General features: G+C 42.0%; 3 protein-coding genes, 1 long non-coding RNA gene, 1 other non-coding gene and 1 pseudogene across 9 annotated transcripts; 2 read left to right on the top strand and 4 right to left on the bottom strand.

Annotated features, from left to right (window-relative positions):
• Positions 1 to 17,690: 17,690 nt before the first annotated feature.
• Positions 17,691 to 19,633, bottom strand: LOC131825412 (glutathione S-transferase kappa 1-like; annotated as a pseudogene).
• TRIM60 (tripartite motif containing 60) lies at positions 19,449 to 22,868 on the bottom strand. The gene has a single exon (XM_059155281.1). The coding sequence runs from the start codon at positions 22,781 to 22,783 to the stop codon at positions 21,371 to 21,373; it is 1,413 nt and encodes a 470-aa protein (XP_059011264.1). The 5' UTR covers positions 22,784 to 22,868; the 3' UTR covers positions 19,449 to 21,370.
• Positions 22,869 to 37,352: 14,484 nt separating this feature from the next.
• LOC131832062 (uncharacterized) lies at positions 37,353 to 53,543 on the bottom strand. Of its 3 annotated transcripts, XR_009353916.1 has the most exons (6): positions 53,079 to 53,543; positions 45,990 to 46,155; positions 41,618 to 41,867; positions 40,632 to 40,925; positions 38,971 to 39,278; positions 37,353 to 37,887 (listed from the first exon to the last, which is right to left on the bottom strand). It is a non-coding gene; the product is annotated as an uncharacterized LOC131832062 (long non-coding RNA). The 3 variants fall into 3 exon arrangements; XR_009353913.1 differs by lacking the exon at positions 37,353 to 37,887 and having other exon boundaries at positions 37,920 to 39,258; XR_009353912.1 differs by lacking the exon at positions 37,353 to 37,887 and having other exon boundaries at positions 37,920 to 39,278.
• Positions 53,544 to 62,524: 8,981 nt separating this feature from the next.
• Positions 62,525 to 62,631, top strand: LOC131822851 (U6 spliceosomal RNA). The gene has a single exon (XR_009350338.1). It is a non-coding gene; the product is annotated as a U6 spliceosomal RNA (small nuclear RNA).
• Positions 62,632 to 67,537: 4,906 nt separating this feature from the next.
• LOC131832069 (tripartite motif-containing protein 75-like) lies at positions 67,538 to 76,525 on the top strand. The gene is made up of 2 exons (XM_059174638.1): positions 67,538 to 67,671; positions 72,936 to 76,525. Exon 2 carries the CDS (start codon positions 73,166 to 73,168, stop codon positions 74,573 to 74,575), a length of 1,410 nt encoding a protein of 469 aa, XP_059030621.1. The 5' UTR covers positions 67,538 to 67,671; positions 72,936 to 73,165; the 3' UTR covers positions 74,576 to 76,525.
• Positions 76,526 to 92,690: 16,165 nt separating this feature from the next.
• On the bottom strand, positions 92,691 to 121,569 carry TMEM192 (transmembrane protein 192). 3 transcript variants are annotated; one of them, XM_059174649.1, is made up of 6 exons: positions 121,426 to 121,569; positions 113,997 to 114,143; positions 106,442 to 106,706; positions 102,111 to 102,245; positions 94,881 to 94,983; positions 92,691 to 94,567 (listed from the first exon to the last, which is right to left on the bottom strand). In XM_059174649.1, exons 1-6 carry the CDS (start codon positions 121,450 to 121,452, stop codon positions 94,429 to 94,431), a joined length of 816 nt encoding a protein of 271 aa, XP_059030632.1. In that variant the 5' UTR covers positions 121,453 to 121,569; the 3' UTR covers positions 92,691 to 94,428. The 3 variants fall into 3 exon arrangements, with proteins under 3 accessions (XP_059030632.1, XP_059030649.1, XP_059030642.1); XM_059174666.1 differs by lacking the exon at positions 113,997 to 114,143; XM_059174659.1 differs by lacking the exon at positions 102,111 to 102,245.
• Positions 121,570 to 144,179: the final 22,610 nt, after the last annotated feature.

A 144,179-nucleotide genomic window follows, 5' to 3' on the forward strand; every position in this document is an offset into this window, starting at 1 on the left:
CAGTCCAGCAACGAAGCCGTTCCCCATCTGAAGCTCTGCCACTCAGGAGGGAAGTTGCACTAATCTCAGAGACCTAGAGCTGAAGACTGTGGTATGATGGAGGTCACATGTGGCCGTTCCCTCATTGAAAAGGGTGGATCTGATAGCTAAGAGGGAGAGAACTGGACTGTAGGCAGAGGCTTGAAGGTTTAGATGTGGCTTAAAATATCATTTCCTGATCATCTCTGAAGACAAAGAAATCACAATGGGAAAGATCAAAAATCTTATCTCCAAACTTAAACCTCCTACAACAAGTTTACAAGACAGAGGAGGAATCCTATTTTCCACAAATACTATTTTCCAACTTTAAAGGGTGCATACAAAGGGAGCCTTTTCTCCAAAAAAAGGGGTAGGGTACCAACAACCGTGACTCAATAGCTCCCAAAAGAGAAATAAAGCTGAAAAATAGTTGCCAGCTCCTCCAGTAAAGAAGGAAATGCAAAATGAAGTGACATTTTGTTGATTTTGCTGAATTAAGTTAGCTAAGTTTTATTTCTGATGAACATTCTGAAGCTGGTGACGCCTTAGGGTGTAAGCTCTGATGAGGGGTGTAAGCATACCCTGCTGGGAATTATATGGCGTGAATGAAACTATTACATTTCTTCTTGTGTTTTAGAATTCTCTCCTAAAGACATAATCTTTTTTTTTTTTTTAAGATTTTATTTATGTGAGAGAGAGCAAGCCCTGGGGGAGAGGGGCAGAGGGAGAGGGAGAAGCAAACTCCCCACTGAGCAGAGAGCCCAACATGGGGCTCCATCCAAGGACCCTGGGATCGTGACCTGAGCCAAAGGCAGAGGCTTAACCGACTGAGCTACCCAGGTGCCCAAGACATAATCTTTTTTAAGTAAAAAGCTTTATCTGCCCTCTCGTTCACCATATCATTACATACAATAGCAAAAAAGTGTAAATATCTTACCAACTCAACATTTACTGTATGTCCACTCTTGGAATGTGATACAAACTTAAAATGATATATTAAAAGAGATTCTAATTACGTGTGTTAAAAAGAAAACCACAGACCTAAAATATCATCACTTAGGTTAAGGCCCCAAGTCAGTCAATCAGGACTTCTTTTTTTTTTTTAAGATTTTATTTATTTATTTGACACAGAGAGAGAGATTACAAGTAGGCAGAGAGGCCAGCAGGGAGGGAGAGAGAAGCAGGCTCTTTGCTGAGCAGAGAGCCCAATGCGGGACTCCATCCCAGGACTCTGAGATCATGACCTGAGCTGAAGGCAGCGCTCAAACTACTGAGCCACCCAGGTGCCCCAGAAAACTCTAGCTTTCTAATCACTCCTACAGGTTTAGGAAGTCCTTAAGATCACCCTTAGTTTTAGTCATTTGCTTAGTCAGATTCACAAAACCCACCATGAGTGTTATACTAACCAGTACATTTATTACAGCAAGAGGCCATGGATGAAAACCACGAACAGGAGGTCAGTGTGAGGAAGAACCAGGCAGGGAGAATTCAGTGAGCCTTTCCCAGTCGAATTGTGTAAACAGTGCTTATCTCTCCCTGCAATGACGTTTACCAACCAGGGAGGTTCCCCCGAGCCTCAGGGTTTGGAGTTTTTACTCGGGTTGTTCACAAGACACAGATAATCGCCCTCCGTGCTCACGCTTGGTCTCCAGCCCCTCCAGAGGTCAGGGTGATACTAGATGGCCCCAGACTCACATCATAAATGGCATTGTTATCCTGGGCTCTGTGGCTTGGCACAAGAGCTATGCAAAGATAGGACTTTCAGGCAGAATACTGGAAGGGTTTAAAGGTTGCCTCCCAGGAGCCAGAAGCAGAGGGCTTTCTTCAGGCAAGCTTAGTTCTTTACTGCACATACACCAGCCTAGAAACCCCTTTCTTTTATCAGATCTCACTGCAACCACAGATCTCCTATAAAAGTTGACCCAATCCTGATAATCTGTTCCCCACTCTCTAGCCAAAATATAAACCTGCCTGTATCACCACCCTGCCCTTGTCAGGTTACACTTCCCATGGGAAGTCTTCTTGCACATTCCTGGATATTCAATTCTCCATGCTTATACTTGGAGGTGGTGACACTTAACCCAGGTGGCATTTCCCATTTCTTTGTATATTGTCACAATGTACCTCATAGTAGGTCCACACTAAACAGGTATTGAATGTCTTTGTAGTTTAAACTGCTGCATTCCAGGGATGTGTTTTTAAGGCATTTAATGTTGGGTTAACTTAGTGTCTTTGACCTTCAGTCTGCTTATCAGAAAGTGGCAGGTTACGGTGAGGACTAACGTAGATGCTAGATAAGAAGGAGGCCCTTGCTAGCTCTAATCATCTCCCTATGGCCCCACCCCACACTACCTGTAAAGAACAGTGAGAGCCACATTTCTCACATTGGTCTTCAGAAAAGAATCTTCTGGGAAGCTTTGTCAAAAACAGAACCTTCCTTGCAGTTGGGAATAGATACTGATAACTACCTTGGAAACCTTTTTGGTGCAACCTGGTAAGTTGAATGTGGACATACCCTATGACTCAGAAAGTCTACTCCCAGGTGTTCAGCCAATGGAAACGGATACTCATGTCTACCAAAATACACATACAAGAATTGTTGCAGTAATATTATTAATTTTTTTTGGTAATAGTACTTTTTTAGATTTATTTATTTTATTTTTAGAGAGGGGCAGGGAGTGGCAGAGGGAGAGGGAGAAAAAATCCAAGCCGAGTATAGAGCCTAACATGGGACTCAATCCCAAGACCTTGAGATCATGACCTGAGCTGAAACCAAGAGTCAGGTGCTTCACCGATGGAGACACCAGGTGCCCCTGTAGTAATATTACTCTTAATTGACAAGCAGAGAAACAACCCAAATGTGTGTCCAGATAATGCACTACCGTTCAGCAAGAAAAGTGAACTGCTAAACACAAATTCTATAAGAATTTCCCACGCATAATGAACATAGAAGCAAGAACATAATGCGTAAATTTTCATTGAATAAAGGTCAAAATATGCTAAATTAATCTGTAGTGTGAGAAGTTAGAACAGTTGGGTTTCTTTGGGAAGGAGTGTAGGGGTAATGATTGAGAATCATGATTGAGAATAGCCATGAGGGGGCTTCTGGGGTCCAGAAATGGTAATTTTTAATAGGGGAATGGTTACAAGGAGAATGTTGTCTTTATGATACTTAATCAAATGGGTGACTGGGTGGTTCAGTTCATTGGCTGCCTTGCTGCCTTTGGCTCAGGTCATGATCCTGGTGCCCTGGGATTGAGCCCCACGTTGGGCTCCCTCATCAGTGGGCAGTCTGCCTCTCCTCTCCCTCTGCCTCTCCCCCACTCATGGGCACACACACTCTCTCTCTCTCTCAAATAAAATCTTTAAAAAGTTATGACTGCATTTTTTAAATACCTGTTTAATTTAGTAAAAAGGAAAAATAAACATCACCTTTAAAAGGAGAGAGTATCACTCATTTATTCCTTTTCTTGATGTAATACTGGAATATACTTTCAAATGTAGAGTCACAGGAAAAAATGTCATCAGTATCTAGATCCATAGGTGTTTTTGTTGTTGTTGTTGTTTGTTTCTTTAAGATTTATGTATTTATTTGGCAGAGAGAGACACACACAGAGAGAACACAAGCAGGGGGAGCGGGAGAGGGAGAAGCAGCCTTCCTGCTGAGCAAGGAGTCCATCCCAGGACCCTGGGATCATGGCCTGAGCCAAAGGCAGCAGTTTAACCGACTGAGTCACCCAAGTGCCCTCCATAGGTGTTTTGATACAGTTTAGAGAAAGGCAGTTTCTCTGAGAACAGGGAGAAGAGGCAATGTAACCAGATGAAGGGAGAGCAAATTGGTTCAACAACTTTGTAAGTTTTGTTTTAGGGGCCCTTAGGTGGCTCAGTCAGCAAACATCTGACTCTTGATTTCAGCTCAGGTCATGATCTCACCGTCATGAGACTGAGCCCAAAGTAAGGCTCCAGGCTCACCCCAGAGTCGGCTTGGGAGTTTCTCCCTCCTATTCCCTCTGCCCTTCCCTCCACATTCTCTCTTTCTCTAAAATAAATAAATAAATCTGGAAAAAGAACAGTTTTGTTTTAAAACTTGGCAATGCCAAGTAAAACTGAGCATTTGGGCACTTAGCAACCATCAGAGTTTGAAGCAGAAAAATGACATGATTTGATAAACTTTTTGCAAAAGATCATTCTTGTAGCGCGTAGGACAGATGGTAAGAATGCAGAAATGGAAGTGAGGAGACCAACGGGAAGGTCTTGCAGTATTTTAAGCAAGAAATTAGGTGGCTTGTACCGAAGATATAACAGTGGAAATGGTGTGTTTGTGTCCCGAATAATAATAGATGTGTTCTCTGAGCTTTAATTTGTTTCAATGGTGTATCTATTCTTAGGTCAATAATAAGACTTTATAAGTTGATATGAACTACAGGAAGTCTACCATCTGTCCCTGGTCTTTTTTGTTTAGAATTCTCTTGATGTTTCTTAGACAATTCCTCTCCCACAGAGACTGTAGTATCAGTTCATCGGAGTTCTTGGAAACTTTTGATTAGAAGCACATCAAATTTAAACAATCACTTGGGACTTCTGACCCTCTCGAGCGCAAGACTGCCATTTGTGGTGACCATGGCTAAGAGTGAACTCATTCTTTGTTTCTCCTTTAGGACAAGGACCTTTTGGCACTTCGGTGCAGCCACCATTCAACTCAAATTCCACCGCACAATTGTCTCAATGGCCACCGTGGCTTCTGAAGATTAGGCTGGCTTGGGGACACCTGGGTGGCTCAGTCCATGAAGTGTCTATCTTCAGCTCAGGTCATGATCTCAGGATCCTGGGATCGAGTCTTGCCTCGGGCTCCCTGCTCAGTGGGAAGCCTGCTTCTCCCTCTGCCTGCCACTCCCCACTGCTTGTGCTCTCTCTCTTTCTCTCTCTTTCCCTGACAAATAAACAAAATCTTCAAATTTAAAAAAAAAAAAAAAAGACTCTCTAGAAAAGAAAAAAAGATCAGGCTGACTTGAAACCTAAGCAGCTGTCTCATGGGCCTCCTCATCTGATCAATTCAAGCTCTTTCAACATACTCTTGGAGTTCCTTCAAGCACATGTACATCTATATCTCTACCTATACCTACATCTGTACCATTACCAACACCTGTACCTCATCAAACATGTATCTATATCCATCTCTCTTGGGATTTCTGGATGTAAAGGACAGTACACTTAAATGATACATAACACCCCAACAATATCCACAGGGCCCCTGGAGATGCCAAACAACCCACTGGGAAGTGTCAATACAGATATTCAGGGTCTTATCCTTGGGTAATAAAAATACTGTTGTGTATGTGCTCTCTTATTTAACGTAATCCTCATGTCAACTCCTGTGAGTTAAATGCTAGTTTGCCTCATACCTTAGAGCTTAGAAAACTGAAGTACAGAATGGGAAAGGTTCCAGAGTTATATTGCCAATAAGTGGTAGAGACAACCTGGTGCCAGAATCCAGATCCTGAACCTCTGAGCTGTATCACCTATTACAAAGTGCTTCCAAAATGGGCTTGATCTGTTTCATTTTACTCTCTTCAGGTAACCTTCTCCAGCACCTCTCAATCCCCAAAGTCGTGTTGGCTTTACTCAAATTTATCCTTGGAATTGTGCTTTTAGTCTACTCTCAGAATCACCTTAAAAATGAGTTTGTTGCAGCCATTATGGAAAACAGTACGGACATTCCTCAAAAACTAAAACCAAAACTATTGCATGGCCTGAAAACCCCACTTCTGGGTATTTATTTTTAAACATTTACATCAGGATCTCAAGGAGATAGTAGCATTCCTATGTTCATTACAGGATTGTTCATAGTAGTACCTAAGATGTGGAAATAACTATCAGTGGATGGGTGGGTACAGAAAACGTGTACACACAGTGGAATATTATTGGACCTTTAAAAAGGGGGGAGGATTCTGCCATATTTGACAACAGGATGAACCTTGAGGACATCAGACTAAGTGAAATAAGCCAGTCGCAAAAGGACAAGTCCTATGTGATTCCCTATATAAGAAGTATCTAAAATAGGCAAACTCATAAAGGCGGAGAGTAGAATGGTGGCTGCTGGGGCTGGGAGGCGGGAGAAATGTGCAGTTGCTCCTCAGTGAATGTAAAGCTTCAGCTATGCAAAATGAGTAAGTCCTAGAGATCTGCTGTACAATGTCATAGCTATCAAAACAGTATTGTGCACCCAACAATTGGTTAAGGAGATAGACCTTATATCCAGTGTTCTTAGTACATTAAAGTAAAACTGTCATTTGTTCTGATCTCAAATTTTAAGACTTCTGCCTTTTTACAAAATTAAACCTACTCTTAACATACAGTCCAGCAAGCATGCTCTTTGGTATTTTACCCAAAGGAGTTGAAACTGATGTCCACACAAAAACCTGTACACACATGTTTACAGCAGCTTTATTCACAGTTGCTAATACTTGGAAGTAACCAAGATATCCTTCAGTGGGTGCAGAGGTAAATAAACTGTGAAATATCTGGAAAATGGAATATTATTCAGTGCTGAGAAGAAGTGAGCTATCGAGCTATGAAAAGACAGAGGAGGGCTTCCTGGGTGTCTGTGGGTTAAGTCTCTGCCTTCGGCTCAGGTCATGATCTCAGGGTCCTAGGATCAAGCCCCACATCGGGCTCTCTACTGTGCTTCCTCCTCTCTCTCTCTCTGCCTGCCTCTCTGCCTACTTGTGATCTCTGTCTGTCAAATAAATAAATAAAGTCTTGGGGGAAAAAAAAGACAAGACAGGGAAGAAGCTTAAATGCATATTACTAAGTGAAGGCGGTCATTCTGAGAAGGCCACATACTGTATGATTCCAAGTATGGGACATTCTAGAAAATGCTGCATATATATATAACATATATATATTACATATAAATATATGCAGCATTTTCTAGAATGTCCATATTATATATATAATATATATAAAACCAATTGTATTATATATACTATATATAATACCAATTATATTATATATATTATATATAATACCAATTATATTATATATTATATATATATATATAATACCAATATTATATATATATATAAAATACCAATGCTGTATATAAGTAAGACCAGTGGGGCGCCCGGGTGGGTCAGTCAGTTGAGCATCTGACTTTTGATGTCGACTCAGGCTGTGATCTCAGGGTTGCGAGATCAAGCCCTGCATAGGGTTCCAAGCTCAGCGAGGCGTCTGCTCAAGATTCCTTCCCTTTCCCTCTCCCTATGCCCCTCCCTCTGCTCTCTCTTTCTGTCTCTGAATTGAATAAGTAAATCTTTTTAAAAATCTAAAATAAATAACTGAAGACCAGTAAGTAAAAATCAGGGGCCAATATAAAATAAATTTAAATAAATTTCTATGCAGTATACAGTTGACTCTTGAACAGCATGAATTTGAACTCATGCATCCATTTATACATGGATTTTGTTTCTTTTTTTGGATTTAAGTATAGTTGACACATTAATTTCAGGGGTACCGCACAGCGATTTGACAAGTCTATACATTGTGCTATACTCACATATGAATTTTTTTTCAATAAATACAGTAAGGTACTCTAAATGTATTTTCTCTTCCTTATGATTTTCTTAACATTTTCTCTAGTTTACTTTATTATAAGAATATGGTATATAATACATATAATTTACAAAATCTGCATTAATCTACTGTTTATGTTATCAGAAAGGCTTCTGGTCAACAGTAGTCTATTAGTAGTTAAGTTTTAGGGGAGGCAAAAGTTATACATGGATTTTCAACTGCTCGGGGGTCAGTGCCCCTATCCATATATTTTTCAAGGGTCAACTGTATGCAGATAAGATGTATGTATCAGTGAACACACACACAAAGCAGTACTTAATATTTTACAAGAATATATCCATACTTAAGGAAAAATGACACGCATCAAGTGGGTCCTCAGTGGGGGTGTGGAGAATAAGAGTGAGGATAGAGAAAGAGAAGAGAAATTTAAAAACAAACAAACAAAAAACTAAGAGGGGCACCTGGGTGGCTCAGTCAAACACCTGCCTTTGGCTCAGGTCATGATCCCCAAGTCTCAGGATCGAACCCCACATCTCATCGGACTCCCTGCTCACGGGGATTCTGCTTCTCCCTCTGCTCCTCACCCCTCTCTCTCTCAAATAAATAAATAAAATCTAAAATTTTTTAAAAGCCCAAAAAAAAACTAACAAGAGTGTGGCCTTGCATGAAATGATGATAATATAGTCTGAACTAAAGAGTAAGATTAAATTAGCTGCCTCCAGGTTTCCAATCAAGTTACCATTGTAAGTGCATTACGTGTAGCTCTTTCATTTTAAACACTCCTATAAGATGTCATGTGCCATAACTTAAACAGTCTGTTATTTTTTTAAAGACTTTATTTTTAAGTAATTTCTATACCCAACATGGGACTCAAACTCAACCCTGAGATCAAGAGTTCCATGCTCCACAGACAGAGCCAGCCAGGAGCCTCTAACTAGTCTGTTATTAATGGCAACTTCTGCAATCCTCTCTGTAGCATTTCTATAAATCTTAGAAATTGAATTACTGAGTCAAACGTCCTGAGAATTTCCCCTGAGGAATATTGACAATCTCTGTATATTAAGTCCGTCATGTTGCATGTAACCACAGTAAACCGTTAAGGGCAGGTACATTTTACCTCTGTTTTTAAAAAGCATAAAGAAGAAAGTCTGAACCCCTAGCATTTCTACTGACTGTATGATTTTTCTCACAGTTCTCGCCAATTGGATTTTTAGGTTCTGTTTAATTTTTGTTAATCTGATGGAAGAAATATGCATTTGAATTAGCTGTTTTCCATGTTTGCCACTAAGTGTCAGTATCTGTCCACGCATTACTTTGTACTACCTAGGGGATTGTGCAGAGTACTCTTTTTATATCTTGAACTTCTTTCCCTAGGTATCATCCCTTCTTAGTACTATTTAAGACATCTTTGTGCTGATGGCTCAAAATTTTTCTGTAGATTGTCCCGTTTCTGGACCATCGTTCTGTATGCAACATCTAATGGAACCATCCACCTGGATTTCAAATGAGTCTCCAGATGCACAGGTCCACAACAGAAATCCCAGCACATGCTACAGTATGGATGAATCTCAAGGATGTCGGGCCAAAACAAAGGAAGCCAGTTACAGACAACAAATATTTTATGGTTCCACTTAAATGGAATATAGAGTCAAAATCATAGAAACAGAAGGTAGAAAGGTGGTTACCAAGGGCTAAGGGAAGGAGGGTTGGGAATTAGTGTTTAACAGATGTAGAATTTCAATATTGAAAAGTGAAAAAAATTACTAGAGACCTGTTGCACAGCTATGTGAATATATTTAATACTACTGAACTGTACATTTTAAAATGTTTACAGTGATAAATTTAATGTTATGGTTTTTTACCATAATAAAAATAAATTTTAAAAATTAAAAAATGTAAATACAGCCTGAAGTCATTTCTTAAATACAAAAGTCATGTACTATTTGAAAAAATCTAACAGAATTACAATATTAATTTGGGGTATAATCTTAAATATAAAATTGCCAATTTAGTAGCCAATACAATAAAAAATTCCAAAATGAAAAATCCCAATCACTGTATGAACAATATAAAAGGTGCTGTGGGAATGCAAAGGAGGGATTCTGTGCCTTTGGATGAATTACTCATACTAGCGCTCATTTTCCCATTACACAGTGATGTGATCTTTAAATGGGAAGTAATCATCACGATCTCTCAGATGTGAAGAGGAAATTCAATTAGATGTTTAGATGAACTTCACACAGTGCATATCACGTGGTTAATAATTACACAAATGAAAGCTATTCTTTTTTTTTTTAAGATTTTATTTATTTATTTGACAGAGAGAGAGAAAGATCACAAGCAAGCAGGGAGATAGGCAGAGAGAGAGGGGGAAGCAGTCTCTCCACTGAGCAAAGAGCCCGATGCAGGGCTTGATCTCAGGACCCTGAGATAATGACCTGAGCTGAAGGCAGACTTTTAACAACTGAGCCACCCAGCCACTCCAAGAGCTATTCTTGAGGAACAAACCAGAGGACCGAATATACTGTGGGAAACACTATTCTTCAAGAATGGAGAGCTTACCGGCGCCTGGGTGGTTCAGTGGGTTAAGTCTCTGTCTTCGGCTAAGGTCATGATCTCAGGGTCCTGGGATTGAGGCGGGGAGCCTGCTTTCTCTCTCTCTCTCTCTCTCTGTCTCTCTGCCTACTTGTGATCTGTCAAATAAATGAATAAAAAAAAAAAAATCTTAAAAAAAAAAAAAAAAGGAATGGAGAGCTCACAGGTTCTTCAAAAAATACCCACCTTAGTTTTAGTATTTCCCATTCAGACTTCCTTAAATTTGAGAACATTTTTTTAAATTTTTTAAGATTTTTATAATTTATTCAACAGAGAGAAAGAGCACAAGAAGGGGAAGGGGGTAAGCGGGCTCCCCTCTGAGCAAGGAGCCCAATGCAGGGCTCGATCCCAGGACTCCGGGATAATGACCTGAACTGAAGGCAGACACTTAAACAACTGAGCCACCCAAGTGGCTCCCCTTGGCAACATGTTTTAAAGTAGCATCAGTATATATGGTGATATAGGACAAAAATAAATGACAAGTAGTCAATTGTAAACTAGAACACATAGGTTACTCTTGTTTGGAGGTAAACAAAGGGTGGAAAAATGTGGTGTGGATGAGATTACCAAGGATATTACAGAAATGCCAGAGTCACCGAGGAGACTTATTGAAACTCAATGCCCAAGCCTTTCAAAGCAAAATCCTGATACAGTCCACCCAGGGAAGCCTGCTCCTACAACTGCTTTGGCACCACCCGGGCATCAGCCCCTCCCCCACCTTCCCAACACCCCCTCCAAAGCCCCCAGCTCCAGAAGGAGCAGGGGAAGGAGAGATGCTGCTCCTGGAAGCTAATCTCCTAGGTGGGAGGATAGAATGAGCTTGTGAATCCAGAAGACAGGCAAGGACTCATTCTGGAACACCTTCTTTAAAGGGCAGAAGCAATTAAAAGCTACCTGAGAAAGAAATTAAAACTGCCTGAGAAAGAACAAGCTGAAGTTATTCACCCAGCCCGGCATCTGCGCGCTTGAGAAAGACAAGATGCATTCTCTTCAAAGTATTCCAGGGATCCAGCAATCAGACCTCTGATTAAATTAGAGGAGTTTCACTGGAGAAGTAGTAGGAAGTGGCAACAGGGGACAGTGAGTCAAATCTTCCCCACCCCTCATGCCCCGCCCCCACCCCAGTGCGGAAGATGCAGAGAGGAAGATGGGAAACATTATCAGGGGCCTGTCATTCCCTGATGCTGATTGCATCTGGAGTCTGTCCAATAGGACAAAGGAAAGGAAACTCCCTATAGGATTATGAGTATAAAGGGAGCCAGATTCAGAGCTCGTGGTAAACAGAGAGATTGTGCTGTGTGGCGCTCCAAGCATGGACAAGATGCGACTGATTGGCAGGAAGAGAAGGAGCTCTCAGGGCTGTGCTGTGAGCCTGATGTGAGGTTCATCCCCAGGACCCTAAGATCATGACCCGAGGGGAAGGCAGATGCTTAACTGACTAGATTTAACTGTCCTGTGTCAGATGTTTTCATAATTATTGGCATTTAGGGATAGAAGAAAAGGTTGAGCTCTTCTTTAATGTGGTTGTGGGTCATGTGTCTCAGTCTAGACCTAACTGCAGGTCTTAGAATGAGTTGTGTGTCTAGATTCTGGCATGAGCTGTGACCTGTGTAGTTTCAGGGGAAGTCTCTAACCCATGACTAATTGGTTGAATGTCTCACTAGACATTGGCTCCTGCTCTGTAGAACACTCAGGGTAAAGACTCTCTGTGAAATTCCTGGATGCTGAGTAGTCCCATGTGTGGGGCAAGGGCAGTCACTGTGTAAGTAACCATCATTATATGAAGATTTTAATTACTGAGCTCCATGCTCCTCAAGCAGATAGCTCACTAAGACTCTATAAAACATTTACACTGCTTCTGCTACTGCTGCCTATGTCTTTGTCAAAACAAAGATTCAAATCAAGGTTACAAGGCAAAACACCCAAGGCACTCCTATGGTACACTGGCAGCACACTAGACTTAGCACAAGCTGGGCTGGGGAGCAGAGGGAGAGGAAGCAGCAGACTTCCCTCTGAGAGAACCGAACTTGGGGCTCTATCCCATCCCAGGACCCTGAGATCAGGATGGGAGCTAAAGGCAAATGCTTAACCAACTGAGTCACCTAGGCACCTCAGTAAATAAAATGTCTTAAAAAAATAAACAAAAGATCCTTCATAATGCTTTCTTCCAAACTCAGGTGTAACTAATTCATGTAGAACACATATTAAAATAGTATTTGATTCAAGGGCACCTGAGTGGCTCCATTGTTAAGTGTCTGCCTTCGGCTCAGGTTATGATCTCAGGGTCCTGGGATCAAGCCCCGCTTGGGGCTTCCTGCTCAGCAGGAAGCCTGCTTCTCCCTCTGTGCCTCCCCCTGCTTGTGTTCCCTCTCTGTGCCTCACTCTGTCAAATAAAATCTTTAAAATATTTTTTAAAATTGTATTTGATTCAATATTTTAATATTTTAAAAATTAAATATTACAGATAATTTTAAACTACCCCCAAACCATTCATCTATCTCATTCCTTTATGCACTGGAATGTGGTACCTTTCAATCTACTATTAAAAATAATTACTATGGGGGCACCTGGGTGGCTCAGTGGTTAAGTGTCTGCCTTTGGCTCAGGTCATGATCCCACGGTTCTGGGATCGAGCCCCGCATCAGGCTCTCTGCTCCATGGGAAGCCTGCTTCTCCCTCACCCACTCCCCCTGCTGTGTTCCCTCTCTCACTGTGTCTCTCTCTGTCGAATAACTAAATAAAAATCTTTAAAAAAAAAAAATAATAATAATTACTATGAAGGCCCCCTGGTGGCTCAGTCATGAAGCGTCTGCCTTCAACTCAGGTCATGATCCTAGGATCCTGGGATGGAGCCCTGTCAGGAGGATCCTTGCTCAGTGGAAGCCTGCTTCTCCCTCTCTCACTCCCCCTGCTTGTATTCCCTCTCTGTCAAATAAATAAAAATCTTTTTTAAAAAATTAATATGAAACCGTTTAAAAGATATACAGAAGCAGGAAGAACAAAATTCTTAAAACAGCACGTTTCCATTAACCCTCATTCAACATTTACTGAGTTTGTTAATTTCTGTTCAATTTTCCCCTTTTGGTTGTGTTAGGTCTGTTATTAAACAAAACTAGACTGAGACAAAGTGAAAGTTATTTAAAGTTTTATTTTACGAAAAGTATTAAAAGTTAGACTGATCCGGTCAGGGGAACGAGACTGAAACGAAGTGAAAGTTATGCAAAGCTCTATTCTGTGCTAAATTTGAAGTCGGACTGATCGGCCAGGGCTGCCTCCAAAGAGGGACCACCCCCAGCTTACAGGCTCAAGAATTGACTGACTGACTGGTCAGGGGCACCTTTGAAGAGAGCGACCCCGCCCAGCCTCACAGACTAACTTTTATAGAGCAAAAGCCTGGTCACACATAGGTGGACAATGAGATTGTAACATACACAGAAAGTTGCATAGTCATGTTAGGCCACATGCAGGTGGCCAATTGAATTATAATTGGTCCTATAGTAGCTGTTTGAACTAGCCTATCACTGGTCAGAACTGGCGCCCAAAAGGCGGAGTTTACATTCGTTGGTGGTTAAGGAGACAGTATGTGTGTTTTACTGATTGGATGTCTCCACCTGGCCTGATTCATCCTTGTATTCTGCACTCTGTTATCACGGACTGGCCCACCTGGCCTTGTATTCTGGGCTCTGTTATTAGGAATTGGCTGAAACATTCTGCTGGTTTCCCAGACTTGCTTTTAAGTAAGTTTCTTGGCGGGGGGCGGGGAGAAGGGGGCAGGGTCAGTTTAAGTTTTACTGCACAAACAACAAAATGGCTTTTAACCAAGATGGAGTCGCTGTGGCTAAATAGGCCCTTACAGTTGCTGTCGTTTCATACACACACACATAAGCACCTACTACTAAAAGTATGGACACTGGGGTGCTTGGGTGGCTCAGTCAGGTAAGTGTCTAATTTCAGCTTGGACATGACCTCAGGGTACTGGGATTGAACCCTGTGACAGGATTCCCACTCATCGGGAAGTCTGCTTCACCCTCTCCCTCTCCATCTCCCCCCCCCCCCACATATGCTCTCAAATAAAATCTCTAAAATAAATAAATAAAAATATGGACATTAGCCTACCTTTATAATACCTAAGAAAATAACCAATGCTTTAAATATTTAATCCATATTCAAATTTCCCCTAGTGGTTCATAAATGCCTTCTTAAATTTGGTTTGTTCGAATCACGATCCGAAGTTCCAGGTTTCACATTTAAAATTTTTGGTTCCATTGCTTCTTGGCCTTTTGTAAGAACAAGTATAGAAATTTTCAGTTCCAACTGGCCTTTTATTGGGGGGGGGGGGGGGATTGGTTTCTGGATACTTTTTATTGAAGTGACTAGGTCATTCTCCTGGATAATTTCCACATAACTGTATTGTTTCCTCATAGTGTCATTTAGCTTATTCCCGTGTTTGCGATCAACTACAAGGTAGCTGCAAAGGTTTGCTGAATTCAGATCCAAATTTTTCAGCAACAACAATTTGTAAATGATGCAATGTTTTTCAAAAAACATCGAATAGGGGCCCTGGGTGGCTCAGTGGGTTTAGCCTCTGCATTCGGCTCAGGTCATGATCTCAGGGTCCCCGGATGGAGACCCGCATTGGGCTCTCTGCTCAGCAGGGAGCCTGCTTTCCCCCACCTCTCTGCCAAATAGATAAAATACATATATTTAAAAAAATCAAGTGTATACATAATGTGTAGCTGTCTGCTCTAGTGATGCCATGACTGGTCAGTGGGTTAGGGTGATGACAGTCCAGCAGCCTAATTATACAGGCTGGAACCAGCTCCATAAGGTGACCCTGAAAATGTCTTAAGCATGGAAAGGAAACAAAGGTATTACCTGCAAGAACGTAACTGTCTTTTAGAAGACTCACAAGAATCCAGATAAAATCTTGAGGGTTATTTTTTAATTTTTTAAAAGATTATGTAAATTAGGGAGATTGAGAACTAAGGTATTATCTGCAAAAACATACTATCTTGCGGCGCCTGGGTGCTTTAGTCAGTTAAGCATCTGCCTTGGCCTCAGGTCATGGTCCCAGTGTCCTGGGATCAAGTCCCTCATAGGTGGGGTGGGGCGGTCCCTGCAGAGCAGGGAGCCTGCTTCCCCCTCTCCTGCTTGTATTCCCTCTATCAAAAAAATTAAATCTTCAAAAAAAAAAACCCCAAAAGAACGTAATTGTTTTTTTAGAAAATTCACAGGTACCCAGGTAAAATATTGGTATTTTTGTTTTACAGATTATTTGAGAGCGATTAAGAGAGCTAGTGGGAGGTATTGTAAAGTGGGAGCAGGGAGCCTGATAAATCCCAGGACCCTGAGATCATGACCTGAGCCTAAGGCAGACACTTAACCTACTGGGCCACCCAGCCTTCTGAGGGTTATTTATAGCAGCATTATTATGAAATGTGTATGTAATGTGTATCAGTATGTGGGCAACAACAAAAAAATTAACAATGTTTATTAAATGAAAATTTTACCTACGTTTATTGCAGCATTATTTACAGTAGCCAAGATAGGGAAGCAACTTAGTTGTCCATCAATAAAGGTGGGGCATATATACTACGTAGACACAGTGGAATTATTCTATTAAAGAATATGAGATCTTGCCTATTTGCAACAACACAGATGGACCTAAAAAACATTATTCCACTTTTATGTGGAATCTAAAAAACACACACATGAATGGCAGCAGGGGAAAAAAGGGCAGAAATAGACTCAATGCAGAGAATTGAGCAGCAGGGGCAGGGAGATGGGCAAAATGGGTGAAGGGAGAGGGAGATACAGGTTTCCAGTTATGGAATAGTAAGTCACAGGAATAAAAGGTACAGCACAGAGAATTTGTCAATGATATTGGAATAGTGCTGTATGGTGACAGATGACAGCTACACCTGTGATAACACAGCGTAACAGAGACTTATTGAATCACTATGCTGTGTCCCTTAAACTAATGTTAACATTGTTCATCAACACTGTATATTCATCCATGTATATTCAATAGCAACACTGTTTATTTAGTAAAGTTTTATAACTGCATCAAATATTAGAAAAAAATTATTAAATAGCTAGAAATTAAAGTAAGTACATATTGTGAAGAAAATCAAATATTCAGGGGACGGTATTAAGGAATACCTTTATAAATGTAGGACACCATAGGTATGCATGACAACACACAATATAGCAAAAATGCCAATTAAAATTATGGCTTCAGGGTGATCCCAATAAAATCCTCAGATGTTATTTTAATGGGATTAAGATAAGCTGAAGAACAAAACACCAAGAAGAATCAGGACATTCCAGAGAGAAGGAACAAACAAACATTTTACCTGACATCAACATAGTAATTATTAAATAATGTCTTAGTAATTATGAAACTGTTGTACTGGTGCAGGGATAGGCTAACAGACTCACAAAACAGAAGAGAGAATCCAGACACAGAGTCAAACACATGGAAACTGGCTGTGGGATAAAGCTCCCATGCAGATCAGTGAGAATTTTTCAATAAATGGTTTGGGTACAACCGGTTATCCAGATGGACACTGGACTCCATTTAGTGCTATACATAAAATTCAGTTCATTTAAATATAGAAACCGAAACTATAAAAACATTTCAAAGCCAACACAGGAGAGACTCTAGTATCCACTTGTGAAAATGACTCAAAGGCTCCAAGTCTCATAAAACAAAGGAAAAGACAGAGATTTTAAAACTGCAATACTATACACACAATACACAAGTTTTTTTAAATAAATCATTTGTATTTAACATGAAAAAATTATTCACAAACTGTCAACCATGGCTCAACAAAAAAACAAAAGAGCGATGTTTTTGTTGTTAAATATACAATATTTTAGTAGAAAGGTTATTGAAATGTTAGACATCAGAGAAGTTTGATAAAATGTTGGGAATATTTTAAACAGACTGGAGATTAACGTTGATCAAAAGCAACTAAAAATGGTTGGCAAGTCAATATAAATGAGACTTCTTTATAGCAAAAACAAACCATTGGCAAAAGGTTAAAAGCAATTTCAACAATGGAAAATACTAGCAACAAAGTTCACTCCCATATATATGTATGATGTATACAAACATTATGGAAGTGCATTTGTGTTTATGTATTTATGTGTTGTGTGTGTACATACAGGTTATGTGAGCATACAGATTACATACGTATAATAGTAGATCAACAGATCTAACATAAATATGAAAGTTTCACTAAAGGGAGTAATTGAAACAAAAAACTTGAAGCTACTCGTATGTGTATTTACTTGATGGCATCAAGTTTATTCGGCTCCTGGAACACACTTTTGAGACATGGCAGTAGAAGTAGCCATTGAGACCAGAGATAGGTAACAAGTCACACACACCCTCCCCACCCCCCACCACCCCCCAAGGGCCAGAGAGGAACCTTTATCAGAGAATCCAGAGTCCTGGTGTGGCACAGAAGACGACAGTAATCCAATTAATGGTCTGAGTTTCACCTCCCCCCCGCCCCCAGCCATCCTTCAAGTCTGGCATTCACGGCTGGAGGCAGAGCCCATCCACTTCTCTCCCAGCCGGTACTGGCAACTGCACCTGGTCGGAGCCAAATAGCACATGGATCTGGCCACCCAGATGGGCACCCCCCACCACCAATCTGCAGGCTGCCTTGGAGGTCTCCTTTAACTCGTTCTTTCACCTTTGGTATTGAGGTCTTTTCAGGAAGTCCTTGGACTTGTTCCGCAACTAGGACGTTCTGGGGCTTAGAGATCTTTTCACCCTGAGCTCAGATGCTCATCCATAGTTCCCCAGACACCTTCTCCAGCATTTCTCCGTGCTCCAAAGTGACACTGGTGAGGAATCGCAGGGCCAATGAATGTTCCTCTCAAGGACCACAGAGAAGTCATCCTTGGGGAACCAGATGGGAACTTGGGATATGCTGTCTCCGGAGCCTAATGTCATTTCCCAGGTATTGGGTGTTGCAGGGAGGCAGAGTTGGCTGCCTGTATCTGTCTTTCATAACCGATGCAATGACACTTATGTTTCAGATGCTATCAGCTCTAGTATCAGGACCTCGAAGCCCAGGCAGGAGTACAGGGACCACACATCACAGAAAAGCTCCAGGGTGCCATTACATGTAACTTTTAAAAATGCAGTATACTACAATGAACTATACCATATAAAATGGGCAAAGATAACCCTCACATACCATTACTGGAATAACATTGTTAAATTTTTTTTAAAAGATTTTATCAATCAGAGAGAGAAGTCACATGCAGTGGGGAGAAGCAGACTCCCCATAGAGTAGGGAGCCAGATTCCTGGCTCAATCCCAAAACTCCGGGATCACAACCTGACCTAAGGGCAGAGTCTCAACCAAGTGAGCCACCCAGGTGCACCAGAGTACCATGGTAATTCTGCTGAGGGTCAGGGGTTGGCAACTAGAAATATGTTATCAGAAAGGTTCAATGTATACAGCAGTAAACCAATTCTTCTTTTAAGAAATGTATGCTATTCAAATTCATAAAAATGCAAGTAGGTGCAGTTTCCAGTAAGGTTTCTAGTTATTTCACCCATAGTTATGAAGAAACATTTATCAGTTTAACATGGAATGTCTGACATGAAGGACAGACTAAATAACCAGGAGGAATCTGGAGGAGTAAACATAGGAAGCAAAGAACATCAAAAATACTAGCTATAAAATTCTTTTTTTTTAAAAAGATTTTATTTATTTATTTGACAGAGATCACAAGTAGGCAGAGGGGCAGGCAGAGAGAGAGGGAGAAAGAGGGGGAGAGAGAGATAGAAAGAGAGGAGGAAGCAACATCCTGCTGAGCAGAGATCCCAATGCAGGGCTCGATCCCAGGACCCTGAGATCATGACCTGAGCCAAAGGCAGAGGTTTAACCCACTGAGCCACACAGGCGCCCCTAGCTATAAAATTCTTAAATAAGAATACTAAGAAAGGTTACTACACCGACTATGTTCCAATAAGGGCAAGTAGGCCAGTGTATATAGAAGGGAGAGATTCTCTAACAAGAAAATCTGATGAAGTTACTCTCTCCCTCAAAGTCTCTAAGGACCCATTTACTTCACAGACTAAAATCCTGACATGGCCTATTTGACCCTACAAAGGCTGGTGGTTCTCCCCCTCTCCATAACTCACCTTTCTGACCTCACAAAACTCCCCCTGCACTCACTCCACTCCCAGGCTTCTGTGCTGTCCCTGGTGTGCCAATCCCTTCCCTGTAACATTTGCTGAGCCCTTCTCCCTGCTACCACTGCTTTTCCCTCATCTGAAGTTCTGCTGTGTTCTCTAAAATGCCTACCCTGACCACCCAAGTTCAGGCAGCTAACCCCCACATGCACATGCCCGCACACGCACACACACACTCACAGTACTTTTATCCCCTGGTCACTGATTTACTCTTCCCTGGACCCATAGCGCTTTCTTAGCTTCTAAGTTGCTCAATCAATTTCTTATACTTATTATTTGATTGTTCCCGAGGGAGATTTTGGGAAAACACTGACACTTAAACTGGTGGACTTTAAGGAGATTGTCCTCTTATGTGGGAGAGCCTCATTCAATCTACTGAAAGCACGAACAAAACAGAAGTCTGAACTATCACAAGCCAAGAGGGAGTTCTACTGGGAGATGACCTTCACACTTGAACTGCAGCAGTCAGTCTTCCCTGGATCCCTAGGTTGCTGGTTTTAAAACCTGCCATGCCTGTCTTCACAGATTTCTTGGTCTCCACTACCATTTGAGCCAACCACTTAAGATAAACCCTTCTTTAAAAATGTACATCTTACTGGTTGTTTCTCTTAATAATCCTGACAGAGTATCTCACCACTCAGCAAAATAAATGGATAAAAACTCAGAACACTAAGAGTAAAAAAGGTCTTTAAAACATGCTAAGTGGGGTGCCTGGGTGGCTCAGTTAAGTGTCTGCCTTCCGCTTAGGTCATGATCCCAGGGTCCTGTGATTGAGCCCCACATCAGGGCTCCCTGCTCAGCAGGAAGTATGCTTCTCCCTCTCCCACTGCTTGTGCTCCCTGTTTCTGTCAAATAAAAAAGAAAATCTTAAAAATTAAAATTAAAAAATTAGTAAAACATCCTAAAAAATGGTACCCAAATATCAACAGTAGACTAGTATCAGACTTAGAAAGAATAGTATCTTTTGAAGATTAGGTAGTATGATTTCCAATGTAGCCATACGTATTTGGCTTAACTGTCACCTCAGTAGATGTCGAGTAAAATAATTTCGAAACATGCAAAATCCCCCCAATTTTAAAGTATCTGGGGTAGGATGACACTCCAAATGAAAAGATAAAACAAGCAGGAAGACGTGGGATTAAACCAATAAGGAATTTAAGAACAGAGGACAATTCCCAAGACAGTGGATAGTAAACAGACAGCTATATATATAGGTAGCTCATTCAGATTGGAATGTGAGACCCAGAACCACGTTCACCAGGAAAAAACCTGTTCAGATTATACACATACATTTGTATGTATAAATGTGTGTAGGGAGGGGCGTCTGGGTAGCTCAATTAATTAAGCCTCTGCTTTTCGGCTCAGGTCATTATCTCAGGGTCCCCACATTGGGCTCTCTGCTCAGCAGGCAGCCTGCTTCCCCCTCTCGCTGCCTGTCCCTCTGCCTATTTGTAATCTCTGTGAAATTTTTTTTTTTTTTAAAAGTGTGTAGAGAAAGGGCCTTTAAAAGGCCAAAATCATTAAGTACCTATTCAGCCAACTGTGTCAACTAATAGACATATACAGTGAAGAGGAAATATGGTGTCAAGAATTATGGAAAGAAACCAAAGAATCCACTGAAGGTAGGTATGTATTAAGGGTATCTGTTAAGACAACTTACTCAACTGTAAAGGAATGACTATCATTAAAAGGCAACCTACATACAATTTCAACAGAAAATATTTTCTTGGATTTGGTAAGTAATTTAATTCTCAAATACTCTAAGAACTTCAAAGCACTTGGCCATTGATACCAAAACATCTATAAAACTGGCATTACTACCATGTTTTTATAGTTGTTGAAAATGGGAGAAAAATCTATTCTGGTTTTCAGCAGTAAACCGTGAAGAGTCCAGAATTACTGAGACTAAATTTACTGGCTAAGTTACCCCGAGACATTGAAATGACACGGTTTCCCAGGTACTTCATCGTTCATCATCTGTTACTGAAGAGATTTTAAGAGGTTCAGAATCTACTCCAATATAGAAATAGGGACACACAGCTTCTATAAGAGAATCATTAAAATTATGGAGGAGAGATCTATCATTCATATTGTAAAAGGAAACTTCACCCAACTCGCAGTCCAGAAAAATGCCAATCTTACTGGGTCTTACTATAGGCAGAAGTTGGGTTCTCTTACCACCCAGTATAACATAAATGCTTTCAATGTATCGCCCAATTGCCCAGAATCCACCCTCAACTACAGGCCAAGTCCTCCAATTCCTGGGAAAACGGTCTCGACACACCCCCAAGGTCCATTTAGGTTTGTTTCCCACTTCTACCTCCCAGTAATGCCGGCCAGAATTAAAGCTCCTCGAACCCAGGACAGCAGGGCAGAGATAAAATCTCCTCGGGTTGTAACAAAGGTGTTTTTTTTGGTTTCCATATCGCACACTTTTTCTATCCTCAGACACAATAAGCTGAGGGTGTGCTGTTTCAAGATCAAGCATCACATCTGCTCTAAATGGCTTGATAATTCTGTCCAAGCCAGAATACTGTGGAGGAAGACTAAATCCGTATTTCTTTAACTGGAATACGAAGAGCTCAGGATATGTTAGATTTTGATACCTGTTGTAGATACCCTTAATATGGGTCAGTAATTCCAGTTCTGACTGCACACACCTGCACTCTACCTCCTTGAGCAGATGTTTTAATGTGGAAACGTGACCTGAAAATGTTCTCTGGTTCTCGTTTAGTTTTGTTAGAATGTCCCTCTCTTCATCGTCCATCTGCCTAAGAAGAGCCTCTTGCTGATTCTGTAGAAACTGTCTGATTTGCTCAAATTCGGAAATGATTTCTTCTCTCCTGTCCTCTACCTTCCTTTTCAGGTCCACTATTTTGCTGGTTTGAAGACTTAACACTTTTTCAACTCGTTCCACATTGTCCCTCAAGGGCTCAATGCTATATTCTAGAATTTTCCTGTGAAAGGTGGCAGCTTTCTTAATGGGGTAAATATAGTGTTTCTGGTGTTGAACAGAGAAACTGCACTGTGTACATAAAACCTCTAGGTCCTTCCCACAAAACAGGGTCAGAAACTGATTGTGCTTCTCACACATAGAATACTCCTGCCTTTTCCTCTTGCTCCTTCGGACCTGCAGTCTTTTAGCAATTTCAGTCAGATTACTGAGCTGGCGATTGCTCCTGAAGCTTTTGTTATGAAAGCAAAAACGACAGACAGGACAGGGGAAGGTATCATCTAGATCCTTCCACATCATGTTGATGCAGGAGCGACAGAAGTTGTGCCCGCAGTTTATAGTCACTGGGTCTTTCAAGTAATCCAAACAGATGGGGCAGCTAGACTCCTCTTGGAGGTGCACCAGGCCTGTCACAAATTCCATGGAGCCGACAACAAAAGTGGGGGATAAGAATGCTCCCCTTGGCAAGGCCTGCCTTAAGCTCAAGACCCAGTGAGCAGATAGCCTCCTCCAGGCCTCACAGACCTAGGTTTCACTGGTCCAGCACGCCCAGAGGGCAGCCAATGAAGTCTTGCCCCTTAGCTTGAGGGCAAAGGATTCCTGCCTGCAGCTCTCTCACAGAGGAAACCTCCTAAATTTAAGATTAATGACTTCCTTCTTCAGGCAAGTAGCAACAGGTCCAAGGAAGCAATCATCCCTGTGGATGAGAAAAGTTTTTAATTTTCAAAAATCTCCTAGACTTGTTAATCATAGTAATTAATTGAGGCAAGAATCATCAGTAACTGTAAAAACTGTTCAGTGAGGTTTCCTGCATAGTAGCATGTTCACAAAATCTCCAAGTATCAGTCTAACAATTGTATTTTATTTACAGAGAGGAAAAATATGTGCCTCTATAATGCAGAGATCTGAAGAATTCCTCATGACCAAGAAAGGACAAACTGATGGCCCGCAATGAGGAAACATCAGAGTATCCCCCCCACAAAAAAGAAAGAAATTTACCTGTATTTAATCACAAGGAAACAATCACTAAAATCTAAACCACGGGCAAATCGATGGTCTTTAACTCTATGCGATGGCACTGAAAAAAAAAAATGGGAGAATTTCTACATTAAGAGATTAAAGAAACTACTAAGAGAAATTTGTAATTTTAGGTATCTAGAGTATAGACAGCAAATAAATTGCTCTAAAGTGGACAGCATGGGAGTGCCTTGGCGGCTCAGTCATTAAAGCCTTTGCTCAGGTCATGATCTCAGTGTCCTGGGATCCAGTCCCACATGGGCTCCTTGCTCAGCAGGGAGTCTGCTTCTGCCTCTCGTTCTGCCCCTCCCCTGCATGTGAACTCACTCTGTCCAATGAAATAAATAACTTTTTTTTTAAATTAGAAAATAGATAGCATAGAATGGCAAAAATTTGAATATGCACTATTAAATAGTAACACCAAAATTACACTTCCCAGATTTGATAACTGCATCACAGCTACAGAAAATATCTTACATTTAGGAAATATGTGCTAAGTATTTACAGAGGAAGGGGTCATGATCTTTGAATATTACTCTGAAATATTAACTTTAAAAAAACAAACTGTAGGGGCACCTGGGTGGCTCAGCTGGTTAAGCGGCTGCCTTCGGCTCAGGTCATGATCCTGGAGTCCCGGGATTGAGTCCTGCATCGGGCTCCCTGCTTGGCAGGGAGTCAGCTTCTCCCTCTGACCCTCCCCCTTCTCATACTCTCTCTCTCTCAAATAAATAAAATCTTTAAAAAAAAAAAAAAAAAGTACATACTTGTCTGGTTTTGATGCAGTATCATTAACAAACATGGGAATCTGGGGCACCTGGGTGGTTCAGTGGGTTAAGCCTCTGCCTTCGGCTCAGGTCATGATCTCAGTGTCCTGGGATCGAGCCCCGCGTCGGGCTCTCTGCTCAGTGAGGAGCCTGCTTCCCCCTCTCTCTCTGCCTGCCTCTCTGCCTACCTGTGCTCTCTCTGTGTGTCAAATAAATTAAAAAATAAATAAAAAATAAAAGAAACATGGGAATCTGGATGACAAAAAGAATATGGAGGAGACCTCTCCGTAGTCTTTCTAAAGTCCTGTGAATCTATTATTCCAAAGTATTTAAGTTTTTAAAAAATCACCTTCAGGCTCATCTAAATGTTTACATCAAAGGGAGAGGTGTAGTTCATTTTGTAGAGCACTGGGACACACAATTTATTACTTATGTTCCCTGCTCTTTCTACTCATTGTCTTTATCATTTGGGCAGGCTGCCACCCTTTAAGACATACGGACCTAATATGGCAGCTTAACCTCGTCCAAGCTGCAATCAGGTCTCAAGAGAATCACGGTGCCACCCCTCTACCCAGTCAGCCTACTTCCGTCATTCTTCCCTTGCATCCATTTGCCATCCCAAGTTATAAAAACTTTCTTCAAATATACAACTCCTAACATCTCTTTCTAGAGCTTAAAATCCTGTAATTTCTTTCTTTTTTGAGATTTGAGAGAGCAAGGAAACCTGAGTGGGGGGAGCGGCAGAGGGACAGGGAGAGGCCAGCCCCCAGAGCAGGGAATCTAACCTAGGACTCAATCCCAGGACCCTGGGATCGTGACCTGAGCCAAAGGCAAATGCTTAACGGACTACGCCATCCAGGCACCCCAAAATGCTCCAGTTTCTAAAGGAACTTTAAATCCTCAACATCGTGTACAAAACCCTGTACCACTTCCATTTGAGTTAAACATTTGGATGAGCCTTAAGGTAATTTCTCTAAAACTTTTAATACTTTGAAATAACAGAATTCACAGGAATTTCGATAGTATAGAGGTGTCCCTTGTATGTTATCCAGATTCCCGTTTCCTAACACATTCAAAACTGACCGTACTTGTCACTCTGAGCTTGGCTTCTATCATTCTTCTTGATTCACTGCAGTAGACAACTGTTTTGGTTGAACATGCTGAGGTAACTGCGTAAGCATTCTACCCAGGTATCTTTGTGTACCTCTGCCTTTTTCCTTCTGATCTTCTCAAATGTTACCTCCTCAGGGAAATGGTTTCTACTCACCTCATCTAACACATACCTTAAATCCAAGTAAGTTGCCAGATCTTCGGGCCACTGTCATCCACACATGGGTGGGGACAGCAGGGTTCATGTCCTGTGAGTGTGGATGGCAGGAATGGGCTGGTAAAAGGTGGGTTTTCCAACACAGCCTGACCCACATAGCTCCTTTCTCCACTTCCTCTCATTTAGCACCGCTGTCTTTTTTAGACCCTTTTTGTCTCCCCATCTGTATAAATAGTATTCCCTCTGCCTAGTGACCCTTTCCTCACATCTTCACTAGGTTGAATTCTAAAGCTTTATGGAGAGAGCCCAGAAGTCTCTGGTGTGTCAAACACTGTGCTAAGTGCCTTCCACAGTCACTGACTCTCCTCAATTAAACCCTTCAAAGTTTGTCAATTAATGCTGGGAGAGGCGCTCTCACACAGGCCCTGAGTGTCACTGCATGGTCTCCTGGGTATGCCAAGAATGCAGGGCCCTCATGGCTCTTCACTGAGGCCACTTCTCTTTCCCTGAAAGAGGAGGTAAAGTCTTCTTGGTGGATCAGGAACAGGCTTGCTATAAAAGTGGGTCCGCCAATGGGGCGCCTGGGTGGCTCAGTTAGTTAAGCAGCTGTCTTTGGCTTGGGAGCCCTATATTGGGTTCCCGTGCTCAGTGAGGAGTCTGCTTCTCCCTCTCCCTGCCACTCTCCTTGCCTGTGTACTCTCAATCTGTTAAATAAATAAAATCTTTAAAAACTAACTCAAAAGAGTTCTTTGGTGTGACAAGTCCATGGTGTACACAGCATTCAGTATGAGAGACTTGGGAGATACGTGGAACTGATGCCAACCTGATGCTTATGTTATGGACGGTGCCAGTGAGTCACTGAGTCCTGTCTGAGCCAGGAGTTTGTGTCATCTGGCAGCAACCATGAAATATCAACAGGCTAAGCTTCAAGTAGGGTGAAATCTTTAGCCTTGACTGTGGGGGACTTAAAATTTTTAATTACAGCTGTGAAACGAACTTATTTATGAGAACTGAGAATATGCTTATCCAAAGTCATAAAACTGCCTGCTATTAACTACTAGCATACTAAACCATTAAGCACACTATGCTTTTCTTGGTACTCAGGAGACATTAAGAAATCCTATTTGGGGGGTGCCTGGGTGGCTCAGTGGGTTAAAGCCTGCCTTCAGCTCAGGTCATGATCCCAGGGTCCTAGAATCGAGCCCCACGGCGGGCTCTCTGCTCAGCAGGTAGCCTGCTTCCTCCTCTCTCTGACTGCCTGCCTACTTGTAATCTCTGTCAAATAAATAAATAAACTCTTCAAAAAGAAAAAGAAATCCTATTTGGTCTTTGGCCTAGGTTCCTGACTAGGGCTCTTAACACCGTTAAACTCACCCTCTAGTGGCAAGAGTGCATTTTACACGCTAATGAGGTTAAGTGCCGGCTGAGCACTCCTAGGATAGCTTTAGAATGGAGGTGGGTCACCAGAAGGACCCAGGCAAGATTGGAGGGTTGCAGACTATCAGCCCTACTCTGTATCCTCCTAGGGAGAGGCCCTGGAGATGGAGGCTATCACCAATGGCCAGTTGATTTAATCAACCCTGCAAATGCAGTGAGAGTTGGGTAAAAACCCCTAATGTTGAGGTTTAGAGAACTCGGCAAACATATCCAAGTGCACTGGGGATGGCATGCAGTACCTGCCCAGAACAGAAGCTCAGTAAGTGGTATTGTGCAGAGAAGAGGGACTGTAAGAGGCCTAAGACTGCCATCCTTAGAAAGCCGGGCTTGCAAAGTTGGCCCTTGACTCCAGTCTCAGAGCTTGGATTGTATGAGGGGTCCCACAATTCCCTGGTAACAATGGCTCACCAAGCCTAAAACACTGGTACAACTAATGTGGTTTATGCTACCTGCCAGCATTCTTTCTGATAATCTAGAAATTTGATATAGCCTAAGCAGAGAGTGACCTCATGATCTGTTCCCAAAGAAAAAGCACCTTGGGCGCCTGGGTGGATCAGTGGGTTAAAGCCTCTGCCTTGGGCTCAGGTCATGATCCCAGGGTCCTGGGAGTCTGAGCCCCACATTGCAGGTTTCCTGCTGAGCAGAGAGCCCTTCATCTCTCTCTGCCTTTCTGCCTACTTGTGATCTGTCAAATAAATGAATAAAAATCTTAAAAAAAAAAAAAAAAAAACCACCTTGGACAATAAAAGCTTCTAATAGAGCTACCCTGGTGGACATTTCACATGTATTATCATAATGTGTTGCTGAAAGTATTAAATGGGTCCTATGTGACTTAACTGGGAGAGAACTGTTGAATGTTGCCACTGTTTCCTCCAGACTTGAACCTCATGCACTTTTCCTTCTGATTTTGTTTTGAGTCCATTCACTATAATCAATCACAGCTGTGAGTACAATTTACGCTGAACTCCGAGTCCTTATAGCACTATCTGAATTTAAGGTAGCCTTGGGAACCCACAGACACAAGTATTATTAGAAAATCTTGTAAAGCTTCTGGAAATCCAGCCCAACTATCTCAATATTGTATCATGTAATATATTACATTATAGCACTATTTTAGTCTATAAGCCACTATCTATGTCTTACCCCTCTCATGAGTAAAAAAAAAATATTACTCATGGTAGTTTGGCAGAGAAAGTGCACAGATTCTAATTTTGTTTTTTAAGATTTTATTTATCGGAGAGACAGACAACGAAAGAGCATGAGAAGCGAGGTCAGAGGGAGAAGCAGACTCCCCATGGAGCTCGAAGCCCAATGTGGGGCCTGATCCCGGCACTCCAGGACTCTGACCCGAGCCACCCGAGCCAAAGACAGTTGCCCAACCAATTGAGCCACCCAGGCGCCCGCATAGATTCTAATTTTGAAGAAGGAATATGGTATTATTACATTAAACTTTTTTTTTTTTTTAAGGGACACCTGGGTGGCTCAATAGATTAAATGGTCTGCATTTGACTCAGGTCATGATCCCAGGGTCCTTTGATTGGATGGTCAGGCTCCCTGCTCAGTAGGAGGCTGCTTCTCTGCCCCTCCCCTGGTTAGTGTACAGTCTTTCAAAATAAATTTCTTAAAAGAATTTTGAAGTTTTTTTTTTAATTTATTTATTTGACAGAGAGAGAGAACACAAGTTAAAAGGATTGAGAGAGAGAAGCAGGCTTCCCGCTGAAGAGGGATCCCAATATGGGGCTCGATCCCATGACCCCATGATGATGACCTGAGCTGAAGGCAGACATAACCAAGCCACCCAGGCACCCCTACATTAAACATTTTTATTACACTGCAATTGGAGATTAGCATGATACACTATCCCAAAATATGTCTCTCTGGCATAAAGATGATTTTCAGCTTATTTATTTTGAGAAACAGCAAACACAGAAGCTCTGAAAACTGAATAGAAGCTATGCTTTTGTAAGTGCAATTTACAATGCAAGGGGCCCGTGCCTGGAAGAGAACTAGTATAGACAACTTTTTCATCTGGGAGACTAAATCCTTGTCAGGGCAAACTTTCTTCACCGTGTTTTCTCTTTTCACTGTCCTGTGAACTACCTTCCTCCCCTATTTCCGTATCTCTTTCCTTAGTTCAGGATGAACTACCTCACTGCCTTTTTGAGTTTCATCTTTGTGAGTCTCCCTTACATGCAGATTTGAGTACATAATTTTTTTTCTCCTGTTCCTCTTTTATTACAGATGAGGGTTTCAGCCAAGAACCTAGAGGGATAGAGGGGTAATTATTTTTCCTCTCCCACACAATAAAAAAGAAATACAAATAATGATAATGTGTCTTCTAATTCTTCTGATTTTCCAATCTAACTTTTTATGAGTAACACTGTCACAAGGGTCCCTAACCTTTGTTTCCAATTCCGTATTTTGGGGAACCTGGCTGGCTCAGTTTGAAGAGTGAGGGATGCCTGATATCTCAGGGTTGTCGAACTCAAGGTCCATGTTGGATATAAAGATTACATACATAAGCTTAAAATAAAATTGTATTCTGTATTTTATGGATACTTTTGGATTGGGTAAATATGAGAAGAAGTTTTAAGAGTATTGCCTAAGGTTTATAGCTAAACAAATAGGAATGGAATTTTTTGAAATCAGAAAAAAAAACAGCTATATGGCTTTAGAGTATTTCATTTATGTTTTAAAAGATTCATTCAGGGGCACCTGGGTGGCTCAGTGGGTTAAGCCTCTGCCTTAGCCTCAGGTCACGATCTCAGGGTCCTGGGATTGAGCCCTACATTGGGCTCTGTGCTTAGCAGGGAGCCTGCTTCCCTACCCCGCGTCTCTGTCTGCCTCTCTGCCTACTTGTGATCTGTCAAATAAATAAATAAAATCTTTTAAAAAAATAAATAAATAAAAGATTTATTCATTTGAGAGAGTGTGCATGAGAGGGGGCAGAGACAGACTCCTTAAGTAGATTTCCCCACTAAGCTCAGTGCCCAACTGGGGACTGAGTCCTAGGACCCCAGTATCACAACCTGAGCTGAAACCAAGAGTCTGCCACTCAACTGACTGAGCTACCCACATGCCCTTAAAGAGAGTATCTAATTTAAAATAAAAAGGAGGTGGGTAGTGTTCCTACCCATATCCAGGTTCCTAGTGGGTCCTTCGTTTCCCACATACTTAAGTCCTGTAACTCACTACCCAGACTCAAGCCATGAAATTAAATAAGCAACTTTTGGGGCCATTTTCCCAGTCCAATTTACAAACAGCCTACTATTTTGACTATCTCTTCTCTGTTCAATTAGTTTCACAACTCCAAAGCAAAACTTTTTCGTTACTGTAGATAAGACTTTGAGGCCACCAACATCTGGTCCCTACTCTTATTTCCTGACTCCACGTATTTTTCCATCGTAGCACAGATCATACTTGTGGTTTTACCTTTATTTTTTGTTAACTTTTGGTTAATAACATGGGAATGTATGACTCATGGTCTGAATTCTTTATTTTTCCTCAAAGTTGTTACCTATTTTATTCTTGTGGCTGCTGAAAAATATTGGCTAGTATGAACTCGTAAGTATCAGGCTAATAAACAAACTTGTAGATTTCCAGGTCTCAATACTGGACTCCAGGGACCTGACTTCATGGTATTAACATACTAAAGCCTCACCTCATCATGGGGGGGGGGGGGGTTAAGATAACTGCCTACCTACAAGGCCTACAAATCAGAAATACAGGATGACTGACTTCACCAGGCAGGTGCCAGTACTGGAAATTGGAAGATCCTACCTTAACACACCAACAATCCTTCTTTGGAGGTTACGTGGCCACTTTGCAATCTAGCATTCCAGTAAAAATCTCTCCACTTCAGGCAGTCACACCACCTTCATTATGACTACATCCATCAGTGCTCAGGCCAGGGACCCTATTCTTTAAAAAAAAAAAAAAGATTTATGAGTTTGCGAAAGGATACACAGGGAAGTACGCCCCCGAAACAGTGCGAGCAAACATAAGTAGGGGAGCAGGGAGCCTGGTGCGGCACTCGATCCCAAGACCCTGGGATCTTGACCTGAGCCAAAGGCAGACGCTTAACTGACTGAGCCACCCAGGCATCCCTTTACTTCTTTTTAAAAAAAAGTTTTTAGGGGCGCCTGGGTGGCTCAGTGGGTTGAGGCCTCTGCCTTCAGCTCAGGTCATGATCCCAGGGTCCAGGGATGGAGTCCAGCATCGGGCTCTCTGCTCAGCGCGGAGCCTGCTTCCCCCCCCCCACCACCACCACCCTTCTCTCTGCCTGCCTCTCTGCGTACTTGTGATCTCTGTCCAATAAATTATAAAGTATTTTAAAAATAAAAAATAAAAGAATTTTTAGCTGGACTCCTGCGTGACTCAGTCAGTTAAGCGTCTGCCTTTGGCTCAGGTCATGATCCCAGCGTCCTGGGGTCGAGTTCCACATGAGGTTCCCTGCTCAACTGGGAGCCTGATTCTGCCTCTGCCTGCCGGTCCCCTTCCTTGTGCTAGGAAATAAATAAACAAAATCTTTAAAGATAAATAAAAGGCTTTTTGGCGGAGGGCAGTCGGAGAGGGAATCTTGTGTTTCTCTCAAAGACAGAGTCTGAGGAGACCCAGTCGCACACAAACCTGGACCATGAAATCAGGAGGCCAGAAGATGCTCAAGAAACCTCTGCTCAGCTGCCTAGCCCTTTCTCGGGCCCTCCCAGCTTACCTGGAGTACGCTGCTCAGTTGCTCAAGCGTGCCCTGAGTTGACAGGCAGCAGCCTGCTACTGACCCTAACCCGCTACTGAGCGTGTGAGTTCCTCTGTCAGAGGTGCACATTTGTTCCGCGCGGCGATTGGCCGTGGCCCTCCCCCACAAGTGGGCCGGTGTGGGACCTGCGCCTGCTCAATGACCCCGTAGCGGGAGCGGGAGAAGAGATCCTGAGGCTAGCTGGGGGTTGTAAGGCTCAGTGATTAAGGTCATTGAGTCCCGATGTAATTTGGGTTATTAATATTTTTATTCCTATGAGAAACTGGAGAGCCAAAGTAAGGCCAAACCATACTGCAGGCTAGTTTTTTAAATCTTCAACACCCTGTCCCTCTTGTAGACAGCACCACTACCATTTCACCTTGTGTAGGATTACAGGTTGTTGAAGGTGAGGGGGAGGTTAGCCTTGAAAGAACAATCCTGTTTGGATCAATTTGCATCTCAGTGAATGTTTGGGTGGGTCTGTCCCACTCTATAGATTACGCCCCACCAACTGAGGCACACCCAGGTCTCTCCTTGAAGTGTCTTTTAAGGTGAGTCAGTTGGCCAACTTGAAGATAAAATCTTCAAGGGTGAAGAATCAGTAATTAAGATGCCTCTTAACTCTTATAACTAAGAGGCTAATATTTGCAGAAGAAATCATAAAATTAATATATCACTTTTTAATTGAAATCATAGGGCTGGATTCTCAGGAGAATAATCTACTGTTATGTGGTCATCATTCAGACAACCCAAATATATTTCTCATACATATTTGGTCTTTGCCCATGGTTTCCGGCTCACAGCCCCCCAAAACCTTTGTAATTTCATGGCTGCTAAGAGTAATGGGAGCATTTTTTTATAATAATTTCCCGTCCTCCGTTCCTTCACTGTATGAAGGTGAAATAGGTGTTTTGTTATTCATAACAAGCCCCTTTCAACCACCACAGCCCCTTTAGGGGATTTGGGGGACAAGGCTGCCAAGAGAAATAACCAAGAATGGGAAGGTTGGAACTTATGGTCCCACCCTGATTTCCAGAGAGGGGAGAGACTAGTAGAGGGTGAAATGAGTCTCCGATGACCAATGATTTAATCAGCCATGTTTAAGTAATGAAACCTCCATAAAAAAAAACAAAAAGGGGGCTCCTGGCTGGCTCAGTTAAGCATCTGCCTTTGTCTCAGGTCATGATCCCAGGGTCCTGGGATCAAGCCCTGTGTCAGGCTCCCTGCGCAGCAAGGAGCCTGCTTCTCTCTCTCTCTCCCCATTCCCTCATTTGTGCTTTCTTGTTTGCGTTGTCTCTCATGTGTGTGCTCGTCTTTCTCTTTCAAATAAATTAAAAAAAAAAAAAAAAAAACTTTTTAAAAAGAAGGAAGAGATGGGGGAGAGGGAGTAGGAGGAGCAAAAAAGGAGGGGGTTGGAGAGCTTCCAGATTGGTGAAGCAGAGTTCCTTTGTGCCACCATGCTGGGCCCCAGACTCCATAAGGACAGGAACTCGTTGAAGTCTTGTCCTGTGTTTTGCTTCATTTGGCTGTTGATTCATATCTTTCAGTATCCTTTAAATATAATCCATTGAGTAAATGGAAGGTATTTTTAGCCAACAAATTGAAGGAAACATAATGGGAAAATAATAATGGAGAGGAAAGGACAGCCTACAGGCTTTCCAAAATACATTCATTACATTTATATTTCCCATTTAGACATTTCCCCATGTTTGCAACACATTTTAAAATAGAATGAACTATATGTGAGGACATGGACAATCTCACAGATAAAATATTCAAAGAAAAATTTACAGAACATACGGAATACTCCCATTTCTTAAATACATACACACATTTGTTCAATACATACTCTCATATGCATAGGTTATTTGGAAGGTGTGCACAAGAAGCTGCTCCCAGTACTGTCCAGATTCTAGGGAAGTGATGAGTGCACACAAAGTCACTATGGAAAACTTTTCACTCATGAATTGTTTTCATGACATTCAGAAGACCTTTTTTTTAAATTTCAAGATTTAATTTATTTGACAGAGAGAGACACAGCAGGCAGGGGGAGTGGGAGAGAGAGAAGCAGGCTTCCTGCAGAGCAGGGAACCCGAGGCAGGGCTCAACCTGAACCCAAGGCAGACGCTTAATGACTGAGCCACCCAGGCACCCCTCAGATGACTATTTTAATTTTTTTTTTTTTAAGATGTATTTATAGGAGAGAAAGAGCAAGCATGAGAGGCTTTAGAGGGAGAGAAAGAATCTGAAGCAGATTCCCTGCTGAGCACAGAGCTGCCCTGGGGCTCAATGTCACAACCCTGAGATCCCAACATGAGCCAAAGCCAACAGTGGGATGATAAACCAACTGTACCCCCCAGGTGCCTCCACCCCGCCATTTTATTTTTATTTTTATTTTATTTATTTATTTTTTTTTTTAAGATTTTATTTATTTATTTGACAGAGAGATTACAAGTAGGCAGAGAGGCAGGCAGAGAGAGAGAGGAGGAAGCAGGCTCCCTGCTGAGCAGAGAGCCCGACGCGGGACTCGATCCCAGGACCCTGAGATCATGACCTGAGCCGAAGGCAGCGGCTTAACCCACTGAGCCACCCAGGCGCCCCCCCGCCATTTTATTTTTAAAGAAGTTTCAAAGTGGTATTTTGGGGTGCAGGCATTTTTGTTCCTAATTAAAGGAAAATCTTTCACTCTATTGCCTGCTCTCTTCAGGAGGTCTAATATGCTTGTTTGTTTTTTTCCCTCACTCTTTGTGATGCTAATAGTATGCTGGTCATTGCCCAGACCCACTAATAAATTTGGGGTTGCAAAACGGTAATCGTCTTCTACCTTTATTTTATTTGTATTTTAAGATGTATTTATTGGGGCGCCTGGGGTTTAGTCATTTAAGTGTCTGACTCTTGATTTTGGCTCAGGTCATGATCTCTGGGTCATGGGATGGAGTCCCACATTAAGATCTCTCCTCAGCAAGGGAGTCTCCTTCCCCCTCTTCCTCTCTCCCCCTGCTCATGCTCTCAGTCTCATGCTTTCTCTATCTCCTACAAATAAATAAAATATTTTTTAAAGATTTTATTTTATTTATTATTTATTTATTTAATTTTATTTATTTATTTGATGGAGAGAGAGATCACAAGTAGGCAGAGAGTCAGGCAGAGAGAGAGAGAGAAGCAGGCTCCCCGCTGAGCAAAGAGCCTGATGCAAGGCTGGATACAAGGACACTGAGATCATGACCTGAGCCGAAGGCAGCAGCTTAATCCACTGAGCCACTCAGGCGCCCCTAAATAAAATATTTTTAAAATATGTATTTATTTTAGAGAGAGCACGGGCAGGGGAGGGGCAAAGCAGGAGAGGGAGAAAGAGAATCTTAAGCAGACTCTGCACTGAGTTGAACCCGACTCGGGGTTGGATGACCCCGAGATCATACAACCCAAGCCAAAACCAAGAGTCGGATGCTCAACCATCTGGGCAACCCGGGTGTCCTCCTTCTATCTTAATTTAAATATTAGTGGAATATATCTTTGGTAGCAACTTGTCTTATTATTTGACCAACATGAAGTGCTGTTCATGTCAAAAAGGAAGAATAAATTCTTCACTGGGCATCTTTTTATTTTATTTTTAAGATTTTATGTATTTATTTGATAGAGAGATGGAGAACACAAGTAGGCAGAACAGCAGGCAGAGGGAGAGGGAGAAGCAGACTCCCCACCAAGCAGGGAGCCCAATGTGGGTCTCGATCCCAGACCCCGAGATCATGACCTGAGCTGAAGGCAGAGGCTTAACCCACTGAGCCACCCAGGTGCCCCACTGGGCATCTTTTTAAAAGGGGAATATTGGGGCACTTGGGTGGCTCAGTCGGTTAAGCCTCTGCCTTCGGCTTGGGTCATGATCCCTGGGTCCTGGGATCGAACCCTGCATGGGGTTCCCTGCTCAGCAGGGAACCTGCTTCTCCCTCTCCCTCTGCCACTCCTCCTGCCTGTGCTTTTGCTCTCTCTCCCTCTCCCTCTCTGTGTGTCAATTAAATAAATAAAATCTTTAAAAAATAAAATTAAAATAAAAGGAGAATATCTTGGGCTGGCACACTTGGGTGGCACAGTCAGCTAAGTGATTGACTCTTCGTTTCAGCACAGGTCTCCGTCTCAGGGTTGTAAGATCAAGCCCTGAGTAGGGCTCTGCACTCAACCCAGAGTCTGTTGAAATTTCTCTCTTCCTCGTCTCTGACCCAACCCCCCCAACCTCATCGTTCTCTTTCTCTCTCTCTCTTTCAAATAAGTAAATCTTTTTACTTATTTGGGGGGGGCGCCTGGGTGGCTCAGCGGGTTAAAGCCTCTGCCTTCGTCCCGGGTCATGATCCCGGGGTCCCGGGATCGAGCCCCGCGTGGGGCTCTCTGCTCAGTGCAGAGCCTGCTTCTCTCTCTCTCTCTCTCTCTCTGCCTACTTGTGTTCTCTGTCAAATAAATAAAATCTTTAAAAAATAAATAAATTAAATAAATAAATAAAAGTGGGAGGGAGATATCTTGTCCCTAGGAACAACATAGTGCTGGTAATTTGGGTTCTTTTCTGACTGAGAAGACTCTATAGTGACCTTCAATTCATCTGGGCCAGTGAATATAGGAAGTTCAGTAATTATGTGGAGATCTGTGGCTCTTCTTGGAAGATTCCTCTGGAAATAAAGGAAAAGAGACTGAGCCAAACTTCAGGGACTGTAGCCTCCGATGTACTGATTTCTAAAAGGAGAAAACTGAGGATTCACCAGCTTCTCATTTTTCCTTAGCCCCTAGAGAATCAGCACTCCCTCCCCCCACCTTTTGGAAAGGTTTTCCAGTGTTATTGAGAAATAATTGACACACATCACTGTGTACGTTTAAGGCATACAGCATGATGGATGCTTTGATTCATATAGATTGTGAAATCAGTCCCTTCTTAATACAGAAACCTCAGAAAGAAATCCTTCCTGGATAATGGCTCCAAGCTGAGGCCAGCTGCCCCATCTGCCTGAATTACCAGAGAGACCCAGTGACCCTCCACTGCAGGTACAATTTCTGTGGCTCCTGCTTTCTCCAGTGCTGGGAAAATCTAGATGACATTTTCCCCTGTTCCAGCTGCCTCCACCAACTGCCCTGACAGGGACTTAAAGAAGAACACCAGTTTTGTCTCCTGAATGGTACTGTAAGCCTCTTCCCACCATGAGGAACAGAAGGAAGACAGGAAGAGAAACTTGTAAGCAGAAAGTTAGGGGTCCCTGGACAAAGAAATAAAGAGGAGACATAGTTCTCCTGACTTAAGAAGACATTTTAGGCCTCCAGCCATTTTATGATCTAGGCCACCCTTTTTGTAGAACTTCTTAGGAGGCACTGGGATTACAAAAAAATGCAAAAACCTCAGTAGTTAAGGATTTGAAGGGAACAGAGAAAATGCAAAAACGACCAGTCTCTACCAGGTCAGGAAATAGCCTAACCATTATCAGACACAATAAAGCTATGATAAAATTTCCAGTGCAGTTTCAAAAGCAAAGATTTACCTAATACACTTCCGTGAGTAATTTCTGCAGGATTTAAACCCCTTTGAACACTCAAATTCCAGACTAAGTGGAGTGGAGAATTGATGACGATGACCCTTGCTGGCCCTTGTGTACAAGGACCTGGCCTCTGTCAGTTTAGGATGACTTTTGCCCCAATTTTACACTGAACTCTCCTTTGCCGACCCTTTTCATGAATAGCATACACCCTGTAAAGTTTTTTCTGGGGAGATAAACACAACACCAGGCAAAGTGGGTGCAAGGCAAGATTTATTAAAAGCGCTCTCCAGCAAAGTTTCAGGGCTCAGGAGAAGGGGAGTCAGGAAAGTTGCACCGGGAGGAGGTGGGCACCCTCGGGTGAGGTTCCGCCACTCTGGAAAGCAGAGTGGCGGAAGTCGCGCCCAAGGCAGGGAGGAGGGGGCTTTTAAGGGGTCTTGGGGAAAGCTCAGGGGTCTTCTGGCAAGTTTCCCTTATTTGGATATCCTGCCTGCTCGTCGGGATCCCATTGGTCTACAGGAGCCCGGGGCGGGGGTCTCAGATTCCTGCTTGGGCCTTTGTTCTCCCGTCCGAGCTCAGGTCTTGTGGCGGGAACTTTCGCCATCTTTAGTAGCCCTTCCTGCCAGCCCAACATTCCGATCTTTTGCTTAATATAATGGTGTCAGGGGCGTCGACTCGGTTCTGGCTACTTCCTGCTGACAGTGGGTGTCGTCATAGGGGTAGTCGGAAGTGGGCAGGCGAGAGTAGGGCTGGAGGAGGAGTTGATTGACAGATACTCAGGCAAGTTCTTGTAGGCTACCCTGCAAATACCGGAAAAGACAGGGAGTAACTGAGATTAGAAGGAGGATTATGCATACAGGTCCCGCCAGAGGGAGCAGCCAGGTTACCCAGTTGTAGGGGTCCAGGTCCCAGGAGGACATGTCTCGCCACCGTGCTTGGATCCGATCCCTGAGTTCTTTGATCCTGGAGGTAACTATATGATTGGTTAACAAAGTAACAACATTCTTCATTTAATAATAGGCAGGTCCCCCCTTTTTCGGCGGTCAGAAGGTCTAAGGCCCATCGGTTCTGTAGAGCTAAGGCTGCTAGGCTGGTGACTTGCGTCTGTAGGGCTGTGAGGGAGTCAGCAACCCGTTCCGTGTCATCATTCAGGGCTTGGGAGAGTTTGTAAGAAAAAAGTCTATGGAGGTTCCTATCCCCGCTGTTCCAGTTGCCACCCCTGTGGCTATTCCTGCCCCTGTTATGAATGGGAGGAAGGCAGCCCTCCCTCCATGGTGTTGGGGAAATAGGATGGACAGCAGCTGGGATTCAGAGTAGATGGTGGTAGAAGGAGATAGTAGGATGAATATACAGCCCAGGGAGTCGTTAGTGGTCAGGCAACAATAGATTCCCTGAGGGCACAAGAGAAATATTCCCGAGGGAGTACAGTACAGGAGGGAGGAGTTAGTGATATGGCCGCTGCGGTGGTAAGGGAGGACACATTAATAATAGGTATGTTTCCCCCAATGGGGCCCATATGGACCGTATTATTTGTGGCCCTGAAGTTGGGGAGTGGCCAGTCAATAGGGAGGGGTATCCCTACGACTGTAGAGTGAGGTAAGGTAGATAGGATAAAAGAGGCGGGGAAATAGCTGGAGGGCTATGATTTCTAAGAAAGGGCCGGCCATATAGTAAGTCAAATGGGCTTAAGCCTGAAGACCCACGGGGCGTAGCCAGGAGTCTGGTGAGAGCTATAGGCAGAAGTGTAGGCTAGGAAAGATGGGTTTCTAGGGTAGGTTTGGTGAGTTGGGCTTTGAGCAGCCCGTTGGCCTTTTCTACCTTACCGATGACTGTGGGTGGTATGGGATGTGAAGTTTCCAGGTTATGTTGAGGCTCTCAGCTACCTGTTGGGTTACACTGGGGATGAAGGCAGGTCCGTTGTCCGACTGGATGGTCCGGGGCAATCCGAACCTCGGGATGATACGCTCGATAAGTATTGTAGCCACTACGTCCGCTGTTTCCCAGGCCATGAGGTATGCCTCGATCCAGCCTGTGAATGTATTTTATGGCGAGGCATGGGAGTGAAGTCCAGTTGTCAGTCTTCCCCCGGCTGATGACCTCGGAGCTGTTGGTTAGGCCCTGGTCTGCGGATTCCTCCTTGTGAATTCACGGCGGAACAGGTTTTGCAAGCCCTGTGGACAAGTTCGATTACCTTAGATAAGAAAGGATGATAGAACAATGGCTGAAGAAATTAGTGGAGAGCCTATGGGCCACTATGGAGGGATTGGTGGATGTCAGTAATCAAGGTGTGCACCAGATTGCCTGGCAGGGCAATCCTGTCCTGGATGTAGATCCACCCCTTATCTGGCAAGGGTATAGGCAGTAAAGTTGCAGGGTTTAAGTGGGGGGAGGTAGAGAGAGAGAGATGCGAGTTCTCTAGGAATAGCAGATGGAATAGCTGGAGACAAGGAGTCAGATGGGCCAGGTATCGGTGGCTAAGGAGCTCTGTGAGTCGGCAGGAGAGTAGACCGTGATGGGCTGCCCTAAGGTCATGTTGAGGGCCTTAGAGGGGGGTACTTGATATCCCTTGGTCCCCAGAAAGTTAAGTAGGGTGGAGGTGTTGTCTTGGGAGACCGAGAGGGAGGGGCTACAGAGGAGGAGGTCATCCACATATGTAGTAGAGTACTGGCCTTAAGGACGCACTGCTGTTAAGTCTGTAGGCCTGGCTGAAAATGTGAGGGCTGTCCCTGAACCCCTGGGGTAGAACAGTCCAAGTTAGTTGTCCAGAAGCATGTGTGTCAGGATCCTCCCAGGTGAAGGCAAAAAGAAAATAGGAATCAGGGTGCAAAGGGACGGTGAAAAAGGCATCTTTTAGCTCCAGTACAGTAAAGTGAGAGGTGTTTGGGGGAACGCGAGACAGTAGGGTTAGGAACGACTGGTTGGAGGGGGACCACGACCTCGTTGATAAGCCTAAGGTCTTGTACCAGTCGATAAGCCCCTGAGGGCTTGCGTACTGGGAGGATGGGGTGTTACAGGGGGAAATGATGGGGATCAGGAGTCCCTGACGTTAAAGCCGTTCTATGATAGTTTCAGGCCCCAGCGGTGGGCTAAGGAAATAGGGAACTGAGCTTGAGGGAAACTTAGAGTTATCCTTAAGCTGTACTTTAACCAGGGTAAGGTGGGAAGCGATGATGGGTTCCAAGGTGTCCCACACCTGAGGGTCTACAGTAGGTAGGTCATCTGGAGTGAGGGTCGAGGGAGTGGAGAGGTGTAGGATGAGACGGGTTGAGTTGGATAGAAGGGAGGAAGGGGAGAGGCAGATAGTTGCCCTTAGTTTCTGGAGAATGTCCCTACCCAGTAGAGGGACCAGGCAGGAAGTAATCATAGGAACGAGTGGGGGAAGGAAAACCCATCCAGGCTACAGGTAAGGGGAAGGGTCACCCTAGGATTGGAGGAGGCCCCATCGATCCCCATAACAGTAATTGGTGAGGTTCGAGTAAGTCCCGAGTAGGAAGGAGAACAGAGTAGGTAGCCCCCGTGTCCAGCAAAAAAGAGATGGACTTACCCACTACCTGGAGCGTAACCCTGGGCTCGGCCTGGGTGAGAGGGGTGGCTGAGTCTGGGCTTCGTCAGTCGTCCTCCAATCCAAGCAGTTGAAAGGCCAGACTTGGGATGCCTGGGTGGCACAGTTGGTTAAGCAGCTGCCTTCGGCTCAGGTCATGATCTCAGTGTCCTGGGATCGAGTCCCACATCGGGCTCCTTGCTCTGCAGGGAGCCTGCTTTTCCCTCTGACTCTGCCTTCCACTCTGTCTGCCTGTGCTCGCTCTCGCTCACTCTCTCTCTGACAAATAATTAAAATCTTTGGAAAAAAAAAAAAAAGAAAGGCCAGGCTTACTGTCTCGGGGGGTCCCCCACGTTGAGGCGCCGAAGATACCCCGAGGTTAGGGCAGTCGGATTTCCAGTGGCCCATCAAATGGCATTGAGGGCAAGGCCGAGTTGGCGGCTTTGGATTGGGGCACTGGCGAGCCCAATATCCCTCAGCCCCGCATTTGAAACAGGCCCCCCGGCGGGGTGCAATTGGTTGCCCTTCTCCGCTGGCTCCCGGAGCCGGCCGGCCGCAGGGCTGCTACCAAGGCTTGGGTCTGCAACTGAACCTTTTGCTGGAATATGGCTTGTCGTTTAAGCTCAGCCGCCTCCTCACGGGAATTAAAGACCTTAAATGCCATTTTCACCAAGTCAGAAATGGGGATCTGAGGGTCCTCCTCAGCCTTCTTTAACTTTCTCTGTATATCCGGTGCCGATTGAGAGATAAAATGAGTAGCCAGTACCGTGGCCCCCACAGGAGAGGCAGGGTCCAAGCAAGTGTACTAGGTTAAAGGTTCGGTCAACTGGTTAAGAAACATGGTGGGGTTGTCGTAGGGGCCTGGACAATCTCCCTAATCTTGTCATAATTAATGGCCTTATTAGAGGCTGCCCGTATGCCGGCTATGAGACACTGGACCATGCAGTCGTGGCGCCAGTGGCCATCTTGGCCATCCTGATAATCCCAACCTGGGTCTACAGCTGGGACCGCCCGGGCTCCAGCTGGCATGGCAGCATCAGTGAGCTGGACCTGATCCGCGTGATCCCGGGCAGCAGCCTGGATGCGTTCCCTCTCCTCTGTGGTGGGGGTGGTGGTCTGGACCACATGTAAATCATGCCAGGTGAGGTCATAGGCTTGGGCCAGATATTGGAATTCTTTAATATAGTTATCAGGACTGGCCGAAAAGGAGCCCAAACGTTTCTCAATTTGGGAAAGGTCCTGTAGAGAGAAGGGCGCATGGACTCGAACAACTTATCTCATTCGGTTAATGGTTACCAAAGACTTTGAAAGCTACCTTAAGAATTACCCATTAAAACTCTGAGAGACACAAGTAACCATCAGTTCTAGTCATCTCTTTGCTAGCAGATTTTAACAAATAACAAGAGCCTATTTGACCTTCAGTAAACTTTGGAGTTTCCCGTTTACTGCGGATAAATTTGTCAGGAGTTTGGATAGGGGTGGGGAGGGGGAGAAGGAGGGGTAGACGAGAGCACCAGTTCAGAAATCCTGAATTTAAGGGACCTTGGGGTGAAGGATCGCGGTAAAGAGGAGGAGGAGGAGGAACCAGAGGCCCTCTTGTCAGTGGATGGGTGAAGCTCTCTGGGGGTTCAGAGAGAGGAGACGGGGAGGAGAGGTCCAAGTCTTTGGGAGCAGTGGGTGGCAGGGTAGGGGGAGGGGAGCGGGCCAAGAGGACCGGAGAGGTGGAGCAGTGAGAGCAGAGGAAGGGGCGAGAGTGCAGAGTCCAGAAAGCTGGACATAAAGGACCTTGGCCCATCTGCCTTGGTGTCTGCCGAGGTTATTTAAGTCCATGAAAATATGATAGTTAAACATGCCTTCCGGAGGCCATTGGGACTGATTGTCTAATCGGTATTGTGGCCAAGCGACAGTACAGTAATGTCGTTTTCACAGGTCCTGGTCCAGTTCCAGGGTTTTAAGATTGGCCAGCAGACCTAAAACACCCCCGGGATGTTTTAGGGTCGAATTTGGATTGGGAGGTCCCCATGATTTGTTGCTGGGCAACCCAAGGGCTGGAGGAAGGCGTCCCCTCGTCCACCACTGGGTTGCGGAAAAACTGTGTCGACTGCCGTAGAGGTTAGGACGTCTCCCAGCCTCTCGGAGTCACGGAGGTCACCTAGTGACCCGCGGGGTCCACCCTGACGCGGTCGCAATTAGGGCAGGGCTTTCCGGAAGGAGGCGCGGAATCGGGGAAACTCACCACAGCTTTGGAAGTGGCGTTGGGAAAGGCAGGTCCGGTTCGGCCAGGGAAAGGAGAGAGCCTCCCCACTGTGTGGGGGCTCAATCTCCTTCCCGGGTTTCGGCACCAAATGTAAAGCTTTTTCCGGCGAGATAAACACAACACCAGGCAAAGTGGGTGCAAGGCAAGATTTATTAAAAACGCTCTCCAGCGAAGTTTCAGGGCTCAGGAGAAGGGGAGCCAGGAAAGTTGCACCGGGAGGAGGTGGGCACCCTCGGGCGAGGTTCCGCCACTCTGGAAAGCAGAGTGGCAGAAGTCGTGCCCAAGGCAGGGAGGAGGGGGCTTTTAAGGGGTCTTGGGGAAAGCTCAGGGGTCTTCTGGCAAGTTTCCCTTATTTGGATATCCTGCCTGCTCATCAGGATCCCATTGGTCCACAGGAGCCCAGGGCGGGGGTCTCAGATTCCTGCTTGGGCCTTTGTTCTCCCGCCCGAGCTCAGGTCTTGTGGCGGGAACTTTCGCCATCTTTAGTAGCCCTTCCTGCCAGCCCAACACACCCCTAATTTAAAACTTCCTTAATCTTGTTGTTGAGGGAGACACTGCTTCTGGAAATGTCCCTGGTGCTCTCTTTCACTTGGTGCAAGGAAAACCTTTTCTTTTCCTATTCTTTGACTTGTCAAAGACTTGGTCTTTGGGCCCAACACCCACCAAAAGGCAAACCCAGTTTCCACTAACAAAACCCCTGTGTGAGAAGCACAGATTCTGGCCCATTCTGTAAGAAGGACCTGGAACTATTGTTTCCCCAGGGTGGGGTCTCCTCTAACCTCTAGGATCACCCCCTAAGGCCCATTGAGCAAATTACAGCTGGTCCCAAAAGGCAGTTCAGAGGATACAGCAAGTCTCTCAAGAAGCAGGTGGGAAATGCTGAGGGGTGTTAGATCGAAGCCTCAAAATTACTTGAATTAAGGTGGAAGGGGAAAAAGCAGAGGGGGGAATTGCAGTCTGAATATGGAGAACTTCAGCGTTTACTGGAAGAGAAACAGGATCCTCTTTTATAAAATTTATTTTTGATGGAAAAGAAGGATGTTGAACAAAAACAAATTGAAGGGGTGCCTGGGTGGCTCAGTGGGTTAAAGCTTCTGCCTTGCGGCTCAGGTCATGATCCCGGGGTCCTGGGATCGAGCCCCACATCCAGCTCTCTGCTCGGCTGGGAGCCTGCTTCCTCCTCTCTCTCTGCCTGCCCCTCTGCCTACTTGTGATCTCTCTGTCAAATAAACAAATAAAATCTTTAAAACAAACAAACAGGGACGCCTGGGTGGCTCAGTTGGTTAAGCAGCTACCTTCGGCTCAGGTCATGATCCCAGCGTCCTGGGATCGAGTCCCATATCGGGCTCCTTGCTCCGCAGGGAGCCTGCTTCTCCGTCTGACTCTGCCTTCCACTCTGTCTGCCTGTGCTCGCTCTCTCGCTCGCTCTCTCTGACAAATAAATAAAATCTTTAAAAAAATAAAAATAAAAAAAAATAAAAAAAATAAAACAAACAAACAAATTGAAAACCAAGGGCATATTTCAGATCATATTTCTATCCTAAAAAAAAAAAATGCTATGTGAGATAGCAAAGAAGTGTATACAGGCAGACTTAGATTTACTGATAAGTATTGAATATATGCATAACAGATATAAAAACCTAAAAAGCCCCTAAAGCTCCTAAAAAAGGAGTCTTTTTTATTAATTAAAGAAAGATTTTTGTCCAGCAAAATTATTATCAGCATATTAAGGTGGATTTTACTCTAGATCCGAAAACTGCCCACCCCAAACTTATTTCATCCGAAAACAAACAAGTATAGGATATGGAAAGATGCAAACTTCCCATATAATCCCAGGACATTTACTTTTTTAACTCCCTTTACTGAGTTTTGGAAGGATTGATGCCAGTAGTCAGAAAGTGGCATTTTCCATAGGTTTGTGCAGACTCTTCCCCCAGAAATGCTTTTCCTCCTACCAAACACCAAACGGTTACTACTAGCAAACTCAGCATTCAAAGTGGGTCATGGAGTGCAGTCCAAAGCATATGAATTGGCATTTTCTGAATTATGAGTTGGGAGAGATTTAATTAATTAATTAATTAAAAAGATTTTATTTATTTAACGAACAGAGATCACAAGTAGGCAGGGAGGCAGGCAGAGAGAGGAGGAAGCAGGCTCCCCGCCGAGCAGAGACCCCGATGCGGGGGCTCGATCCCAGGACCCTAGGGTCAAGACCTGAGCTGAAGGCAGAGGCTTTAGCCCACTGAGCCACCCAGGTGCCCCGAGACCTAATTTTATAATATGAGTAATAGATCTTATAATTAAATCTTCACTGGTACTTTCATAGAAACACTTAGGCCTTACTTCTCTGTTGGACTCACTTCAAGTTCTCTTACTACCTGTAAAAATCACAGACGAGGAGTGAACTCCTTGGAACCCTGTGTATTATTATATTTTTTTTCTATAATATGAAATGTCCTTACGATAGTGTATAATCTCTGTTAAGTTTTGGATAACACAATTTTAAGAGTTACAGTGTATTTTCAATGCAAGAGAGTTACCTTTTGTCCTTCTATATCAGTAACTAATGATAATACAGAATTTGTGTTGTTTCATGGAAATGAATGGGAGTCAATTAGAAATTGCAATTTTGGGGTTCCTTTTTTTTTTTTAAGATTTAATTTACTTATATGCCAGAGAGAGTGAGCACAAGCAGGGGGAGCTGCAGACTCCCTAACTGAGCAGGAAGCCCGATGCAGGACTCGATCCCAGCACCCTAGGATCATGACCTGAGCCAAAGGCAGATACTAACCAGCTGAGTCACACAGACATCCCACAATTTTGCAGTTCTAAAAGTAAAGACTTCAAATTGAGCATGTTTTATTTACCATTCCTGTTTTATCAACACCAAAAAATATGTTTTATGACTTTACCTAATGCTATATATCTACATGTGTCCTATAAATACACCAGTTTCATAAGAGTCTTGAAAGTCCATGTTTGACAATAGAAGAGCTTTATTTAGACAGAAGTCTTCAACCTTCAACCTTCTGTGTTATTGCAGAAATGGGAATCAGGAGGAACTGAATTCGTGGAAGTGTTTGGACCATTATTTCAAAACTCACCTCATTGGGGCACCTGGGTGGCTCAGTCATTAAGTATCTGCCTTCGGCTCAGGTCATGATCCCAAAGTCCTGGAATCGAGCCCCACATCGGGCTCCCTGACCAGCAGGAAGCCTGCTTCTCCCTCTCCCACTTCCCCTGCTGTGTTCCCTCTCTCGCTGTGTCTCTCTGTCAAATAAATACATAAAATCTTAAAACAAAACAAAACAAACAACAAAAAAAACTCACCTTACCCAGAAGGAGATGAGGAGGGTAGGAGGGTGTTTGTGGAGTGGACGTTCAGTCAGTACTATGGTAGTGCTGGCTGGGATCCTCCAAAAAAGGCTGACAAAATTCTCTTTTCACACAACTAACCAAGCTGGAACTGGGCAGCTAAACTTAATAACTAGGACATTTACAGAGTTTCGGTGACTAATCTTTCCAACCAACTCACAGGTGTGAGGCTTACGCCCCAGCAAAATTTATAAAATTGGAGTAAAATAAAAATTATAATACTGTTTTTCTCCTAAAATGTACTCTTTTTTTTTTTTTTTTAATGGCATACATTTTGAGGCGCCTGGGTGGTTCAGTCAGTCAAGCAACTTCCAGTGCAGGTCATGATCCCAGAGTCCTGGGATCCAGGTGGGCTCCTTGCTCAGAGGGGAGTCTGCTTCTGCCTCTCCCCCTGCTCCTGCTTTCTCTCTCCCTCTCAAATAAATAAATATTTTAAAAATAAATTCTTTTTAAAAAATGAAAATGGCATACATTTTAGTATTTGGTTTACTTGTATCATATTTCATACATAATATCCAGTGATTAACTCACAAAATGGCCAACCTGAATTGTATACATTGTATTAACCTATCATTTTAATTATGTCTTAAACTACAGAATAGATATGTGTATTGTTTTGCTATTCATAACTGTTATTTTAGGTAAGCATAGGGTAAAACAGTTTTGAGAATTCATCTTATTTTGTTGAGAGCTCATTTTATTAAAATGTAGTTAATTTCTCTAGTAATTTTATTAATCATGTTTTTCCCCAGTTTTTGACATTTAATTGACTCACAGTCTGCGTAAGTTTTAGGCATACAGCATAATGACTTGATTTACATATACTGTGAACTGATTTCCACAGTCAGTTTAGTTAATATCTACCATCTCCTATAAATTGATGTGGTTTTGGAAAATTGGTGGGGTCCGGTGCAGTGACGTCCGGAGCTGACACCAAAAAGAATTCTTCCGATGTCTTTGGTGAAAAATGGTGGTTTATTAAAACAGAGGGAGGGACCATGGCCAGAAAGAGGGGCTGGGGAGGGCGGGGGTCGGTGGAAGATTAGGAAAAGGGAGGTTTCAGAAGGATTTTCATATGTTAAAGAGGACCTTCAAGATATCAGAGGCCTGGCCATTATCAAGTTAAGGTTTTTTTCCCCTCTAGCAAGACTTTAACATTAAGATATTTGGAAGCTTCCTGGAGGAACCTTACATTCTGCCTGCTTCCAGTATCTGTCAATAGGCTACAGGTTATAAGGACATTTAATTGTAACTACATTTCTTTCTGGAAGCTAGGTTATTGATAGAAATGCTTTGTTCTTATAGATTGCTAAAACATTTGTAAACTGAGGGAGACTCAGGTCTTGCAGGATTGTGATCTCTGGATGTTAACTTTGTTTTTCCTCTCCTTAGCTCTAGGATAGCCAGAAGCACCTGAGGAATGTCATATATACCCATGGTGGGGGTGGTTTATGGAGTGTCAGCTTCTGCTTTGTCCTCAGCTTGCCTTCTGTTCCCTCATCATAAATGAGAAAGGAAAGGATTAAGGTATAGGCAGGAGAAGTAGGGGGCCACTTAGGAGGCTCTGAAACTTTTCCTGGCAGGTGAAAGCACTAAGCCAGAGTGAACAAGAGATAAGGGAGTAGACCAGACCACCCGGCAGGCCCCGGTTAGGGAGTATTTGTCTCTGGCAGCTACAGTTCAATCACAGAAAATGACCAAACCTCAAAGAAGTCAGTCATTAAGGGCGTCATCAATAGTTCTTCCTCAAACCAAGAAGGTACAAGAATCTCAGGCTCACAAATTGCCTGGTCAAGTTTTCAATAAAAGACCAGCCTAAAAACCTTCAGTGGCAACCCATTTGGGACCCCTTTCACTTTAGAGAGCCTTTTCTTTCCTCTCTGTTCCCACTTTCCCTTTATAAATTTTCACTTCACTTCACCCTTTAGTGCCCATGAGACTCAGTCTTCGACTGTGGGATACAAGAACCCTGCAACCCTGCAACATAAACACAACAAAAAAGAATTTAAAGAATGTTTTTCTTGTGATAAGAACTCTCAGAATCAACTCTCTGAACTACAAATATTTCATACAGCAGTGTTGACTACACAGTCCTTATAATGTACATTTCATCTCCAGTACTCAGATATCTTACATTTGAAAGTTTGTACCGTTTGATCGGCTTCCCTCCTCACTGCCCCCCACTACAAATCTGATCTCTTTTTCTATGAGTTTGGTTTTTTTTTTTAAGATTTCACATACAAATGACCTCATACAGTATTTGTCTTTTTCTCTCTGATTTATTTCAGACATGCCCTCAAGTTTCATCCATGTTGTCATAAATGATAAGTTTTTATTTATTTATTTTTTTTTTAGTGACTTAATAATATTTCATTGTGTGTGTGTATGTAAATCCAGGAAGGGACTGCCTCCACTTTGGTTAGCTAATCCCTAGAATGAGCAAACAAATCGCCTGTGGCTATAGCTTTGATATGTAAACCAACAGCCAACAGCCCCCTACTATTCCCAGCTTTTGAAGTTCAGAACACTCTCCCCTAAGTCACTCCCCCCCACCCCCAGTCACCAGACAAATAATCATCCCCTTCAAAATGTACCAAGCCTAAATTTGTTCAGGTGCCTCAACCATTCATTCCTTTGAAAACCCCAATAAACGTTTATGCATGCTTTTCTATTGCCCGTTGACTGGTATTTCCCACATGACCCTGCATGATGTGGCATGACCTCCATTCTTGAGCACTGTAAATAATAAACTATCTTTTCAATGGTAATTGTTTCCTGATGTGTTTGGTCTCACCAAATGTACATAAAGCCAAAATGTTCCAGTTTTCTCAATTTAACAGCACTGGGCCCAAGTCAGATGTATCCCGCATAGACTGAGGTTGGGGTGAGGGCAGAGTCATCTCACTGAGGAAGGAGAATATCTCTTTAAATCTGACTGGGAAAAATAGAATCAATAAAAGAAAGAAACGTAATTTCTAAGGGAAGGAATTGACACATTCTATCAAGTTAATTTTTTTTTTCATAGATACATAAAAAGTAAAAAGGGAAGCTATAAAAATCAGATGATATCAGCATTGGATATAATTAAAGATTCATTTCTAGGACATACAAAAACTTATTATTTGTCTATAAGAAAAAGAAAGCCTGTTGTAGATCGAATATTTGTTTCTCCCCAAAATTCATATGTTGAGCCCTTACTTGGAATATGATGGCATTTAGAGGTGGGGCCTTTGGAAGTTAATTAGGTTGAGTTAATTAGGATGAGGTCATGATGGTGAAAACCTTAAAATGGGATTAGGGCTCCTATAAGAAAAGAGAAATCTGTTTCCCCAGCATCTGGCACCTGGAAAGGCCATCCAAGCTGAGAGTGAGAAAGCAGCCATCCTCAAGCCAGGAAGAGAGCCCTCATTAAAACCAGAACATGCATGATCTCAGGGTCCTGGGATCAATCCCCGCATCGGGCTGTGGGCTGTCTCCTCGGCGGGGAGCCTGCTTCCTCCTTCTTTCTGCCTGCCTCTCTGCCTACTTGTGATCTCTCTCTCAAATAAATAAATAAAATCTTAAAAAAAAAAAAAAAAAAAAGCAGAACATGTTGGCCCCCAATCTCAGATTGGTAGCCTCCAGAACTGTAAGAAATAAATGTTCAAGCCACTGGTACATGGTATTTTGTTATAGCAGCCATAGCTAAGCAAAGCCCAACATAAAAATGGGTGTATTACTGAAGGTGCATCACAGCAGAGAAATTATAAACAGCCCATAAATACATAAAAAGATGAGGAAGTTTATCAGTAATCAGGAGACTGTCATTTTAAATTGCACACACTACAACTGTGATACCATATCACACCAGCTAAACAGTATTCAAGAGTGACAATACTTGTATTGATCAAGGGTAGCCAAACAAAATACCATAACTGAGCTATTTAAACAGCAGACATTTATTTTCGCAGTTCTAGAGGCTAGAAATCCAAATCGAGGTATTACAGGTTTGGTTCTTTCTGAGGCTTCTCTCTTTGGCTTGCAAATGGCCTGCTTTTCCGTTTGTCCCTGCATGGCTTTTTTTTTTTTTTTTTTTAAAGATTTTATTTATTTGATAGAGAGAAATCACAAGCAGACGGAGAGGCAGACAGAGAGAGAGAGGGGAAGCAGGCTCCCTGCTGAGCAGAGAGCCCGATGCGGGACTCGACCCCAGGACCCTGAGATCATGACCTGAGCCGAAGGCAGCGGCTTAACCCACTGAGCCACCCAGGTGCCCCCTTGCATGGCTTTATCTCTGTATGTCTGCATCCAGTGTCTCTTCCTGTTCTTATAAGATCTCAATCATATTTGACTTTGCATAAGGTACCCATTGTAAGCTCATTTCCCAATTCTATATATTGAAGATAATGGCAATCACTGTTTCATGAATTGGCTACAGAGATTCAATTAGATATTTAAATAAAACATTCGTAGGGGCACCTGGGTGGCTCAGTGGGTTAGGCCTCTGCCTTCAGCTCAGGTCATCATCGCATTGAGCCCTGCGTCTCTGCTCAGTACCTGTTCCCCCCTCTCTCTCTGCTGCCTTTCTGCCTTTTGAAAAATACAACACTTGTAAAGGGCATATAACATGGTTACTAATTCAGTAAAATGTAATCATGTCACCGAGTCCAAGCTCCCTGTGCTCACATCACATGACAGGCCAGTAAGTCGAGAAGCATGATGCTAGGGCAAGGAAAGACTTTATTTGAAAAGCCAGCAATTCTAGGAGATGGCAGACTATTGTCCCAAAGAACCATCTCTCCCAGCATGAAATTTGAGCTTCTTTCGTGTTAAGAAGAGTGGGAAGGGGAGGGAATTGGAGTCTACATTTACTAGAATTTTAACTTTTAAAATCCTAGTCTCCAGTGAAAGCTAAGTAGTAACCTACTGTGAACTACTACACCAGAATTCTTTAGAATGCTGGTAAATTTAGAATTGGCAAATTTGGGGTGCCTGGGTGACTCATTGGGTTAAAGCCTCTGCCTTCGGCTCAGGTCATAATCCCAGGGTCCTGGGATAGAGCCCCACATCCAGCTCTCTGCTCGGCTGGGAGCCTGCTTCCTCCTCTCTCTCTCTCTGCCTGCCTCTCTGCCTACTTGTGATCTCTGTCAAATAAATAAATAAAATCTTTAAAATTAAAATAAAAAGAATGGGCAAATTTATGGATGTATTTCATAATTTCTAGAAATGTGTTTTCATAGTATAACTTTCAATAAAGCATAAAACATGTTTACTAGCAGACCCAGACTTATCTTTTGTTTCTCTGTAATAAGAAGCCAAAAGCAGATAAACCTACATTCCGTGGTGCATGTTTCAGTATTTTATCTTGTTAAAAAAAGACTTAAATATCCAGTGAATTCAGTTCAATTTACCATTTAACCTGGCAAAATGTCAAAGTTTCAGGTTACCAAAACTATTTAAAGTTTTAAATTTAAATTTGAAGCTATTTAAAGTTTTACCTGTAAACCTTTTTAATTTATTTAACATTTTTGCTCTTAACAATTATCCATGAAAACTTTGTAGACAGAAAAAATTAACCACCATTTTTAAGTCATTTTTTCTGACAAATTGCAACAAAGACAACATGAGCCTGTTGACATTTAGTAAACCTTGGTAGAATAAAAGTTTTATATTTAATGTTGATAACCTAAAGACACATCTATTTTAATTAAACCAACACCTTTGAATTTTAGTTTACCAAACATTATCCCAAATTATATGAATTTTAAAAACATTTGGTTATAAATAAAATCTTAAAAAAAGGAAAACATTTGGTCAGTTTCTGTCTTTCTGAGTTTTAAAATGCCCAGTTTGTTATTGTTTTTTTTTTTTTTTTAAGATTTTATTTATGTATTTGACACAGAGAGAGATCACAAGCAGGCAGAGAGAGAGAGGAGGAAGCAGGGTCCACACTGAGCAGAGAGCCCGATGTGGGGCTCAATCCCAGGACCCTGAGATCGTGACCTGAGCCGAAGGCAGAGTCTTTAACCCCCTGAGCCACCTAGGCGCCCCTAAAATGCCCAGTTTTTATAAGTGCTTGACTTTAAACCCATTAAATAGAGCTCTTTTCTAAATGAATGTTGAGTGATACCATCTGGCGGTAGAGGAAATATCTCACATTTACAGCACATATGAACACATACACACAAACAGGATATAAACAAAACTAGCCTTTGTTTCACTAATATTTGTGGATAGGACATTAAAGACCCAATTTCCAAATATCTGTTTTTCAAAAACAAATCTAATTGCAAGATAGCATTATAATTTATGGATCCATCAATTAGTCATTTCCCATTTTCCAATTAGCACATGGCTGGTTTTGTCCAAAGATATTAAAAGCTGCAGCAACAAACAAAATGAAGGCCAGAGTACCTCTGTGAATATTCATTCCTCATCAACAGATCTCAACGGCTTTCTAGACAAGCTGAGAGAGCCAAACCTAAACCCTCTATTTGGAGGCAACCAAATAGGAGGAAGAAAGCTAAGAGTCACTCATGTTTGTACAGATAACCAAAAGCCCAAGTTCCAAATATCTCCCTTTTACAAAACACATCTAATAGTGCAAGTCTTGTCCAATATACCAAAATATGCCAATATACCAATATACCAAAAGCTGCAACAACAAACAAACCAAATGCAAATGAACTGGTTCATAAAGAAATCAGGTAAAATTCTAACAAGAATTCCCCTCTCCAACAGGGTATGGGGTACAAAAGGAAGCAAAGTGGCTTCTCCCAAAGGAAAAGCCCTAATACAGGGGAAGGGAGTTCCTAGTTGTGCATGTAGGAATGACTTACCCTACTTTTGGGTCTGTGGACTCAGAGATGTTTGTTGAATTCTTGCCTCAAAAGCCTGGTGCAGGGGTAGCCAGTGAAAGAAATCAAATAAAAGAAGAAATCCCTGGATCAAATTGTCCTGATAGTTGCTAGGGACTTCCCTGAAGAATCCCTGAGGCAGGTCTGCTGGCCATAAGCTGGCTTGCTAAATTTGTAATGGAGTCCAAGCTTGTAGAGAAGCAGGAAAAGCAAAGCAAACCAAGCCAATGGCAGACTACTGTTCCAAAGAACCATCTCCCTCAGCCCCTCAGCACGAAATTCAAGCTTCTTTTATGTTAGGAAGAGGGGTAGGGAGAGGATTCTTCAGAAAATATTCATCATGTTTATATTTCCCACTGAGGCTTTTTCTTAAAGATGCCAACACATTTTAAAATGAAGTACATGTGTGGGGCATCTGGGCAGTTCAGTCGGAAGAGCATGCAACTCTTGATTTCAGGGTCATAAGTTTGAGCCCCAAGTTGGGTGTAGAGATTTCTTAAGTAAATATTTTTAAAAATAAAAATGAAGTATATGTGGGGGCGCCTGGGTGGCTCAGTCATTAAGCGTCTGCCTTCAGCTCAGGTCATGATCCCAGAGTCCTGGCATAGAGCTCCACATCAGGCTCCCTGCTCGGCAGGAAGCCTCCTTCTCTCTCCCCCACAACCCGCTGCTTGTGTTCCCTCTCTCCCTGTGTCTCTGTCAAATAAAATATTAAAAAAAAAAAAAAAAGTATATGTGCTAATACAGGGTAAAAACAAAAGAAAAACAGCTATTGAATATACAGGTTGCTCCCACTTGGAGATACACAAAGAGAAATGTTTTGTACAAAAACACATATAAAGCATATAAACATTTGCTTTTATTATGTATAGACTATTTGGGAAGATTCATCAAATCCCCTAAAAGACCCCCACCTCCTGAATGAGCAAAAAGAAAGAAGACGCCACTGAAAGCTTGTCTGCCTGTGAAACTTGTGAGCCTGTGGAAGTTGAGAATTACAGAATGAGTTTATGAATTAGAAAGCAGACACAGGGACAGTTTCTGGAAACATCTCCTTTAAAGGACTGACGATGGGGAACCTGGGTGGCTCATTCCGTTAAGTCAGCCTTTGGCTCAGGTCATGATCTGGAGGATCTGGGATCAAGTCCCGCATCTAGCTCCCTGCTCAGCGGGGAGCCTGCTTCTCCCTCTTCCTCTGCCGTTCCCCCTCCCCTGTGCTCACTCTCTGTGTCAAGTAAATAAATAAATAAATCTCTAAAAATGAATAAACAAGGGGTGGGAGATACTAAAATAGGCTGAGAAAGAATAGGCCAAGACTGCTCAACAAGTTTTGCCTCTCACTAATTGAGAAAAACAAGACAGGGCTTTCCAAAGCATTCGCTGGAGCGGGAAAACCAGTTAACTGATGGAATTAGAGAGGAGGTTAAGTGCAGAGTGGAAGGAGGTGGGAACAAAGGATGATCAAATCTAGCCTGGGCCCAGAAGATGCAATCAGAGAGGACGACGGGAAGTATCAGGAGCCTGCATCCTGAGGATGATTGCATCCAGAGTCTGTCCAATGGGACAAGGGAAAGGAAACTCCTTATAAGAGTATAAAACCAAACGGGTCGGATTTTGAATGTAATAGTAAACAGAGAACGTGGGCCGGGTTGTGTATTCCGACCTGGAACAGAGAAGACCAGGGTGTCTGCGAAGAAGGGCGGGGCCTGTGGTTCCGGGTGGGTGGAGTCAAGCGCCCTTGAGGCCTTAAGAAGTCCGAGCAGCTCCCCATCCAGCGCAGAGCCCAGACCTGAGCCGAACGTGAGCTGCTGAGCGCGTCTTAGGCCACACAGGTGAGTGGGGATTCAGGGAAGGGACCAGAATGAAGGGCGCAGCAGAGCGGGAGCAAAGGCGAGGGTGGAGCAAGCGTCGGATGGGGGGCTGGGGTGACCCGTGCAGGCACCTCTCCGCCGTGGTTGAGGGCGGTAAATCGGGAGCTGACCTGACCCACTTGGTCTGGTCTGGGAGGTTTCAGAGAGGTCGGCAGTCCCCGTTGCATTCATTCGCAAAAGATTCTTCTAGGCAACAGGGTGGATGATGTAGTGAGCTCAGAGAAGGAGGCGGTAGGGGTAGGGAAGGGCTGCAGCTGTGGGTTTGTGTGGGACCCAACATCTGCTGCTCACTTGGACCACACCTGAGGGGGTTTCTGTATGAGGACCTGCTTGGTGCCAGACCCCATGCTCATTGTTGTTCCACCTTCTGTCTCAGAGAACTTTGGTCACAGTTTTATAGATGTGTGATGACTTAAATGAAGACCAGTTAGATATTTGTTGATATTTTCATATAGACACACATACAATTTCTTTTTAGGTTGTGATCAGCCATGGAATTTGTTTTGGTGATAAAGCAAGACTTTAGGTGTTGCAGGGACTTTAACGTGATTTTATCCATTACTGATCTAATTTTGAGAACAGTGTTGAGAATAATCAGGAAATCTATCACGAAGCAATCCAAGTAAGGAAGAGACTTAGAGACACTGGAATTCAGTGTCATACCAAATTCTTATTATTTAAAACCAGTAGAGGAGTGGGGATAGGGAAGGTGGGGGATTTGGTATGGAAAGAGACTGTGGGCAAGTGTGGATCACAGAGAATGGGTCTGGAGGGACCAGAGGACTTTGAGATGGAAGGAAAGCTCAAGGGAGGTAGGTAGTAGAAGTTAACCTTTTTTTAAAATATTTTATTTATTTATTTGACAGAGATCACAAGTAGAGAGGCAGAGAGAGAGGAGGAAGCAGGCTCCCTGCTGGGCAGGGAGCCTGATGCGGGACTCAATCCCAGGACCCAAGGATCACGACCTGAGCTGAAGACAGCTGCTTCACCAACTGAGCCACCCAGGTGCCCTAAATATTTACTTATTTTTATTTAAATCCAATGAACATATCATGTATTGTTGGTTTCAGATGTAAAGGTCAGTGATTCATCGGTCTTATATAACACCCAGTGCTCATTACATCATGTGCTCTCTTTAATGTCCATGACCCAGTTACCCCATCCCTCCACCCCGCTCCCCTCCAGTTTGTTTCCTATGCTTAACAGTCTCTTACGGTTTGTCCCTCTCTGACTTTGTGTTATTACATTTTTCCCTCTCTTCCTTTATGATCTTCTGTTTTGTTTCTTCAATTTCCACATATGAATGAGATCATATGATAGTTGTCTTTCTCTGACTGACTTATTTCACTTAGCATAACATCCTCTAGTTCCATCCATGGTGCTGCAAATGGCTAGATTTCATTTTTTTTTCTTTGATGGCTGAGTAGTAGTCTGTTGTGTATGCGTGCACACACACACACACACACACACACACACATCTCTCTGTATATATTCTGTTGTTGTATTCTGAGTAGTATTCTGTTGTATATTCTGTTGTATGTACACATCTTCTTTATCCAGTCATCTGTTGATGGACATCTGGGCTCTTTCCATAGTTTGGCTATTGTGGACATTGCTGCTATAAACACTGGCATGCAGGTACCCCTTTGGATCACTACATTTGTATCTTTGGTGTAAATACCCAGTTGTGAAACTACTAGGTCATAGGAGAGCTCTATTTTCAACTTTTTGAGGAACTTCCATACTATCTTCCAGAGTGGCTGTAACAGCTCGCATTCCCACCAACAGTGTAGGAGGGTTCCCCTTTCTCTGCATCCTCGCCAACATCTCTCATTTCCTGACTTGTTCAATTTTTGCCATTCTGTGGCAAAGTGAGTGAGGTGGTATCTCATTGTGGTTTTAATTTGTACTTTCCTGATGCTGAGTGATATAGAACATTTTTTCATGTGTTTGTTGACTATTTGTATGTCTACCTAGAAGATACATATAATCTTTTAAAATTTATTACTGTTTTTTAAATAGGCTCCATGTTCAACGTGAGACTTGAACTCATGACCCTGAGTCTTATAGTCTACTGACTGAGCCAAACAGTCATCCCTAAAAGGTTTGTTGTTTTTTTTAAAAGATTTTACTTATTTGACAGACAGAGATCACAAGTAGGCAGAGAGGCAGGCTGAGAGAGAGGAAGGGAAGTAGGCTTCCTGTTGAGCAGAGAGCCCGACGTGGAACTCGATCCCAGGACCCTGAGATCATGACCTGAGCCGAAGGCAGAGATTTAACCTACTGAGCCACCCAGGTGCCCCAGGTTTTGGTTTTGTTTTTTGTGGTTTTTATTTAACAGAGAGAGATCACAAGCAGGTAGAGAGGCAGGCAGAGAGAGAGGAGGAAGCAGGCTCTCCGCCAAGCAGAGAGCCCGATGCGGGACTCGATCCCAGGACCCTGAGATCATGACCTTAGCCGAAGGCAGCGGCTTAACCCACTGAGCCACCGAGGCACCCCAGGTTTTTTTTTTTTTGAATGAAGATGTCTAATACCATTATTGCCACCTAAAATAATCAGCAGTAGGGTTCTTTTTTTTTTAAATTGGATATCTACCTTGCCAAATTTAACTATATTTTTATCCCGTATTTTAAGTCTGCTTTAATCTCTTAAGTTTCCCTAGGACACAGAGACAGGGGGAATCTGACAATTTGAGACAGAGGGAGAGAAGGGTTATGGCTCAAAGGAGGAAGACAGAAGCTGACTTGGCTGGCAGAGGGCAGTAACACCCTGGTTAGTCTTTTTAAAAATGTTTTTTATATAGAACATGCTAAGCTTATAAAATAGAAAAATAGTTTAATAAACCCCATGTATTAGTTTCCTGGGGCTGTCATAATCAAATACCACACACCACCTGACTTAAACAACAAAAATGTGTTCTGTCACAATTCTGAAGGCTGGAAGTTGAAGATCAAGGTGCACCAGTAGGTTTGGTGTGTCCTGAGGCCTTCTGGGTTTACAGATGGCCTCCTACTTCTGTGTTCTCACATGGCCTTTCCTACATGCCTGCCCATGCCTATATCTCCTTTTCCTACAAGGATAACAGTCATACTGCATTAGGCCTCACCTGAACAGCTTCATGTTAACTTAATCATCACTTTATAGGCCTTACCACAAAAGAGGGCCACAGGGGTGCCTGGCTGGCTCAGTGAGAAGAATGTGTGACTCTTGATCTGAGGGTCATTAGTTCAAGATCCACACTGGGTATAGAGATTAATTAAAAATAAATAAACTTAAAAAAAAAAAAAACCTTTTTTTGAAAAATAGGGTCACAGTCTGACATACTGGGAGTTAAGGTTTAAACATGATTGTGGGGGAGACACAATTTGGCCAACAATATCTCATGTACACATGCAGCAAATTATACCCCCACTCTTCCTACCCCTCAGACTGTGAAGCAAATCCTAGATATCATAGGGCTTATATGTAAATACTATACTGTTTCCAAGTGTAGAGTCTCTTCATTAACCAAATCACATTACCCTTTTTAAGAAATCGTCAAATATCCACTGACCAAAATAACGACAATTATCTTTTTAAAAATGTATTTGAATACAGTAAATGAACCTGGTAAAATGTTGTCAATGAAATAGATCCTCTTTATGTTTTCATATGTATTCTTTTTTCTTTCCTGTTATTTTCTAGAAGAAACTGGTGAATTGTCTCAGTTGCTCACATCTGGATTTTGCTAACTACATTGATTTCTGTTCCTTCCTGGAGTTGTGGCTCCTTACTAAGAAGAGGATTACAAAGGAAGCTTCAATTTCCGGCCATTGAAGAAAGGTTACAAAAGTGCCAGAGAGCAGAGACTGATTGGGGGCTATAACTCCTGGCAGCTGCCGCAGAGCTGAAGGGAAAGGAGCAGAGACAGGCTTGAGTGGCCAGAGTTTCCTGCAGATCCAGGAAACCTACCACTGGCAGCTTGGAAGGAATAGAGAGAAGACTGAAGAGTCATCAGCTGCTTAATTTTTCCAGCTCCCAGAGATCCAGGCTTTTCTTTTCTTTCTTGCTTTCTTTCTTTCTTTCTTTTTTTTTTTTTTTTTTAAGATTTTATTTATTTAATTGACAGACAAAAATCACAAGTAGGCAGAGAGGCAGGCAGAGAGAAAGGGGGAAAGCAAGCTCCCTGCCGAGCAGAGAGGCTGACACAGGACTCAATCCCAGAACCTGAGATCATAAACAGAGCTGAAGACAGAGGTTTAACCCTCTGAGCCATCCAGGTGCCCCAGATCCAGGCCTTTCTGAAGGGAGTTTCCTCAGACAGACCCCTCCCTGCACAATGCCCTTTGTAGCGTCCCTGTCTGAGCTCCAAGCCGAGGCCAGCTGCCCCATCTGCCTGGATTACCTGAGAGACCCAGTGACCACTGACTGTGGGCACAACTTCTGTAGCTCCTGCATCCACCAGCGCTGGGAAGACCTACAGGACATCCTCCCCTGTCCCGTCTGCTTCCACCACTGTCCTGATAGGACCTTCAAGAGGAACGTGCAGTTAGGTCATGTGACCGATTTGGTCCAGCAGCTTCCCACCAGGAAGAGCAAGAGGAGACTGCAGGAAGGGAAAGCCCTGTGTGAGCAGCACGGTCAGCCTCTGTCCCTGTTCTGTGAGAAGGACCTGGAGCTGCTGTGTCCCCGGTGCAAGGTCTCCTCCGACCACCTGGGCCACCCCCTGACACCCATCGAGCGAGCTGCAGCTGACCACAGGAAGAAGCTCAAAAGCTACATCGAGCCCTTGAAGAAGCAGGTTGAAGACACTGAAAAGGGATTACAAATGCAAGTCTCAAATTTACTTGAGTTGAGACAGAGGGTAGAAAATCGAAAACAGAAACTGCATGCTGATTTTGAACAATTTAAGCATTTCTTAGGAAAGGAGCAGGGTGCAGTCCATATTAGGTTACTAATTGAAGAGAATGATGTTCAAGAAAAAATAATTGAAAGCAAAAACCAAATGTCAGACCACCACTCCACACTAATGAGTCTGCTTAGTGAAATAACAGAGAAGTGTTTGCAGACAGACCTAGATTTACTGAGGGGTGTTGAAAGTATCCGCAACACATATGAATGCCTACAACCCCCAGTGGCCTTTTCATATAAATTAAAGAAGGAGGTATGCAGTCTCCCCCCACAGTATTTTGGCCTGCAGAAAATGATCAGCACATTTCAGGTAGATTTGACCCTAGATCCTGAAACTGCTCACCACACTCTTCTTATCTCACAAGACAGGAAAACTGCAACATCTCAAATGAGACCAAGTCATGTTAGCAATCCCGGAACATTTACTTCTTACCCAGCTGTCCTGAGTTGTGAGGGATTTGATGCTGGCAGGCGTTTTTGGCAGGTAGAAGTAAGAGGCACAGGGGAATGGTCCTTAGGTATGTGTAAGGAATCCTTCCCCAGAAATGGTCTTCTTTCCCCAACCCCAAACAACGGCTGCTGGCAAATTCAGTTCTGGACTAGTACATTTGGCCCAGAGGATTCAGGAAACCTAAGACAGATTGGCATTTTTCTGGATTATGAGTTAGGAGAAGTTTCATTTTACAATATGAGTAATAGATCACATTTATATACATTCAGTGAAGTTTTTACAGAAAAAGTTATACCTTATTTCTCTATTAGACCTTCTTCAGAATCATTCTCAATAAGTATAGTCAACGATGAATCCTGAACCACCTTGTAAAGCATCCTATGTGGTCCATTTTCTTCCTATGTTAATAGAAAATGCTTGTAATAAAGAGTCTGAGTTCATTTCTGATGTTTGAAGCTGATGTCTTTTTTAAAAAATGTATTTTAGAGAGAGAGAAACTTAGCAGGGGGGAGGGACACAGAATCCCCAAGCAGACTCCCCGCGGAGCTCAAAGCCCAAGGTGGGACGTGGAGGGTAGTGGGGGCTTGATTCCATGACCCCGAGACTGAGCCAAAACCAAGAGTCATGCTCAACTGGCTGAGCCACCCAGGTGCCCCTGAAGATAATGTCTTTTAAGCCTCACCTCTCTGGCTTCACCCTCTGCCCCCACACCTGGATAAGCTGTTAGGACAGACTAGGTGTCCCTTCATGGGCTTGGTGGGATGATTCTAACCAAGCAAGGTCCAACTGCAGAGAAACTTAGCACCCCCTCGATACCTCCTCTAAACCACCAAAAGACCCCTAGCTAGTCGTTTTTCTCCCTTCTCTCAGGCCATTTTTGGATTGGTAGCCATCCTGGTGTCCACATAAAGTCAGTAAGTGAGTAATAAACCATTTGATACTCTCCTGATGTGTTTGTGGCCTGGGAGCGAGGGCAAGCCGCCCCAAAATATACCAAATGGCATATTGATTATTTCAAATTAAAGCTACTTAAAACACAGCCTATGCAAGGACAACACTCAGACTTTCCTGTTCCACTGAAAGGAGGAAATGAATCTCTTGTGAAAGAGACCCACCCTGTACCAGGAGATAAGGAGACCTCCTTATCACCAGAGATGGGAAAGTTCAAGCCAAGAAGGCCGTATAAGGTAACCCTGGGTACTTTTCACCAGCCCAAATTCTGTTTAGAATTACTTACTAATTGAAACTCCCCAGCATAAGTTTTCTTTGTCCTGTCAACTCCTCACACACTTATTGTCTCCTTATGTAAAATGTATTTTAAAAAATGCCTGCTTTGGGACGCCTGGGTGGCTCAGTTGGTTAAGCAGCTGCCTTCGGCTCAGGTCATGATCCAAGCGTCCTGGGATTGAGTCCCACATCGGGCTCCTTGCTCCACAGGGAGCCTGCTTCTCCCTCTGACTCTGCCTTCCACTCTGTCTGCCTGTGCTCGCTCTCACTCTCTCTCTCTTACAAATAAATAAATAAAATCTTTAAAAAAAATAAAAATAAAAAATAAAAAATGCCTGCTTTGGTCATGTGTTTGGGATTTAATTTTAATATAGGGCCTCCATGCACACATAATAAAATTTTGTGGTTTTTTTTTTCCTCCTGTTCATCTGTCTCATATCAGTTTAATTCTTAGTGGACTAAGGAAGACCCTGAGGATAGAGGAGAATTTTTCCTTCCCTTTAGCAGCATCAGCAATCTTGATCCCACAGCCAGATTTTGAGGGATGGGGTGGGTTTCTGTCTATATGCAGTAACTGTTACAATATTTAAAATATTACATAATCCCGGGTTAATTCTTAGGAGACTGTGATCCTAAGAAGCATGGTATATTTGCTTTTGTTTTCCAACTACCATAAGACATACCTTTTTTCTAAAATTATAATAATGTATTTGTGATTCCTTAATTTTTCTGGGAAAGGTACGGGAATATATTGCAATTGGTTTTGCATTTCCAATATTTACAAATAAAAGTTTTACACTACCGGGGCACCTGGGTGGCTCAGAGAGTTGCTCAGAGAGTTGAATCTCTGCCTTCGGCTCGGGTCATGGTCTTAGGGTCCTGGGATAGAGCCCCCCCTCGGGCTCTCTGCTCAGCGGGGAGCCTGCTCCCCCCCCCCCCCCGCCTGCCTCTCTGCCTACTTGTGATTTGTCAAATAAATAAAACCTTTAGTGCTCGCTTAGGCAGCACATATACTAAAATTGGAACGATACAGAGAAGATTAGCATGGCCCCTGAGCAAGGATGACACGCAAATTTGTGAAGCGTTCCATATTTTTATGTGCTACGGTGAGTGCTGTGAAGTGTGTAAACCTGGCGATTCACAGACCTGTACCCCTGGGGATAAAAGTATATGTTTATAAAAAATAAAAAATAAAAAATAAATTAAAAAAATAAAACCTTAAAAAAAAAAAGTTTTACACTACCAGTTCTTCCAAAAAAAAAAAACAAAACAAAACCCTACCACAAATAAATTCCCTTTGTCTTTACATTGAGGAGGCAGTGAATATTTTAAAATGATAGAAGAAATAGATCTACATATGCATATATCAAAAATATCTCTAGATGTGCGTAAGTATAAAAAAGCACAGACACAGCATGTTTTACTATAACATAAATGAAGAAACAAAAAATTCCTATTCTTATATATTTATATATTAATAGTATGTTCCCGGAAAGATCCAGAAAAAACTTAAGAATCGTAATGCTTAGCAGCCTGATGACCTTGGCTGAGAAAGCAATTTCTCTTCCATTCTGTCCTTGAATGGATGGACAGTGATACACACTGAGGAAGTCCATAAACCATATACAGTTTCTGTTTCTCCACTCTCTGGACTGTCAGTTCTCTGATGGTGGGGACTCCTAATGGTATCTTTGCATCCCAGGCTTCTGGTTTAGTACCTCACATGTAGTGAGAGCTCATAAAAAGTCTGATGCATGAGCTATTAAATGAGATGCTGGGAATCACCCCACTTCTGAGTAACCTGTTAGATTGAGAAGGTACATTCTGAGGCCAGTCAGCAAGATCAAGTTCTTGAGAGATCAAAAAAACTAAACTTCAGGGATGCCTGGGTGGCTCAGTGGGTTAAGCCTCTACCTTCAGCTCAGGTCATGATCTCAGGGTCTTGGCTCTCTGCTCAGCCGGGAGCCTGCTTCCCCCTCTCTCTCTGCTTGCCTCTCTGCCAACTTGTGATCTCTTTCTCTCTGTGAAATAAGTAAAATAAAATCTTTTTAAAAAAAAGCAAAAAACAAAAACAAACCAAACTAAACTTCAGGTAGAACCTATTTCAGTGTTGGACACTTCCATCCACATCCCCCACCCTTAGACTCCAGGGATAGCCCTCCCTCTGCATTTCAGTGCCATCAAACCAGTAACTGTGGCTCACTGGATTTCTCCTAAGCAGTGACAATGAGCAAAGAAACAGTATTTGTCCTTTATGTCTAACTTTCATTTCTAGTAAAGATACACATGAAGATAAACCTTCCATTTTTTTTTTTTTAAACTAGGCTTACTACAAAAAACAGGCCCTACATATGAATGCTGTAATCATCGCTAGTTTCTAAGAAGCAATGACTTACCACTCTCCTGCTCCTGTTCTTTTTTTTTCTTTATTTTCTTCCATCCTTTTTATTCTCTTCTCTTCCCTTCCTCTTCCCTCCTCCTTCTTTCTGTCCCCCTTTCCTTCTTTCCTGTTTAGAATCCAAATATACTAATAGGGATACCTATGTATAATTGAGTTTGATGCATTATCTTCTTTTTTTTTTTTTAAGATTTTATTTATGTATCTGACAGGCAGAGATCACAAGCAGGCAGAGAGAGAGAGAGAGAGAGAGGGAGGAGGAAGAAGGATCCCTGCTGAGCAGAGAGCCTGAAGCAGGGCTAACCCACTGAGCCACCCAGGTGCCCCTGATGCATTTTCTTCTAACATCCTACCTGAAAAATGAGGATTTAGGACAATCCCTTATCAGTCTCTGACCCCTCCTATATTAGCTATTTCCTTAAAAAAAATTAATTTTCTGGGTGCCTGACTGACTCAGTGGGTTAAGCCACTGCCTTTGGCTCAGGTTATGATCTCAGGGTCCTGGGATTGAGTCCCACATTGGGCTCTCTGCTCAGCGGGGAGCCTGCTTCCTCCTCTCTCTCTCTCTGCCTGCCTCTCTGCCTACTTGTGATCTCTCTCTGCCAAATAAATAAATAAAATCTTTAAAAACAATTAATTTTCTATCTTTATATTACTTTTGTATTTTGTATTAGTTTTCTAGGGCTGACATAACAAAAACCACAGCAGGGGCGCCTGGGTGGCTCAGTGGGTTAAGCCGCTGCCTTTGGCTCAGGTCATGATCTTGGGGTCCTGGGATCGAGTCCCGCGTCGGGCTCTCTGCTCAGCGGGGAGCCTGCTTCCTCCTCTCTCTCTCTGCCTGCCTCTCTGCCTACTTGTGATCTCCCTCTGTCAAATAAATAAATAAAATCTTAAAAAAAAAAAAAAAAACCACAGCATTGGGTGACTGTAAAACAAATTTATTTTCTCACTTCTCTCAAGACTAAAATTCCAAGATCAAGCTATACAACAGATTTGGTTTCTCCTGAGAACTCTCCCCTTGTTTATAGATGCAAACTCTCATCATCTCCACGTTTGGTCTTTATTTCTATGTGTACAGTCATCCCTAGGGTCTCCTCCTCTTATAAGGACACAAGACATACTTGATTAAGGTTGCATTTTTATGACCCCATTTTACATGAATTACCTCTTTCAAGGCCCTCTTTCTAATATATAGTCACATTCTAAGGTACTAGTGGTTAAAGCTTTAATATATGCATTGGGGATGAACACATAATTCAGTCCATTACATATCTGAAGGCTATTCAAATCTGAACCACGCAAGATATACTGATTACTTTCCTGTTCTGTGCACACAGTATTCTTCCACTATTTATCATTGGCTCATGTATTTTCTTTTTTCTCCACCTCCTTGTGTTTTATTCCTAAACTATATCCAAAATTGTCTGGACACTCCCTTAATTCATTCACATACACCTGGCCTTCCAGCACTTGGGTCTCAGAGGAGCCCTGTAGGGAGCCTCTGACCTGCTCTGATCCAGAGGAGCTGCTCCCTGGGCTGCTGCCCAGATGTCATGTCGAGGAGTCCTTTGGAGTCTCCCTTGAGGTGCTTTCTCTTTCCCAGCTTCCCAGGTGCTTTTCCTTCAGAGCCCAGTCCCTTGCCCTGGTGGTTTATATTTTTCAGCAGCTTCTGGAGGAATGAAGTGTGGGACAGAAAAGTTTGGAGTTCTTGCATGAATGCAAGTCTTCAGTCCATCCCTATGTTTAATGAAAAATTTGCGGAGATTAATTTAGAAGAATAACAGCAATTTTTACAGTGGAGAGTCCCCTGGCAGGCATCGTCTTCACAAAGTGACCCCAGTTTCTGTTTCCAGTACTGATGGTCACCAATAGCACGTGTGTTTTGATGTGGTTCACCAAGTGTTTAGCATCACCTCTCTGCTAATCCTGCTAAGAGGCAGACCTGAACCAAATGGTGAGGGAACATCAGACAAACCTATCTGAAGGACAATCTACAAAATAACTACCCTCTGCTCTTCAAAGAGATTAGTGTTATGAAACAGACAGATGGACTGGAAACTCTTCCAGATCAAAAACGACTAAGGATGGGGCGCCTGGGTGGCTCAGTGGGTTAAGCCGCTGCCTTCGGCTCAGGTCATGATCTCAGGGTCCTGGGATCGAGTCCCGCATCGGGCTCTCTGCTCAGCAGGGAGCCTGTTTCCTCCTCCTCTCTCTCTCTGCCTGCCTCTCTACCTACTTGTGATCTCTCTCCGTCAAATAAATAAATAAAATCTTTAAAAAAAAAAACGACTAAGGAGATGTGAAATACACTACTTGCTCTGGCTTTCTCCAGCATTATAACTAAGTTCCTTCAATATTCCTACACCAATATCTTATACGTATATAAATATACAAAAAAAAAAACACTCTTTAGTTTGTATTTATACCAATAGGAGGAAGTTTGTGCAGTATTCTGCATGTTGTTTTTTTCACTAGAATATATCTGGAATTTTTTTCATATCCATCTATGTAGATTGATGTCATCTATTTTTTTAAGCTTTTATAGCTTCTTATGAAAAGCCTGAATGAGATTTAGATTTATGGTAGGTTCTTTTTTTTTTTTTTTTTTAAGTCTGAGTAATTATTTTAGAATTGTGAAAGAGTTTGTATTGATTTTCATACCTCCCTTATAAAATAGGCATAGCAAATACCACAATACAGGTAATTTTCTAGAAATAGAATGACAAGACTATCTTTTGGCAGGTGGAAAAAATAGTAATAAAACCACAGTGGGGCATAAACCTATACGGTGGGAAAGACCTACCTACTCACCTAAGGAGATGTGAACTGATTAAAGAAGTGATCGTTCCCTTCATTTCAAGGTTAGCCATATCACCTTACAACCCTTACCACCTTCTCCATTCAGTGATCCCAAGGTAGGTGAAGCTGTTACAATGCAGAACTCTTCACTCCCTTGCCTTTGGGAAGGGGAAGTGCTGGTGAAGCTTTTAAAACTAATCTCCAGGGAGTACACCTTAGTTTGACCCTCAACTTGCTCAAAGGAGTAAAAATACTAAGAATCTGAAAAGCCTGCCATTGGACATTAGATGCCCAACCTAAGCTAACAATGCCCTCACGGCTGAGGGAGGGCACAGCCTCAGGTACTCCTCCCCGGGTCATCTTCCGAGCAGGGTCATTGAGCATGCGCAAGCCGACAACCAACCCCTTTCCAGGGGATCAGCCAACCACCAAGCAGGATACATCGGCGCCGCTGGCCGGGGAGCTGGCGCTTGAGGGTGTGTCGGCGTCTCTTTCTTTCTCTGAGGCTGGTGCAAGCTTCGCGTGTCGTCCGTTTCCTGGACGACTGGGCTGCGTGCTCCAGGTCAGACAAAAGGGCAGGAGGACGGGCGGGCGAAGCAAGACCTTTTCTGAGGTTTGGCTGAGCAGAGCCTTCCTGAGGGTCCGCTGGGTTCTAGAACTCGGGGTTGCGGCTTGTCCACACTTGAGTTTCCTCAGGCTCATAGAAAGTCTTTTTAAGAAATACTGACTCCCAGGCCCTCCCTCAGACTCGTTAGTGGAGGTGTTAGGACTGCGTTGACTGGACTTCCAAAGAGCTTCCGTCTCTGGCCTGTTGGAGAAGCAGCAAGGAGATCTTGACGGCATTATTGTGGGGGCTGTTAGGGGAAGATCCACCCCCAACAGCGCCAGCATCTCCCCGGCAGACTGACCCATCCTCTGGCCCTCACAGGGGTTTTGCAGGTAAGGAACTATCATTCACATTTTACAGATGTGAAATTTTGCTCAGATATGTTAAGTATCAAATAAGGTCACAGCAAGGAGAATCTTGGCTGTTGGAACCTACCGCAAGACTTACCTTTTGGCTTCCTATTTATTCAGCCTACACTACGAATAGCCATAAGAATAAGAATAGGTAGTACAATTTTGAGGGAAAACAAGGGAGAATTCAGATCATGAACTCTACACTCCAATGTCGCGTCATTAACCAAACGTTAACAAAAATAAATGTAAAATCTCCGCTGAGTTATGTGGTAGGAAAGATATGTGGAGCCAGAAAATAGGAGTTCTCTGAGATGTTGGTGTCCTCAGAGCGTTATTGTGAGAGTATTGAAAAGCTATTCCAGTGCTTGAAGTGGAACAATAATAGTATTATATTTGAGTTCAGAAAGCATAGAATTAGGAAATTGGTAAAGGGAATGGAGTAAAGGGGGTAATAGAAGCTTATGTTTGTAGCTTCAAATAGGAAAAGGAAAACTTGGGTTTTGACCTCAGTCTGGAAGATGAGTTAAGACAGTTACGTGGGTGGGGAGGATCCATTAGGAACTAGGGTTCGTGTGGGAACAATCACCCACGTCTTTATTTTAAATGATACACTCCTTTAAAAGCAAAATAATTGGTGGTGCCTGAGTGGCTCAGTTGGTTAAAATCTTCCAATTCTTGGTTTTGGCTCAGGTCGTCATCTCATAGGTTATGGGATCTGGGATGAGCCTCAGCAAGCTCCATCCTCAGCCGGCAATCTGCTTGAGGATTCTCTTTGCCCCTGATCTGCTGCCAGGCACTCTTTTTTTGTCTCTCAAATCAGTAACAAAACTTGGAAACAAGTTTTACTGTTCAGTAGGTGAGTGCATAAATAAACCGGGACACATCCCAGAGAGGGACTCCTGTGCAGTGTCAAAAAGAAGTAAATTATTTAGCTGTTACTTTCTTTTTCTTTTGTGTCTGAGGTACTTGGCACACCTCTTCAGAGAAGGAAGAGGTAGACCAGACGGAGTGGTAGGCGGCAAAGTAAAGTTTAATGAGCGATAATACATAGCTCCTAAAGAGGGAGGGGACCCAAAAGGGTTACCAGTTCGGAGATTAGATCTAGGAGTTTTTAGGAGCTTGTTGGGGGGCTGCGTTAATCTGATTAACCCGCCATGCATCTGTCACCCATTCAGGTTTTTGTCATCTACCTATCACGTGAGGAAGGGTGGTGGGCTCTTTCTAGAATGGTGTAAGATCCTTTTAAGGGTGGTGGTTTTTTTTTTTTTTTAAAGATTTTATTTATTTATTTGACAGAGTAAACTATGACATTGGAGCAATAATATTAGTATTTCAAATTATTTATGAAGCTCCTTACATACACCCATATTTTTCCCATATTTTTTAATTATAAGAAACTTAAAATATATACATAAGTAAAGAGAATAGGATAACAGATGCTCATAAGCAGTAATTCTCAATAGTCATCCACATGTGGCCAGTCTTATTTTATCTTCCAACTCTGGTTCTGCCTCTCCTCTCTTCACTTAGATAATGTTTACATAATATATTATTTGAAGACATATCACTTCATCTGAATGAACTTCAGTACCTATCTCTCTTCAAGTAATCTTTCCACCCAAAATGGGACTTGAACTCATGACCCCGAGATCAAGCTCTGTGGCTGAGCCAGATAGGTGCCCCCACCCATAAAAAATTCAACCTAACACCAAGATCAGCAAATAATCCCTCTGTTCTCAGATTTTCCAAGCTGTCGCACAGTTTTTATTTTTTTACAGTTGATTTGTTGGGTATAGGGTCCAAACAAGATCTGCCCAGTGATGTATTCTTATTTATGTATGTGTGTTTTTGTAATACAGATGAGAGAAACAAGATTCAAGGAAGTTAATAAGAAACTTGTCTAGGGGTGTCTGGTGGCTCAGTCGGTTGGGCATCTATCTGCCTTTGGCTCAGGTCATGATCTCAGGGTCCTGAGATGGAGTCCCGCTCAGGCTTCCTGCTCAGAGGGAATTCTGCTTCTCCCTCTGCTCCTCTCTCATACAGGCTCACTTACTCTCAAATACAGAAATAATAAATCTTAAAAAAAAAATAAAAATGAGTGAATGGAAATCCTGGGTGGTTCAGCTGGTTAAGCCTCAGACTCCTTGGCTCAGGTCATGGTCTTAGGGTCCTGGGATGGAGCCCTAAAGTGCTCCGGCCTCAGTAGGAGCAGGGAGTCTACTGAGAGATTCTCTCTCCCTCTCCCTCTGCCTCTCCCCACTTCTCTGTCTAAAAATACGTAAGTAAATTAGTAAATAAATGAAATGAAAATGCCCTAGGTGGTTACTATGAGGAAGACTCAAGTTCTTAGGCCAAAGACACTTCTATAATCACAGGAATCTCCCTCCACACCTCCATCCATCCATTCCATCCATTGTCCATGCCCCTCACACTTATAGGAAGAACCACCTTTGCGAGCTAGAGTCCTCTCCGCCGCCCCTTCCCACACCTAATGCGGGTTTCCCTCCTATATATGGTTCTCTGCTCAAATGAAGGGGCGTTAGTGGAGGCTGCTGCTGCAGGTCAGCCTGGAGATGGGAGGATGTGGGCGCAGGAGGCTGGAGCGGGAAGATCTGTGGGCCCCTGAGTTAGTACCTGCAAGAGACTGCGCCTAGAGAGCACACCTGGTCAGGAATAACACTTGGGCTTGGCTTATTTCAAAACATGTGTTAAGTGTTCCCTGTCTCTCAAACAACCTTGTACAGAATCACCAGAAATGCTTGCTACACACATAGTACCCAGGTCCCACCCTGTCCTAAAGGGGAATTAATATCTGTGTGTGACAAAGCCCAGAGAGGGGTGGGTCTGACATTGAATGTGGAACTCTCTATACAGGATGTCTTGGTGAAAAGTGGTTTGTGGTGGGGAAAGTGGGGGGCTGAGAGCCATGGGCCTCTGTACGCCTGATTCTGAAGCCCCGCGTGGCCTTGGTCTTAATTTAACCAATCTGTTTTCTTAACAGAGCAGACTTAAGTCTCAGGTCAAGTAGTTTACCCCAAGTCACAGCTTGTAAAGGGAGCACCAGGAATCTAAAACTAACATTTAATGAGTTCCTGAGCTGGATGTTTAAAGGTCGTTTAGGATAAATAAGGATCCAGCCTTACTGTTTCTGGTGGTTAGTGTGGAAGACAGTGTGATCTCAAACCACAACACCAAGATTTCTAGAGGGACGTGTCTGATAAGAACCTTGAACCTAGGGTATTGAGGACAGACGGGGATATGTGAGATCTGAGGGAAGAGGAGGAAATGGGCTAGAGCTTTGCTGGACCTTAGTCAGCAGTATGCCAGTGTCGTGGGGCCAGAGGTTGGTCACCTTGGAGAAAGTGAAGAACTGAGGCTGGAGCTAGCTTGGGGCGCGGGGAGGGTAGCAGATAAAGGGTCAGACCATGGAGGGGTCTTGTGGGCCCAGTAAAGGATTTGGGTAACTGAGCACTCTCTAAATCCTGCACCTTTGTAAGCAGAGGCAGAAATGCCGGGAGCACAGTTCCCTCACGCTCCAGGTCACATGGTCATCCTGAAATGTCTACAAGTCTGAAACTCAAAAAGTTATAAAATAAGTCTTTGATAAATTTGGTGCAAAATGTACTTGGCAAAACTTCATCTGACATGAAGCTTTTTATAACCTATAAAGGATGGTTTTAATTGTTTTACTTGTTTTGGGTTTCCCATCCCAAAATATGCTCTTTCACAGTGTAAAGAGATTTTTTCAAGCTAATTACTTTCAAAAGACAGCAAATGCTGGAGAATCCTTCCTTAAAAATAGAATAGATGTTGCCCTTTGTAAGGGAAATTGAAATTCCTCAGAGAAATACCCATTTGTAAGGGTTTCTTGATCTCTATCAGGAAGAAGGGCAGGACTAAATCTCTGGAAACCCTTATCTTTGGAGAGTGCTAGGATTCAAATCTGCCTAACCTTGACCTTGTTTACTCTGCTTAGCCTGATAACTTCAAACTGGCCCCCACTCCCACCATCTTTTTCTACCTGGGATGGTTTCTAAGGTGGTGGCTTGGGCCATTTTGGGGAGTTACTCACTTTTGCTCAGTATCTCCCTTGGGTACAGGATGTATGTATATTATAAAAATTACGTGGTTTTTTTTGTGTTAATACATCTTTTGATTAGTGTGGAGTGTTGGCCAAGAACCTAGGAAGATAGAGGGAAAATAGTATTTCCTCCCCTCTAGGACCAAAGATGAAAAAAGCAAACCAAATTTGGTATATGTGAATTCTGAGCCATCAGAGAAACTATGTTTCAAGCTTCAAAATTGAGGAAGTTTCCTTAAATACTGTAATCTCATAAAACAAAAATTTATAGTGTTGTTAGAGTTCTACTTACCTGATTCTAAGAGTTTGGGATTATAGGGGAAGAAAAATTCTCTCTGTGCTTTTAGGTTCTATGCTTAGTGTAAGAATTGAGGTAGAATAGATTAACAGGAAAAAATTTAATTATGTATTTGTGCACGGGAATGTCACAAAGATAGACTCAAAAGACCACCACGAGATTGAGACTTCATACCATCCAGAGATCAGGACTTCTGGCATTGAGGGAGGCAATTCCTAGGAAGATGAGTGGGAAAAAAAATCTGTGGTAAACAAAGGTTGTTATGTTACACACATAAGTTTCTTACATGAAAAAGTTCTCTTTGGTAATAGCTCTCTTTTTACCAGGGACCTCATATAATGTAAATTCCCTATTTATAATTGCAGATTTCCCCCACGAATGGGGAAATTATTTTTTGAAGCCAGTCAAGATGGAGGTAAAAGGCCTTTCTTGATTGAGTCTCGATTGCCTTTATCTCTAAATAATTCACAGACTAATGGCATGTAAAATGAATTCCTCCAAGTTATACCAATAGGTGACCAAGGCTGTGCCTTAATTTGGGTGTTACACATCTTCCTGTCCCAGAGCTCATGAGCTTGCCACAGCCCAACTTGGGGTTAATGGGAGGTTGATGGGATACAGAGATTGTGGTACTGGGTGGGTAGGAATAGATGGGGCATAGAAACAAAGGCATGGGAACAAAAGACGGGGGTTAGTAAAGGATAATCAGACTAGACTCTGGTAAGTGGGTAGGACCCCCTGAAACAAATCCAGAGTTTTTTATTTTGCTTTAAGGAAGTAATAACTTCTCTGTAGTAATTAATGATGTGAGGAAATAATTCTCCTGGGAGAGCTGCTTAGCTTGGCTTTATTTTCTATTTCCAGAGGCTGAAGAGTAGTTGTCTAGCTGAGTTGTGACTGGCTACAGATGCGGAGGAGCTCCTGGTGGCAGCTGGAATTAAAAGGCCTGAAGATCATACTTCAGGAGATTGCAGTAGAGTGACACCTGAGATTTTAGGGTGTATCCAGTTCTCACTGAATACTGGGCCCACTGAGCGTGGGGCCCACGCTCCTGAAGGAAACCCACCTCAGTCCAGGTCTTCCTTCACAGCCCAATGGCAGTCCCAGCAGCCCTGGCAGGACTCCAGGCAGAAGCCAACTGTCCCGTCTGTCTGGATTACCTCAGAGACCCTGTCACCACCGAATGTGGGCACAACTTCTGTCGCTGCTGCATCCAGCAGTCCTGGGCTGATCTCAAGGACAGGTTCCCGTGCCCTGTGTGCCGTCACGCGTGCCAGGAGAGGCACTTGAGGAGCAACACCCAGCTGGGAAGGATGATTGACATTGCCAAGCTCCTCCACATCACCAGGACCAAGAAGAGGAGGCCGGAAGAGAAACATTTGTGTGAGAAGCACAACCAGGTCCTGACCCTTTTCTGTGAGGAGGACCTCGAGGTGTTGTGTCCCACGTGCACACAGCCCCCTGACCACCAGGGCCACTTGGTGAGGCCCATGGTGGAGGCTGCCTCTCATCACAGGCAGAGGCTCAGCCGTTACATTGAGCCCTTGAAGAAGCAGATGGAAAATGTTCAGAAATTAATAAACATTCAAAGCAAAAAACCCTTAGAGCTGAAAGAAAAGGTGGAAAATCAAAGGCAGGAATTACTCTCTGAATTTGAGTGCTTGAAGCAATTTTTAGACCGTGATCAAGAAGCCGTTCTTTTGAGGCTAGCTGATGAAGAGAAAGACATTCAGCAGAAACTCAGTGCAAACATCACCGCATTTTCAAACTACATCTCCGTACTCAGAGGTCTGCTTAGTAAAGTAGTTGAGAACAGTGTGCTGTCTGAAGTGGAATTGCTGTCACAAATTAAAAATTTCTACAGGAGGTCTGAGGATGAGATCAGTCCATCAATTTTCTCAATCCAGTTAAGAAGAGAAGGCTGCAGCTTTCCTCCCCAGTATTCTGCTTTGCAGAAAATTATAAACAAATTTAGAGTAGACATTATCCTAGACCACGAGACGGCACACCCCAACTTGATTGTCTCAGAGGATAAGAAATACGTGACGTTTTCGAAGAGAAAACAGAATGTTCCTCATTTTCCAAAAAGGTTTACAGCCAACACAGTTGTCCTGGGTTTTCCATATTTTTACTCTGGCAGGCATTACTGGGAGGTAGAAGTGGGAGACAAATCTGAATGGGCTGTGGGGATTTGCAAAGACTCACTCCCCCCTAAGGCCAGGAGATCTTCGCAGGCCTGGCAGGGCTGCTGGGTGATTCAGCGGCAGGAAGATCGCTATGAGGTGGTGGGAGCCACGGCAACCGTGCTGCTTTTGGCTGTGAACCCCAGAGGCATTGGCATTTTCTTGGACTATGAGCTGGGTGAGATCTCATTTTATAACAGGACTGAAAAATCTCACATCTATACTTTCACTGACACTTTTACTAGACCTCTTAGGCCTTATTTCTATGTAGGACCTGATTCAAAACCTCTCAGGATCTGTATGGGGACAGATTGTGAGTGAAAACTGCCTGGATCATCTTAGTAGTTAGTTAGTTTTAAAGAATGGAAGGTGGATGGGCTAGTGTATTAATATGTCAGTAAAGCTAATTTTTCCACTTCCCCCAGTTTTTTTTCTTTCTCATTTTAATCCAAGAAGAAAGTTCTATTTTGTTTCACCAATTCTCTAGAAAACAGTAATGCCTCTCTCCAGGAATAAAGGGGTTTGCTGGGTCTGTGGGTGATAAGTTTGTCAGAGTGTAGATGGAGTTTGCAAGGGATTAATAACCAAAACAACTGGTCACCTTAGCCTCAGCTCTGAACTTGTGCTATTAAAACATTGTGCTCAGGGAATGTGGGTGGCTTAGTCAAGCGGTTGCCTTCCACTCAGGTTTTGATACCACAGTCCTAGGATTAGGCCCTGCCTCAGCCTCCCTATTCAGGAGGGAGCCTGCTTCTCCCTCCTCTCCCTTTGCCTGCTGTTCTGCCTACTTGCAGGATCTGTCAAATAAAAAAGTCTTAAAAAAACAAACTGCTCTTGCTGCCATGTACAAGTTGTGTACTAGACAGGAGCCAATTGTAACCTTGGTTTTCTCTAAGCACTCAATTTGAAGGGGTTGGGGGTGGGCATCAGAGAGAGCCTTTAACATACCAGTGTTTGACAGCTTTTCCCCTTACCCTAAGGAGCCAGCTGCTGGTGGCACTTGCTACATCTGCTTTCTTAGAAACCCTTTACATAGTTTTCATTTCATTCTAAATTGCCTCCCCCCTTTTTTAAAAGATTTTATTTATTGAGAGAGCACAAGCAGGCTCCCCATTGAGCAGGGAGCGTGATGGGTGGCTTGATGCTGGGACTCTGGGATCATGACCTGAGCCAAAGGGAGACCCTTAACGATGGAGCCACCCAGGTGCCCCTAGTTCTTTGTTTTAGACATTGTGGAGAATTGGAAAGTCTTAGTAATAACAGATATAGTTAGATACCATGCCAGAGAATAAAATGGATCACCAGGTAGTAAAAACTACTCAGGAATGATGGCATATTTATTTTTATTCAGCATTTTCTTAAAAGTGTAATAACTAATTTGTACTGATCCCTGACTGTGTGTCTCAGGAGTTAACCGTTTTTTCAAAGCAAATGCTATGCTCTTAAGGATGCCTGCTCCTGTTTAACTCCCGGACACTACTGAATTCACCAGAAGGACCTAGGTTCTGCTCATTTTCTATGATGGACTTAAATTAATTACAAGTTGTAGATAATACTTACTTTGCATGACAACGAAATTTTATATGTATGTGTATATGCTCCAAACTTTCATATCTTTCCCTGTTTTGAATTGTATATCATTTCCTCTTTTTTTTTTCTTCTACCAAAAATCTTTATATTTTTTAAGAAAATAGACATAATGAATGTGTGAGTCATGTTTTAGAGCTTGATTTGAACAATTGAAAAAGACATTCCTGACTGAGGGAAGTGGGAATACGGTGGCATGTTAAAGATATGCTTAAAAATACATGATTCAGGAAATATTCTAATTAGAGATTCTGGTGAAATATAATCGGTGCAATTTTGTTTTTATAATTTACATTTATAAAGAACACCAGCAAAAAAAAAAAAAAAAATGGGAGGACAGAGTGCAATAAATGAAGCCAAATGTCAAGCCAGATGTGACAAAATGCTGATTAACTGTGGAATCTAGATGATGGTATATGGACATTTCACTTCATGTGCTTTTTCTATTACTTACTTTAAAATAAAAAGAACAAGCAAAGGTGGTTTCCGTTTGTGTTCTGGGGTAAGGTTTTTGGTCCCCCCTGAAGTTTGAAAGGGTGCATTTGCAGTTGAATGAACCTGTTTATTCCTCCATCTTGTCTAAAAGCAGTTGTGTTGATTTTGGCTAGTTCCAAGTTTCATGAAAAAACGGGCTGTTACTGAACTACAAATATTAACTGCCCATTTCCTTAGAAAGAATGCAAATTGGATATCTTTTGAGCAGTACCTTTCAGATGGGTGGCCTGATGGGCCTGTCCAAGTGGTCTCTCTGTTGGCTTTGTATTTTTTTTTACTGCAGTAGTATAACAAAAGATGCTTTTCATCTTCTGTTGTCTGTTGCCTAATTTTATATATATGAACCATGATGAACTTCTCAAGATTACGTTTTGCTGTCCTTTTGTTTTCAATAGAACAACTTTTTTTAGAGAGGGAGATGGGGGGTGGGGAGGCAAAGAGGGGAGAGACTCTTAAACAGGCTTCATGCCCAGCATGGGGCTTAATCTCAGAACCCAGAGATTATGACCTGATCTGAAGTCAAGAGTAGGACTCTTAACCAACTCTTAACCTACTGGTGACCCAGGCACCCCTGGACAACTTTTTTGGCAAATTCCAACATGGTTACTCCAATTAATACAACATGGTTACTCCAATTAAAATGATAGGCATATAGAAGTTATTGGTGTAACCTTCCATGTACACACATTAACCGTGCTAACATTTTTGTGTATAATTGTAGTGATGACTAAATCCATAAATCAGTATATATAAAGTCCTTTTTATGTGAACTAATTTGTAACAAGGCCAATATTAGGGGCAGAAAAGATGGGAAGAAAGCAGACTGTAAGGAGCCATGCAAGTATATTAATTAGGATTTAAGTAAAAATGGGAAGCCACTAAGCGGCTTGAATCAGGGAACTGGGTACAGTCAGATTTCTTACTGGCCATATCACTCTGACACTCAGATTTGTGGTGTGAGTTGGAGATCTAAATTTTGGAGTCCTCAGTAAATGCTTAGAAACAAGCACTGGGAGAGGTAAGAAAACTTGGGAGAAAGGATATAGTTTGAAAATGACAATTCATAGGACTTGCCGAGAAGCCAACAGAAGACTGAGGAGCAAGAACTAGGAAGATAGGTGGAAGTTTATTTTAGCCCCCTACATGTGTAGAGGAGTCCTGAGTAAAAGATGAGAACCACTCCCTTAAAATTTAGAGGGAAAGAATGGAATACAGAACACAGGAATATTTAGTCTTTGATCTTGACAGTTAATATCTTGACTTAAAAGGAAGGTAAAGAGGATGGGTGGTGTGGTGTCTAAATGGGGTGTCTCAATCAGATGGGGGCCCCTAAATGTGGGGCAGTGATAGGGTGAAAGTGGTGGCGGGAGGTGAAAGAATTCGCCTGAGGTGGAACAAAGAAGTTGATTGAATGCAGTGCTAGAGAATGGTGGGCAGGGTCGCTGTTGGCCTGGAGGAAGTAGGGGCTGGTGAAAAGGTTGGGGACAAATGGGATCATCCCTTTTTTGGTTACTGCCTAGTTGTAAGTAGCCCATGGGTCAGTAAGAGCCTGTGGCTATTTTGAGGTGGGTCCCCTGATGGGCCTATTTGTTCAACGGGGGGTGGGGGGTGTTTGCTGTGGACCCTTTCTGCATTCCATCATCCAAGCCTGTTTGCTTAAAAGCGCCTCTACAGATGAGATTGGGTCGCCTCTACAGATGAGATTGGGTCGATTCAGTACATTACAGAAGTTGAGGGAGTTCCCAGCTGAGAGGTTCTGTTTTTAATCTACATATTTTCATTTTAATAATATTTATTTAAAAATCTTTCTTGGTATAAATTACTGAAAGACACTTAAAGTTTTGTGGATTCTAGTTTCAGGTCCTTAGAAAGTGATGCTTATACCAAGATTGCAAATTCGGTACCCAATATTTTCTTACATCTTCATATTAAGGTTAATTATATATATCAACTTGACTGGACATAGGGTACCCCGATTAAACATTTCTGTGTGTGACTGTGAGGGTGTTTCCAGAGGAAATTAGCATTTGAATCGGGGTGTACTAGAAGATGGACCTCCCCATGCGTGGGTGAGCTTCATCCAATCTGTTGAGGGCTTGAATAGAATGAATAAAAGCAGAAGAAAGAATTCACTCTTCTTTTCTGTCTACTTGAGCTGCCACATCTCTTATCTACCGTTGGATTCAGAAGGAATCACACCACTAGCTTTGCTAGGTTTCTGTTTGTAAATGGCAGGTCACCAGACTTAGCCTCCATGATCAAAGCCAGTTCCTCAAAGTATGTGGCTTCTCTCTCTCTCTCTCTCTATATATATATATGTTTTTTGCTCTCTATATAATATTTCCTCTCTCTATATAATATGTATGATGATACATTGATGATTTGTATCATATATATTCTATTTTTTAAAAACAAAGTATATCTTTGTTTTTTAATATTAGGAATCTTAAGAGATACAGATATTTTGTGTTATATAGATAACCTAGTATCTAACAGAAGATAGATACCTCCTGTTTGAAGATCCCTGACTAATATACTTTATGCTTTTTTTAAAAAAAAAAAGATTTTATTTATTTATTTGACAGAAATCACAAGTAAGCAGAGAGAGAGAGAGGAGGAGGCAGGCTTCCTGCCAAGCAGAGAGCCTGATGCGGGGCTTGATCCCAGGACCCCAGGATCACAACCCGAGCCGAAGGCAGAGGCTTTAACCCACTGAGCCACCCAGGTGCCCCCAATTATGCTTTTTAAATAAAACTATAATATATGCTCCTTAAGAAAATTCAGGTATAATAGGAATATATAATTTGTAAATGAAAGGCTAAGTTCACAAAAGAACGCTTGTTATTATCTTAACAATTTGGTATGTATCCTCCACCATTTTTATTTTATTAGAGTTATACATGTATATGCTTCAAAGCCAAAAAGTTCTCCACAACTTCTAAAAAACCTCAATCTCAAGTGTCCCCGACCCCTCTCTTCTCAGAGATAACTACTTTCAGCCCTTCAGAGGGTCTTTTGGCATTTATCTCCATTTTTTCTTTTTAGATTTATTTGACAGAGACACAGCAAGAGAGGGAACAAAAGCAGGGGGAGTGGTCGAGGGAGAAGCAGGCTTCCTGCCCAGTGGGGAGCACATTGTTGTAGGGCTCCATTCCAGAACCCTGGGACCATGACCTGAGCTGAAGGCAGACTCACTGAAGGACTAAGCCACCCAGGCGCCCCATATCTCCGTATTTCTTAACAACATTCTTCTATTGCGTAGCAACTGTCTACCAGCCTTCCTTTCCATCCCAACTCACACATGCAGTCTTTTTTCATCCAAATCTACCATTTACTTTTATTCTTATTTTTGTTAACTTAATAGTCAGTGTTTAAGTTATGACAGGGAATGCTCTGGTCACTTTTTTCTCTAATCATTTTTCATTTTTTATACATGTTAACTTTTTCTCAAGTTAATCTTCCCTTTGAGCGTAGTGTTCTATATATTATTTAATGCACAAAGTGCTGATTCTTTATGTCTCTCAAACATTAAAGATGGCATGAAATTTTTTTGCCCTGAACAAAGGCAAGGATGGTCTTGCCTTTACTGAAATGGGGAAGATGGTTGGAGCAGGTTTGGGGTAGGGGAGATCAGGAGTTCAGTTTTGAAAAGATTAATTTTTAAATGTTTATAAGATATCCAAGTGTCAACCATACATTTGGACCAGCAGTTCTGGAGTTCAGGAGAAAGCCTGGCAATATAAATTTGGAGAATCATTTAGGCAGTGACACTGGAGGAAATCAGGAAGGGAGTGTGTGTAATCAGAGATGAGACAAGGGCCCAGGACTGAACCCTTGGGCTCTCCAACCTTGAAAATCCAGGGAGAGAAAAGCAATTATCTGGGGACTCCAAAAAGTAAATAGCAGACAGTGTTCACGGACACACTTGAAGAGTATCCTGTAAGTTGGTCTCTGGGACTTCCTGGGGCGTTTCTCCTTTTATCTCTCAGCTTTGATCTGAGTGAGATAATGAATCAAAGAGAGCAAAAACTCAGAGAGCAATCCATCCTGGGAGAGGGCCAGAAAAAAGGCCCCGGGATGGGATTTTTTTTTTCTCCCTCTTAGTTTTGCCCAGAAGCCAGACCTAATTCCAGTTGGGGATCTGCACTCCCAGGCAGTGGGAACCAGGAAAGTAGACCCCTCCTTGAAGGAGTGGTAGAGGACCCCCCGCTGTTATTTTATTGCTTTGTCCGTAGTGCAGGCCCATTTGTACAGAAAGGCACAATTACACAGAAGTTAAATTTGCAAGAAAACCCCATCTATCTGTCACAGATCATTGGAAAAGGGAGTCAAGAAAGTGGGGAGGGAAGGAAGAGAAGGGAATTCCCTTTCTGTGACTATTTCCAGGCTCACCCATAGCTGAGCATAAGAAAACAACCCAAAGAAGCAAAGGAAATGCTTTGAGAATGTACTACAATGCAAACCCTCAAGAAGTCCCAGACAACTCTGCACAATGGACAGATAAGATATAAAAAGAATTAAAAATCAACACTAAGAAAGCAAGCAGCCCAGTAAAAAAATGGATAAAAGTTTAGAACAGACATTTTATTGAAGAACACAAACAGATGGCAAATAAGCACATGAAAAGATGGTTAAGATTGTAGCGGCTGGTTAAATGAACATAAACACAGTAAGATACTATGACACACCTATTAGAATAGCTAAAATTTTTCAAAAGTAATAATGTCAGGCTCTGGCAAGTATGCAGAGAAGCTAGAATTTTTATTATGGTACTGCTAGGAATGCAATTTCAGAAAATTGTTTGGCAATTTCTTATATTTCTTATAAAGTTAAAGATACACCTACCATATTACTTGGCAATCCCATTCATATGTATTTACTCAAATGAAATGAAAATATCATTTCAATGAAGTTCACACAGAAACATTAATGCAGGGGCGCCTGAGTGGCTCAGTGGGTTAAAGCCTCTGCCTTCGCCTCCGGTCATGATCCCAGGATCTTGGGATGGAGCCCCGCATGGGACTCTCTGCTCAGCAGGGAGACTGCTTCCCTCTCTCTCTGCCCTGTCTCTCTGTCTACCTGTGATCTCTGTTGTCAAATAAATAAAATCTTTTAAAAAAATTAATGCAAATGTTTATAGCAGATTTATTCATAGGACCTTTGAAGGAGGAGCAACCCAAATGTCTCAGCTGAGAAAGGGATAAACGGGTATGCTCGTGGAATACTATTCAGCAATAAAAAAGACTGAACTGGGGACGCCTGGGTGGCTCAGTTGGTTGAGCAGCTGCCTTCGGCTCGGGTCATGATCCCAGCGTCCTGGGATCGAGTCCCACATCGGGCTCCTTGCTCCGCAGGGAGCCTGCTTCTCCCTCTGACTCTGCCTGCCACTCTGTCTGCCTGTGCTCGCTCTCACTCTCTCTCTTACAAATAAATAAATAAAATAAAAAAAAAATTTAAAAAAAAAAAAAAAAAAGACTGAACTGTTGATAATCATAACATGGATGGATCTCAAATGTACCAGCTAAGTGAAAGAAGACAGACCTAACAGGCAGGCTACATACCGTATGATTCCATTTATACAACATAATTGGGAATGACAAAACTATATAGATATAAAACGGGTTGATCCTCGTCAGTGGTTAATAGGGGAGGGTTTAATTACAAAGGGAATATAGAATTCGATATTTGGGGGGAAAGGGCTGATGAAGTTATTTATCTTGATTGTTGTAATAGTTTCTTATTGCTGCTATCACAAATGAATCACACCTCTGTGGCTTAAAACAACACAAATTTACTGTCTTCCACTGCCTCTTACGCTTCTGCTCCCTTCTTCCCCTTTTAAGGACCCTTGTGATTACACGGGACCAATACGAGCATTTTCAGATAATCTCTCCATCATTCATGAGATTTAATTTCATTAGACCCGCAAGTCTCTTTTGCCACTTAAGTTAACAAACAGGTTCTTGGAATTAAGACAAGAACATCTTTGGAGAGGGTTCGTTATCTTGTCCACCACAGCCCACTGTCTGACCCCAAAGATTCCCATGTGTCCTATATGCAAAGCACATTCATCTAGGGTTGTCTGGCTGGCTCAGTTGGTAGAGCATGTAACTATTGATCTCAGGGTCTTGAGTTCAAGCTCCATATTGGGTGTAGAGTTTACTTACAAATTAAAAAACAATTTTAAAAACAACAAAGAGGGGAAGGTGGTTCAGTCAGTCAGGCAGCTGCCTTCAGCTCGGGTCCTGATTCCAGGGTCCTGGAATCAAGTTCCTGCTTAGCAGGGAGTCTGCTTCCCCCCTCTGCCTTTTCTGTCTGCCACTCCCCCTGCTGTGCTCTCTCTGTCAAATAAATAAATAATCTTGGGTGCCTGGGTGGCTCAGTGGGTTAAGCCTCTGTCTTCAGCTCAGGTTATGATCTCAGCGTCCTGGGGTCAAGCCCAGCATTGGGCTCTCCTCTCAGTGGGGAGGCTTCCCCCCTCTCTCTGCCTGCCTTTCTGCCTACTTGTGATCGCTTGCTCTCTGTCAAATAAATTAAAAAAAAAAAAATCTTTAAAAAAAAAAAAAGGAAACTACCTCCCCTCCCCCCTTCACCTCATCTCAACCTCCCCAGAGTTTCAACTTATTACTGTTGTGGTATAGGTCATACAACTTTGTCTGTACTTTTTACTTATTTATTTATTTATTTATGATTTTTTAAAGACATCTATTTATTTATTTGACAGAGAGAGAGAGAGATCACAAGTAGGCAGAGAGGCAGGCAGAGAGAGAGGAGGAAGCAGGCTCCCCACCGAGCAGAGAGCCCGATGTGGGGCTCGATCCCAGAACCCTGAGACCATGACCTGAGCTGAAGGCAGAGGCTTTAAACTTACTGAGCCACCCACGTGCCCGTCTGTACTTTAAAAAAAAAAAAAAAATCACAGAACATCATACTAAACATGAATTTTGCTACATATAACTGTTGGAACTGGGTCTAGAAAATGAGGAAACAGCAAAGGAGACTAAGAAGAGATCACCAGGAATGTGAGAAGATACCAAAAGTTTGTGGAGACCTGGTAGCTGAGCAAAGCAAGAATATCAGAGAGGTGGGGCGCCTGGGTGGTTCTCTTGGTTAAGCATCTTCCTTTGTCTCAGGTCATGATCCCAGGGTCCTGGGATTGAGTCCCAGATCAGGCTCCCTGCTCAGTGGGGAGTCAGCTTCTTCCTCTCCCTCTGTTGCTGGCTCCCCCTGCTTATGCTCAATCTCTGTCTCTGTCAAATAAATAGATAGATGAATAGAATAGACTAGAATAATGGCAGGGAGGCCATGATGAACTCAGATGCTCTCGAGATCCAAGACAGTAAGGGGTGAGTAGTGACCGAGAAACATGGAAGCCTCTAGTCAACTATTTGACAACCGTAGTTTCTGGGGAGTAATGGAAGCAAAAGCCAGACAGAAGTGTGGGTTCAAGAGAGAAGCAAAGGAGTAAAGACAGTTAAGGAAAACCACTGCCACTCAGGTAGCCAATCCTTGAACCATTAACAGAGAGTTACTAGTCCTCTAGGAGATAAGGAATTTGCACCGGAATTTAAATCAGCACACTGCTTCCTGATTCAGAAATCTTGCTATGGAAAAAAAAAAAAAGTCCCCTGATCTTAATGCTTAGTGACAGAGCTGATTTACGTCTTGGCTCTCCAGCCTCCTCTTCTTGTGAGCTGCTTGCCAGGTGCCAGCACCAGACCAGAGATCACACTTGGAGCAGAAATAGCAACACTCTGGAAGAGTTTTGCTGCTTTATGTTTAAAAAAAAAAAAATTGTTTCCTCTCCTTTTCTTCAGTCATTCTGAGTTCGTGCTTAACAAATTCTTTACTATTTTAGTGTGGTTTAGGGAAGAAACATGGGAAATTTGTGTATTCCCACCATCTTTTCTTTCAAGTACCATCTTTTCTTTGTATGTATAGCATGCACTATTACTTAAAAAAGCAGTTGTAGGAGTGCCTGGGTGGCTCAGTAAGTTAAGCGACTGCCTTTAGCTCGGGTCCTGGGATGGAGCCCCATGTTGGGCTCCCTGTTCAGCTGGGGAGCCATGCTTCTCCCTCTCTTCCCTCTCTCCCTCTCTCTCTCTCAAATAAGCAGAATTGTAAAAAAAGAAAAAAAAAAGCAGTTGTACTAAATAAACTGAGTTGTAACTTACATTTTTAATTTATTATATATGGAATATTTCTTTATTAATTAGAAAATAATAGTCACTCTAAAAATTTTGAATACAGAAATAGAATAAAAAGCCAAAAATTCTTTAGTCTCCTTCAACCCTTCTACCTTTCATTCTCCCATTCCACAGTTACACAATCTTTACAGTATGAAGTATTAAGTTTGTTTTATATCCTTCTGTCTCAGTTTTCTCTCTCTCACACACACACACACAATTTTTAACCTAAGTGGAATGCCACAACATTATACAGCTATGTTGAACAACATGCTTCTTTCACTTAACAATATATTAGAGGCATTATTTCATGCTGCTATGTGTATATACATAAATTTTTTTTAAAGATTTTATTTATTTATTTGACAGACAGAGATCACAAGTAGGCAGAGAGGCAGGCAGAGAGAGACAGAGCAGCAGGCTCCCCGCCGAGCAGAGAGCCCAATGCAGGACTCGATCCCAGGACCCTGGGATCATGACCTGAGCCAAAGGCAGAGGCCTTCACCTACTGAATCCATTTCATTTCATATACTCAATATGAAAATAATGAAGTAGGGGCACCTGGGAGACTTAGTTAAGCATCTGCCTGCGGGTCAGGTCATGAATCCCGGGGTCCTGGGATTGAGTACTGCATCAGGCTCCCTGCTGTGCTGAGAGGCGCATCTGCTTCTCTTTCTCCCTCTCCCCCCCCCCATTCATGCTCTTTTTCTCAAATAAATAAAATCTGTAAAAAAAGAGAAAATAATGAAGTAAACCTTCACTCATATAACTTTTCACACATGAATAATTTTGTAGGAAAGATGGAGTCAAAATTATTAGGTCAAGTTACCACTTAGAATGTTTTCCCACTTATTTGACCATTATTGATATATCCGTTTGTGCATACTCCAGCTAAATTGGTATTGCTAATCCCACTCTTGCTACTCTTTTTAATTTAAATTCAGTTAACTAACATATAATGTGTTATTAGTTTCAGAGGTAGAGTTCAGTGATTTATCTATTGTATATAATACCCAGTGCTCATCACATGCCTCCTTATTCTCCATCACCCAGTTACCCCAGCCCCCCTTTCTTTCCTCCAGCACCCCTCAGCTTGTTTCCTATAGTTAAGAGCGCCCCCCCCCCCTGCTTTTTTTTTGGTGTAAAATGGTGGTTTGTATAGCACGGAGGCAGGACCCATGGGCAGAAGGAGCTGCTGCACTGGGATTGTGAGGGGTGGCTAATTATACAGTTCAGGGTTGGGGGAAGTAAGGAAAAGGGAGATTTTCAAAAGAACTTTCATATGCTAGAGGACCTACAAGATACCAGAGGCCCTGCTATTGTCAAGTTAAGATTGTTTTCCCCTCTAGCAAGGCATTAACTTTAAGATAGTTGGGAGATTCTGGTAGAACATCACACTTGTCCCACCCAGGAGTGTGGAGGGAGAGGGGAAGGTTGCAGGGTGTCAGCCTATGCTTTGTCTTTAGCTAGCCTTCGGCTCCCTCATCATTTCCCCCCTGAACAAATTTGACCTTGTATCTTTAAGGTTGTTGTAGGTGGAAGGTTTCATCTTCTGTAATGTCTTCCTGATGAATAAGGGGTATAGAAATGTCCCTAGCTATGGGTCAGTATTGGTCAGTTGGAGAACATGTAGGGGAGTTTAGAAAGGGGAGGCAGCTGAATCCAACACCATCAACGTATATGAACCTCTAGTTAAGAGTCTTACAGTTTGTCTCCCTCTCTGGCAGTATACCCAGTTTAATTTCTATTCCCACATAGGTAATAAGGTGGAACATTGGGGCGCCTGGGTACCTCAGTGGGTTGGGGCCTCTGCTTTCAGCTCCGGTCATGATCCCAGGGTCCTAGGATCGAGTCCTGCATCAGGCCTTCTGCTTCAGCAGGGAGCCTGCCCACCCCCCACCTGTCAAATAAGTAAATAAAATCTTAAAAATAAGGTGGAACATTTTTTCACATGATTTTTGGCCACTATGTTTGACCTGTGAGCTGCGTGTTTTTTGCTTTCCTTTCTAAAATCTTAAATGTAGGGGCATCTGGTGGCTCAGTTTGGTTAAATGACCGTTTTGGTTTTGGCTCAGTAGGATCAAGGTTCCCTCCCATGCTGAGTGTGGAGTCAGCTTGTCCCTCTCCCTCAGCTCCTCCCCCACCCTCTCTTAAATTTAAAAAAAAAAATAAATAAATTAAAAAAAAATATATATATATATATATTTAAAGATTTTATTTATTTGACAGAGAGGCAGGCAGAGAGAAAGGAAGGGAAGCAGGCTCCCTGCTGAGCAGAGAACCCGATGCGGGGCTAGATCCCAGGACCCTGGGATCATGACCTGAGCCGAAGGCAGAGGCTTTAACCCACGGAGCCACCCTGGCGCCCCAAATAAATAAATAATCTTAAAAAAAAAACTTAATGTAATATTTGAATAGGTATAAAAATCAAGTTTCAAAATTCAAGAGGTAGAAAGGGATTATACAGTTCAGTCTCACCCCCACTCATCTCCTAGCTACCTAGTTTCTTTCCTCCACCACAGGTCAGCATAGGAGGACTGTAAGTTCCAACTCAGGGTGCCTGGGTGGCTCCGTGGGTCAAGTGACTGCCTTCGGCTCAGGTCATGATTCCAGGGTCCTGGGATCAAGTTCCACATCAGGCTCCCGGCTTGGCAGGTGACCGCTGCTCCCTCTCCTTTTGCCTCTCCCCCTGCTTGTGCTCTTCTACTCTCTCTTCTGTCAAATAAATAAATAATCTTAAAAAGAAAAAAAAAAGTTCCAGGGCACCTGGGTGGCTCAGTTGGTTGGGCGGCTGCCTTCGGCTGGGGTCATGATTCCAGGGTCCTGGGATCGAGCCCCGCATCAGGCTCCCTGCTCAGCGGAGAGCCTGTTGCTCTCTCTCCCCCTCTCTCTAACGCTTTGTTTACTTGTGTTCTCTTTAGCTGTCAAATTAAAAAAAAAAAAAAAAAAAGTTCTGACTCTCTGTCATGTGATTGGTCTTCCAGGCAACCAGCCCCTTTCCTTAGGGGATTTACCAAAAACTCAGGTGTGGTTGAAAGGGGCTTGTTATGAAAAATAAGCCACTCCTTTCATTTTTGTGGCTCTGGGACTATTCAGAAACCTGCTTAAAGACCAACTGTTACAACAAAAGATGGTCCTAGAGCTTTTAGGAAATTTCAAGGGTTTTAGGAGCCTATGCCAACTACACATTTCCCTTTTATAAATCAGTCACAGTCTGTGACATTAATTGTAAATGTATCTTTTTAATATTTCATTTACTTATTTGTCAGAGAGAGAGAGAAAGAAGGCATACAGACAGAGCAAGTGGCAGACAGAAGGAGAAGCAGATTCCCCGATGATCAGGGAGCCCGACACAGGGCTCCATCCCAGGACGCTGAGATCATGACCTGAGCCGAAGGCGGAGGCTTAACCAACCGAGCCACCCAACCATCCCTGTAAATATTTTTTTTTAATCCAGTTTTTTTGTCTTCTTTTGGTTTATTCATCTCATAAGAGGTTGTGCAAGGGGAAATTCAAATTTTTATGTAGTTAAATATGTCAGGTTTTTCATTTATGGCTTCTATGCCAAACTTCAAAAAGTTACCTTACTCTGAATTTTAAAAACCTCTCCCATAATTTATAGTACTTTCATAGTTTCATTTTAAACAGTGAAGTCTTTGAGTCAGCTAGGATTTATTAGATACGAATTCTAAGGTAGAGATATAATAATCTATTAACCTAAATCAAGGGGTAAACTGAAGCAAGCTCAAATTATCAGAAATTTGAGTTTATCCGGGAATAGCAGAGGAACTGCAATTCAGGGAATGCAAGTTCTAGCAAGCTACAGGTGAGTTTGTTAAGGATTTGGGACAGACTGTATTTATGGGCAAGGAGTTGGTGGGGGGGGGGGTCCCGCTAGAGTTCAAACAATAAATTCATTGCTTGAGGATGGGGAGAGATTCTTGGTTGATGTTCATTGGTTAGGAGATAAGTCTATCTTCTGAAAAACAGGCATTTATGGGAAATCAGTCTCAGTTCTTAAATTCCATGCTTCTAAAGGCCTATGTGATGTTCTCCATTTCATATTCTCCAGTTCCATTTCAGATGGAAAGCCTTTCACAAACCCGTTTTTTCCCTTAATGGGTTACCTCGTTGTCTCAACACCATTTACTGGATGAACTTTTTAATGTTTTGTTTTGTTTTTCAAAAAATTTTTTTATTTATTTGACAGAGAGAGACACACAATGAGAGAGGGAACACAAGCCGGGGGAGGGGGGAGAAGGAGAAGCAGGCTTCCTGCCGAGCAGGAAGCCCTATGTGGGGCTGGATCCCAGAACCTCGGATCATGACCAGAGCTGAGGGCAGACACTTAAGGACTGAGCCACCCAGGTGCCCTTTGGTGGTGGTTTGAAGTTCCATCAAAAAAGCCCCATAAAAAAGATGAGACTCAAGCGATCAATGCAGGAAACTTACAAACCTTTAAGACAAAGAAACAATACATTTATGAAAAATGGACAAGACAAAGGGGTTTGGGCTTGGGGGTAGTGAACTGATAAAGAAGTAACAAGGTTCATTTATATAGTCTCTAGCCCGGAGTGCCTGGGTGGTTCAATGGGTTAGGCTTCTGCCTTCGGCTCAGGTCATGGTCCCAGGGTCCTGGGATCGGGCCCCGCATCAGGCTCTGCTCGACAGGGATCCTGCTGCCTATCTCTCTGCCTACTTGTGATCTCTGTCTGTTAAAAAAAAAAAAAAAAAAAAAAAAAAAAAATCTCTATAGTCTCTAGCCCAAAATCCTATCCCTGGTCATATGGGTGTCTTCTACCCTCCTGCTACAGGGAGGACACTTTTCACTGGGGAGATTTATAATCTCCTGTCAGGGGGACAGAGGCAGGCAAAGGTGTCCCTGCATTTGCTGTTTCTCAAGCATCTTTAATTCCAAATAATAAGTCAAAGTGGCCTATTTTGGGGTGACAGGGTAAGGGAGATAGAAAGTACTGAGTGTGTGGAAAGCTGTAGTTTTATGATCAGACGAGATCGGGCGCATTCAGGGTGGTATGGCCGTAGACGCCTGCCCGTAGTTTTAAATAGTGGTCCAGAGCAGGCCTCACTGAGAAAGTAACATTTTACAAAGACTTGAAGGATGAAGGGTATATGGGAATTGATCATCCCAAGTAGATGGAACAGCAGCTACAAAGGTCTGAGGTGGGCCTCACAATGGAGCTGAAACAGTCAGCAGTGGGAGAGTAGGATGAGAGAGAGGAGTTAAAGGTGGGAGATGTGGCAGATTTTCTAGAGCCCTGGAGGTCCCTGTCCGGCTTTGGTTTTACTGAGATAAAGGGAGCCACTAGAGTACCCCAATCTGATGGATGTTTTAGAAGAATCTCTTTGTTATTTTATTAAATACTGATGTTTCGGAAGGGTGTGTGAGAGGTTTGGGGGAGTGGACTGTGGCAGTTAGAAGCTAGAAGACCACTTAAGAGACTATTACATAAATAATCCACATGAAGACGATAGCTTCTAGATCAGTTTTAAAGGAAAATTCAGCAGGATTTGCTGAGAGACTGTGTATGGGATGTGAGGGGTAGAGGAACCATCACCATGGAGACAGGGAACAGCTTTGGCAGACAGCCCTGCTTTGGACATGTTATGTTTGAGGTGTCTTGGACATTAGAGTTCTAGATGAGGCAGCTGGGTACATGAGCCTGGAGTTCAAGACCTGGCTGGAGGTACACATTTGGGAACTGTGAGATTGTAAACTGTATTAAAGCCACAAGATAACCAAGAGAGTGGGTACTGATGGAGAAGAAAGCGGCAGCAGCATTCACTCCAGATACTGTTGGCTCTCACACAAGAAAACATCTGATGTGGCTTGTAGGGATTCACTGGTATGAACTTTGTCACCCGAGCTGCAGCAGATAAAATCGAGGCTGCAGTGTAGGAAGAGAACATGGCAGAACACAAAACAATGAAATATCTCCAACAAACAGAAACTGAAGACTATCCTGGTATATAAAGGAATATTATGTTTGTTAAGAAAAAGACTATCCCAGAAGAAAAATAAGCAAAAGACCTGATCCATATATATCACAAAGGCCTGATAAAAGGCCAGAGAAATATGGAGGAAAATGCTCAATGTCATTAGTATTGAAAGGAAATTCAAGGAAATACAATGAGAAACAATGATGTATTTTAATCCATCAGATGGGCTAGAATGAAACAGACTGATAATACCCACAATGGGTGAGACACAGGACTGCAGGCAGTATTGGTACAATTCCTTGGCAGTGGGATTTCAAATTATTTTTTTCCTTATAATTTTCAACAGTGTCTTCTAAAAAACGAGCTTTTAGCTTGTAAGTCATGATGCTATTGTCATCTGAAATAAAATCCCCAAATTATAGAAATACATATTATACATATATACATTGACTTTCAATGTAACTGTGCCTGCCCTAGTTCAGAGCCAACTCTTTCCGCCACCTAGCTTTCCTCCTCCTTGTACTGTAATTGGATCCTCCAGAAAAGAAAACCCACTCTGTAACTTCCTTGCTTGAAACTCTTCAGTGGATCCCATTTCAGGGGACCCCTCACATAGCATCAGGGCACCCTCCTAGATCTGACACTATCCAGGTCTCCTCCCATGTCCTCCCTCATATATATATATATATATATATATATATATATATATATATATATTTTTTTTTTTTTTTTTAAGATTTTATTTACTTATTTGACAGAGATCGCAAGTAGGCAGAGAGGCAGGCAGTGAGCTAGGAAGGGAAGCAGGCTCCCTGCTGAGCAGAGAGCCTGATGTGGGGCTGGTTCCCAGGACGCTGGGATCATGACCTGAGCTAAAGGCAGAGGCTTTAACCCACGGAGCCACCCAGGTGCCCCACTCCCTCATTCTTTTGGTTCAAACTTGACACAGTGCTGGTAACCTTTGTAGCTGCCTTGCTTGACTCATTGATTTGCCTGGAGTTCCTACAGCCCCTTCCCTACTATGGTACTGGTACTCTGGTACCCAAGTTCCAGTTCCTTGGGCTGACAGCCATTATTTCACTTAGCACAGAGCCTAGAAATCCTAGTCCCCTCCTTCCTCCTTACAAACCAGGGTCATCTTAATTTTTTATCTGCTGTACTAGCACACCACCTTCCTGGTGAATAGCATTTAAAATGCTTTGTTCATTACCCTGTTTTCCTGGTTTTGATACCTTGTTAAATTTTTCTTATTGTTTGATATGTTCATTATTGAGTTTATTTTTTTTTTTTTTTTTTTTTTTTTTTTTTAAAGATTTTATTTATTTATTTGACAGACAGAGATCACAAGGAGGCAGAGAGACAGGCAGAGAGAGAGGCAGAGAGAGAGGAGGAAGCAGGCTCCCTGCTGAGCAGAGAGCCCGATGCGGGGCTCGATCCCAGGACCCTGGGATCATGACCTGAGCTGAAGGCAGAGGCTTTAACCCACTGAGCCACCCAGGCGCCCCCATTATTGAGTTTAGAAAAGTCTTTGTGGTTCTACAGACAGCAAGCAGAATCTGAGTATGCCAACTTTTTAACTATAGCTTTCTCTGTAAGCCAAAGTTCATCCTATAAACACTAGAAACTGACTACAGACTCCAAGTGAACTTAAAACCAAGTAAGAATCATCTCCTACTGGTGTTTTCCTTATTTATTTATTAATTTATTTTTAAAAAGATTTTATTTATTTATTTGACGGAGATCACAAGTAGGCAGAGAGACAGGCGTTGGTTGGGGGGGTATGCTCCCCACTGAGCAGAGAGGCCAATGCAGGGCTCAATCCTAGGACCTGAGCCAAAGGCAGAGGCTTAACCCACTGAGACACCTAGGTACCCTGGTGTTTTCCTTTTTAAAAGGAAAATAGCTGAAGGCTGTTGTGGGGAGGTCATTGAGAGGATATGACTGCCAGTTCACCCACAAGCTGGACTTGGGCCATCAGAGGCTGCTCACCCCCTCTCCTGTCCTTGGAATGTATGTTCTGCACACCGTTGGCACAATGGGAGCTGGCCTAAGGACACAGATTTGAGACAGCAGTATGCTGTTGACAGCTCTGGATGGTCTACGTGACTGAACCCAGTTAAGGCCTCCTTATACACTTTGAAGATTCTGGCGGGTGGATGCAGGGATCTGCTCACCTTGTGGGCACCCCAGACAAGCCTTGTAAATACAAGTCAGTTTCTTGGTTTATTAAGCAGTATGGAGGGGTCTGCCCCTTTCTTTGGTCTCTCCCAGCCCTCCATGTACAAGGGCCAGTTTCAGATTATACCCAGGAAAGCTCTTGAGGAGTTTGCAGACCAACAAAAGCAGTTTACAGATTCTTCCAGAACACAGAGACAGATTTCCGGAGAAGGCAATGGCTTTGAGATATACTTATTAAAAAGGAAGGAAAGAGGAAAAAAAAAGAAGAAGAAGAAGAAGGGAGAAAATAAGTTAGGAAACTTGGATATGATCTGAATTTTTTAAAAATGCTATTTGGCTTTAGTTTGTGAATGTTGTCATTTTGGGGCCTCAAGGGGACTGACTATGGGTGACACACCATCACTTTTCTCTTGACAGAGAACTTTTAGAATGTCCCAGCAGTGACTAGATCTAAAGGAAACCGGTGTTCGTCCTCCTAAGTATCTGGATGTGACAAAATCAATACAGCCCCTGCCAAATAGTTGTGTATAGTGTATGGATTTTCAAATGAGATCTTGATTATTCAGTTAATGGACCAACACACATGATCGCAAATAGCGCCTCCCCTCAATTAAGCTTTCTAGGGCAGCGCATAAAGGTGCCAATGCAAATGGATGAATTAAAGGGGCAAACTAGGAAAACTGGGGAAATAATGCCCTTTACTCATAAAAATGCTTCATTTCACCTGGAGAATTAGATATGGTTGATATCTATATGTAAGTTTATGTGACATCTTAGTCTCATAATTTTAAAGTATAATCCAAGGTGGACTCAGATGGCTCAGTTGGAAAAGCATGTGACTCTTGATCTCTGGGTTGTGAGTTCGAGCCTCACACAGGGTATAGAGATTATTCAAATAAATAAAACTTAAGAAAGCATAATTCAAGGCTAAAAAAGATGTTTTTTGGATCAACTTAAAGCCAAAGAACATACTTTTCTTGATCAAATCAAGGTATAGTCAATACTGAAACACATGGCAACTTCTTGAAGAGGGATTAAAATAAGGGGAATGTTCTCAAGTTTTCTCTGAAGTATGTCAGCTGTTGCCAGTGGAAGGTGCTGCTGACGTAACAAGCAACACTGGTCAGTCTGACACTGGTCCAAGTGATCTTGATTATCTTATTTCTGGAGAATGGAAAACTACAGGAGTTTGCATAGTCAACCACCTACTGAGACTGGTCGTACAAAGAGGATGTTCTCCATAAGAGCTACAGAGGCCAAGCTGTCATCCCTACAAGCACACAAGCACTTCGAGTACATGATGAGGCTCTGCAGGGGAAAACAACATTAACCACAAAAAATAATGACTTCTCTCATCAGTTTAAGAGTGGAGAAAACTTACTTGATCAAACCCTTGTTTCAACTAGATCATCGCGTCAGATTACCTCCATATACATAGCCAAATTATTACCGGGTTCTAATCTTGGGCAGGAAGAGTCGTTTAAACTACACCTTTGATCTTAGGATAAACCAGACAGTTAAACAACTTCAAAATGTGCAAAAACAGACGTTCTCCTCGAGATATCCAGGCTCTATGAAATACTTTCAAGTGACCCAAAAGTCTCACATACTAAAGAGCCATGCAGGTGAGAGCAAAATTAAAGTTTCCAACCAAAATTGTCAAATGTTATCTGGCAAAAACTGGCATTCCTGAGAATAGCTTGTCAGGTCATCGATCAGTCTTAGATTCCTCTGCATTCCTCTGCAACTGCTCTCCTGACCTTGAGCAGCTCACACGTGACCAGGCGGAGAGTCAAGGTCAGAGGAAGTGAAAGTCAACAAGCGCTTACTCAACAGGGCATTGTGTCGCTTCAGGTAGGCAATTATGTCTCCTTGCTTTTCAACGATCTCTTCTAGGCTTGAAATAGGCCTGCGAAGAATCAATATATTCACCAATACTCGCTTGTCTCTTTGCAAATGGGTCCCCTCCCAGTTTCCAGTACAGCGTATTGTATTTGGGACTTTTTCTTAAGATGCTGTAAGCCAAGGTAATATTCCAAAATGAGGTTCTTTCATCAGACTTGGTTTTATCCAGGGGAATGGGAGTAAGCAAATCAAACTTAAATCTAAGGCACATATGCATAATCATAAATTCCAAGCATAAGAATGTTTCCTAGATTTTCAAGGCAGGGGAGCCTCATAATTCTCTTTCTCTAGTCTTTCATTCCCCACCCGAAGCTTACCTGAATCCAGTCTCCGAGGTAATATTGCTGGGGTAAGCATAGATTTTTTCTTCTTCAAGTACATCAGGTTGTGGTTTGGCTTTATTAAATTTTCGAATTTTCACTGAAATAATAAAGTCATTATAGTCAGGTTACCTAATTATGAAAAAAACTTTTACGTCCATTTTTTCAAATTATAATAATTGGCTATGCTTTTCAAGTAAGTTAATATGGACGAAAATGCTTCATAAAGTGAAAAAACAGGTTTATTGAAAATCTGTGAGCAGGCCTGAAATAAACACTGGACTAATAACAGTGTCATTATTACTGGTCATAATAACAGCTATGATTTTTTGGAAAATTTAAAAGACAGAAGGCACAGGTGAACTATTGTGCATGGACAGCCTCATCCAGTTCTCAGAACCACCCCCCGAAGCAGATGCCCTTATGACCCCTACCTTCTACAATAAAGTGAAGCCCAGAGAAGTTAAATAAGTAGGGGGAACCATGACTTTTTTCCAACAACCTCCACTGTTGATACTATCCTATAGAAAGAGCTACTATTTCAGGGAAAAATACAGATCATCAGTCTACATTCCAAGACAGTATGAAAAGAACCAAAATCGAAGCTTGCATGAGGAGCTTGTGGCAGCCCTGGAAAACAGCCCCTTAACTCAGTAGAACTAGGATGGGAGGGACGATCATGGAGGAGGATGGAAGGGCTTGAGTCCAGTCTTGGGGGAAACAGGAAAACGAACTGCACGGACTAGGGGAGGAGAGAAGAGGGGTGATTTAGGTGTGGGAAGAGCCTGAACAAATACTTAGACCTTGAGAAGGGGTGTGTGTGTGCACTCACAAGGGGTGTGTGTTTGTGTGTGTGTATGAGGGGGTGGAAAGGTAGGCAGGCAAGACATGAGTGACTGCCAAGGCATTGATATTTTGTCCTGAGAGTATATGGGAGTCACTGAAAGGAGCTCACCATCACCCCTGAAGGGCAGGGATGAGTAGGGCCAGCTCATAGTGGACCTTTTCTTTTCTTTCCTTTTTTTTTTTTTTTTTTAAAGATTTTTTTATTTATTTGACAGAGAGAGATCACAAGTAGGCAGAAAGGCAGGCCGAGAGAGACAGATGGTGGGGCTCGATTCCATGACCCTGATACCATAACCTGAGCCGAAGGTAGAGGCCTAACCCATTGAGCCACCCAGGTACCCCTCATGGAGGGTCTTTTATGCCACACCAAGACTTCAGAAAACTCTGAACTGGGAAATTGTTAATGATAAGAGTTACTTCTGAATACAATTACATTGGCAGAAGGAAGGAATACAAAGTTAAGAGAACAAGGAAGGGACAGCAGTAGCAAGCCTATGGGAATTATCCACACAGGATGTGATGAGTGTCTCATTGAGGCAGTGACAGTGACAGAGGGGAGGAGACAGATATGGGAGACAGGCCAACTGAACAGGATTGATGACTGAGGGAGGGGAGAGAGTAAGGGGGAAGAAAGAATCCAGGATGACAAAAAGGTTTTGAATTGAGCAGGAGCTGTAGGCTGATGCTCTTAGCAGAGGGAGGGGAGGAGGGACAGGATGGGGGAAGGTTTGGAAGAAGAGACAGATGTTCAGGTCACTTCTGTCTTGGTACACTGGAACACCAGCATGGAAATGATCACTGAGCAGGTGAATACAAAGGTCTGGATGACTCTCTTCACCTGAGGACTGTCTACTAGTGTGGGGACCATAACTTTCAGTAGGTAGAGAAAAAGGATGCGGGAAAGCTGACACCCACTAATAGTAAAGAGATGGGAAGAATCTGTTAAAAGGAATGAAAATGCATCTCCAGAGAGGGAGGAGAACCGGGAAAGAGCAGTCACTGCCAGGAAGGTGAAGACATGGAGAGGACCCAGGGGATGCAGCAGTTTGGAGGCCATTGATGAACTTGGCAGCTTGTGAGGGTAAGTGATGTTATGGACTGAACCGTGTTCCCTGAAAATTGACATGCTGAAGCCCTCACCCCGAAGCAATGGTCTTTAGAGATAGGGCCTCCAGTGAGGTATTTAACATTAAATGAGGTAATAAGGGTGGGGCCCTGATCAGACAGGAGAAATGTGCTTGCACAGAGCACAAGGCCATGTGAAGACACCCACAGAAGGCAGCTCAGGAAGGGAGGCTCAGGAGAAACCAAGCCTGTCCATGCCTTGACCTTGGACAGGCCAGCCTCCAGAACTGTGAGAAAATGAATCTGTGTGGCTTCAGCCACCTAGTCCAGGTACTGCAAGTGGGGGAAGTCAGTGGCAAAGAGGCAGAGAAGCAGACACGGTAAAGCCACTCCACCTCTCAGGGGTGACAGCAACTGGGGCAATTTGCACCCTGGACAGCAGTTAACTGGGCTGGGCTCTCCCCTACCTGAACAATAACTCTGGGACTGGGCTGACATGAATTGTCTCCCCCAGAGATGGCTACGAGGGGGGAGAAAACCAGGGGAGAAGGAGGCAGTGACTGTCAACCCCGAATGAACATGAGAATTACACCAAATAGATGAGAGTATCTGCCATGGGAATGGGCTGGGGTGGGGGGAGGGGCAGGTCAGACCCCCACATTACATTTTGTAAAAGCTCCACATGCCATTATTTCCTTTTTCATGACAAGTTTTCAGATATAATTCACATATCATGCATTCACCCATTGGAAGTATACAAGTCAATGGTTCAGTATTTCAGAGCACTAGGCAATCACCTCCACAGTCAATTTTAGAACACATTCATACCCCCAAAGAGAAACCCAGTATCCATTAGTGGTCATTCTCCATTTGCCCCCTGCCCTCTGGCTCTAGGTAACTGCTCATCTATTTCCTCTCTGTACATGTGCCTGTTCTGGGCATTGCATATCCATGGGCTCGTACATAGACTGTCTTCGCAATGACTGGTTCTACTTAGCATAATGTTTTCAACGTTCATCCACATTGCAGCACATACTAGTACATCAGTCCATGTAGTCATTCCATTTTAGGACTGAGTAATATTCTGTTGTATAGATTGAACACATTTTGTTTATCTATCCATCAGTTTATCCTAACATCAATTAGATGTTTTCCCCTTTGGGCTATTATAAGCAGCACTTCTTTGAACAACTGTGTATGTGTTTTTGTGGAAATGTCTTGGATATATACGCAGAGTCATGAGACACTCTGTTTCTCCTTTTGTGGAACTTCCAGGCTCCTCATGTGATTCGAATGTGTACTTTCAGCTGAGAATTAGGCTCAAGAAGTTGGAGTGAAGAGGTTAAAAGTGAGAAAGTTGTGTGGTGGGGGGGGCTAAGTGGCTCAGTCAGTTAAGCAGCTGTCTTCAGCTCAGGTCATGATCCCAGGATCCTTGGATTGAGTCCCACATCCGGCTCCCTGCCGCAGGGAGTCTAACCTCTCCCTCTGCCTGCTGCTCCCCGTGCTTGTGCTCTCTCTCTCACTCTTATTCTATCTCAAATAAATAGATGAAATAAAATTTAAAAAGTGAGAAAGTTGGGAGATGTGCAGAGGGTCCACCAGGAAGGACCAGGAGGAAGCACACAGTATGCCACCAGAAGAACCAAGCGTGCCCAGTACCTAGATGCCTTTGACTTTCAGGTACAGCAAGGAAGTTGGAAATGAGAAGCACCTTCTGGCTTTGAATGGCACTCGCACAAAACCTGATGTGCTCTAGCTTGCAGGTTAGAGGAGACAGACCGAGCTGCGGAGCTCCCTCCAACAGGTCAGGGAGAGCACTCAACAGAGCAGACTAGGGAGCCCCATTGAGGCAGGCAGGAAACCAGAAAAACCAGAGGCCTGAAGCTAGTGAGGGGTAAGCTTCCAGGAGGTAAACTATGTCCAAGGTCATCCAGTAAAAATGAAGGCTGAGAATTGAACCTGTTATGTGATGTCTACGAGTGAATCTGAACTGTTCAGTGTTTACATCTTAGTTTTCTAAAATGGTATTTTCCCCAAATAATCCCTGAATAAAGGAAGAAGCTTAGAAAAAAATGTAAGTTTCTTGAACTGGGGGACAGGAAATAACAGCTACATAGTATTAAAGTAAAAGGGGACAGAAATAAAAGACACACAACAGTCTGACAAAATAAAAAGGTCTTGGGCACCTGGGTGGCTCAGTAGGTTAACGTCTGCCTTCCATTCAGGTCATGATCCCAGGGTCCTGGGATGGAGCCCCACACTGAGCCCTGCATCAAGCCTCGCACTGGGCTCTGTAAGCCTGCTTCTCCTTCTCCCTCTGCTGCTCCCCCTGCTGTGTTCTCTCTCTGTGTCAAATAAAAAAATAAAACCTTAAAAAAAAACCCCAAAACCCTATAGTATATTTAAGGAAACATTGTAATTTAATAAATTAAGCTTACTCTTGAGGATGTGGAGGTAAAACACTCATACTTGAATCTTCTAAAGAAATTAAGTATTTGCAGAAACCCTAAGTTTATAATTACAATTATCATAAACCTTTCCTATCTAAACCATCTATTTACTTTGAGAGTGTGAATTACCAATTATCAGGTTTTCTTACAGTAGGAAGCATATTCATTTGAGATTTAACAAGATAGTTTTTTTTTTTTTAAAGATTTCATTTATTTATTTGACAGAGAGAGAGATCACAAGTAGGCAGAGAGGCAGGCAGAGAGAGAGAGAGGAGGAAGCAGGCTCCCCGCTGAGCAGATCCTGATGTGGAACTTGATCCCAGGACCCTGAGATCATAACCCGAGCTGAAGACACAGGCTTAACCCACTGAGGCACCTAGGCACCCCAACAAGATAGTTTTTTAATGGTGTTTTTATTCAGATAAAAATTTAAAAATTAATATAAAGTAAAGAAGAAATATGCTACAAAGTCTTTGAGTATAGAATAAAGCAATTCTTTTTAATTAGAAGGCAATATATTAAAATAAATGGAAAAGAATGAAATAAAACCCTTTTTGTTTAATTTTAGGTGTCATGTAACTACTTGTGTCCAAATGTAAAAATGAGTTCCTGTCAGGATTCTTGGAATATCTGTTTCCTTTAACTCTTAAACACTCTCAGGATTTTGTTTTTGTTTTTATCTCTTAGATGTCTTATTTATAATTAATTATAGATGCTACAGCAAATCCTTTTAAATCCTTTAAAAATAGTACAGTAAGTCCTAGAGAAATAAATCTTGGACTACATTTTAATAGTATTAATTTCCCTTATTTACATGATTGACATTCACATGATCTTTGGAATATTGTTGTTACCTCCTTCTATGTCACAGAGCATTCTATAGATCTTTACTACAAGAAGGCCTGCACCCCTTGTAGTAAATAAAAGTTGTAGAGTACTAAAGTAACGGGGTAAGTGAATTCTCTATTCAGACCTAAACTATAACCTTATTTATAGCATCTGACAGACATGTCGTAGACTGGAACTGATCTCAATCAAAAAGGTAATTCAGTATTCATTTGTCATATGGATCACTTTACTGAAATAGCAAGCTGTTTCTTATATATTGAAAAACTAATCTTACTTTAAAACTAGTCTCATTCTGGGGGCCTGGGTGGCTCAGTTGGTTAAGGGACTGCCTTCAGCTCAGGTCATGATCCTGGAGTCCCAGAATCAAGTCCTGCATTGGATTCCCTGCTCAGCCGAAAGCCTGCTTCTCTTTCTGTCTGCCCCACCCTCCTTTCGTATGATTTCTCTCTCTCTCTCAAATAAATAAATAAAATCTTAAAAACAACAACAACAACAAAACAATTAGTTTCATTCTTTTCTAGGAAGTTAAGTGGGTGATATACATTTATTTTTTTAAAAAGAGGTACAAAATGTAATCCTATCCATAATTTGGCTCATTGTTAGCTAATAATTATAGAAACATTTATAAAGATCAATCAATAATGTGACATTCACATTTACAAAGTAGTAATACCATTCATATTCTAAATGCTCTCCTATTGGCCTAAGGAGATGCACAGAAAAAAAAAAAAATCAGTAAAGTGAAACATAAGCTGTGACCTGTGTGACTTTGCCCTTCTTGGCAAAAAGAAATGACCTTTTTCAAAATGGATACACAAGATATTTTATTATCACAAAATAACTGTTAAGCAGTGCCAGAAAATTAGCTACTATTCTGGACAGATTTTACTGCGTGTCCATATTGCAGCAGGAATGAAACCTAGATTTTTCCAGGGCTTGCATTTTTTTCTGTTAAAAGTATTCTTCCAAAAAAAAAAAAAAAAAAGTATTCTTCCAACTGTTTTTCACGTTAATATATCTAAAGCTTTTTTTTTTTTTTTTTTTTTAAGATTGTTTATTTTAGAGGGAGAGTACGCGCAGGGGGAGAGAGAGAGAGAGAGAATCCTCTAGCAGATTCCCCACTGAGCACAGAGCCTGATGTGGGGCTTGATCCCAGGATTCTGAGATCCTAACCTGGGCTGAAATCAAGAATCAGCCACTTAACCAACTGAGCCACGCAGGCACCCCTCTAAAGTAAAGCTTCCTTTAATTTTAACCCCTGAGAGTTTTGAGAAAGAGAGAGAGACACAGAGAGACAAATAGATCAATCCTTAGACAGCTCTAAATTTAGAAAATGAGTTCCTAAATGGTTTATCCTTTTTTTTTTTTTTTTTTTTTTTTTTTTAGATTTTATTTATTTATTTTACAGAGAGAGATCACAAGTAGGCAGAGAGAGAGAGAGGAGGAAGCAGGCTCCTGCTGAGCAGAGAGCCCGATGCGGGACTCGATCCCAGGACCCTGAGATCATGACCTGAGCCGAAGGCAGCGGCTTAACCCACTGAGCCACCCAGGTGCCCCTAAATGGTTTATCCTAAAGCAAGTCTAAGCTAAATGCAGTTTTGCACACATATTTACTCATTTATTTTGTATTTTGTCATTTTGAATTTAAATGCCAGACTTACATCTCAGTTGCCTTTGAAGAAGCAAATGTCTGTGGGTCTTTTCAATTTTTTTGTTTTTGGTCCTTTTTAAAGATAAGGTGTCACTTGACTTGATAAAAATTAGGTTTTTGTATTGTTTTGTTTTGTTTTTGACAAAAATTAGTTTATGACACAAATTTAGAAGCATCACTGGTATGTTGCTGTTGGTTTGAAATCATGCAAGTTTCCAAGTGGTCAGCAATGAAAAGTACAGGTGCTCAACAGGCTCCCAGCCGCTAGGAAAACCTTGCCGCAAAGATAATGGCCACGCTTCCATGATCAGGGATGAAACAACTGGTTAATGATCTTTGGCCCAACAGTCTCGCTGTAATTCTCACCTGTGTAAATGAGCAGACAGGTCAGGGAACAGATCAGTTCCAGGCCCAGGATGGCCAGGATGAGGTCAAGATACAGCCTGCTGGGCTCCGGGAAGGAGTGCTGCACACACAGCACGAGGAGGAGAGCTGTGCTGCCTGCAGAGGACAGAGAAGTGCAGGGTTAGCAGAGCCCAGATGGGGTCCACAAGGCAGGTGCATACCCAGGCCCTGTTATATGGAGCGGTGAAGGGAGCGTTGGTAAAAACCCCAAACTGCTGCTTTCTAGAGGGAAAAACCCCCAATGCAACTAAGAGTTAATAAGAATCTGGATTTTCTTAAAAACCAAGTTACGATTTTTTGTTCTCTACAATTATTAATAATGACATTGCATGAAGTCCCCTGTGCATTTAAAAAGGGATGCAGTGATGCCTGGGTGGCTCAGCCGGTTGAGTGTTTGACTCTTGATTTTGGATCAGGTCATGGTCTCAGGGTCATGGGATCCAGCCTCCTGTTGGGCTTCGTGCTCAGTAGGGAGTCTGCTTGTCCCTCTCCCTCTGCTCCTCCCCCTACTCTCTCTTTCTCAAATAAATAAATACATAAGGATGAAGTTTCTGGAAATTTGCATTATCCCAGTTCTTCTGAACCCAGAGGCTCTTGAGGACCATGGTTGCCCATCCTGGTCACATAATGTACCAGCAGAAAACTGCACAGAAGTTAAGAATGTTGCAGTTATGTGGACCACCTGGCTGGACATCTGGGACATGCTGCTGACTATGGACAAATGACCTGACACATCTGCTCCTCAACTTCTTTGTCTGAAAAATGGGAACAACAGTACCTTCCTCACAGTGCTCTTGTGAGGAATGAATGAAGTTAATATGTGAAAAATACTTGGGATGGTGCTTGGATACTATATGATCAATATGAACTGTTCCTCCCCACACACACTTAGCATATCCATTATTTGGTTTTAAAGATCATTAGCCTTGTTTTGTACTTTCATTTTGAAGAATACAGCGCAGAAGAAAAGTAAACTTCTGGAGCAAAGAGGCTGGGTCTTGGCATCATGTAAGGTATGACTGTGAGTTTGCCACAGGGACTTGCTTGGAGGAAGGGTTGTAGGGCAGTGTGCCTGGGATTTTTAAAGATTATACAAAACCAAAATTAGTAGTAGTAGTTTTATTTTTAAAGAGTTTCTTTATTTGTCAGAGGGAGAGAGCACACACAAGCAGGGGGAATGGCAGGCAGAGGGAGAAACAAGCCCTGCCGAGCAGGGAGCCCCGGCGGGACTTGATCCCCAAACCCTGGGATCATGACCTGAGCTGAAGGCAGAAGCTTTTACCTACTAGGTACTGTTAGTTCACTTCCTCCTGCAACAGAGTTTGTGTGAGAAATATTATTTCACCGATTTTATAGAGAAAAGGTATCAGGATGAAGTTAATCACTAGCCCACAATACTATCACATGCCATAGAAACACTCATCTGATTAGCTGGATGTTCTACATCCTCATGGATTTACCTTTTCATTCTTCATATAAGATAAAATACTTAGAGTAGAAACAAGGTCAATACCTGCCCCAGTCTCTTTGATCTTCTGGGTCCTTATATGAGCAACATAAAAGTCATGCCATCTGCAATTAAAAGTAAGGGTCTAATTGCTTAGAAATATTAAGGGTCATATGTTAGCAAGAATTTGAAAGTGAGCAGAAAGGTAAGGATCAGACAACCCTTGGTGGGCCTCAAAAGTACTATTTCCAGACCGATCACTTAAGAGACTGAACATTACTTTGGTTATACTGCATATACCGTCTTTAAGTTAAAAATGGGTTTTTGCTTTTATCTTCAGTGGGTGGGAGGAAAGGTTATAGTGGCATCTTCTGGCCAAAAACAAGTATTACACATCAGCGCAGAACATAACAAGCCAAGCTCTTCCTCAAGGAAGAGGTAAAAATGTCCCCCTTCCACCCCACAGTGAGTCAAAACCAGCCATCTCTATAAAATGCTTCTCTGTTATCACATGGCCCTGCAGCTGCCACTGAGAACATCGCAGAGTAGATGAACTCGCACCTGCCCTTTAAGAAAATGTATTAATAGAACACAGAAGAAAAAAAATTTAAATTCTGTAGAGCTGTTTTTCTGGGGGAAAAAATTATCTTCAAATCTGGTTTCAAAATGTTTAAGTATTTATTCTGGACTCAATCCGAAAACGAGGTTCTCTAAAAAGGCAAAACACCAAGGCAAAAATGCCTAAAGAAGTTCAATTTAATTCCATTCCGCCTTTTTAAGATGTTTGCAAAATCAACAAAGTGGGTACTAATGCAGCTAAGTCCTGTGCAGACTTTCCAACCTTTTGTTTTCCATTTTGGATAATGCATTTTATAATATCACAGTCTCTCACTAAAAGAAACACTGAACTTCATTTAAAGTAAAGCCAATTTCTTCCTCTCACCCTACAAGTATCAAATAGCAACAGCAGCTTATCTTCTTGAGATGATTAACATGGCTCATACCAGAAGGGGGGAAAAGTCTACATCATGCACAGGCAGATACGTGGACACAATGTTCACAATGCGGGCAAGGAAATGTCACCCCAAAATATGCTTTGGGGCATAAGGATTATTTTTTTCTTAAGATTTTACTTATTTGAGAGAGAGAGAAGTAAGGGGAGTGGCAGAGGGAGAAACAGACTCCCCACTGGGCGGGGAGCCCGACTTGGGGCTTGATCCCAGGATCTCAACATCATGACCTGAGCTAAAGGCAGACGCTTAACCGACTCAGCCACCCTGACATAAGGGTTATTTTAAGCTGATTAGTTTTAAGAAACAGCAGACACGGGTGAATCCCAGAAAGCTGATGGAAGTTACCTTTCTAAAAAACTTTTATTTACTTATTTGAGAGAGAATAAGAGAGCATTATTCTCTCAGGGGGAGCAGCAGAGGGAGAAGGGGAACACCAGAGGGAGAGGGAGAAGCAGGCTCTGCATCAAGCAGGGAGGCCGATGTGTGGCTCCATCCCAGGACCCCAGGATCATGACCTGAGCTGAAGGCTGACACTTAACTGACTGAGCCACCCAGGTGCCCTGGAAGATACCCTTTTGTAAGAGACAGTTACAAAGGAAAACTAGTTTGTAAGCGTGTCCTTTCTGTACCAGGAAAAGAAGGCTTAGAAACTATTATCCACAGAGAAGGCAGACTTAAATCTGCATAATAATCTTAACGTTGTTTCCAGAGCTTTTACTGCTCACCCTCCCATTATTCCTCCCACTGCCTCACCACAATGTCTATGGTCTCTCTGGCTAGAGATGGTATTAAAGGTGGTGGTGTGGCCCCTTTTAGAGAGTTACTCGGTTTTTTGGGGTCTCTCCCATGAAACACAGGAGGTATGCACCTTGTTGTTGTTTTTTTTTTAATATTTTATTTATTTATTTGACAGAGATCACAACTAGGCAGAGAGAGAGAGAGAGGAAGAAGCAGGCTCCCCACTGAGCAGAGAGCCCGATGTGGGGCTCCATCCCAGAACCCTGGGATCATGATCTGAGCCGAAGGCAGAGGCTTTAACCCACTGAGCCACCCAGGTGCCCCAGGAAGTATGCATGTTAATAAATTTGTTTATTTTTTCTTGTTAACTTTTTATTATAGTGGGGTCTCAACCAAAAATCTTCCCAGAAGAGGGAAATTTTTTCACACCCCCGCCATGATAACAAACACAGATGTGAAAGGAAAATTAAGACTATACTGGGGCACCTGGGTGGCTCAGTCAGTTAAGGGTCTGCCTTCAGCTCAGGTCATGATCCTAGGGTCCTGGAATTGAGCCCTACCTTGGGCTCTCTGCTCAGGGGGGAGCCTGCTTTTTATTCTTCATCTGCCTGCCCCTCCTCCTGCTTGTGTTTCTCTCTCTCTCTCTCTGTCAAATAAGTAAGTAAAATTTTTTTTTTTTAAGATTTTTTTTTTTAATTTATTTGACACAGAGAGAGAGAGATCACAAGTAGTCAGAGCAGTAGGCAGAGAGGGGGAAGCAGGCTCTCTGCTAAGCAGAGAGCCTGATGTGGGGCTCTCTCCCAGGACCCTGAGATCATGACCTGAGCCGAAGGCAGAGCCTTAACACACTGAGCCACCCAGGTGCCCCTAAATAAGTAAAATCTTAAAAAAAAAAAAAAGAAAGAAAGAAAATTAAGACCATATTATTTAAAAAGCTTCAAGACAATAAGCTGATCTTATTTTAGTGGCCACAACACACATCACTCTCACAAATATGAGAGACTATATTTGATTATAAAGTCAAACCCCCCATTTGCCTTCTGCTAGCAATTCCACCACACAAGCAAGCCACAGACAAGCTGAGCCAGACTCACCGGTTGAGTGTATCATCAGTGCAAGTCCTTTAAGATGCCTCGTAGCTAGGTAGATCGTGTTATAGCCTTGGTTTTTAACTTTGTTGTGGTGATACTGGATGTAGCGTTCAAGAAGGAAATGCAGAATCCACAAAATAACTTTTCCAAGGATTATGACTGTCTGAACCTTCAGTGGGTTGGTATAGTTTCCTGGGCACTTGTCCTCAATTGGATTAGGGTAAGAACAAAGCACACCTGTTAAAAATGCTAAAATGACAAATACAACCTGGTGGAAATGAAAGCAGTAGGATTAATATTCAATATTTAGAATTAAGAAATGATATTTACCACCCAAGCACATAGTCATACCTATGACTTTTGCGATCCTATTTTTATAAATGAATTTACAAACTTTTTTCTCCCCATTTTACAAATATTTTAAACAGGAAATTTGGAGAAAAATTTGCAGAAAATTTGGAAACAAATCACAAATAAGAGAAGTCACCCCAAATCCCACCTAACAGAGATGAGTACTTAAACAATTTCTTGCCCACTTCTCTTTTATTGAAAAGAGTAAAAGCAGTTAATTTAGTGCTTCAGAGGTAACTAATAAAAATCATGACTTAAAAAACTTTATTTCTAGTTTCAGTTTTAAGAGAACAAAAACAAGTATGCAATTAGATCAACAAAAAATTAAAAGACTGGTGCCAAAATACAGGCAAACAGAAATTCTCATATATTCTCATATATTGCTGGTCTGGGAAGAGATGTGGAAAAAGAATCTGGAAGCATCTTGATCCTGTCCTAAGAACTCTACTCATCAGAAGTAACAGCCCCAGTTCAGACAGCTCTATGACTACCAATATTTATTACAGCATTCTCTATTATTTGCAAAAACACGGAAAATTGCCCAAGGATATGTGTTCATCCATAGCAGAATGCTTGAGTAAATTAAAATACATCTACTCATAAAACAGAGTAGTATTGAGCTATTAAAGAATTAACTAAATCTTCCTGTATTAATTTGGATGGGTGTCTGTATGTTAGGATTAGTAAGTTATAGAGTAGTAGTTCAAAGTGTGGTTTACAGACCAGCACAATCAGCATCACAAGGGAGCTAGTCAGAAATGCAAATTATCAGGCCCCACCCAAAACCAGGAGAATCTGGAAATGTCACCAAGCTATCTAGTTTAACAAGCCTGCTGGGCAGTCTGACACAGGCTTAAGTGTGTGCAACACTTGGGCAGAGTGATAAATACAGTATTATCCAACTGGGGGGCGGAGGGAAGAAATAGGGGAAATCCTTTAAAATATGTATGAATGTGTGTGTATGTGTGTATGTTAAGCAGGCTCCATGCCCAGGTTGGAGCCCAACACAGGGCTGAACTCAGGACCCTGAGATCAAGACCTGAGCTGAGATCAACAGTCAGTCGGTCACTTAACCGACAGAGCCTCCCAGGCACCCTCTTTTTGTACGAACTGAACAAAAGGCACTGAAATACACCCATTTATTAACTCAGAGAAAAGGGCTGAAGCAGATAAAAGAGAAGATAGGATTTCATCTTTGTACGCTTTGGTAATGTTTTACTTGTTACGATAAGGAAGTTATTTTGTAATTTTAAAAATCAAATAAAGAAAAATGTATCCTTGGTATTCATCACCAAACACCAATAGTAGGCCATCCTAGCATATAATAAATCTACTTAAAATATATATGATTTGTCTATGTGATTTGTCAAGAGCAGTCATATTTGCTAGGGCAACTCAAGATGCCTATTACCATAAAGGAAAAAACTGAAAGGTCGAGAAATCCCTATACATGAAAACACTGTACATTGAAGCAAACTGATCCATTTTTTATGAAGTAGCATATAGACATTTTGCTTGTTTAAATTTTTACTTAAATTTCAGTTAATTAATGTATATGGAGTGGAAATTTAATGTTTGTTTCAGGTGTACAATATAGTAATTCAACAACTGTACACAACCCGGTGCTCATGGCAAGTGCCTCCTTCATCCCCATCACCTACTTCTCCTATCCCCCCATCAGTCTGTTCTCTATAATTAAGAGTCTCTTTTTTGGTTTGTCTCTTTTTTTTTTCCCCTTTGCTCATTTGTTTTGTTAAATTCCACATGAGTGAAATCACATGGCATTTGTCTTTCTCTGACTATTTTGCTTAGCATTAATACTCTCCAGCTCCATCCATCCATTTATCATTGCAAATGGTAAGATTTCATTCTTTTTTATGACCTCTTCTTTATCCATTCATCAGCTGATGGACACTTGGGACTGTTTTCATAATTTGGTTATTGTAAATAATACTGCTATAAACAACAGGGAGCATGTATCCCTTTGAATTCATGTTTTTGCATTTTTTTTTAAAGATCTCATTTATTTATTTGACAGAGATCACAAGTAGGCAGAGAGGCAGGCAGAGAGAGAGACGAGGATACAGGCTCCCCTCTGAGCAGAGACCCCGACGCGGGGCTCGATCCCAGGACCCTGGGATCATGACCTGAGCAGAAGGCAGAGGCCTTAACCCACTGAGCCACCCAGGGGCCCCATGTTTTTGCATTCTTTGGGTAAATACCTAGTAGTGCGACTGCTGGTAGCTCTATTTTTAACTTTTGGTTGAACCTCTGTACTGTTTTCCAGATTGGCTGCGCCAGTTTGCATTCCCACCAACAATGCTGATGGGTTTCTTTTTCTCCACATCCTTGCCAACATCTGTTGTTTCTTGTGTTGTTGATTTTACCCATTCTGACAGGTGTGAGGAGATATCTCATGTAGTTTTGATTTGCATGTCCCTGATGATAAGTGATGTTAGGCATACTTTCATGTGTCTATTGGCCAGGTGGATGTCTTCTTTGGAGAAATACGTGTTCATGTCTTCTGCCCATTTTTTAATTGGATTGTTTTTTGGGTGTTGAGTTTTTAAGTTCTTTGTATGTTTTGGATACTAACCCTTTATTAGATTTGTCATTGGCAAATATCTTCTCCCATTCTGTAGGTTGCCTTTTAGTTTTGTTGTTTGTTTCCTTCGCTGTGCAGAAGCGTTTTATTTTGATGTAGTCCCAATAGTTTAACTTGTTTCTCTTGCCTCAGAAGATTTTTCTAGAAAAAGTTGCTATGGCTAATGGCAGAGAAATTACTGCCTGTATTTTCCTCAAGTTTTGTGGCTTCAGGTCTCACATTTAGGTCTTTCATCCAGTTTGAGTGTATTTTTGTGTATGATAAAAGAGAATGGTGTAGTTTAATTCTTTTGCATGTTGCTGTCCAGTTTCCCTGCACTGTTTATTGAAGAGACTGTCTTTTTTCCATTGGATATTCTTTCCTGCTTTGTTGAAGATTAACTGACCAAGTAATTGAGGGTTCATTTCTGGGTTTTCTATTCTGTTCCATTGACCTATGTGTCTATTTTTGTGCCAGTACCATACTGTCTTGATCACTACAGCTTTGTCCTAGAACTTGAAGTCAGGAATTGTGATGCCTCCAGCTTTGCTTTTCTTTTTCAAGGTTGCTGTGGCTATTTGGGGTCTTCTGTGGCTCCATACAAATTTTAGGATTGTTTGTTCTAGTTTTCTGAAAAATGCTGTTGGTATTTTGGTATTTGACAGGGATTGAATTAAATGTGTAGATTGCTTTGGGTAGTATAGGCATTTTAACAATATTTTTTTCTTTGAATCCAGGAGTGTGGAATGATTTCCCATTTCTTTATGTCATCTTCCAATTCTTCATCAGTGTTTTATAGTTTTCAGAGTATAGGTCTTTTACCTCTATGGTTAGGTTTATTCCTAGGTAGCTTTTGGGTTTGGGTGCAATTGTAAATAGGACTGATTCCTTGGTTTCTCTTTCCACTGCTTCATGATTGGGTGTATAGATATGCAAAAGATTTCTGCACATTGATTTTGTATCCCGTGACTTTACTGAATTTGTTATTAGTTCTAGCAGTTTTTTGGTGGATCTTTCAGGCTTTCTATGTGTGGTCTCATGTCATGTACAAACTGAAAGTTTTACTTCTTCTTTGCTGATTCGGATGCCTTTCTTTCTTTTTGTTGTTGGATTGCTGAGGCTGGGACTTCTAGTACTATGTTGAATAAAAGTGGTGAGAGTGGACAATCCTTGTTGTTCTTGGCTATAAAGAAAAAGCACAGGACGCCTAGGTAGTTCAGCTGGTTAAGTGTCTGCCTTCGGCTCAGGTCATGATCCCAGGATCCTGGGATCGAGCCCCACATTGGGCTTCTTGCTCAGTGGGGAGTCTGCTTCTCCCTCTGCCTCTGCTGCTCCCCCTGCTTGTGCTCTCTCTCTCTCTCTCTCTCTCTCTGACAAATAAATAAAATCTTTAAGAGAAAGCTCAGTTTTTTTTTTTTTTTTCCCATTTAGGATGATGCTAGCTGTGGTTTTTCATAGATGGCCTTTATTATGTTGAGGTATGTTTCTTCTAAACGTATTTTGTTGAGGGTTTCTTATGAATGGATATTGTACTCTGTCAAAATTTTTTTCTGATCCATTGAAATGATGGCATGGTTCTTATCCTTTTTAAAATAATTAATGTGATGAATCATGTTGATTGATTTACAAATATTGAACAACCTTTGCAACCCAGGAATAAATCTCACTTGATTGTGGTAAATGAATTTTTTAAATGTTTTGTTGGATTTGGTTTGCTAGTGTTTTGTTGAAGATTTTTGTGTCTATGTTCATCAGAGATGTTTGCCTACGGTTCTTTTTTTGTGGTGTCTTTATCTGGTTTGGGTATCAGGGTAATGCTGGTATTTTTCTTGCTTTTTAACATAAGAGTTTCTTAGTCCTAAAATGAGGGCAATCGATCCCACAGTATCATAGGCAGGCATTTTAAAGATTTTTTTTTTTAAATTTATTTGACAGAGAAAGAGAGAGAGAGAGAGATCATAAGTAGACAGAGAGGCAGGCAGAGAAAGAGGGGGAGCCAGGCTCCCTGCTGAGCAGAGAGCCTGATGTGGGGCTCAATCCCAGGACCCTGAGATCATGACCTGAACTGAAGGCAGAGCTGAGCTTAACCCACTGAGCCACCCAGATGCCCCTGTAGGCAGGCATTTTAATATAAAAAGGTTTTTCAAAGTCATGTGTGTGTATGTTTGTGTGTATGTGGGGGTATAAATACATAGAGAGTATGTTACACAAATTAAAGATACGTTATTAAAAAAAAAGAAGAAAACAGGCCATAATCCAGGGACCAAGAGGCCACCTCTTCAGTTGATAATCCGGGGATTGGGAAGCCCTGGTAGAACCAGGCCACACTTAACTACATCTATACAAGGAAAAAGGATGCTCCTCTCTCCTCAGGGTATTCAGTTGTGAATTCAAGTCTACATGGTGTGTGTCACTGGAGCAGAGGCTGAACGAGTCAATGAACCACATTCATTCTTCTCATAAAGACTTGGGATCGCTAAGAACTCCTGACTTTTCACACTGTAGCAAAGAATAACTATATCCCCTCGTGCTTCAGATCTCAGTGACCAAAATGGAGATGATTAACAGACTGGATGCAGAGCCATCGATAAGCTTACACCAAGACCGTTCACATGTACAGGTGTTTTGCTTATTTGTTTTTCCATTTAGGGGTTTCTTTTTGTGTGCATGTGATGTTGAATTTATTTACTTCTTTATTCTTGTTGATATAATTGGCATATGCCATTGTGTCAGTTTAAAGAGGACAACTTGGCTTTTGGTTTGTTTTTTCTTTCTTTTTTTAAAAACTTTTTATTTTAGGGACGCCTGGGTGGCTCAGTTGGTTGGACCACTGCCTTCGGCTCAGGTCATGATCCCGGAGTCCCGGGATCGAGTCCCGCATCGGGCTCCCACCTCCATGGGGAGTCTGCTTCTTCCTCTGACCTTCTCGCTCATGCTCTCTCTCTCACTGTCTCTCTCTCAAATGAATAAATAAAATCTTTAAAAAAAAAAAAAAAAAAAACTTTTTATTTTAGTTTCAGTAATCTCAACAGCCAATATGGGGCTCAAACCCATGACCCTGAGATCAAGAGTCACACCCTTCTCCAACTGAGACAGCCAGGTGTCCCTACAACTGGTTGATTTGATACATTTATGTGTTGCAATATAATTACTTTCCCAGTGTTAGCTAACACCTCTATCACTTCACATCATGACCGCTTCCTTTTTGTGGTGACAATTAAGATATCTAATCTCTTGGCAACTCTGAAGTTCATAATATGTAAAATATGGCTGACTGTAGAAACTAGGCTATGCATTTGATCTCCAGTACTTTTTTCTTTTTTTAAAGTGATAGAATTTTTTAAAGCAAGGATGCAGAAAAAGCTCTCAGGAGTTAGAGGGGTCCTGACAGGGTTGCCCTCTCCAGAACTTACTTATCTACTAGTTGCAACACATACATCTTTAGTGTTCTGCTGCAACTGGACTTCTCTCCTTAACATTATTTTCTAAGTGTAGATAAATTGATAAATTTCTGTGGCAAAATATATATATTTATCTACATTTTTTTAATTTTAGTAACTGAAAAACACATGCATATGGTAAAAAGACATTTCAAATAGTACAAAAGGCAAATAGTAAAATGTATCAGGTATGCCTTCTACTGAGGACCTCAGACCTCCACCACAGTGACACCTAGTGTTAAAGGATCTTGTGAATGCTTCTAGAAATTTTCTGTTTATATATGGGAATAAACATACACACCAGCCCTCTCAATTATCTTTTAAAATGTGCAAATGGGAACATTCCATGCAAACCCGAATGTAAACCTGTGTTTGTGAATACTCAACAATGTAAGCATGAAGGCTAGTCTAATTAATATATACACATCCACCCTGGTTTTTTTTCCCAACAGTTGCAGAGCATTCCTTCATATGGATGGGAAATACAAAGTGTCCTCTGAATGGTGGTAGTTGCAATATCTTGATATTACAGACAACATTACTATTATTAACAATATCCTTACACATGTGCAAATATATTTGTAATAAATTCTTTGGAGTAGAGATATAATAAAAAAGTATGTACATTTTAAATGTTGTAGATGTAGGGGCGCCTGGGTGGTTCAGTGGATTAAAGCCTCTGCCTTCAGCTCGGGTTGTAATCCCAGGGTCCTGGGATCTAGCCCCACATCAGGCTCTCTGCCTGCCTTTCTGCCTACTTGTGATCTTTCTCTGTCAAATAAATAAATAAAATCTTAAAAAAAAAAAAAAAGTTGGTAGATGTAGCCAAAGTGCCCTCTGAAGATCATACACACACACACACATATTATTATTATTACATTTTATATATACATAAGAGCTTATATATATGTGTGTGTGTGTGTGTGTATTATTTTTTTTTCAAAGATTTATTCATCTGACAGAGAGACAGAGAGCATAGCAGTGGCAGCAGCAGAGGGAAGGGGAGAAGCAGGCTCCCTGCTAAGCAGGGAGCCTGACACAGGGCTGGATCCCAGGACCCTGGGATCATGACCTGAGCTGAAGGCAAACGCTTAGCTAACTGAGCCACCCAGGCATCCTGAGCTTATATATATATTTTTAAAGAACATTGCCTCTGTATGGATTATTGTCCCAGCCAACTTACATGAATTAATAAGAGAAGATTTGCTATGATGACTGTAGGAAGAGGGTGGAATCTGGGTCTAAACTGAGCATGTAATGAATGGTGTAGAAGATGCTGGGTGTCCAGAAGAGGGTCATCTTCAATACTTTGGGTGAGATCCAAGGAACCCTGAGGTACGAAAAAACAGAAGCAATCTTTTAATCCCCATTTTTCCAGATTATGTTTCTAAGACAAATCTACTAAATTCTAAAGCATTAAAAACCATTACACAAGTTAGAGGCAAGAAAAATAACTTCCCTACATAAAGTGAGTTTAAAAATAACATAAACTCCTAGGTAACTACTGTATACATGTTGGTGAAAACAAGTGTTAAAATGGGTTGAGGAAATCTTACTTCAATTATCTTCAAGTAAGGTATTACATAATGAGATTAAAGCAAACAATGTTTTCTTTAAGTCCTCAAACTTAGATATTGATTTATCTAACATTACTTAGATTATTTTTTTTTTTTTTACAGAACTTTCCCATCCCTTTCTTTTTTTTTTTTTTTTTTTTTTTTTTAATTTTTTATTTTTTATAAACATATATTTTTATCCCCAGGGGTACAGGTCTGTGAATCACCAGGTTTACACACTTCACAGCACTCACTAAATCACATACCCTCCCCAATGTCCATAATCCCACCCCCTTCTCCCAAACCCCCTCCCCCCGGCAACCCTCAGTTTGTTTTGTGAGATTAAGAGTCACTTATGGTTTGTCTCCCTCCCAATCCCATCATTACTTAGATTATTGATGAAATAATTACATATGGTTCCAATTCTTAAACTACAACCTGATGTTCCACAAAATTTTGGAAAGTTGGTGGAGGCTTTATTAAACTTTCAGTTATGATAGAAATGTTTTAGAGAAGGAAACAGATCACCATGATAGAGGTTCCAGGAGACTTGAGTTGACAGATACCAGAGTTTCAATGAAAACAACTTGCAAAGTACCGGAAGTAGCTGATGGCATTGAGCTGCAACCTAAAAATTCAGTCTGACTCATTTAAAGGTGCTGTCTCGGCAGGAACAGTACTACCAGATCTCTGGCTCATATAACCATCTCTTTTTTTTTTTTTTCTTAAATAAATAATGATTTTATTTATTTATTTGACAGAGAGAAATCACAAGTAGTCGGAGAGGCAGGCAGAGAGAGAGAGGGAAGCAGGCTCCCTGCTGAGCAGAGAGCCCGATGCGGGACTCGATCCCAGGACCCTGAGATCATGACCTGAGCCGAAGGCAGCGGCCTAACCCACTGAGCCACCCAGGCGCCCCCATATAACCATCTCTTAATCTAAGACCCTTGCTGAAAACTATTATATATAAGATACTATAAGATGAAAAAATTATAAAACACAGTCCCTGTCCAAAAGATTACATTTTCATTGGGGAAGCTGGGGATAAAGGTATACAGGATGAAATAATATTATAAGTGAGCTAACTGGACAAAAATAGGATGGAAATAAAGATTTCATCGGAAAAAGGGAAGCCTGAGAATAGCATTTGGAAGCAGATAAGCGCTCTTTGGAAGGGGTAGAGTGAGACAAATGGTATAGGGATGGTTTCTGGGCACCAGATTACAAAGATAAAAATAATAATCTGGAGCCTAATTCAGATCTGGGGCGGGCTTCTCAGTTTCCAAACTCAGGCATTCAATGCTGCTTTGCAAATTTTTTTTTTCATTCAGTGCCTACATATAGCTTCCTGTTTAGTTTGCTGTAACTTACGATATGATTCTGATTATTTCTGTTCTTTTCCACACTCTGTTCTTTTCCACTTTTTCTCAGTCAGCAGACAGATGTCCCAATCTTCACAGAGCTTCCTCTGGCTACCATCTGCGCATCCTTCCAGGTTCTGCTGGGTCAATTCCTACACATAACCTTCCTGGGCTGCCAAGCATCTAGATCACACCACACCTCCACGCCCTCCCACATAGTTTGGTGCTTGCCTCCTCTATCATACTATCCTGTGACAGTCCTACCTCTTACCTATCCTCCCAAGTAGATTACATGAGACCTACCAACTCCCCACCACATATTTGTCTTTGTAATCTTAACGCCCAACAGGGACTGGGGGTTAGCACCCACGGAATAGATGATGAATGAATAACTGTTCCAATCCTACCTCAGCAGTGTTCCTAAGTCAGTCAGGGTGTTGTCAAAGACCTGGGCTAAGCAGGAGAGGTTATCAGGAGCTGTGGGGAGAATCAGCTCTGACCAGATGCAAAAGCAGTAAGTATTATGCTTACAGGTAAGCTCCTAAGGAAACTGCCCCATTCAGATACCAGTTCTCCTGCTTCCTTAGTGGTGAGGGAGTTACTTCATCTCTGTGCCTGTTTCTCATCTCAGGAAACACAGTGCTGCTAATAGCAACTGTTTCATAGCTTGGGGAGGGGGGAGATCAGACGAGTTACTATTCATAAAAGGGCTGGAACACTGGCTGGCACAGACGTGACAGTCAGTATCAGCCGCTACTGTCTCTACCACTTGCTCTTCCCTTGCTCCCCATGGAATGCCTTACCACTCTGGCCCCTCAGTCTCATCTTGCTCTCCATTCTTCACTATTCTCGCTAGGTCCCATTATTTCTCATGGCCTTTGCCTTCCAGTCTCCAGACCTTAGCAACGTCTTGCTGCAGTCCATGTCTTCTAAGATGAACATTTACGTTTCTCTCCCCCAAAACTTGAGTCCCTCCCCATTCTCCTCTGCACAAAATCCAAATTCTTAGTCTAGCTCTCTGTATTAGAATCCCTTCCCAAGCTAGTTTTTGGGTCTTGCCTCTCGTTACTTCTCTCTCCTTCCCGATGCTGACTGCTCATGCGCCCATCCCTCACAAATCTCTTTCAGTCCCTGTGCCTTTACTTACTTTGGCCCATGTGTCTAGGGCTTATCTTAGCAAGAACACTGGCTTCACTGATCCTCAACATTGTTCCTACTGCCCTGTCAGCCAACACTGTACTTCTCATGTCCCCAAGTCTGACTTGGATCTCTTTTATATCTTCCATATGTCTTTTTACCCCTTTGAACACACAGAAAACAGATATAATAATTTTTCAATGTTCCTGTTTGCTATTTTTAGCATGTCATTTCTGAATCATTTCAACTGACTTATATGTCATGTTTTCCTGCCTTTTGCATGCTTGGTAATTTTTTCAACTTATTAAGATCCAGTTGACATATGGCTTTGTGTAAGTTTAAAGTGTACCAGGAGTTAATATGACACACTTATATATATTGCAAAATGATTCCCACTGAAGCATTACCTAACACCTTCACTACATTACATAATCATCAGTGCCTGGTAATTTTGGATTGGATGAAAGACTTCCCAATTTATTGCTTTGGGTGTGGGACAGTTTTGTGTTCCTACAGTCTTGAGTTTTTGTTTTTTTCTGGAACACAGTTAAATTACTTGGAAACAGTTTGGTCTTTTTGGCCTTGCTTTTTTTTATTTATTGTGGGACCACAACCATGTTTATTTATTTATTGTGGGACCACAGCCATGTTTAGTCTAAGGCTAGTTTTTCCCCACTATGAAGGTAAGACCTCTGTGAGACCTAGTATCCTGTGAATTACTGAGTTTCCAGCTGGACTAGTGGACTAGCCACGATGCCTGGCCCTGTGTGAGCGCTAAGTTCCGCTTCCTCTAGTCATTTCAGGTGGTTCTTTTCCAGGCCGTGGGCAATGTCCTCACAGGCCCATACTGAGCAGGACTCTGCGGACTCCCTGAGGGGCACTCTGCACGTTTTCAGTTCTCCTCTCCAGGTACTGCCACATGAACTCTCATTGCCTCAGTCTCCCCAGACTCTCAGCTCCATCTCCTCAACTCAGGGAGCCTGCTGAACTCTGCCGGGGCACCCTTTCCTGTCACAGCCCTCAGCCTCTCTCAAGGCGGTCAGCTGGGGCAGTCATATGACTCACTCCATCCCCCTCCTCTTGGAAAGCACTGGCTTTCACTGCCCAATGTTCAATAGCTCAAAAAAATGTTGTTTCCGATATTGCATGTAGTTTTTTGGTTACTTCAGGCAGAAGAATGAATCCAGTCCCTGTTACACCATGCTGGCTAGGAACAGAAGTCCCTACTGCATTCTCACACATGTCTATTACAACTTCCAATGCTAACCACAGGAGAGCAAAGTTGTTGGAAAAGTGTGCTTCACATGGGCAGAGACACTGTTTTGTACCTTCATTATACCTTTAGCAGCTAACATAGAGCACAGGCTCAGTATGTATGTGTAGTGAACAAAACATTGCCCAACTTCTTGAACACTTGGGGCCTGAGAGTTTCAACAAAGCAGGCCTTGAGACCTTAACTCTAAGACTACTGTCCATTTATCTCCCATTTACCTCCCTTGCATGACCCTCCTCCCCTAGCCTAAATGACCTTTCTAGACGGCCCCACAAATATCCTTCTTATTTTTTTCAGAATCCATACATGCCTTAAGTTCTCTATAAAACTTGTTATGCAGGGGGTCCTGGGTGATTCAGTCGGTTGAGTGTCAGACTCTTGATTTCGCCTCAGGTCATAATCTCAGGGTTGAGATGGAGCCCCAGTCAGGCTCCGAGTTGGGTGTGAGCCTGCTTAAGATTCAATCTCTCCCCTACCCCCTCTAAAAAACAAAAACAAAGAAACAACTTGTCCTGCCAACTGTTTTCTTTCTACTTCACAACCGCTATAAAATGTACTGCTCATAATATTAATTTGGAATAGTTCTTTTTTTTTCAAGATTTTATTTATTTACTTGAGAGCGCAAGCAGGAGTGAGCAAGAGTGAGCATGCACAGGGGTGGAGGGGCAGAGGGAGAGGGAGAAGCAGACTTCCTGCTGAGCAGGGAGCCCCATGTGGGGCTCAATCCCAGGACCCCAGGATCATGACCTGAGCCAAAGGCAGCTGCTTAACCCACCCAGCCACCAAAGCTGTATTGTATTTTTTCCTTATGAATGCTATCTTGTATTTTTCCCTCTTTAATGTATATGTATTGTTTCTCCTGATTACACTAAACAGGTTGGAAATGATAATATGGTTTCTTCTTTTCTTTTTTTTTTTTTTTCTAAAGATTTTATTTATTTATTTGACAGACAGAGATCACAAGTACGCAGAGGGGCAGGCAGAGAGAGAGAGAGAGAGAGAGAGAGAGAGAAGCAGGCTTCCTGCAGAGCAGAGAGCCCGATGCGGGGCTCGATCCCAGGACCCTGAGATCATGACCTGAGCTGAAGGCAGCAGCCCAAACCACTGAGCCACCCAGGCGCCCCAATATGGTTTCTTCTTTACATCACTTATTAGACTCAGTAAATAAAACATATTTGAAGGCTATATCAAATCCCCTGTCTAGTGGATTCTTTTTTTTTTTTTTTTTTTTTTTCTTTTTTTTTCTTTTTTTTTTTTTTTTTGTCTAGTGGATTCTACAGGAAATGTGTAACAATGCCTCATCACTCTCAGATGGCAACTCACCATTTCCATGTGAAAGGTAAAATGAAGATAACTCCTGGAATCCATGTAATTTCTTCGCTTACACTCTTAAGAACTACATCATGACCTGGACAAGATATCTTCTGTTTTGCCCACATAGATCTCTTTCCTCTTCTTTTGTGATAATAACTGGATCTCCTCTGGGGACTCACTGTCTACCTCTCCATTAAGTCCCAATGGGAACATCCTTCAGTACTTTTCACCCTCCTCTGGGAAGGTGGAACCTCTGGCCTCTGGTAGAACCTAAGGGGGCCGGACAATTCAATTCTTTCTGTGAGCGACAAAGCAAAGGGAGACTAGGCACATTCAGTCCAGGGCAGACTCTGAAAGGACCCCCGTCCCTTAGATCCCTTGTGCCGCCCTTGACTGGAGTCCTTTCAGAGGCGTAGGTGTTCACTCACTCTGATCATTTCAAAGAAATTCCTTTCTTCCTTAAATCAGTCAGAGTTGGTTTCATAGCTTGCAAACAGTGAACCCTAAATGAAAAGCCTTTGCCTCTGTTAACTCTTTTAAGTGTCTAGGCCTATGGCATACACCGTATTTTTAGCTTTTTACTGAATGGTAGAAATCATAGCCACAAATTACCCAAAACAGGCAACTTGCTCAGATCTAAAGTGATTTAGATATGTAACTGTTGGTGAAACATTAATCTCCATTTGTTTGCTGGAACAGATTTCTAGAATTGTACTCATCCTAAAACTAAAAGCTATAGATTCAAAAATCTGGGGGCAACTTAGCATCAACCAAGAAGCATTTACTGCACATATTTTCCTGATTTTTCCCCCATACACTGTCAGCTTACAAATGTCACCCTTAAAAATTCAGAAACAATGATTTATTTCTTCAAATGTATGTGAATATCAAATCTACCTTCAATGTCTTACAGTTAGTTTTACATTTTTTCAACTGAAAAAAATGGTAGGTTTTAGCTTTATCATTAAAAATTGTTTGGATCTTAGTTAAGATACTTAGTTAAGATACTTTGAGTGTGGTTGTTACTTACATAAGAATCTAAGCTCTTGTAGGCCTGGGACTGTTATGTGTCTTGCCTAATGCCCCTAATTCAATGACAGGATCACAGTAATATTCCTGTTTATGTAATTATCCAAATTACTGCTTTAATGTAACTGTCAACTTTGCATTTCTCAAGGATAAATTGTCAATGAGGCAAACCAGTTAATTCTGGGCACAATTACATGTTTCCCCTAAGAAAGTTTCAATATATTTAAGTCAAGATTTCACTTTGTACTATACAGACTGTAAACTAGGCCTATGGTTGGTTTGTTTGTTTAGTAATCTGGTTTGGACCCATGAAGTAAGGCAATTTAAAATATCCTCCCATGACTATCACGCTTGCAGTCAAAACATCACAACACTGGTTTTCTCTAGTGCGGGTTTCTGAGCAATGACAGCGATGAGTCAGCCCGTGGGATGGCGGCGGCCTGACTGCCTGTCACAGCCGCTCCGGGTCCACAGCGCTCTAAAGCCCACGCAGAGAACCCACAACGAGGGAGACTGACGCCCCTGCGCCCCAGGACCTGTGAGCGCAGCCCAGCCGCCCGCGCAGAGAAGCGCCCGAGGGAGGGCTGTCAGGCCAGACGCGCATCACGTGAAGCTCCCAGTTCCGGGATCAAAGACGCGCTCCGCACGTGAGCTGGGCGCCCGTCAGGGGACCCCACATCCGCGCACCCACCGCCCAGCAGCCCACCCGACCTCCACCCGGGAACAGAAGCCCAGAGCCGGCGGGCGCGTCGCGGACCCCACTGCCTCCTGGGGTCTCGTCCCAGGATCCCGCGCCCCGGGTCAGCCCTGCACAGGAAGCGCCGCCTCCAGCCACGGCCGCAGCGGTGAAGGGTGGCTTCCCCTGGCAGTCTCCGCCCCGCGCGCCCAGCAAGGGAAGAAAGGGGTTCCGGGACCAGCCTCCCTCCACTTCCGCGCACTCACGTCCTCCATCCTGCCCCTCGTGGCCATTTCCCGAAGCCTGAGGCCGAAGCCCCGGCCAGCCGGGCCTCTCCACCTGCTCCCCGCGCCGCCGGCCTAGGAAAATTGCCACCTTCTAAGACTTAGCCTCCCCCACTTCAGACACACCCCCTCTTGCTCCCGCTCCGCCTCCGTCTTCCCCCGAGCGCCGCCTCCTCACTTGCGATTGGCCAAGATGTGGGGGCGTGTCCCGCCCTGAGATACAGGCCTGTAGGCCTCCCGCGGCTGCACTGACCACTTGGCTTCCGGCAATCTCTGCTCAGGTCGGGTGGTGGCCAGAGCTTGCGTGTTAAAGGTTGCATTCCGAATCCAAGAATTTAACTGTTTTTGCCGCCACTTGTTTCTTTTTAAAAAACATTAACTTTCCTCAGTCTTCCTTAGTTTGTGTTTGGAGGCACAGCTCCATGCATGAGTAGAGCCAGCTATAGAATCCTACCGCTGCCATTTATAGCTGGAAACTCCACCAGTAGATGATAGGAACAGAATAAAGATTCTAATCTACATGACATATTTACACATTTCACTAATGGGAAATGAAGCAGTTCAGGATTTTTAGGGCTTTTGTTTCTTTTTAATGTAATAAATAAATAAAACTTTTCTGAAAATCCATGATTTTTTTTTAAGATTTTATTTATTTATTTGATAGAGATTACAAGTAGGCCGAGAAGCAGGCAGAGAGAGAGAGGAGGAAGCAGGGTCCCTGCTGAGCAGAGAGCCTGATGCGGGGCTCGATCCCAGAACCCTGGGACCATGACCTGAGCTGAAGGCAGAGGCTTTAACCCACTGAGCCACCCAGGCTCAGTAAAAATGGAAAGAAAGTTTTAAAAAATTGTGTTAAACATCAGTTCCTGATCTGACTCAGCTACTAGTGGGAATATGCACACTTTCATACTTTTTAATGCTTATTTGTGCATTGCATATGGTGTAATCCTGTTTATGACATTGGAAATAAAATTACTCAAGTATCAGTCAAGGAAAAGCTGATACAAGACTCCACCTAATCTAAATTTTAAAATTTCCTGAGGTTCTATAAATTATTATTATTATTTTGACAGAGAGAGCATGAGAAGGGGGAGGGTCAGAGGGAGAATCAGACTCCCCGCTGAGCAGGGAGCCCCACATGAGACTCCATCCCTGGACTTCAGGATTATAACCTGAGCCAAAGGAAGTCCCTTAACCAACTGAGCCACCCAGGCGCCACCTATAAATTGTTTTCCAAGAGCCATTTCCAGGCATTCATATTCCTTCAACATTTGGTCTTGAAAATTTTCAAACCTAGGGAAGTGTTTTAAAACTAGTGCGGTGAACATCCATGTGACCCTCACATCCATTCATCAGTTCATATTATACCACAGCGCTGTGAGTGAGTGTGCATGTGTGCTCTAGTGTTCATGCACATGTTAAGGGAATCATTTGAAAATACTTAGAGGACAGTATGAAAATTCATTCCAAATACTTCATTGACTGAAAATAAGGGCACTTTCCTATTTCACCACAATATCATTATCACAACTAAGAAACCAATAAGTAGCTCCATGTTTGCTAATAAACAATTCATGGCAAAAATTTTCCAAAATTTCCCCAAAATATTTTTTTAATTTTTAAAAATCTTTTATTTTTTTTTTTAAGATTTTATTTATTTATTTGACAGAGAGAAATTACAAGTAGATGGAGAGGCAGGCAGAGAGAGAGGGAAGCAGGCTCTCTGCTGAGCAGAGAGCCCGATGCGGGACTCGATCCCAGGACTCTGAGATCATGACCTGAGCTGAAGGCAGCGGCCTAACCCACTGAGCCACCCAGGCGCCCTAAAAATCTTTTAAAAAGACTTATTCATGGGGGCACCTGGGTGACTCAGTGGGTTAAACCTCTGCCTTTGGCTCGGCTCATAATCCTGGGGTCCTGGTATCGAGCACCGCATCGGGCTCTCTGCTCAGCAGGGAGCCTGCTTCCTCTCTCTCTCTGCCTGCTTCTGCCTACTTGTGATCTCTCTTTCTGTGTGTCAGATAAATAAATAAAATCTTTAAAAAAAAATAAAAGACTTACTTATTTTAGAGAGTGAAAGAGAGAGTGAGCACAATCAGGGGTAGGGGCAGAGGGAGAGAGAGAGAATCTCAAGGCGATTGCCCTCATTTCTCCTCCTGTGCCTTCATCTTAGGAGGCAGAGATCATGACCTGAGCCAAGACTCAGAAGCTGAACCAACTGATCCACTGAGGGGCTCTTTAAGATACCTTTTTTAGTTCTTTTCCATCATCTAAAATTCAGTCAAGATTCACACGTTGTTTTTAGTTATAAAAAGAGGTATAAATAAAGGTATATTTACAAATATACCTTTATTTATAATATTTATAAATATTATAAGGTATAAAAATTATTTTATTATTTTTAAAAAGATTTTATTTATTTATTTGACAGAGAGAGAGAGAGAGCGCTAACATACAAGCTGGGGGAGCAGCCGCACGAGAGGGAGAAATAGGCTCCCTAGTGAGCAAGGAGCCTAATTCCGGGCTCAATCCCAGGACCCTGGAATCACGATCTAAGCCAAAGGCAGTTGCCTAATAGCCTGAGCCACCCAGGCACCCCAGTAATACTTTAATAAGTACATTATACTGTTTAAGACCAAGGCTCTGGAATTAGTCATGAAGATTTGAATTCTGTCTTACTAGGGGTATGATCTTGGGCACCTTATTTAAATTCTCTAGGAATCAGTTTCTTTATCTGTAAAAATGGAAATATTACTAGATCCAATTTTGGAGGGATTTTTGATTAAATGAAATAATGCATGTAATGCTCTTGTTACAGTGCTATCTCTAAGCACTCAAAATGTTAGTCACTTTTTTTTTAGTCAGGTTTATTGAAACATTATTAACATATACAGTCGCTGTTTTAATAGTATACTAAAATATTACATTATTCAAATAGTTCAGTATGTCTTTTTTTCCTGGAGGTTGAAATTTTTCAAAATAAAAATAGTAGTGGGGGGGAAAGATGATGGTGCACTTGGTCGGCTAAAAGGCTTTAGGGTAGGAATAATCTGTGATTACCCTGTGGAAACCAGAAGGGAGCAATGGTGCCAGGAAATAGAATTCTGAACGTTGCAAGAATTTATAGGAGTGGGTTGGTAGAGGAGAGAGGTTGTCAGGCCAGGGGCTGTGCCTCAGTGGGAGGCTGTGATGCCCAAGGATTAGAAAGAGCAGGAGAAAAGGTTGCCCTATGGAATGACAAGGGTGACTGTTTATTTTTTAAAGATTTTATTTATTTATTTTTCAGAGAGAGAGAGAGAGAGCACAAGCAGGAGAAGCGGCTGGCACAGAGAGAGGGAGAAACAGGCTCCTTGCTGAGCGAGGAGCCCAATGCTAGACTTGATCCCAGCACCATCTGAGCTGAAGGCAGATGCTCAACTGACTGATCCACCCTGGCGTCCTTAGAAAGAAGATATGTCTTTGCCTCATCATTTTCTTTAGGCCTAGCCATGCAAGCATAGTTATGTTTACTATGCCCAGGTAAAAAGTTAGAGATAAAGAAAATCATATGATTGCCACTAAAAGACATTGATATTCATATTCAGGGGATATAAACAGAAACAATAGGTTAGGTGCAGGAATACAGTTCTGTGGATCTCTCTCCAAAAATTTGAAAAGGATTTATTATAGTACTCAGGCACAGATGACATGTATGGGGAATGAAAATTTAGTCATTATCGGGAAAGATTATTAAAATGTCCATATAATGTTCTAGTGTTGATCAAAGTAATTTAAATAAGCAAAACCCTGTAAAGAAATGATATTTATAAAGGTACGTGACTTTTCATTGTGGCATGATTGAAATATTTTTAGTGAAAGTTCTTGTATCTGTTCACCTTGAGGAATAAGAAGATAGGAAGAAACTGTTTTTCTGCCAAACAGGTGACCTTTTGATTCAGGTCTGAAGCTTTATCTTTGCTATAAGTGTTATCACCATCAACATTATTTCGAGCAGTGCTTAGCCCAATCACAGATATTGAAGTGTTAATAATATCTCCTTTTTTTTTTAACATCAGTGTAAAATGTGTCCTTAATTCACTTTATAGTGTTGCTAATACAACTTCCCTTATTCATCCGACCATAGTAACATGTAGCATGTAAACAATAGTTGCTCAATTAATATTTCTTATTGATTTTATTTTTTATTTTTTTAAAGATTTTATTTATTTACTTGACAGAGAAAAATCACAAGTAGATGGAGAGGCAGGCAGAGAGAGGGAGAGGGAAGCAGGCTCCCTGCTGAGCAGAGAGCCCGATGCGGGCCTCGATCCCAGGACCCTGAGATCATGACCTGAGCCGAAGGCAGCAGCTTAATCCACTGAGCCACCCAGGTGCCCTCTTATTGATTTTAAAGTGAGATCTCATTAGCTACTAATACTGATTTTAATTTGTTTTCTTTTATTTATTTTTTTTATTTTTTTAAATTAAAAAAAATTTTTAATTTGGTTTTTTAATCAAATTTTAGATTGAGCCAATCTTAGCTAGACTTTTCTATGATTCTCTTAAGCTTCCCCGTTCTTCTGTCAGGAATACACTAATCCCAAGCTCTGGCTTTGGATAATGCTTTCTAGCTAAGTCTCTCTTAGATACCCAGAGAGATGCTGCTGACAATTTCCCTTTCAATGAACAGACAGAAAAGTAAGTCAACAGTTATTTTAGTATATCAAATTATTTTTGCTTTTATACTTTTCCTGGAATTTTTTTTTATCTAGAAAGGAATTTAAGGATATTGTGAGCACTCAGAAATATTCTGCAGCTTCTATTTATTTGTTCCATAAATATGTGGGCCTTTGAGAGCACCAGGTCCCACAAATAGATCCAATTGTAACTAAACATTTCATATTTGGATGAAAAAGGTATATTAGAGGTCCTCAGAACCTATGAAATTTCAGATTTGTTACCCATCACCTCCTCCCACATTATTGGTTTGTATTCTCCTAAAGTTCTTGTACTGACATTTAAAAACACACTTGTTTCTGAAGGCAGAAAAGTTTATTTTGGTTTCACTGACTAATTCGGGAGTGGGAGAACAAATTTGCTAAAACTTCCAAAAATTATTTATTTTTGGATAGATACCAAATATATGAAGTTTTAGACCAAAAAAAATTGTTTTCATTTAAAGTTTTAGAAAAAACAGGGGTGCCTGGGTGGCTCAGCTGCTTAAGCATCTGCCTTCAGTTGAGGTCATGGTCTTGGGGTCCTGGGATTGAGCCCTGAGTTGAGCTTGCTGCTCAGCGTGAGGTCTGCTTCTCCCTCTCCCTTTCCCCCTCTCCCCCACTGTGCTCTCTCGCTCTCTCTCTTGAATGAATAAATATAATCTTATAAAAAATAAAGTTTTAGAGAAACATTTACAGAAACTCAGGATGAAAATGTAACCTTCATGAAAGTGTAACCTTCATTTATAACCTTCATGAAAATCAAGGCCACTACTTAGTCATTCTAGAGCTAACCTCATCTGATCTCTGCTCCCTTCTGGCTCTACTGTAATGCTAAGTGCCAGGTTCTGTAATCCAGCCAGGTTAGTTTTCTGCATTTTCATGAAGGATTTCATTATTTCAGAATAACTGGAAGATGGGGCTTTAAGCTTTTTGCAGTGATATCCTGCTTAATGAAGCTGTAAGAAGTAAAATTTGGGGTTTTTTTTTAGATTTTATTTATTTATTTGTCAGAGAGATAGCACAAGCAGGGGAAGCAGCAGGCAGAGGGCGAGGGAGAAGCAGGCTCCCTGCTGAGCAAGGAGCCTGATGCAGGGCTAGACCCCAGGACCCTGGGATCATGACCTGAGCCAAAGGCAGATGCTTAACCACCTGAGCCATCCAGGCGCCCCTAAAAATTTTGTTTTAAAATACAATTCATAATTCTGTGTGCTGAAGTTTGAAGCACATTTGAAAATGTCCCCCCAATAACTTATAAAAATAATTACGTTGATTTTTCCAATATTTAGAAAACCTCAAAGCTTCTAAGTCTCTGAAGTTGTTTGAACCAATGTGAAATAAGCTAGGATACACAGGGATCTGTTGTTTATAACACCTTAGTTAATATAAGACATGGACTTATTCTTTAGAGTAAATGAAAATTAAGTTACTTAGAGTGTTAAAAAGGAGAGAAAACAAAAGACAAAAGCAAATAATATGTAAATTTGTACATGGGTTGTATATGTCCTGTCTTTCCTTAAGAAGGATCCTAGGTGCAGTGTTTATGTGGGCATGACAACTTACAAAATTTTACAAAAATTTTCAAGTTTACATTTGAAAACAACATACTATTTTGGTCCTTATGACGGTCCTCAGAGCTGGGATTGTGTAATATTATTACTTGCATTTTACAGTTGAAAAAATTGGTAAGAGAATTTAAATGACTTGCCCAAGGTCACTTGTTAATAATAGAATTGGAGTTTGATTTTATGTTTGGTACTCTCTTATTCATTTTTTCATTCCTCAATAAGTACTTATTAAAGATCTCCAATATGGGACACTGGTAGGCCCTGTAGGAAACTAAAACAATCAGTAGGTTCTATGTTTCTTTTTTTCTATTCCTTGCTTTCTGGCTAGTCTTTGTAAATGCCAATCTCAGATTTTGCCTATCCTTTTGTCTTTAAAATGAGCCTCCACAGGGACTGAGTAAATTATATTCATGAGTTCCCATTGGGTCTCAGCTTTCTCCTAACTATGCTCTCTCTCTCTAAATTATTTATTTATTTGACAGAGAGAGATCATAAGTAGGTAGAGAGGCAGGCAGAGAGAGAGGGGGAAACAGGCTCTCTGCTGAGCAGAGAGCCGGATGCGGAGCTCAATCCCAGAACCCTGAAATCATGACCTGAGTCAATGGCAGAGGTCTAGCCCACTGAGCCACACAGGCAGCCCCTAACTATGCTCTCTAACTATGTTCTGGTCTCCAGCCTCAGCCCAATTCTCTGGTATCTTCTGTCAACCCTTTCCTATTTCCTCTTTCTAGTCTTGGACCCAAGTGTTGAAGGGGATTGCTGGACATTCTGATGTGTGTTTAAAGTAGACCAGGAGCAAAAATAAACTTTTTTTTCTAAGATTTTATTTATTTATTTATTTGACAGACAGGTCACAAGTAGGCAGAGAGGCAGGCAGAGTGAGAGAAGGAAGCAGGCTCCCCGCTGAGCAGAAAGCCTGATGTGGGGCTCGATCCCAGGACCCCGGGATCATGACCTGAGCTGAAGGCAGAGGCTTTAACCCACAGAGCCACTCAGGCGCCCCCAAAAATAAACTTTTGGGGAATGAAGAAATAATTTCTTTATGGATGAAGTGGCAACTGAGTTGGGTTTCACAGAGAAAACTAGAAAGAGAGGGAGACTTGGACGGAAGGGTATGAGTAGAGAACCCAAATTAGAAGCTATAGTCTTCCACACTGAGCTGAGCAGGAGCTCCCTAATTTGGCTCTGATTCAATTCTGAAAGATAAATAAGTAATCTTCACTCTCTGAGAGTAAGGAAACTTACTCTCAGAGTCTGTCTTTGCCTATATAACTCTTGTGGGGGTGAAAAGATCTTACTCCTTCTTCTTATTTTTTTAAAATATTTTATTTATTTGAGAGAAAGAGAGGGAGAGCATGAGTAGAGAGGGTGGGGCAGAGAGAGAAGGAGGCTCCCTACTAAGCAGGGAGCCCAATGCAGGGCTCTATCCCAGGACCCAGGGATCATGACCTAAGCTGAAGGCAAATACTTAACCAGTTGAACCATTCAGGTACCTCTGCCCTACTCCTTTTTCAACTTGAACTTTATATTTCTTTTATAAGTATAACTTATAAGATATCTTTTATAAGTTGATGGATTATTTAATGAATGATATTGGGGAAAGCAGCTAGCCACTTGGAAGAAAATAAAGCTGGATCACTCCCATAGTTTTTTTTTTTTTTTTTTAAGATTTTATTTATTTATTTGACACAGAGAGATCACAAGTAGGCAAAGCAGCAGGCAGAGACAGAGGAGAAGCAGGCTCCCTGCTGAGCAGAGAGCCCAACGAGGGGCTCCATCCCAGGACCCTGAGATCATAACCTGAGCCGAAGGCAGAGGCTTTAACCCACTGAGCCACCCAGGTGCCCCACTCCCATAGTTCTTAAGCCAAAATAAATTCCTAATAGCTCAAACATTCAAGCTTAAAAATAAATTAACAAAAATTCTAGGGGAAAACATACTGTAACATAGTCTATAAGAAAAGGAGGAATTTCCATGCATGACCCCAAAGCCAGGAGCACTAAAGAAAAAAGTGCAATCAATCTGACTACATAAAGTTTCAAACTTCTGTATGGGAAAGAAGAAGACAACTTAAAATTAAAATATAAATGTCAAATGCCATGGGATGCCTGGGTGGCTCAGTTGGTTAAGCAGCTGCCTTCGGCTCAGGTCATGATCCCAGCGTCCTGGGATCGAGTCCCACATTGGGCTCCTTGCTTGGCAGGGAGCCTGCTTCTCTCTCTGCCTCTGCCTGCCATTCTGTCTGCCTGTGCTCGCTCTCTCCCCACCCCCTCTCTGATAAATAAATAATATCTTTAAAAAAAAAATAAAATAAATGTCAAATGCCAAGTAAATGGAAACAACCCAAATATCTATTGTTTGTAGAATAGTTAAGTGAATTATGTATCCATACCTAGATATTATCCAACAATTTTTTTTTTAAGTTTTCATTTAAGTTCCAATTAGTTAACAAGCAGTGTAGTATCAGTTTCAGGTGTACAATAGAGTGATTCAACACTTCCGTAGGACGAATGCTCATCACAAGTGCACTCCTTAATCCCCGTCATCTATTTCACCCATCCCCCACCCACCTCCCCTCTTTCAACCATCAGTTTGTTCTCTACAGTTAAGAGTCTGTTTCTTGGTTTTCCTCTCTCTCTCTTTTTTCCCCCTTTGTTTATTTGTTTTGTTTCTTAAATTCCACGTATGAGTGAAATCATACGGTATTTGTCTTTCTCTGACTGACTTATTTTGCGTGGCATAATGCTAACTCCATCCGCGTTGCTGCAAATAGCAAGATTTCATTCTTTTTTTATGGAGGAGTAATATTCCATCTTCTTTATCCTTTCATCAGTGGATGGACACTTTGGCTGTTTCATAGTTTGGCTACTGTAGATAATGCTGCTATGAACATTGGGGAGCAGGTATCCACCCCCAAATTGGTATTTTTGTATACCTTGGGGAAATACCTAGTAGGGTAATTGCTAGATCATAGGGTAGTTCTATTTTTTAACTTTTGGAGGAACTTGTATTCTGTTTTCCAGAGTGGCTGCACCAGTTTGCATTCCCACCAACAGTGCAGTTCGTTCCTTTTTCTCCACATCCCCGCCAACACCTGTCGTTTCTTGTGTTGTTGATTATAGCCATTCTGAAAGGTGTGAGATGATAGCTCATTGTATTGATTTGCATTTCCCTGATAATCAGTGATGTTGAGCATCTTCTCATGAGTCTGTTGGACACCAGTGTGTCTTCTTTGGAAAAGTGTCTATTCATGTCTTCTGCCCATTTTTTACCTGGATTATTAATTTTTGGGGTGTTGAATTTTATAAGTTATTTATAGATTTTGGATACAAATCTTTTTTTAATTTTAAATTCAATTAATTAACATATAGTGTACTATTAGTTTCAGAGGTAGAGTTCAGTGATTTCATCAGTCTTTTTTTTTTTTAAGATTTTATTTATTTATTTGACAGAGAGAGAGATCACAAGTAGGCGGAGAGGCGGGGGTGGGGGAGCAGGCTCCCTGCTGAGCAGAGAGCCCGATGTGGGGCTCGACCCCAGGACCCTGAGATGGATGACCTGAGCCGAAGGCAGAAGCTTTAATCCACTGAGCCACCCACGTGTCCCCATCAGTCTTATATAATACCCAGTGCTCATTACATTATGTGCCCTCTTAAATGTCTATCACCCAGCCACCACATTCCCCTACTCCTCACCCCTCTGGCAACCTCAGTTTGTTTCCTATGATTAAGAGTCTTTTATAGCTTGTCTCCCTCTCTGATTTCATCTTGCTTTATTTTTCCTTCCCTTCCCCTATGATCCTCTGTTTCGTTTCTTAAATTCCACATATGAGTGAGATCGTATGATTATTGTCTTTCTCTAATTGACTTATTTCACTTAGCATAATGCCCTCTAGTCCCATTCAAGTCATTGCAAATGGCAAGATTTCACTTTTTTGATAGCTAAATAATATTCCATTCTGTATATTTACCACATCTTCTTTATCTTTTTATCTGTTGATGAATATCTAGCCTCTTTCCATAGTTTGGCTATTGTGAACATTGCTGCTCTAAACTTTGAGGTGCAGGTTCCCCTTTGGTATCATCCAACAATTTTAAAAATAAGATAGCTCTATATATGTTGGCAAAAAGAGGCTCTGTAATATAGTGTGTCATAAAAGTAGTAGTAGTAGTAGCAAAATAATAGTCATGTTCTATTTAACAATTTTTAAATTATTTTTAACATATAATGCATTATTTGTTTTGGGGTGTAGATGTGTGATTCATCAGTCTTATACAATACACAATGCTCACCACAACACATACCCTCCCTGATGTCCATCACCCAGCCACCCCATTTTATTTTTTTTAATGAAAAAAGAATACACATATAAAAAAGATGTTTTGATATGCAAATATATGCTATGAAAGTATACAAAGCTAGAGAAATTAGGCAAGAAAAATAAAAGGCATTTGAACTGGGAAGAAAAAGGGCACCTGGGTGGCTCAGTAGGTTAAGGCCTCTGCCTTTGGCTCAGGTCATGATCCCAGGGTCCTGGGATGGAGCCCTGAGTCAGGCTCTCTGCTCAGCGTGGCCTTCTTTCCTTCCTCTCTCTGCCTGCCTCTCTGCCTACTTGTGATCTCTGTCTGTCAAATAAATAAATAAAATCTTAAAAAAATAAACTGGGGAGAAAAAAATAAAACTACCTCTATTCTTAAAAGACATGATGTTGGGGTGCCTGGGTGACTCAGTCATTAAAAGTCTGCCTTCCCAAGGTCCTGGGATCAAGCTCCACATTGGGCTCCCTGCTCAGTGGGAAGCCTAATTCTTCCTCTCCCACTCCCCTGCTTGTGTTCCCTCTCTTGCTATGTCTCTCTGTCAAATAAATAAATAAAATCATTAAAAAAAAGAAGACATAATGTTATATCTAAAAATCTTTAAAGAATCTACTAAAATACTGTTAGAATTAATAAACAAATTCATGGAAGATTCAGGATATAAAGTCAATTCAAAAAATGAGTTGCATCTTTATATACAATCAACAAACACTACAAAAAAGGAGTTAAGAAAAGTAATTCCATTTACAAAAGCAACAGAAAACATAAAACGCTTAGGAATATTTATTTATTTATGAGAGAGAGTGAACATTGGGGAGGGGCAGAAGGAGAGGGATAGTCTTAAGCATATTCCACACTGAGCACAGAACGTGATGTGGAGCTCAATCTCATGACCCTGAGATCATGATCAGGGCCAAAACCAAGAGAAAACACTTAAGAATAAATTTAACCAAGGAGGTTCAAGATTGTACACTGAAAACTAAGAAATATTGCTGAAAAAAATTAAAGACCTAAACAAATGAAAAGACATCCTATGTTCATGGATTGCAAGAATTAATATTGTTAAGATCACATACTATCCAAAGGGATAATATAGATTCAAAGTAATCACTAGGAAAAGCGTAACAATATTTTTTGTTCAGAAATGGGACCCATTATAAAAATCACAGGGAATTTCAAGGAATCCAGCATCACCAAAATATTCTTGAAAAAAAAAAGGGCTAATTGGGAAGACTTACACTTCTTGATTTCAAAACGTTCTACAGAGCCATAGTGATCAAAAGAGTGTGCTACTGGGCGCCTAGGTGGCTCAGTGGGTTAGGCCGCTGCCTTCGGCTCAGGTCATGATCTCAGGGTCCTGGGATCGAGTCCCGCATTGGGCTCTCTGCTCAGCAGGGAGCCTGCTTGCCTCTCTCTCTCTCTCTGCTTGCCTCTCCATCTACTTGTGATTCCTCTCTGTCAAATAAATAAATAAAACCTTTAAAGAAAAAATCACTGTTTAAAAAAAAAAAAAAGTGTGCTACTAGCATAAAGTTAGATGTATTGGCCAGTGGAATAGAACTGATATCTGAGAAATAAACCCACACATCTATGTTCAGTTGATTTTCAACATGGATACTAAGATCATTCATGAGGGAAAAGATGATCTCTTCAACACATTGTGTTGGAAAAGCTGAATATCCACACCATATACAAAAATTACACAGAAGGGATTAAAGATATAAACTTAAGGGTCACCTGTGTGGCTCAATCCGTAAGTATCTGCCTGCAGCTCAAGTCATGATCCCAGAATCCTGGGACTGAATCCCACATAGGGCTCCCTGCTCAGCCCCTTACCCTGCTCATGCTCTTTCTCTCTCTCTTGCTCTCAAATAAATAAACAAATAAATAAAGATATATTTAAGAGCTAATGCTATAAAACTGTTAAAATATAAGGCAAATTTGTTTGACCTTGATTGAATTAAGCAATGGTTTTAAAAATATGACACCAAAAGTAAAAATAGATAAATTGGACACCATTGTATTTAAAAACTTTTGTGTATCAAATGATACTATCAAGAAAGTGAAAAGGCAACCCTCAGAATGAGAAAATATTTGTGAATCCTATATCTGAGAGGGTTTTAATATCCAGGATATAGAAAGAACTCTTACATCTCAAAAATAGGAACAACACCAACACTGACAATAATAATAACAAAACCAAACTACCCAATTAAAATAAAGGGCAAAGAACTTGAACAGGCATTTTTTCCAAAGAAGATCTCCAAATGCCCTAGAAGCATATGAAAATATGCTCAACTCTTTTCCTCAATTAAAGAAATACAAGTGAAACTACAATGAGATGGTACTTCACAGCGACAAAAATTACTATACTTAGAAAAATGGAAGATAACAAATGTCAATAATGTAGAAAAATTGGAACTCTTGTATATTGCTGATGGGAATTAAGTGATGAAGCCAAAAGAGTTTGACAGTTCTTCAAAATGGTAAACATAAAGTTACCATAAGAGAATTTCACTTCTAGGTGTATAACCAAAGAATTTGAAAGCAGGCACTCACATAGGTACTTGTACATAGATGTCCATTACAGCACTGGTCACAATAGACAGAATGTGGAAACAACCTGAGTGTCCATCACCAGATGAACTGATAAACAAAATAAAGTATGTATATATAAGATGGAATATTATCTAGCCATAAAAAGGAATGAAGTTCTGATACTTGCTGCAATGTGGGTGAGGTAAACCTTGAAAATATTTTGCTAAGTGAAATAAGTGAGATCGAAAAGGATAAATATTATATGATTCCACTTTTGTGAAATATCTAGGAGAAACTGAAAGTAGATTAGAAGTTACCATGGGCTGGGGAAAGGAGAGAACTGGAATTATTCCATAATGGCTAAAGATTTCTGTTTAAAATGATGAACATTTTTGGAAATAAATAGTGGTGATCATCGCATATTATTATAAATGTAATTAATGCCGCAAAATTGTACACTTAAAAATGGTTAACAGGGCAAATGGTATGTTATAAATATTTTACTACAATAAAAATAATAGTTTTTTTAAAAGTCTGGAATACAAACACAAAATTGTTTACTCTGTAATTATGAATCATGCCATGATCCTAACGCTAACTCATGTGATAAAGAGCCAATTCTTTTATTATGCAAAAAGCTTTCTAAGTTAATGACAAACAAGAAAGTTCTTAAAAATGTGCAAACAAAAAGTAGTTCACAGAAATAGAAATGCATACAACATAAGAATGTTCAATGCAAACTTCACTCATAATTTTTAAAATGCAAATGAAAGCAACAAAAGATGCCATTTTATTTATTAGATTGACAAAGATGAAAAGTATTGGTGAGAATTGCACACTGTTAGAAACCCTGTGAATTACAGCAACATTTTGAGAACAATTTGCAAAGTGTGTCAAACTTACCAAATCAACATTTATCCAAGTTTTAAATATTTATCGTAAAAAATTAAAAATAAAATAAACATTTATTTTTTAATTGTAGCTAAACTTTTCCCTAAGTTATGCTAGAAAAAATAAGAAAGATATTTGTTTATGGACATTTGTTGCAACATTGTTTCTGGAACATTCTCTATTAAAAACAGCAACAATCTAAATTTCCAACAATAGAAAACTAGTTAAATAAATTACTGTGCTGATGAGACGTGCCATTAAAAAGTACAGGAATAGATATGCATTGATAAATATGTGCTGCAGAACGATATATTAAGTAAAAAAATTTCAATTTGCAATTATACATAAGTATTTTCACTTGAGGCAAAATAACTATTCATGTATTTGTCTTTGTATACTTATGAAAATGTTCTATAGGAATATACAAGAATCATTCTCAGTTACCTCTATTGAGTAGGACTGAGGATGTAGAGAAATGTTTTGTTTCCACTTTAAATTTTTCTGCACTCTGAAATTTTTACAACGTATGACTTTTCAAACACTTAAGTTCTAAATTTTTGAACAGGTGATTCAAGCCTACTTATAAGCATCTTTGTGTTTGTATTTCTCCAGATTTTTTTTGTACACTTTTATAACATATATTTGCTTATTAAAACATTTGTTTTGGGGGACGCTTTAGTTGATTAAGTGTCTGACTCTTGATCTCAGCTCAGGTCTTATTCTCAGGGTTGTGAGTTCAAGCCCAGTGTTGTACTCCACCATGGGCATAGAGCCTACTTAAAACAAAACAAAACAATAAATCACACACACACACACACACACACACACATTTGGTTTTTCTAGTCCATATACATTTTTTCCAGAAATAAAATTATATTTTAATTATTTTTTCCTACATTACAGAACCAGATTGTTGTTGTTTTTATGACATATAATAGATCTTCTTCATTTTTATTTTTATTAAAAATTTTTAAAAGATTTTATTTATTTATTTGACAGAGAGAGAGATCACAAGGGGACAGAGAGGCAGGCAGAGAGAGAGGGGGAAGCAGACACCCTGCTGAGCAGAGAGCCCCATGCAGGGTTCCATCCCAGGACCCTGAGATCACGACCAGAGCTGAAAGCAGAGGCTTAACCCACTGAACCACCCAGGCGCCCAGACATTCTTCATTTTTAAAAATTGTTGAATAGTGTTTTAGTTATGAATACCATAGTCTATTAACCTGTCATTAAATAATGGATATTTAGTTTGCTTTCAGTTATTTGTTATTTTGAACAATGCAGTAAGTGAACATTCTTCTACCTCTTTTTTTATGTATCTTTGTGCCACTTAGTGCATAAGTAGAGGTATATTTCTCTAGCAGGTATTCTAGTTTTACAATGAAAAATAGTTTAGAGGACGCCTGGGTGGCTCAGTTGGTTAAGCAGCTGCCTTCGGCTCAGGTCATGATCCCAGCGACCTGGGATGGAGTCCCACATCGGGCTCCTTGCTTGGCGGGGAGGCTTCTTCTCCCTCTGCCTCTGCCTGCCACTCTGTCTGCTTGTGCTTGCTCTCTCACTCTCTCTGACAAATAAATAAATAAAATCTTAAAAAAAAAAAAAGTTGAGAAAAGAATCATGCTTTGGAAAATAGGTAGAAAAATTTCTTTTAGACAAAAATATCCTGCAATATAAATAGAATATATATCTAAAAGATTAAAGTGTTTTTTTGTGTGTCATTGCAAAGTAGCCAAGAGAAATAAAATTGGAGAAAAATGAGTTAAGAACCCTCCTCATGGCGCCTGGGTGGCTCAGTGGGTTAAGCCGCTGCCTTCGGCTCAGGTCATGATCCCAGGGTCCTGGGATCGAGTCCCACATCGGGCTCTCTGCTCGGCAGGGAGCCTGCTTCTTCCTCTCTCTCTCTTTCAGCCTGCCTCTCTGCCTACTTGTGATCTCTGTCAAATAAATAAATAAAATCTTTAAAAAAAAAAAAAAAAACCCTCCTCATAGTCCATGTCTGAAACAGTGTCAGCTTTTGAAGTTTATATATGTATTTATATATAAATCATGTATATATATATAAAGATTTATTTATTTGAGAAAGAGTGTGTGTGGCCATGCAAGTAGGGGGAGGGGCAGAGAGAGAATCTTTAAGCAGATTCCCTGCTGATCACAGAGCCTGAGGGGTGAGGTGTGTGGGGGAGTTGTGGGGGGGGGGGGTCTTCTGGGTCTCAGGACCCATGAGATCATGACCTGAGCTGAGACCAAGAGTCATCTCTGGCTTATCAGAAATAATGTCTACCCACTCAACACACTCACGAAAGTTAGCAACATGCCACTCCCTCTTCCTTCCCTAACAATATTTCTCCAGCCACTTGAAAGTAATAACCCTGAATTTTTTAAAAAGTATCATTTTCTTTCTTTACATTATTCTAACCAATGTTTATCTTTTATCGAGTGAGAAATGAACAAATTTTAAGCCAGGTGTTCACTTTAGAGGGCTAAAAAGACGACAAAAATCTTTCTTATCTCTTTAGATACAAGCACATACCATTTTTGTCTGACTCCCAATATTTTATTTATTTATTTATTTATTTATAGCATACATGCATGCAGGATACAGCCAGAGGGAGAAAGATAATTTAAAAAAAAAAAAAAGATTTTATTTATTTATTTGACAGAGAGAGGTCACAAGTGGGCAGAGAGGTTAGGCAGAGGGAGGGGGGAAGCAGGCTCCCTGCTGAGCAGAGAGCCTGATGTGGGGCTCTATTCCAGGACTTTGAGATCACCACCTGAGTGGAAGGCAGAGGTTTAACCCACTGAGCCACCCAGGTGCCCCTGAGAAAGAATCTTAAGCAGGATTCATGCCCAGTGTGGAGCCGGACTGAGGCTTGAGCTCATAATCCTGAAATCATGACCTGAGCTGAAACTAAAAGTTGGACTCTTAACCGACTGAGCCATCTCTAGGTCTCTATTTTATTTATTTTTTTAAAGTAATCTCTATGCCCAGTGTGGGGCTTGAACTCACAACCCTAAGATCAAGAGCCACATGATCTACCAACTGAGACAGGTGTTCCTGTCTGACTCCCAATAATAATTATTCCCTGTAATCACTAAAAGTTGCCTGGACATGCCTTACTTCCCCCATTCCAGCCCCTACTACATCCTAAGTCAGAATCCATCACACACAGCCCAGAACTGAGTATGCAAGAAATGATGGCTGAGTTGACCTTACTCAAGGAGAAAGGCAAGGCAAGGCATAAAAAGAAAATCCTAAAGGCGGTGTCAGAATCTCTTAAATAACCTGGGGGGTGGGTTGGGAGGGTTAGGAGAGAGCAGCGCAGCTAATTCTCGGACCACTGCCCTACAGCGCTCCTCAAGCCTGAGATCATGAGTAGAATGTTTTCATCTCAAATTTTAGGGCCTGAGACAAAGTATCTACGCGGCACATTTTCTTTGATCACAAATTACATGCAACATACATATCTCTGCCTTGCACCCCTAAATGCTTAGAAGTCATCTTACTGTTATAAGGTGTCCTTTTATTCTGAGCACCCTTTCCCACGTCAGCCTGCCCTCCTCCCACAATGTGGTCTGGAGAGAGAGCCTCAGAGCTGGAAAACTCCGTTTGAACTTCAGCTCCACGACAGACCCCTGTGCACCTCCTTTTCCTTATCTACAAGAAAAGCGCATGTCGAATCTGTACATGGACTTGGCCATATGAGGAACTCACGGCATTTTCGCTTCCTTTGGGTCTCCTCCCCTACCCCTACGCAATTCTCCATGTGTGAACTGCCGGAGAGCAGGGGCCTGTGCACACAGTTCTCTCTGCGGATATCCAGCACAGCATGGCATGTAATTAAGTACTTAATAAATGCTTGTTGATTAACTTCAGCAGCATCATAGTGGGCGAGAAACACTTCGCGCAATCACCCTGATTAGATGTTTTTCCTTGGCAGAAATTCAGATGGCGCCAATGATAAATTCAGTGTTGTTTTAGCAAATCGCGTAGTGATACTTCATTCCTCCTCGGGACGGGATGATCATTCTCACACCTGTCTCACGCCTCTGTTTGCCATTGGACAGTCGCTGTCTAGAATCGACGGCCTACCTTCTGGTCAATAACGTGGTTACCAAACACAGAGGCAAAGAGATGGAGAAGCCGGGGACTAGTCAGAGAGACCGAGGAAGTGGTTTATCTCGTGTTACTGTCACCCACCCCTTCACAGTCAGGACCAGATGCGGCTCTCGAAAGGAGCCCAGACGTTAGCTGGGGTCTCCTTGCTCTTCTGCCTTCATGAATCACTACAGGAAACCAACTGACACCAGGTGCTTGTGGATTCTATAGGATTTTCTGAGGATTTGGTGAAGGTAAGGTTTTCTGCTGTCCTACTGGTTCAGTCCATTTCCTCTGTTCTACATTTTCGTCCTTTTCAGGAGCAAAAAATATTTTTTCTTGCTTCATGCATATATGCTTAGCTTACATCGTCTGTTGCCTGAGCAGGACCTTGACGCCCTAGACTCCTCTCCAAGATGCTTATCAAAGAATTTCTTCCAAACACACTTAGAGCTCTCCCTGGGATATATTCTATGGTATGACATCTTCTCCATCTCATGGCCCCTTCCTCCTTCCTCTTCTGCTCCACATTGCATCCCCTGCAGTGCTCTGGGACTGCTCTCTAGGAGTAAGCAGTGAGGTTTGGGCAGGATGATATGTCCATCCCAGTGCTTCTAGGACAGCAAACTATCCAAAACTTTAAGAAAAACCGTCTTGCTTCTTAATAGCTAAAAAATGCAGTTGTAGGCTTTCCAAACCACACATACATCTAGAGGTGCAGTTCTCAACCAGCCCACTAAGCAGCACTGTGCCTCTATTTGTAAGATGGAGACCTGGGACTCAAGTATACTTTTCCTTATCAAATGGGACTGGCTAAGCCCTTAATGGGTTTCTGGCTGAACACTTAAAGATAGATATTTGGAGGCATCCGGGTGGCTCAGTCAGTTAAGGGTCTGACTTGGACTGGGATCATGATCCCAGGGTCCTAGGATCCAGTCCCCCATTGGGCTCCTGGCTCAGCAGGAAGCCTGCTTCTCCCTCCACCCTGCCCCTCCCCTTGCACTCTCTTTCAGGCCTGCCCATGCCCTCTGTCTATCTCTCTCAAATAAATAAATAATCTTTTTTTTTTTTAAAGATTTTATTTATTTACTTGACAGACAGAGATCACAAGTAGACAGAGAGGCAGACAGAGAGAGGAAGGGAAGCAGGCTCCCCGCTAAGCAGTAGAGCCCAACATGGGGCTTGATCCTAGGACCCTGGGATCATGACCCCAGCCGAAGGCAGAGGCTTTAACCCACTGAGCCACCCAGGCGCCCCAAATAATCTTTTTAAAAAAAGATTTTATTTATTTATTTGACAGACAGAGATCACAAGTAGCCAGAGAGGCAGACAGAGAGAGAGGAGGAGGAAGCAGGCTCCTTGCTGAGCAGAGAGCCCGATGGGAGGCTCAATCCCAGGACCCTGAGACTGTGACCCGAGCCGAAGGCAAAGGTTTAACCCTCTGAGCCACCCAGATGTCCCTAAATAAATAATCTTTAATCAAAGATATGTTTCCTTTTAGTGACATATATGAAGAAGCTCCGAAGTAGATACTAAAAAAATAAAGTGAACTATGATTTGAATAGCAATTAGTGTGCACCAAGCATTGTGTTAGGAGGTTGACATTCCTTAATATCTGAAGAGAGAATTTTAATGTATGAGACGTTACTCACACACCTCCATTATGATCATCATCATCATCATCATCATCATCACTAAGGCCAGACTCTTTCTACACTGATCTGTGGCAGTATGAGACTCTCTTCTTCGCACAGGCTGCAGGAGCATGAAGCCAGATAATATAACCAAATTTCTTTGTGAGTTTGGGAAGACACATTCTGGGTGTCTTTTATTTTCCTTTCTCACGAAGGATAACAGGGAGGGTGCCTGGGAGGCTCAATCCCCTAAGTATCTCCCATCAGCTCAGGTCATGATCACAGGGTCCTAGGATAGAGCCCCCAGTGGGCTCCTTGCTCAGCAGGGAGCCTGCTTCTCCCTTTCCCTCTGCCCCTCTGACCTGCTTGTGCTTTCTTTCTCTCTCTCTCTTGCTGTCAAATACATAAATAAAATCTTTAGAGAAAAAAAAAAGGAAGGAAAGCATGGAAAGGAGATTAGTATTTATTAAATGTCCACTATGTAAGAGGTACAATGTTGCTATTTTATAAATGTTATCTCATTAAGCCTCATAACCTTATGAGGTAAGTATGCTTATTTTACAGAAAAGGAAACCAAGGTTCAGATAAGCCAGATGACATGACCAAAGTCACAGAGCTACATCAAAGTGTAAGTTAAAATACATGTGACACTGAAGTCATGGTTTTCACAATACACACACTACACATACAATAATACAAACAATAACAACAAAAGGAAGGCAAATGTTTCAAATAAGAGAAGATGTTTTCAGTTTTCTGAAGTTATTTTAAAATTATAATATTAGGAAATAATAAGTTTGTTGCATTGTCTAGAAACCAATGTTACACTTTATTTATTTATTTATTTATTTATTTTTAAAAGAGTTTATTTATTTGACAGACGGAGATCACAAGCAGGCAGAGAGAGAGGGGGGTGGGAGGAAGGCTCCCCGCTGAGCAGAGAGCCCAGTGCGGGGCTCGATCCCAGGATCCCGGGATCATGACCTGAGCCGAAGGCAGAGGCTTTAACCCACTGAGCCACCCAGGTGTCCCCATTCTTTATTTTTTTTAAACCATGTTTTTCAATGTTGCCTTTATAGAAATCTTAGATGATTGAGGGTTTTAAACTAAATGCAATATAAAACGGTTTCATTGTGGGGCACCTGGGTGGCTCAGTGGGTCAGGCATCCGACTCCTGGTTTCAGCTCAAGTCATGATCTCAGGGTCATTAGGTCAAGCCCTGCATGGGTTTCTGCTTCCAGCATTGAGTCTACTGGGGAATTCTCTCCCTCTATTCCTCCCCCCTGCCTTTTCTCTTTCTCAAATAAGTTTATAAATAAAATCTGTTCTTTTCAATATATTTTCTCTAGATTTTATTTATTTATTTGACAGACAGAGATCACAAGCAGGCAGAGAGGCAGACAGAGAGAGAGGAGGAAGCAGACTCCCCGCGGAGCAGAGAGCCGAATGTGGGGCTCGATCCCAGGGATCATGACCCAAGCTGAAGGCAGAGGCTTTTAACCCTCTGAGCCACCCAGGAGCCCCTTCAATATTTTATTTATTTTGAGAGAGAGAGAGAGCATGAACGGAAGGTGGGGGGAGGAGAAGACAAAGAGGGAGAAGCAGGCTCCCTGGAGAGCAGGGAACCTGATGTGGGGCTTGATCCCAGGACCTGAACTGAATGCAGTCGCTTAACTAACTGAGCCACCCAGGTGCCCCTAACTTTATAAATAAAATCTTTTAACAGACCTTTTTTCATTATAGACTTTGAGTTCCCATTAATTCTAATCTTCCAGCAGAAATTATATTCAAATGGACTCTGTAAATTTTAGGGATCCTCATTTTTTTCTTGAGAGGAAGATTAAATAACCTTTATGTACTAACATAGCAGCATACTGAAGGTAGAGGAATGATTTTGATTCTCTGCTTTTGGTTGTCTTAGCCCATCAAGAGAAAGTTAAGGAGGAAATGAAAGTTGTTTCCTAGAAAGAGAATCTATTAGAATATTTCTTTTCTCCTTGGTACTACTTTTGGGTACCTGAAGGACTTGGGGGTATCTGTTGACTGTTGCAGGCAACCTAAGCACTTTTGGTGACTTTTCAAGTACATACCCCCACTGACTAAATTACAGTGATGAAACCAATCAAAAGCAAATTTTCTTGGAATGTAGGTACTGTAAATTTTCTCTTTTGCTTCAGCTGTTTATAAACATCTTTTAAGATTTCCTACCTTCTGTTTCTGAAAGAAGGAAAAAAAGGACATGATTTGCAAGTGTTGGAAACTTGATGTTCAGATTTAGATTTTGGTGTAGTCTCACAGTATCTTTGGTCTGGAAAAGAAGGCTTAGCTCATTATTGTTAGTTACTCCAATTCACTGGGGGCATTTTCTTTAACTTTATTTTAAAATTTAATTTCAATTAATTAACTTATAATTATATATATTTATATAATTAATTATAACTTATAATTAACTTATAGATTTCAGAGGTAGAGGTCAGTGAATCATCAGTCTTATACCCAGTGCTCATTACATCACGTGCCCTCCTTAATGTCCATTATCCAGTTATCCCATCTCCCTACCCCCTTCCTCTCCAGCAACCCTCAGTGTGTTCCTATAGTTAAGAGTCTCTTCTGGTTTATCTCCCTCTCTGATTTTGTCTTGTTTTATTTTCTCCTCTTTTCCCCTATGATCTCTGTTTTGTTTCTCCGGTTTCACATAGGAATGAGATCATATGATAATTGTCTTTCTCTGTTTGACTCATTTCGCTTAACGTAATATCCTCTAGTTCCATCCACACGGCTGCGAATGGCAAGATTCCATTTTTGATGGCTGCACAGTATTCCACAAAAGGAGCATTTTCTAATAAGATTGCAAAAAATGAGATGATTTGTTTTCATGCAACAAATATTTTTGGGTTCTTATTTCTGCAAGGCATATTGCTAAATGCTACATGAGGTAATGTATTAGTTGGCTGACAAAGTATCATAGACTGGGTGGTTTAAACAATAGAAACTTCTTG

Source organism: Mustela lutreola, chromosome 1, assembly GCF_030435805.1.
Source record: "Mustela lutreola isolate mMusLut2 chromosome 1, mMusLut2.pri, whole genome shotgun sequence".
Lineage (NCBI taxonomy): Eukaryota > Metazoa > Chordata > Mammalia > Carnivora > Mustelidae > Mustela > Mustela lutreola.

Coding starts and splice junctions, on each gene's coding strand:
- TMEM192 (XM_059174649.1), bottom strand. CDS start 121,452: ATGGCCACGAGGGGCAGGATGGAGGAC. Junction 114,144..121,425: donor CGAGGGGCAGGATGGAGGAC/GTGAGTGCGCGG, acceptor TTCGTACCTCAG/GGTTCCTTGGATCTCACCCA. Junction 102,246..106,441: donor ACTGATGATACACTCAACCG/GTGAGTCTGGCT, acceptor TGTCCTCTGCAG/GCAGCACAGCTCTCCTCCTC.
- LOC131832069 (XM_059174638.1), top strand. CDS start 73,166: ATGGCAGTCCCAGCAGCCCTGGCAGGACTCCAGGCAGAAGCCAACTGT.
- TRIM60 (XM_059155281.1), bottom strand. CDS start 22,783: ATGGAATTTGTGACAGGCCTGGTGCACCTCCAAGAGGAGTCTAGCTGC.